Genomic DNA, 116,316 nt, shown 5'->3' on the forward strand with positions numbered 1-116,316 from the left:
TTGTTTGTTTTTGATTTTGTTTTTTGGATCACACCCAGCAGCGCTCAGGGATTACTTCTGGCACTACACTCAGAAATTGCTCCTGGCAGGCTTGGGATACCAGATGGGATGCTGGGAATCGAACCACCATCCGTCCTGGGTCAGCTGCGTGCTATTTCTCTGGCCCCAGCAATACTATTCTTTTTTTTTTTTTTTTTTTGGTTTTTGGGTCACACCCGGCAGCGCTCAGGGGTTACTCCTGGCTCTATACTCAGAAATAGCCCCCCTGGAAAGCACAGGGACTATATGGGATGCCGGGATTTGCGGGGTCCTGCAAGCCCCCCGGAGGGGCCCGGCCAGCGGGAAGCGGCTGGGAGGCTCTCGGACGTCCGCACCTTTATTTGGCTGGGTCAGAAGAATAACCACACCTGTAACAAATCTGAGAGAGGTTAGTAATAATGACCTCAGGCGATATAACCGGTCTAAGGTAATCTTTATTGGGGTCCAGCATCTCTTATATAGAGGAGGAGAAATGGGCGGTAAAAAGACGGTGTCAATCATACATTTTGGCGCGAAAGCCATGAGACAAAGGCAGTAAATCGTCTTCCAGAGGGGAGGGAGAAGGAGTGACAATTTTACAATCATTCCCAAGTCAGCAGCTTTCAAAGGATTGCCCTATGACCCTAAAGTGGGGTCTGCAGCTCACTTATCCGGAACTAACAGCAGTTTGTGATGGGGCAAGTCTTGTAGCATAGCCATTAACTCCGGAAAGAAGCTAAAGGGAGTTAGCCTAAATCTGGGAATGGTATCGGGGTGTTTACTTTCTCTCTGGCTTCAAAGAGAATATCCTTCAGCTGCAAAATACCTTTCCTGTTAGCTCAAGGACGCACGGCAGAACCTGCACGTAGGCAGCTTTTAGATGAAAAAAGCTGCATAAAGACAGAAGACAGAAAAATTGATCTCTGACAGGACACTGTCTCCAACAGGGATTCATACCACCGACCTTCTGCATGAAAGGCAAACACCTTACCTTCATGCTATCTCTCCGGCCCCAGCAATACTATTCTTAATAATGAAAAACCGAAAGTGTAACTTTTGAGATGAGATATAAGGCAAGGCTGCCCACAGCCGATTTTATTCAACATAATACTGGAAGTCCTAGCTAAAGCAACCAGACAAGAAAAAGAAATCAAAACAATTAAAATTGGGAATGAAGAAATATCACTTCTTGCAGATGACACGATAATATAAATAGAAGACCCTAAAAAGTCACCAACAAAAGCTCCTAAAAACAATAAACCAATGCAACAAAGCTAGCTATAAAGTCAATTGTTAATGTATATAACAGTATTATTTATTTATTTATTTTTTGGTTTTTGGATTACACCCGGCAGCGCTTAGGGGGTTACTCCTGGCTCTATGCTCAGAAATCGCTCCTGGTAGGCTCAGGGGACCATATGGGATACTGGGATTCGAACCACCATTCTTCTACATACAAGGCAAATGCCTTACCTCCATGCTATCTCTCCAGCCCCCTTATAACTTTTTTAAGTCTAAAGTTTGTGTCATCTGATATTTAAATGGCCACTTCAGCTTTTTTTTTTTTTGGTTTTTGGGTCACATGGCTCTATGCTCAGAAATTGCTCCTGGCAGGCTCGGGGGACCATATGGGATGCCATCCTTCTGCATGAAAGGCAAACACCTTACTTCTATGCTATCTCTCTGGCCCCTACTATTAATATTCTTGTTAATGCACCTTTAAGGGGTGATGACCCCCCTGAAGGGCAATTGAACAGGGACATGCCCCCTGTAATGGACAACTGCCCAAATATAAAAGAAGAAGCCTGGCAGTTGTGGGGGTGTGGGGCAAGGAGGAGAGTCTGTGGACTGGCACCCAGAGGGCAAGCCTTAGTATGCAGCATAAGCAACATCAGCAAGATGCAGCTTGCTCCACCTTCTCTTTCTTTACCTCTGCATGAAATATAGCAGTATAGTCCCAGAGCTACAGACCATCTCCTCCTGGCACTCTCGTGCTGATCTCTCTCTCTCTGACTCCCTGTATTCCTCTCTTCCTCTCTTTCTCTCTCTTTCTCCTTATGCTATGTTTTGCTTTGCTACATTTGGTGTCCCTGGATGGACCTTGGCAGTCATTACACAAAAATTGGTCACATTTCTATATGCAAATTAGAGGAGAAAGAAATCAAGAGTCTATCACATTCCACATAGTATTCAAAAACATCAAGAATCTAGGAATCAACTTAACAGAAGAGGTGGAAGATATATATCATAAAACTTTAAGTCACTCAAGAAAGAGAAGATCTTAGGAAATTAAAAAATATTCCATATTCATGGACTAAAAGAAACAATATTGTCGAAATGACCAGTCAACCTAAAGTATTACACAGATTCAACACAATCCAACACAAATTCAGGTGTCAATAATAAGGGGGCATTCTTCAAGAAGTTTGGATATTCAATAATAAAAGTTGTATGGAATCCCTTATTCTACAGTCAGCTAATTTTCTATAATAAGTCTGAGAACAAGGGGTCTGGAGAGATAGTACAGCAGTAGGGCATTTGCCTTGCACATGGCCAACATAGGACAGACGGTGGTTCTATTCCCAGTTTCCCATATGGTCCCCCGAGCCTGCCAGGAGCAATTTCTGAGCACAGAGCCAGGAGTAACCCCTAAGCACTACTGGGTGTGACCCTAAAACCAAAAATAAATACATTAAATAAAACTGAGAATATAAAAAACTGGAGGAAGATGCCCTCTTCATCAAATGGTGTTGGGAAAATTGAATAATCACAAAATTAATAAAGCAAAAGCTGGATCCACTTCTCATACCTTACACAAAGGTCAATTCAAAGGGGATCAAAGACCTTGAAATCAGATCAGATTCTATAAAATACATTGAAGAAAATATAGGAAGAATGAGATTTGAGCCTCAAAGTTGTCTTCAATGATATGATGTCATTGGCAAAGGCTTACAGCCTTAAGTAAATGGGACCACATCAAATTAAAGAGCTTCTGATAAAAAGAAACATGGACTAAAATTAAAGTGGAAATATTTGTGCTCAATGCATCAGATAAAGGGCTGATATTTTGGATTTGCAAAGTACTGACAAAGATCAACAACAAACCCTAAAAAAACCTTTTCAAAGATGGTGAGAATACTTAATGGTGAGATGAAACCAGAAAACACTCCATGACACCCTGACTTTGACAGGATCTGTGTAAAAACCAAGATCTTTAGTTATTGAAACCTGACTGCAAGAACTGTGACTGAAGAGAACTTTTCCTGGGACCATGAAGAAAGACTTGGGGTTAGACAACTTAGTATGCCTTGAGGTGTAGATGGTCTTATGGCAGGATGCTTCTTGGGTAGGGACACCCTGTTTTTAGGTCAAACATTTTTTCCTTTCTATCTTCCCTAACTTTTGCTGTACCTAGGCAACCCCGCCCCCCAAAAAAACCAAAAACCTGCTACCCTTTTTATTATCTTTTATATAGGAGCTCCCACCTTTTACACAGACACAAATTACTATGTTTTACCCATATTTATGCATTTTTATATAAATTAAGAAGGGGAAATAAAAAGAAAGAATGAAGGCCAGGGGTCAAGTGGTCTCAGGTGCATTGATGGCGATAAAAAAGGACATGGTCCCCTGTACCTGCCAGGGGTGATTTCTGAGCATAGAGCCAGGAGTAACCCCTGAGCACTGCTGGTGTGACCCAAAAACCAGAAAAAAAAAGAACAGAACTAAATAAACAAGTTAAAGTCAACAGCAATAGAATCAAGAAACCCAAACTATAATAATCTAAACTTAAAATTGGCCTATTATACTGGCAGGCCAGAGGGCAAAGAGTGGTGGTATAGGATGCACTCTGGGAATATTGGTGGAGGAAGGTCGACACTGGTGGTAGGACTGGCCCTGATTCATTGTGTATCTGAAACCCAATCATTTCAAATGGACCCTTACTGATATAAGTTTTTATAATCCCATTTGCCTTTGTGTTGTAACAAAAATATGAAATAAATTTGTGCCTGCATGGAGGTAAGATAGGATGGTGGTTGGGAAATTGGGGACACTGGTGAAGGGGTGGTCACATTGGTAGTTGGATTGATGTTAGAATATTTAATGCTTGAAATGATTATATTATAAACAACTTGGAAATCCTGGTGTTATAATAAAAATTAGAAAAAAGTAGATGGTGATTCCCTTTCTATTTTTCATTTTGTTTACTGGAATATACCCCTGCAATACTCAAATTATGGTAGATGTTGGTTGACTGCTAAGAACATAACCACGGTGAAACAATTTTAACTGCCATTTCAGATGAAAATAGCTTCTGTCAATTGGCATTGGACATTGACTTAAAAATTAAGTCACCGGAGAGATAGCACAGCGGCGTTTGCCTTGCAAGCAGCCAATCCAGGACCAAAGATGGTTGGTTCGAATCCCGGTGTCCCATATGGTCCCCCGTGCCTGCCAGGAGCTATTTCTGAGCAGACAGCCAGGAGTAACCCCTGAGCACCGCCGGGTGTGACCCAAAAACCAAAAAAAAAAAAAAAAAATTATTTTTTTCTGAAATTCTATTATAAAGGACTAAAAATAGTTTGTATGTACACATGTGATAAAGAACATCTGGAGACACACTTATTTAATTTAATTTATTTCGGTTTTTGGGCCACATCCGGTGATGCTCAGGGGTTACTCCTGGGCCCTATGCGCTCAGAACTTGCTCCTGGCTAGGGGGACCATATGGGACACTGGGGAATTGAACCAGGTCTGTCCTGGATCGGCCATATGCAAGGCAAACTCCCTACTGATTTGCTATTGCTCTGGCCCTGGAGACAAATTTAGTCTTATCCCTGTCAGATTAACTGCCACTCTCAGTGTCATAGTTCTCCAGAGAAACAGAATTAAGGGTAGGCAGAGAATTGGAGGAGTGACTGATTTGTTGTTAGGGATTGGCTCATATGATTATGGAAGATTATAGAAGCTATGTCCCATGCTTTATTGTCTGTAAATCAGAGACTCAGGAAAGTCAGTACAGCAATTAGTTGGAGTCTTAAGACCTGGGATTGGGGAACTGATTTAAATATCAGTCTGAAGGCAGGAGATGAGATGTTCCAGTTTAAGCAGTTAGGCAATAAAAAAGGGAAAAAATTCTTCCTTCCCCTGCTTTTTATTTTATTTAGGTCCTTGATGTATTGAATACTAACCTGTGCTGGGGTGTGAAATCTACTTTGCTAAAGTGAATAACTCAAAAGCCAATCATATCTAGTAATATTTTCACAGACCTGCCCAGAAATAATTCTTAATCTGGTAATACACATAAATAATTTTTAACAAATTAAGACAATGAGCTTTCACTGCATGCCATTGAGAAGGGTACACACACAGAAAGTAAAACTGGAAACAATCAATGTTGATGGGGATGTGGTTAAAAAGAAACTCTCATTCACTAATAGAAGGAATGTTTTTTACTTTAGACAGAAAATGGAACAAGTATAAAGACTTCTCCAAAATGTAAGAATGAAGCTCCCCAATGACCAGCTATTCCACTTGTGGGAACCCACCCCCAAAACACAAACTATGAATTCATAAAAATATTTTCATATCTGGGGCCGGAGAGATAGCATGGAGGTAAGGCGTTTGCCTTGCATGCAGAAGAATGGTGGTTCGAATCCCGGTATCCCGTATGGTCCCCGAGCCTGCCAGGAGCCATTTCTGAGCATAGAGCCATCACTGCCGGGTATGACCCCCCCCCCAAATTTTTTTTCATATCTTTGTGAAGATATGAAGATAACCCAAAAGTCAAATAAAAGATAAATGCATGAAGAAGTTGTGGTAAGTATTTTTATATTTATAAACATAGACTATATAGTGTATTTACATACATTTATTAATATATCATTAATATTGTGCATCTGTAAGAAGAGATAAAATCATGCAGTTCATGGCAACTTGGATAGAACTGGAGAGTACCATATATATTTTTTTTGTTTTGTTTTGTTTTGTTTTGTTTTTGGGTCACACCCGGCAGCGCTCAGGGGTTACTACTGCCTCTATGCTCAGAAATCGCTCCTGGCAGACTCGGGGGACCATATGGGATGCCAGGATTTGAGCCACTGACCTTCTGCATGCAAGGCAAATGCCTTACCTCCATGCTATCTCTCTGGCCCCAAGAGTACCATACTGAGTAAAATAAGTCAGAAGAACAAATAACATTTGACCTCATTCATATGTTCATCTTCATATAGAGAGAATAAAATCAAATCTGTGGATAATATCTGACAACAAATCCTGGACACTGGATTATAGACCTGAGAATATCAGGTTGGGCTGTAAAGGCTGAAGTAAAGAATGAGATGGACCGGAAATAGCACAAATACACTGTGGAGGCTCTAGCATACTGATAATGATAAAGTCAGTAACTATACGACCCAAAATTAGAATTGTCAATCAACAAACAGTGGAGGGAAAGGTGGAGAGAAAGGAGGATCATACTAGAGGTGACATAAAGATAGGGGTAGAGAGTCATGGTGTAGAGTTTGGTGGTAGTGCTGTGCTATAACTTTGTGCATTAATATAGTATCTTCTGTTCAGTAACTTTGTATAGCAATATGTTTAAATATCATATTACTGGGGGCCGGAGATATAACGTGGAGGTAAGGCATTTGCCTTGCATGAAAAAGGATGGTGGTTCAAATCCCGGCATCCCATATGGTCCCCAAGCCTGCCAGGAGTGATTTCTTTTTTTTTTTTTTTTTTTTTTTTTTTTTTTTTGGTTTTTGGGCCACACCCGGTGACGCTCAGGGGTTACTCCTGGCTATGCGCTCAGAAGTCGCTCCTGGCTTGGGGGACCATATGGGACGCCGGGGGATCGAACCGTGGTCCGTCCTAGGGTAGCGCAGGTAAGGCAGGCACCTTACCTTTAGCGCCACCGCCCGGCCCCCAGGAGTGATTTCTGAGGGTAGAGTCAGGAGTAAGCACTGAGCGCTGCTGGGTGTGACCCCCCCAAACCCCCCAAACCCCCCCAAATATCATATTACCTAAACTATATTACCGTCCTAAGACTATAAATTTAGGTAATATTACCATACATAATATTTAGGCAGTAATACATAAATGATATATTACTATATTATATAGGTAATGTATTATTAGGTATAACATTTAGTGCTATAATTATAGTATCTAAATTATAATAATTTATATTTTAAAGAATGTTTAATCTGGGGCCTAATGATCAGTCACATAAAACTAGACATCACACTCAGTATCAAATTGTCTAAGTCATTCTCTCTAATAAAATGCTAATGTGAATTATGAGTGATTTTAGCCCCCACATTTTTGTTTTGTTCTATTTTGGAGCCACATTCAGTGATGCTCAGTTCACTCTTGGATTTGTGTTCAAGGACCATATGGAGTGCCAGGGATTAAATCCAGTGATTGACGTGACCAGCAAGCACCATATGCACTGTGCTATAGTCCAGTCCCAAATTTAATTTTCTATGAAACATTGTTTACAAGTATAATAAACTTAGGCCAGAGTAATATTACAGTGGGTAGGGTACAGAATTGGATATCCAGCATCTCATCTTGTTCTCCAAGCCCCACCAGGAATGATATCTGAACAGTGCTAGGTATTGCACTCCACTCCAAAAAAAAAAGATTATTTCTATTTACATATTTTGTGGTGGTTGTTACAGATGACTTATGTGAAGTGGGGAGAAGGGCAAGATGATATTTTCAGAGAGAGAGTCACTTTCTACCCACTTTCATCACCAAGCAAGTACCTGGAAAAATCCTGGACTGACACAAGTCTGTTAGGAGATCCAACATGGTACAGACCTCACATCCATCAGCCTCAGGAGGCAACCATCAAGCTATCTCTGAAGTCCAGTTGTTCTTTCTGCACTGCTTGAGAAATGATCCCTGCCACCCAATTTCTCTGGAACCTGTCAGCTGGAGCAAGAGATTGCTCTTTGCAGGAAAAGAAAGTCAGTGCTAAATACCCAGGATTTTTGGATCCATTGTCTACCTTGTCCTCAAAGAAAAGAATTTCAGGAGAAAACAATAGTGAAGTAAAACAGCTTTATTTAGAGATTCTGAGGAAGGAGAGGAAGAAAGAGAACAATGCATTCAAGAGAGAACTTCAGAGGTGAAAAGAGCTGAGAGTGGAGATGCAGGCCACCTCCCAGAACAGGAGGCACTCTGCTTGACATTGCAAGTTGGTTTTGTAAGTTTTCTCCCAAGTTGTCCTCAACTTTCTACCTAGATAAGAGTCCACTGCTATAGTAATGTTAAGGTGAAGAATTTGAAACTTTTGATGGTCCCCTTTCATGTTCTTATCACAACGCTTTGTTCTTGCTAGAGCTTCCTTCTGAGGGGGCCCATCCTTTGGAACTGTGCTGGTGCCAGCTAGAGCTTCTTATCCTAGTGGGTCAGGGTAATAATGCTTTTAGCTAGTGACATAGTAACTTATTCAAATCACATTTTGGTTTTATTACTTCCCAAGAATACAATGCCTAGCCTCCTACCCCTACTCCCAACTACCTGCCTGCTTCAAGAGTTAATTGATGACTTAAACTCACTGATTTTATTTTAGGATGTGGAGCATACCTAGTGATGCTCAGGGGTTACCTTTTTCCTTTTAGAATAAGCTAATTTTATTTATTTTGAAAAATTTCTTTAATTTAATCACCATGAGATTGTCACAACGTTGTTCATGATTGAATTTCATGCAGTGTCCAATACACTTCACTAGTGCACATTCCCCGGTTTCCTCCTCCCACATGCTGTTGTGGCAGCCATTCTCTCTCTCCTCTCTCTCTCTCTCTCTTTCTCTCTATCTCCTTTTTATTCTATTAGATACTGTGCTTTCAATATTGTTACTGAAAGGATATGCATAGCACTTTATCTCCTTTCAGCACTCAGTTCTTGCCCAGATCATTTCCAACTATCATTGTCATAGTGGTCTTGGGGATTACTCTTGGTTCTGTACTCAGAAATCAGTCCTAGTGGAGCTTGGGGGAGATATATGGGATGTTGGGCATCAAACCTGTGTCAGCTTCAAAAAGGAAAGCACTTAACCTGCTGTACCAATGATCCTTCCTTCACTGATTTCTTGTAATTTATACAGTTAATATATAAGGAGTACACATTTTTTCTTAAAATTAGGAACATACTACAGGAATTCCTTCTTGCAAAAGTGTATTTTGCTTTGCATAATAAATTAGTTCAAAATGCAATAGAGTAACAATTTGCCACAACCAGATATTCAGGTTAATAGAATACTCATGTACATTCTTTTCTTTTTGTTTGTTTTTTGGGGGCCATATCCAGCAGTGCTCAGTGGTTACCCCGGTCTCTGTGCTTAGAGATCGCTTCTGGCTTGGGGGACCATCTGAGGATGCCAGGGATTGAACCTGCATCCATCCTGGGTCAGCCGTATGCAAGGCAAACGCCCTACCACTGTGCTACCACTCAGGCCCCATATTCTTATATATTTTTTGTTGTTTCAGCTTAATTCAGATGTGTATAAACAAGTATCAAAAGCTTAACATAATCATTTTAAAGTTTCCTTAAGCATATAAACATTTTAATGAGTGATAAGTCAGAAGGCATCTGTACTGCAATTATCATTCATGTTCTTATGCTTGTCCAATAAATCGGCAAGTCATGTTGCTGGGACCAGAGTGACAATACAGTGAATAGGGTGTTTGCTTTGCATGTAGCTGACCCAGGTCAATCCTCAGCACCCCATATGGTCCCTTGAGCCTGCCAGGACTGATCCCTGAGCACAGAGCTGGGAGTAAGCCCTGAGCACCTTTGAGTATCAGATAGTTACTGGAGTTGTAGGAAAAAAGAGAGGAAACCTTGAGATCCTAGTAAGCAATCCAACCATTACAATGTAGGTGGAGAGAAAGGGGAAGGAACAAGGAAGGGGAAGAAACAAAAGATTTAGGTGAGATAGCACTGACTTACTCCAAAAACAGTTCTTATATCACCCTGACAACCAGGCAACAGCAATAATCTGCTTTTAGGGCAGGATTCTCTACAATGTGATGGAGAGACGGAACCAGAAGACACAACATATCTTCGACACAAGACCTATACAGAAACCAGGATCTATAACTACAGAAACCTGACAGCAACAACTATGAGACTGAAGAGCTGACCACCAAGAATGACTAGGGGGTTGGACAACCAAGTATGCCTGGAGCCTTGAGTTGGTGTTATGCCAAGGTGCTTTGGGGATAAGATCTCCCTGTTTTTTAAGCTAAAGGTGTTAATTTCCAATTTCTTCCATATTTTGCTGTGCCTTATGCAAACAACAATTGCCCTTCACACACATTTGTTAATGTATTTCCCATCTCTGGAGAAAAAAATGGGAGCATATTAAATCTTTGGCTATTGTAGTAATGCCTTTATAACTGATACAAGAAGTTTCACAAATATAACTGCTAATGAATTCTCTCCCCTTCCATTTTTTTTAGTTCTCTATTCTCTTTCTATTTCTTTTTTTCTCTTTCTATTTCTTAATAACTTTGCTTTCCATCATCCCAAAACAAATGTATTATGATCAGTTATGTCAACAATGTGATACATTTTCTTTAATTTAAATAAAAAAAAAAGATTTAGGTGAGATTCTAGATATAGGGCACTTATATAGAAAACTTCCTGAATAATAGTTTATATTATTAGCTGATTGGGATGTATTCATCTGTCTAGAATTTCTTCTAGGAGGTGCTCAAGAGGAGCAATCCCTTTGGAGAGTGGGTTAAGACATGCTTTCTTATTGATTCTATGCGTAGTTGAGAAAACTGGGAAGGGTTAAGATTTTTTGTTTGTTTGTTTGTTTTGTTTTGTTTTTGGGCCACACCTGGCGATGTTCAGGGTTACCCCTGGCTATCTGCTCAGAAATAGCTCCTGGCAGGCACTGGGTACCATATGGGACTCCTGGATTCGAACCAACCACCTTAGGTCCTGGATCGGCTGCTTGCAAAGCAAACACTGCTGTGCTATCTCTTCGGCCCCAAGGGTTAAGATTTAAAGGAACTAGAGGACTTCCTCACACTCCATGTTCCTATATCTTAGATTCAGGGATGTTTTTGCGTTTCCTCTTTTCAATTCAAGCCAACTAATAGTCAGCAAAGACAAATCAGATGACAAAGAGATTGAATTCCCAAAGGACAGAAGAGACGGTGTTCTCCTTCTCAGAATTAGATCTCTTGGTTCTTGTCCCTTTGAGAATTTCAGAGAATTTTACTTAGACTGAACACTACTCCAGCTCTCCTCAATTTCAGTTAAGTTCCCCTTTCTAGGACTAGGAGGGCATGTTCTTAGGTTTTATTTGCCCCCAAATGGAAGGAGACATCCCCACTGAACTCAGGCTAGTTTTCAAAGGTACCTTTGGTGGCCAAAGTGATAAAATAGTGTGGAAGTGTTTGCCTTGCACCTAAGTTGATCCAAGTTTGATCCCCCACATCCTATATGGTCCCCTGAGCACTGCTAGGAATGACCTCTGAGCACAGAGCTAGTAGTAACCCTTGAGCACTGCCACGTATGGCTCAAAAAAAAAAAAAAACTAAAAAGGTATTCTCTTCTGAGGGCAGTAGTACAGTCAGACATCTTTCTATTATTCTTTCTTGTATAGTAGGGAACTGGAGAGGCAGCCTCAAGAAAACAGTGCTTGAACTTATCTGTTTTACTCATCTCAGTCACTTAAGGAAATGCTAGCATGAGTTAGGACTGATAAAGTCTGCTATGAGCACCTACACAACAAAAATGTTTGTATCCCCACAAGCCACATCAAGCAGCTGCTGAGCTGTGCCTGAGTCTATTTGTTTTGCGTGGTGTGGGAGATGCTCCCTGCCACCCGAGATTTTAAGGAATATTGAACTCAGGATGGAGAGAGTAAATCTCCTTGCAGGAAAAGAAAGTAGTCATGAAAAAAAGAAAATGATGGTCTGGGTTGACAACTCTGGAACTTCTCTGAATAGGGCCAGGCAAATTTTCCTTTCTGCCAGAAGACCAGCAGCCTGCAGCCATCCCTGACATCCTCCGACAGAAATGGTTCAACTCCAGAACTTAACCTACCAAACTATCAAACTACCAAACCATCAAATTTGTTCCAGATCTGTAGATCTGTCACAAGCAACCACACACTTCAAAATTCAAAATGGATAGTGTTAGCCCAGTAGGATCACAGTAAATTTGATGGCAAAGTTGCATAGAAGATCACCAAGTTCAGTGAGTCTAAGCAGCTACACATAAAGCTCAAGTAGCACCAACAGCAGCTCAGTAAATCCTTTACAATGACTTTAGTAATATCATTGAGAGATATGACAATTATTACGAACTGAGCCTTATGGATCTAGGTTTTAATACTTCCATTTGCCTTCTTTGTGTTTTATTTCCTTTTATTAAAGTTTTTCAATAATTTTATTACTATTTAGTTGTAATAAGCAATAGAAAATAGTTTGTGCCTGCCAAGAGGGCAGGTTAGGGGGTGAATGGGAAACTGGGGACAATGGAGTAGGGAATGTGGGAATGTTACACTAATAGTGAGATTGAGATTGATGTTGGCCATTGATTGTCAGAAACAACTGCATCATGAACAACTTTGTAGTCCATTTTTTCTTTTTTTTTTTTTTTTTTTGCTTTTGGGGCCACACCAAGTGCCATTCAGGGGATACTCCTGACAAGCTTGCAAGACCTTATGGGATACCAGGGATTGAACCTGGTTGGGTTGGCTGTATGTAAGGCAAACACCCTAATTGTTGTGCTATCGCTCCGGCCCTATCTAAAGAAATTAAAACAATAATAGAAAAATCAGTCCTGGGGCCGGAGTAGGGCATTTGCCTTGCATGCAGCTGACCTACGATGTATGCGGGTTTGATCCCTGGCATCTCATATGGTTCCCCAAGTCAGGAGCTATTTCTGAGCACAGAGCATCACTGGGTGTGGCCCAAAAAACAAACAAATAGAAAAATCAGTCCTAGCCTTCCCTTGTAGAAAAGAATTTCAGGAGACAAAATAGTGATTCAAAATAGTTTTGTTTAAAGAAATTTAGAGAGATTGGGAGCTGGGAATGGAGAGAGGGAAACAGGGAGAGAAGACACACACATGTTCAAAGGAGAAATGGGCTTCTCAAGAATGGTTAAAAGGGGCCAGAGAGATAGCATGGAGGTAGGGCATTTGCCTTGCATGCAGAAGGATGGTGGTTGGAATCTCAGCATCCCGTATGGTTCTCTGAGTCTGCCAGGAGAGATTTCTGAGCACAGAGCCAGGAGTAACCCCTGAGCGCTGCCGGGTGTGACCCAAAACCAAAAGCAAACAAACAAAAAAAGAATGGTAAAAAAAGAAAAAGCAGAGAATACTTTGGGAGTCGGAATATACAATTTCTCCAAATTGTCTTGATCTGGAGTTCTCTAAATACTTAAATTGGGCATCGAAACAAGGAAAGCTCTGGACTCTAGATGGCCCTGTCATATTCTGAACATAACCTTTAGATTTTCCTATAGTTTCTTATCTGAGGAGTATCCAATCCAACCTCCTCTAGTGGTGCCTCAGTTTGTCTATTTACAGCAACTCCCCACTATCCCCATTTGCCTGCATCATCAGCACTAGTTTAAGTAGAGGGTACAGTACATTCCAGAACTTGCAGCATCTCAGCCAGCCTCTCTTGCTCCTGATGACACTATCCTTACCCAGGGGAGCAGCTTGCTTTTGGGTACTGGAGGATGTCAGCTGTGTAACCCGAACTTTACATCCTGCTCACGACCTTGAGCAGGTAATTTTTTCCTCCTACTAAGACCTGCAACACAGTCAACTTTAATATCAGTTTATTTTGAATAACATAGGAAAATGTTTACTTGCTAGCAACATTTATGTTATTTACAATGACACGTTGAAAAGACCAGGATCCTTGTTTTTGTCTTTGTTGGTTTTGGGGTCACACCTGGCAGTGCTCAGCGGACCCTATGGGGTGCACATGCAAGGCAAGTGCCTTAACCACTCCGGCCCAAGAGGAGGATTCTTGTAGAAATTGTCACAACACTGATAGAACTGATGAATCTTGAACAAGAGGCCTCCTCTCAGGGTTTGTTTTCACATCTGTCACAAAAAGGCCCCTGCTGATATCAAAGAAACAAAAAAGGGCTGGAGAGATAGCATGGAGATAGGGTGTTTGCCTTGCATGCAGAAGGATGGTGGTTCGAATTCGGCGTCCCATATGGTCCCCAAGCCTGCCAGGAGCGATTTCTGAATGTAGAAAAGCCAGGAGGAAGCCCTGAGCGCTGCCTGGTGTGACCCCAAAACCAAAAACCAAAAAAAGAAACAAACAAAAAAAAAAACCCCAAGAAACCAAACCAAAAAAAGAACAAACAAAAAAAAAAAAAAAAAAAAAAGCATTTTGCCATGCTTCTCCTCTGCAGGATTGTAGCAGTTAAAACTAGAACCCAGAGGCGGTAAAAGACACGACAGGTGACAGGTTCCCTCCAGCAGGCTTAGGCGTGACTCTGAGAGGGTCGGAGGCAGGCACAGAAAGCAGGCCGCAGGCGCAGGGTCACGTGCCCGGGCCGCGCTCGCTCCGCCCCCACAGGCCGGAGGGGGCGTGCCGGGGGCGTGGCCTGCCGTCGGCCTCCCGTGAAGCCTCGCGCGGGGAAGGACCGGAACTCCAGGCGGGCGGCTTGTTGATAATATGGCGGCAGGTGCTGCCGGGGCATCTCCAGAAGGCAGCGGGGCCTGCACCCGGAAGGAGGGGAGCTTTTCGGGCTAGTGTGGAGGCCGCGGTGCACCCGGAAGTCCGGGCTGGCTGCTGAATGAGGGGAGCCGGGCCCTCCCCGCAACAGTCCCCCCGCGCCCTCCGCCCCGACCCGGGCCCCACCATGTCCTTCTTCCGGCGGAAAGGTAGGAGCCCCGGGGGTGCGGGCTGGGAGCGCGGCCGGGCCTGGCGGGGCTGCGCGGGGGGCCGAGGGGCGCGGGGCTCGGCGCAGATGCTCGCTTGCCCCGGGACTCCCGCTCGCTGCAAGGAGCAGAGGGGGCTCGCGCGAGGTCGGAGGGGGGTTGCAGACGCCCCTGCAAGCCAATGCCTGTGTGAGGCACAAGAGCTTTTGTGCACCCGGGAACATGGCAATTCCTCTAGTTTCTTTCCTGTTCCCAAAGTCGCTTGCTTTTCCCCCCCAGAATATGGAGGGGTGTATGCATAAAAGCAGCGCGTGAAACTTTGCTTTCTTCTATTAGGGTGATTGCTCTCTCTTCTTCTTTGGTGGCTAGAAAGGATCTGTACTAAAAAAAAATAAACAGAACTTACTGTTAAAGGATTACCTAAATGAGATATAACTTCTTTTGATGCTTTTAGCAGGCTTACTGCTAACTACAGGAATCCTGGCTTGTTCAACAAATTACTGTTTGGGGGATTTTTTTTTCTGTAGAGGCAGCTTGGTTTTTGATCCTGGATACAGTTGTTGGTCTTTCGTTAAAAATATATAGGCATAGAGAATAAATACGAGTTTTTTGGTTTTTTTTTTTTGAGTGATAGTGGCTCTTATTTCTTAGGAGAAAATGTACCAGACAGAAGAAGCATTTTGTTGGGAAAATCATTAGATTAAATCGAGTTCACATGACAGCTCTGCTGCTACTGATTGTGTGGAACCTGAGAAGAAAAGTGTTAATTCACTTTTCTCTCCTCTCATCAGTGTCTTAGAGGATTCCTAACACCCCCATTCTGCTATGAATTGAAGCAGTCTTTACATAGACTTTTAGAAACTGATGCTTTGTAATAAATGTGTATCATGACTATATACATAGCAACAGTGCTGAATGAATAGGATGTAACCGTTAAGATATTACAAGAAAACTTTTTAAGTACCTTGATAAAATTAATAATTGTCTACTCTGTTTGACCTGTTTAAAGTTTTGTTGTTATCCACGTTTAAAAGGGAAAACCGCATTCAGTTTATAATGAAGGAAATTGCTTGCAGCACAATAAACTATTGTCTATATTCGCCAAGATCTTTTGAATATCTACTGTTGGCAGGGCATTGTACTAGGCTGTAAACATTGTCCACAGTCTTTTGGGTACACAGGCAATAAATACCTCTTCTTTTTTTATTTTCCTATTTTGCTTGTTAGCTTATCATTCATTCCTTTCTGCAAATTAAAATGTTCAGAAAGTGGTATCCAGGGAAGGAAATATTTGGGTTGTTTGTAAGAAAAAGACCTTTGCGAGAAACTTTGAAATTTAGAACTGGTGTGTTTTTAGTAAGGAACTTAGAGGCCAGGAAAGAGCATTTCAAAGATCATGAGGTTAGAGTTTAGTGTCCTTCAAGAAAGGAAAGGCCTCTGTGAGTTATAGGGAGATAAAGATTCAGAAGAAAATTGCCCAAATTAGGTTTTATTCTAAGGGCAGAAACTATTAAAGAGGAGCCATTTATCTTTATTTTATTTTATTTTTGATTTTTGAGGACGAATCATTATCTTAAAAATATAATACTAGGTGTCAGAAAAAAAGGACAGAAGTAAGACACTTGCTATGTATGCTGGATCATCCCCAGTACCACGTGGTCCCCAGAGCAGTAGCCTTTCAGAGTATAGCCACCTCTCAGAGAATTTTTTTGGGGGGAGGGACATACCCAGCTATGCCCAGAGGTTACTCCTGGCTCTGCTCTCAGAAATAACTCCTGGCAGGCTCTGGGGACCATATGGGAAGCTGGGGATCAAACCCAGGCCAAAGACGCACATGGCAAATGCCTATGTGCTTTGCTATCGCTCAACCTTAAGAATATTCTATATGCTGTTTGGAGACTGAATATGGCAGAAGTAGAAGTCAAGTATGGTACTATTTAGAGATTCATCTGATCTTTAAATACCATTTAGAAATACTACATATATACCAATGACTTCCAAATTGGTATCTACTGCTTGGATTTTCTTTCTGAATTGGATTGGTATACTCTCCTGTTAGTCTACATTATTTTTTTTCTAAGATACTTAATGGAAAAATGACAAATGTATCTGAAAAGTTAATCTAGCTTATATCAAAAATATTAATTACACTAAAATTTAACTCCAGATTTAATCCTCCTAGAATGGTACATTTGTTTTTCTCATCTTAGTTTCAATCTTTTTTTTTTTTTTTTTTTTGGTTTTTGGGCCACACCCGTTTGATGCTCAGGGGTTACTCCTGGCTATGCACTCAGAAATCGCCCCTGGCTTGGGGGGACCATATGGGACGCCGGGGATCGAACCGCGGTCCTTCCTACGCTAGCGCTTGCAAGGCAGACACCTTACCTCCAGCGCCACCTACCCGGCCCCTCAATCTGTTTTCTAGCTGACCTGTCAACAGAACTCAAATTTACCCCACACATCCAAAATGCAAATGCTGACCACTAACCATCCCTGACCATTAGTATCCTGCTTTAAGCAGTCATCCTTACGTCAAGTTAAGGAAAGCCTCTTAGGTAATATTCGTATTCATACTAAGGTCAGTTATATCTTGGCTTAAATGTCCAGAAGAGAATGGTTTTTTGAAATGTAAGGATTTGAGCTTTTTATTTGTTTGTTTAGATATAACTTTCTTTTTTTTAGGGGGGGGGGCCCAAACCCGGCAGCGCTCAGGGGTTACTCCTGGCTATCTGCTCAGAAATAGCTCCTGGCAGGCACGGGGGACCATATGGGATGCCGGGATTCGAACCAACCACCTTAGGTCCTGGGTGGGCTGCTTGCAAGGCAAATGCCGTTGTGCTATCACTTCGGCCCCTAGATAAATTTTCAATTTGGTTTCATTTCTGTCCTTTTTCTGTCCTTGATGTGGTCATTATGTCACATCTACGTTATGTCACACCTGTATTGAAATTTCTCCTCTGGCTTACTATAGCCCTGCCTAATCAAGTTCTGTTTCCTCTCTCCTTCCTGCTCTTTTTTCCTCCATCACTCCTTTATCCTGCAAGTACATCCCAACTGAGGCAGGATTCCTTGATCTCTTGCCAGAAAATAGATATCCACCTCTGTTGCCCTTATTCCTTCAGGTTTCTCATCAATGTGTTGATAAAACTTTTTTTTATAGTTTAAAGACTGCATTCCCTGTTCCCTACATTTCAAACCCCTTACCCTGCTTCAACTTTTATCTTTATAGTATCTGGTCTGTATAAAGTATTTTATTAGATTGGAAGCTGGATAGAAGGCATCATTAAATTGTTTTACAAAGTCACAAAAACAGCATGGTATTGGAATTCAGACCCTCAGATCAGTGGAATGGACTTGAATATTCAGATAATGACCCCCAGAGGTACAATCAATTAATCTTTGATAAAGGGCAAGAAACGCAAAATGGAGCAAGGAAAGCATCTTAAAAAGTATGTTGGGGGCCGGGCGGTGGCGCTAAAGGTAAGGTGCCTGCCTTGCCTGCGCTAGCCTTGGACGGACCTTGGTTCGATCCCCCGGTGTCCCATATGGTCCCCCAAGCCAGGAGCAACTTCTGAGCACATAGCCAGGAGTAACCCCTGAGCGTTACCGGGTGTGGCCCAAGAACCAAAAAAAAAAAAAAAAACAGTATGTTGGGACAACTGGTCGGCCACATGCAAAACAGTTAACTCAGACCTTTAACGCTATGAACAAAAGTCAAATTAAAATGGATTAAAGATCTTGATCTCGGGCCGGAGAGATAGCATGGAAGTAAGCCCTTTGCCTTGCATGCAGAAGGACGGTGGTTCAAATCCTGGCATCCCATATGGTCCCCCGAGCCTGCCAGGAGCAATTTCTGAGCATGGAGCCAGGAGTAACCCCTGAGCACTGCTGGGTTTACCCAAAAACCAAAAAAAAAAAAAAAAAAAAAAAAGATCTTGATCTCAAACTTGAAACAATAAGATATATAGGGAAAAAGTGAGCAAAACACTCCTTGATGTTGAGACTAAAGGCCTCTTCAAAGAGAAAACAAACACCACTGTTCAAACAAGTAGAAGCAGAAATAAACAAATGGTACTACATTAAACTGCAAAGCTTCTGCACCTTAAAGGAAACATTGACTAGGATATAAAGGCCACCCATGGAATGAGAGATACTGTGTACCCAATATCTATCTGATACATGACTAATACAAGATATACAAAGTACTGACAGAACTGGACAAGAAAAAAAATATAACCCCATAAAAAATGGGGAGAAGAAATGAACATTTTCTCAAAGAAGAAATGCAGATGGCCAAAGCACATGAAAAATGCTCCACATCAAGGAGAGATGCAAATCAAAACAACAATGAGGTACCATCTCACACCACAGAGACAGGCACACTTCACAAGGAATAAGAACAACCAGTGGATGTGAGAGAAAGGAACTCTCAGTCATTGCTGGAATGCTGTCTAGTCCAGCCTTTCTGTAAAACTATGGATATTCCTCAGAAAACTGGAAATTGAGCTTCTATCTGATCCAGCAAACTCCTAGGAATATACCCTAGGAACACAAAAACATTACAAAAATGCCCTCTGAGCTTCTATGTTTATCGCAGCTCTATTTACAATAATTAGAATCTGAAAACAACTCACATGCCGGACAACAGATGAGAGACAGCGGTATCAGAATGGGAGAAGCTATACACCCAATACCCATCAGATAAGGGGCTAATATCTTAGATATACAAGGTACTTTCAGAACTTAAGAACAATCTAAACCCCATCAGAAAATGGGGAGAAGAAATGAACAGACACTTTCTTAAAGAAGAAATACAAATGGCAAAAAGGCAACTGAAAAAAGTGCTCCACATCACTAATCATCAGGGAGATGCAAATCAAAACAAAAAAACAGAGACTAGGACACATCACAACAAACAATAACAATCAGTGCTGGTAGGGATGTGGGGAGAAAGGAATGCTCATTCACTGCTGGTGGGAATGCCATCTAGTCTAGCTTTTATGAAAAACAATATGGAGATTCCTCAAAAAACTGGAAATTGAGCTTTCATATGATTAGCAATACCACTCCTAGGGCTATATCTTCAGAACACAAAAACATAATATAAAAATGTCTTCAGCATGCCTATATTTATTGCAGTGCTATTTACAATATCTAGGATCTGTAAACAAACCAGATGCTTGACAACAGATGAATGGCTAAAGAAACAGTGGTACATATACACAATGGAGTACTATGCAGCTGTCAGGGAAAATGAAGTCATGAAATTTTTCGATACATGGATGGACATGGAAACTATTATACTGAGGAAGATAGACAGAATAGTCTCACTCATTTGTGGATTTTAAGAAAAGATGTTACTACAGTAACATGTTACTACAGTAACATCTATCATGACAGTGGTAGTGATTGAGAAAAATAGAATGCCTATCTCAAAGACAGGCAGGGGATGGGGAGGAGGGAAATGGGGGGCATTGGTGGTGGAAGTTTGTACTGGTGAAGGGGGTTGTTCTTTTTTATGACTGAAACCCAACTACAAACAAGTTTGTAATATTGGTGTTTAAATATAGATTATTAAAATAAAACAGTAGTATAATGGAATACAACACACCTATTAGGAAAAGTGAAGTAATGAAATTTGCCTATATGTGGATGAACATGGAGACTATTTTGCTGAGTGAAACGAGTCAGAGGGAAGAGATAGACAAAGAATAGTCTCACTCATCTGTGGGCTTTAAGAAAAATAAAAGCATAGTAATAATTCCCAGAGACAATAGAGATGAGTGTTGGAAGGAGCAGCCCATGATAGGAAGCTTACCACAAAGAGTGGTGAGTGCAGTTAGAGAAGTAACTACACTATCACGATAATGGTAGTGAGTGAGAGAAAAACAATACCTGACTCAAAAGACAGGCAGGGAGGGAGATGGAGGACATTAGTGGCGGGTAAGTTGCACTGGTGAAGGGGCATGCACATTTTATAACTGAAAACAACTATGAACATATTTGTAACATGGTGCTTAAATAAAGAAATTCTTTAAAAAAAAAAAAAAGAATGGAAGCTGGTTTGGGTGAGGGGTTTTTCTGGCCACATCCAGCAGTGTTCACGGATTACTCCAGATTCATTGTTTTGCCCTAATTTGTATGTGGGGGATCAGATCCAGCCTCCTACTTGCTAGGCTGATTTCTTTTTTTTTTTTTTTTTTTTTTTTTTTGTGGTTTTTGGGTCACACCCGGCAGTGCTCAGGGGTTATTTCTGGCTCCAGGCTCAGAAATTGCTCCTGGCAGGCACAGGGGACCATATGGGGCGCCGGGATTCGAACCGATGACCTCCTGCATGAAAGGCAAACGCCTTACCTCCATGCTATCTCTCCGGCCCCTCTAGGCTGATTTCTTATACCTAAACCAATCGCTTGGATATAATAGAAATTTATTTCAAAATATTTTAATAAGTTAATAAAAATAAGCTAGGAATTTAAACAGGATTTAAATTTTTAAATTTAAAATGTGAGCGCAGATTACCTTATGATAGTTGGTGTCAATTATAAGTGGGATTATAAGAGAAGATATGTCTGAGAAATGGTGTTTAAACTGAACACAGTGAGGGTAGCCAACCATCTTGAGATAAGTAGAACTGCATTACAGACAAATGGCTGTAAATGTCCTGAGGCAGAACTGAGCTGATGTGTTTAAGGAACAGAAGGCAGGAACTTACTGTAGAGCCCTCTGATATGCATTGGAGATAGAAATAATGACTTTAGTAAATGATGGTAATGCTAGAAAATTCTGTCAGAAAGCTTTGGACTTAGGAGATTGGAATAGGAGGACTTAACCTCATCTTTTTCCTTATTTCTTATTAATGATGGCCTCTTTTTTTTTTTTACAGTCTTTATGGCAGGTGTTGGTGGTGGTGGTGTGTAGTTTGGGCTTATTTTTGACAGTGTTCAGGGTTTATTACTGGTTTTGTGTTCAAAGGTTGCTCCAGGTGTTGCTCAGGTAACCATATGTTGTTCAAGGGATCAAACTGGTTTGGGGATTGAGGCTGGGTCACCACTTGCAAAGCAGGTGTCTTCTAGGTACTATCTATCCAGCATCTGTTTTTAGTCCTATGATCTGTGGTAAGGGGAAAGTAAAAAAGAAAAACTCGGGCCAGAAAGTATTGCATACCATTTCTACTTATACTTAATTTTTTTTTTTTGTTTTTGTGTCTCACCCGGCAGCGCTCAGGGGTTACTCCTGGCTCTATGCTCAGAAATCACTCCTGGCAGGCTCAGGGGACCATTTGGGATGCTGGGATTCGAATCACCATCCTTCTGCATACAAGTCAAATGCCCTACTTCCATGCTATCTCTCCAGTCCCATATACTTTACATTTTTGTTCTATTTTTTTGTGTGAGGTAAATGGTTTAAATGACAATGTTTATATATGTATTTTGTTTATTTTTGTTTTTTGTCTTTGGGTCACACCCGCAGCGCTCAGGGTTACTCCTGGCTCTATGCTCAGAAATCGCTCCTGGCATGCTCAGGGGACCATATGGGATGCTGGGATTTGAACCACCATCCTTCTGCATGCAAGGCAAATGCCTTACCTCCATGCTATCTCTCCAGCCCCCAATGATTCTACATTTTAAATGTTACTATATCACTCTTCTTAGACTCCTCCCTGCTCCTTCTTTCAGTACAGTTGTTTCTGTGGTCAGAGTCTTAAGGATTTGGTATCATTGTACATTATTTCCCTTATTTTGTTTCTTTATATGCTACATGTGGGTGAAATAATTTTATATTTGTCTCTTTCTCCTTCTTACTGACTTTGCTTATATGACCTTTTCTAGTTCTAGCCAAGTGGTAGCAAAAGGTAGAATTAGGCTGAATTGTACATTATTATGTATAATTACTTTGTCTTCTTTAGCCTCTGCTCTTACTACATCTTTATTCTTTATCTGTTATTAGGCATTTGGCTTGTTTCCAAATCTTGGCTGTTGTAAATAGCTCTTGAAGAAACATAGAGGTGGTTATATTTTGTTCGCGAGTGGTCTATAACTAGTCCATGTAGCTGAGTGCATAGGTCTCTTAGCAGTGTAGCTAATATACATACATACATACATATACTATGTATATAGCTGGTGATATACCAGGTTATTTCCCTTTTGCTGGGAAAGGGAGTATCTGTTCAGTTGTTAAGCAGCATTTCTTGTCACTGTAGGCAAAAAAGGGAATCTTGGAAAGACCTCTGGATTTATCCAGCTTTGTTTTGTTTGTTTGTTTGTTTTGGATCACACCTCGTAGTCCCAGGGCTTATTTTTGGCTCTGTGCTCAGATGACCATATATGTCGCCAGGGAAGAATTTGAGGTTGTCTGTGTTTAAGGCAAGTACCTTAACACTTTAACTATCTCTGACACTATTTAGTCTTTTGAATTAAGGAACATGAGTCATTGGCAGAAAGGATGGAAAGTAAATTCCATCCTTTGGAGTGGTGAGCAACGTTGTGGAAGCTAAGAGAAGATAATTTTAAAAAAGTGGGGAACTTTTATGTGGAATGCTACTTATTAGGTCAAGGTAGATTTAAAAAGTACTTACTTGAATACTGTAGAAGTAATGATGACTAGTAAGCAGAAGATGTTAAGTTTGTTTACACTTAACTTTTATATAGGAGCATTTAAAAACTAGTTGTATTTCTGTATGCAAGTGAAAACAAAGGATCAAAATATATGGAATTTGTACAATAACTGAGGAATGTAGAAGAACTAAGTAAATGAGAAACTTACTGTGTTCATTGATAGAATTAAGATGAGAAAGATGGGAACATTCCCAAATTGATCATTCCATTTATGTTGTTTAAAAATTTTTCCATAGATGTTCTAGGATTGGGACAAGTTGATCTGTAAGGAAGATAGTAGGAGTTATGTTGAGGATAAAGAAAGTTTAATCCTGATGAAAAAACTGAAGATATTTAAAATAGTTATATGCCGGGGCCAGGAGATATTATGGCATTTAGGGTGCATGAGTGGTCACCAACCTGGATTTGATCCTTGGAACCACGTGGTTCTTTGTCTCCCATCTCCTGATGTACTTTAGATGTTCCTAAACAATCCTGACTGTGGCTCTGGAAGCTCCTGAGCACCACTGCGGTGGCCCCTTTTGATTCCTGGCACAACAGGGCCCAAGCAGCACTGCATCCTTGAGCCGTTGTACTGAATCTCTAAACTAGTTAGGGTCTTATCAGATTCTGTAAGTTTATACTTGGCTTAAATTGCCTTCCCTAGGTGTTACATTACTAGCATATCTGCAGTAGAATTTTTGGTGTCATAGTGAAAATAGCATATTTTATTCAAGAGAAGTTGTATTAAGCCTCAAACATTAAGTGTGTTTGTATTTGACGTGAAGAAGTTCCATAGTGTGTCTTCAGTATGTTTTTAGCCAGTTCAGTTTTAAGACACTTGTTTTCTTGTTTTCATCTGTAACCCATTATGTGCTGTAATAATTAGTGTTATTATTATTCACCTAATTTTATAAGTCATGCAGCTTGAAACTCACTTAAATCAAGTAACCTGTCTAGGATCAAACACATAGCTGTTAAATAACGGAATCAGACACAGGTATTCTTTTTTTTGGGGGGGGTGGTGGTTTTTGGGCCACACCCGGTGACACTCAGGGGTTACTCCTGACTATGCTCTCAGAAATCGTTCCTGGCTTGGGGGACTATATGGGACAGCAGGGTATCAAACCGCAGTCCGTCCTAGGCTAGCGCAGGCACTACTTGCGCCACTTGCGCCACCTCTCTGGCCCCAAGAATCAGATACAGGTAATCTTAGTTTTTTTGTTTTTGTTTTTTTTTTTGGTTTTTGGGCCACACCCGGTAACGCTCAGGGGTTACTCCTGGCTATGCGCTCAGAAGTCGCTCCTGGCTTGGGGGACCATATGGGACGCCGGGGGATCGAACCGCGGTCCGTCCTAGGCTAGCGCAGGTAAGGCAGGCACCTTACCTTTAGCGCCACCGCCCGGTCCCATAATCTTAGTTTTTTTAAAATCACTCTTTTTATTTTATTTTTTTTTTTTTGGTTTTTGGGCCACACCCGGTGACGCTCAGGGGTTGGTTACTCCTGGCTATGTGCTCAGAGGTCGCTCCTGGCTTGGGGGACCATATGGGACGCCGGGGGATCTAACCGCGGTCCGTCCTAGGCTAGCGCAGGTAAGGCAGGCACCTTACCTTTAGCGCCACCGCCCGGCCCCTTAAAATCACTCTTGGATCAGAGGTTCCCAAACTTATTTGACCCACCAGACATTTTTTTAGAAAAAAGCCACTCAAAAAAGTCTCTTAAAATCTTACCATATTGGGGCCGGAGAGATAGCATGGAGGTAAGGCATTTGCCTTTCATGCAGGTCATCGATTCGAATCCCGGCGTCCCATATGGTCCCCCGTGCCTGCCAGGAGCAATTTCTGAGCATGAAGCCAGGAGTAACCCCTGAGCACTGCCGGGTGTGACTCAAAAACCACAAAAAAAAAAAAAAAAAAAAAAACTTACCGTATTTATTCGAGTACAATGCACAAACTTTTCTACCAAAAAAAGAAATCAAAGTCTGGGTGTGCATTCTAAACGAGGTCTGGGGTGGGGTGGCAGTGGCAGCCGGTCCAATGAGGGCGCAGGCAAATTATGAGTTTGCACTGTGCCTTTTCTGGGCTGCAGCCGCGCACTGTACGCGAGGGCGAAGAAAAAAAAACAACTCAAGAAACCTGGCCTATCTCTCGGGACATCCTGGGTTAAAACATCATGGAAAGACATACCAAAAGAAATGATCATCGTTGGGGCCGGGCGGTGGCGCTGGAGCTAAGGTGCCTGCCTTGCCTGCGCACGGACCGCGGTTCGATCCCCCGGCGTCCCATATGGTCCCCCAAGAAGCCAGGAGCAACTTCTGAGCGCATAGCCAGGAGTAACCCCTGAGCGTCACAGGGTGTGGCCCAAAAACCAAAAAAAAAAAAAAAAAGAAATGATCATCGAGAGTTTTTGAAGACAGGTATCAGCAATCAAATGGACGGCACAAAAGACGACCTGCTGTGGAATTCAGACTCAGAAGAAAGCGAAGAAACTGGAGAAACATGTTCCTGCCAACTGGGACACTGATGCGAAATTAACTCAAGAAGAATGGGAACAACTCTTTAGTGTATCTGATGATGTATCTGACTGAAGCATTTTAAATAAATATTGTTACGGGTAATTTTATTTTGGTATTGTGTTTATACCAGTTTACGTTGTCAATAAATGATTTTTATCATGGCCGGACGTGTTCAACGTTTTTTTGTCAATTACAATGCTTGGTGTGAAACAAAATTTTAATACCAATTTTTAATCGAAAATTGGGGTGCGCATCATACTCAAATAAATGCGATAAGTTCTTTAGGGGTTGGAGCTAGGGCGTCTGCCTTGCCAGCGCTAGCCTAGGACAGACAATGGTTCGATCCCCCGGCATCCCATATGATCCCCCAAGCCAAGAGTGATTTCTGAGTGCATAGCCAGGTGTAACCCCTGAGTGTCACCGGTGTGGCCCAAAAACCAAAAAAAGAAAAAAGAAAATTTAAGTTCTTTAATCAGAAAGACAGTACTTCCAGGTACCCGAGTGATAACACAGCTGCTAGGGCATTTTGCTTGCACGTGGCTGACACAGGTTTGACTCCTGACATCTAATATGGTCCCCTGAGCCTACCAGGAGTGATTTGTGAGCACAGAGCCAGGAATATCTCCTGTGCACTACCGGCTGTGCCCCCCCCCCCAAAAAAAAAAAACCAAACCATGAAACAAAATAAAACTAAAAAATCAGTACCTCCAAATTGAAACTTCTCTGGATTATTCCTGTGTACTGCCCCAACGGGGCAAAACATAGCTCTAGATGTTTCTGAATGTTGTGAAAACTTCCCCTGGCACCTACTCTGTCCTCATCTAAGGAAATTAGTCCATTGTTTTAAACTTTGAATAATGATTTGCTAGTATAATGCTTGTCTAATTTTTAACAATGTATAGAATGGATCCTTTTGATTAATCTTGTTGTTCTTTTATAGTGAAAGGCAAAGAACAAGAAAAGACCTCAGATGTTAAGTCAATTAAAGGTGAGTTCAGTGACATTCATTATATATCGAAAACTGTGCTTGGTGTTGGAAAGATCTTTCAAATAGGTAGACCTATTGCCATGCATGCAGCCAACCAGGTAGATTCCCAGCATTCCATATGATCCTCTGAGCTCTACCAGGAATGATTACTGAATGCAGAATGAGGAGCAACTCCTGAGTACTGCTGGGTATGGCTCCAAACCAAAAGAAATAAAAGTAAAAACTGCTTTACAATTATGGAATCTTTTTGTTTTGTATTCTTTTGTTTTGTTTTTGTTTTTTGTGTCACACACAGTGACGCTCATCGGTTACTTCTGCTATGCAATCAGAAATTGCTCCTGGCTTGGGGGGGAGACCATATGGGACTCCGGGGGATCAAACCACAGTTCGTCCTATGCTAGTGCTTGCAAGGCAGATGCCTTACCTCTAGTGTGACTGCTCTGGCCCCAGTTATGGACTCTTCTATTATCTTCTACTTGAACATCCTTTCTGCAATCTTTTAATTTATGATTGATTTGTTTCCCAAGTTGACTGTAAATTATGGAAGTGATAGAAGATGTATTCTTCTGCAGTGTCCTTATTCATGATACATTTATTATTTTCTAAAAGCAATTAATTGACTTCTCTTCAAAAAGTAAAAAGCGGGGGTTCATATTTGCTTGTGGGAAGTCTGGGTTTGATACCCAGGACTACTTAGTCCCCGTGAGCACAGGTATGGCTAAAAGAACAACAACAACAACAACAAAAATACCTTTAAATAAAATGAACAGACCAAGGAGATAGTTCAAATGGTAGTGCACATGTCTAAAGAGTATAAGACCTTGGCTTCCATCCCTAGCACCAGGTTCCCCTCTCTCTTCCCTCACTCTCGGTACCCCCTGGGCAGCTCCCAAGAGTCTGATCTGCCTAATCAGATTGTGCCATTTGGTATCAAGCTGGAAATGGGCTCAGTAAACATAAATAAAAAGTAAAAATACTTAGCTAAGCAGTCTGGCATCTGTATAAAAGCACTGTCACAAGGCTTGGTTTTCTGTTGTTTATTCAGGATGATTATAATCTTTATTATTTTGGATGGATGTTCTTAATTTAAAAGTTATTCAGAGTATGTCATAGTCAATGTATTGTCTATATTAATAGGTTATTAATATATTATATTATATAATATATATAATATATATTAATAGGTTATTAATATATTAATAGGTTAGAACGGACTTACTGTCATTGTTGCTTATTTTGGGGACCATACCAAATGGTGCTTATGGAGCAGGCTTTTCTAAGGACCATTTTTTTTTTTTTTGGTTTTTGGTTTTTGGGTCACACCCGGCAGCGCTCAGGGGTTCCTCCTGGCTCTCGCTCAGAAATCGCTCCTGGCAGGCTCGGGGGACCACATGGGATGCCGGGATTTGAACCACTGTCCTTCCGCATGCAAAGCAAACACCTTACTCCATGCTATCTCTCCGGCCCCTCTAAGGACTTTTTTAGGACATTATATTTGTCATAGTTCTAACTGTACAGAGATTAGAGTGGGAAAATTATAATGAAGATAATTTCTGTAGTTATTATATGTAAAATTCCACAAAGCATTTAATTAACATATCGTTAGCTTAATTTTTCTTTAAATGTTTGTAGTGGCTAGTATTGAGAATTACCTCTTTATTATTCTCAATTATAAAAATGGATACAAAGCTCAAAATGACATTTTAGCCTTATTTCTTGCCTTCCTTCCTTCCTTCCTTCCTTCCTTCCTTCCTTCCTTCCTTCCTTCCTTCCTTCCTTCCTTCCTTCCTTCCTTCCTTCCTTCCTTCCTGTCTGCCTTCTTTCTTTCTTTCTTTTTCTTTCTCTTTCTTTCTTTCTTTCTTCTTTCTTTCTTTCTTCTTTCTTTTTTCTTCTTTCTTTCTTTCTTTCTTCTTTCTTTCTTTCTTTCTTTCCTTCTTTCTTTCTTTCTTTCTTTCTTTCTTTCTTTCTTTCTTTCTTTCCTTCTTTCTTTCTTTTCTTTTCTTTCCTTCCTTTTTTCCTTCTTTCTTTCTTCTTCTTCTTCTTCTTTCTTCTTCTTCTTCCTCTCTCCTTCCTCCTTCCTTCCTTCCTTCCTCCTTCCTTCCTTCCTTCCTTCTTCCTTCCTTCCTTCCTTCCTTCCTCCTTCCTTCCTTCCTTCCTTCCTCCTCCTTCCTTCCTTCCTTTCTTTTTGGGGGGGCACACCCAACAGCACTCAGGAAATTTCTGTGTACTCAGAAATTGCTCCTTGCAGGTTCGGGGAACCATATGGAATGCTGGGGATGTAGCCTGGGTTCATCCAGAGTCTGCCGCATGCAAGGCAAATGCTCTACCACTGTGCTATTGTTTCAGCCCCTCTTGTTTGTTTCTGATCACTTAAAGTCAATTGGATTCCTTATTAGTTTATACTGGTTGCCTCTTATTTATTTTTTTGTTAGTTGTGGGGCCACATTTGGCAGTGCTGGTTAGACAAACAACAAATAGTAGCTGCCATCTATATTGAACACAGATAGAGCACATATTCTGTTCTATTCTAGGCATTAGACAAAAACTGTGACTATCCCAGTGACTGGGATTTTGCCCTCATTGAACTTGCAGATTAGTAGGGAAGAATAATAGTAATCAGATATTCTCAGAGATGACTTGGCTAGTCTGGGAGTGATGAAAGTAAAGAGGGCTGGAGTGATAGTATAGCAGATACGGCAAATACTTTGCACATGGTGACTTGGGTTTGATCCCAAGCATTCCAGATGATTCCCTGAACAGCAACCAGGAGTGTTTCTTGAAGGCAGAGTCAAAGTAACCGTTGAGCATTACTGAGTAAGAACCCCTCTCCCCAAGAGATTTGGACAGGCCAGTTTAGAAGGTATAAAGGATAAAACCTTGTTATTCATATTAGCTAAATAATGGGGTGTGAGGGAAGACATAACACTGATCCCTGTACTTACATTTTAGGCTTGCTTCATAGTTTGGGTGGTGGAGAACTAAGCTTGGATGTTATAGGTTCAGTTTTGGTACAGTGAGGTGCTTTTGAAACATACGTAGGGAAATTAGTTTAAGAGAAATGTGATTAAGTTTACTATTTCAATATATTTGACTTGAGATGGTAAAATCAAAGTAAGAAATGAATACTAGGGGGCTGGAATGTTGGCGTATGTGCAGTGTATGTGCCCAACCGGGTTCTATTCTGTGTACCCCATATGGTTCCCAAAGCCTTTGAGGAGAGAACCCTGACCACAGAGCCAACAATAAGCCATGAGTGCTACTTAGTGTGGCCCCCAAACAAACAAACAAACAAATGCTAGGCGAAATGAACTTAAAGTATCAAATTCAAGGTCTGATAGGGTTTCAGTTCCACAGAGGTTAGCCCTAGGAGCTGTGGTGGAGTGGGTTCATGTTGAGGGTTCTCCTGAATGCCTGAGACTTTCCCCTTAAATCAGCTGTTTGTTACTTTTTAAATCTATTTTAGATGTTTGTATATTTTTACCTATTTTACCTAGCTGTTTGCTCCCTACTTTAAGTATTTTCATTTAGTTATGATGTATTTACAAATAATGTTAACGTATAGGGAATATGTTGTTGCCATATCACCACAGTGACATTATTCCTCAATCCTTCCCCCAATACGCTCTAAATCTTCTCATCCCATATCCCTACCCTTACTGAGCAAATTAGTCCTCTGGCAGACTCTCAAGGTCTGCTATGATTGGCCATTGTTTATTCCCTTAATATGTTTCTTTATTTTCTTTATATGAATGAGATCATTCACTCCTTTTTATCCTTTCCCTTGAACTCACTTTGCTTAGCATGATACCTTCCTGCTTATGCAAGTTGCGATAAACTCCCCCCCCCCGCCCCCCCCCCTGTCTTTGCCACACCCGTTTGATACTCGGATTACTCCTGATTAAGTGCTTACAAATTGCCCCTGGCTTGGGGGGATCATATGGGACGGGGGGGGGGGGGGGGGGGGACCGGGGGGGGGGGGGAGATTGTACCGTGGTCCTTTCTTGGCTATTGCTTGCAAGGTAGACACCTTACCTCTAGTGCCACCTTGCCAGCCCCGATAAACTAAGTTTTTTATCTTATGAATGAGCAGTATTCATTCCATTGTACATATATACTACATTTTCTTTAGTTTTTCTTTCTCTTTTATAGACAAAAGGGAGTGAAGAAAAAGTTTGAGAAAGCTTGTCCTAGAAATAATTATAGACTTGGATAAATGTGCTCTCTAACAGGATGAGTTTTTTTTGTTTTTTTGTTTTTTTTTAAAAGGACCTAAGGAAGAACAGTAAGAACAGGAAGAAAGATGATCTGATACAGTGAGCATTTAATAAATAAATAAATAAATAAATAAATAAATAAATAAGTATAAAAGAATTGAGGGAGGAACAAAAAAGAATAGGAAACTAAGCATAATAACATGGAGACCAAGGGAAGATAAACTATCAGGACCATGTGAAGTAAGTTGCTAGTTCTGATGGAGAAGTTAATAAGCCTTACAAAAATCAATAGCATTTTTGGCTCTTCAGGAACACCAAATTAGGAAACAATTAGAAAGGCTTACTATTCTTTTATTTTTCTTTCTGTGGTTTTGAGCCACACCTGGTGATGCTCAGGGGTTATTTCTTGCTCTGTTTTCAGGAATGACTTCTGGAAATGCTTGCAGGGATCATATAGAATAATACATGTTTTTGTTTTGTTTTGGTGCCACACCCTGTACTCAGGAGTTTCTTCTCGCTCCTTACTCAGGGCTTACTCCTGAAGGTGCTCTAGTACAGGATGTGCGGGATCAAACATGGACTGGCTATGTGTAAGATAAACACCTTACCTGTTGTGCTATCTTTCTGGCCCCTGAAGAGCATTTTTCTAATATCAATCCTGTCCACACATACACTCCATGAACTTTTATTCTGCAATTTTAGTTTGTTTTTCCATCAAGTGATAATTAAGGATAATTGAAAATGATCTTTTTTTTTTTTTTTTTTCAGAATGTTTGTTGGCTTTTTTATTTTCTATCTCAGTAGGAGTTCTCAAAGAAAGAGAATATTTTTGTTTTTCCTTTGTTTGGGGGGGTCACATGATCACATTTAACTATGCTGGCTAGGACTGCTTTCTACTTTACTTGGGGATCAACTAGCAGAGCAGAGTTGAAGGTCAAACATCAGCTTCAAATCCACACCATCACCATATGTTCATCTCTTTGATCTCATTCTGGCCTAGAGAGATCTTTTTTAACTTACCTTTTTTTTTTTTGGTAGTGTATGGGGATATTTTGAGTTATAAATAGTAGTAAATTATTTCCTTCCAATTTTCTACTACTTGATTTATCTTATTGGTAAGTATTTTTGTGTATGTGCTTGATAGTTATTAAAACCTTAATTTTTAAGGTTTGCTCAAAGTTCTTTTAAGAGACAGTTTTTAGATGATCAAATTTTATTTAATTTTTACAATTTTTTTTAAAAATTACAGCCTCTGTAGCCGTACTTTCCCCACAAAAAAGCACGAAAAATCATGCCTTGCTGGAGGCTGCAGGACCAAGTCATGTTGCAATCAATGCCATTTCTGCCAACATGGATTCCTTTTCAAGTAGCAGGACAGCAACGCTTAAGAAGCAGCCAAGCCACATGGAGGCTGCTCATTTTGGTGACCTGGGTAAGTGACTGTCAATATTTTCTAAATTCCAGTAGGAATTTTTTTAATTTTGGCCCTCACATAGCCACATACCAGTGCTCAGGAGCTCTGTACATTGTATTCAGGAGTTATTCCTGGCAGTTCAGGAGACTTTACAGTACAAATGTATACCCCTCAGGCCTCTTGCATGCAAAGCATGCAGTTAACATATTGAGCAGTCTCTCTGGCCCTCCCATAGCACTGTTTTAGCTATAATTTTTAGGAAAACACAGTTGTGGCTTTTCCTTAGGAAAATATATACAAGTTATATTACTAAGAATCATATAGCTTGATATTGCTTTATTGGGCTTTATAGCGATTTATTGTCTTGTTAATGCATACTCCTCCAAAGAGATTGTCTTAACACAAATGGAAGAATTGGCTCACATAATTGAGTATGGGGGTATGGCTTAATGGAGTGATGTTGAGATCCTTGCGGGAGGGAGGTGGGAGGTGGGCACACTACCGGTGGGTGTGGTGTTAGAATTACGTGCATGGAAAGCTGCCATTAACAGTATTGTAAATCAGAGGCCAGAATGATAGTACAGCTATAGGGTGCTTGCCTTACTGGAGATGGACCTGGATTCAATCCTCAGCTTCTATGTGGTCCCCTGAGCCTATGAGGAGTGATTCCTATATGCAGAGTCAGGAATAATCCTTGAGCACTTCTGGGTATGGCCCTCCAAAAACAAAAAGACAAAACACATTTGTATTGTAAATCACAGAACTTTAATCAATAACAGTAAGTTTTTTTAAATAGAAAAAATGCTAGTTGATGTTAAAATCAGTGGTTGAGATTTACTGAGTGGTTTTGAGTGATTGGTTTTCTGTGACCTTAAGTGCTTATTACTTATTTTTTTTGAAAAACAGCTTCCAATGTGATAGGCAAATGTGTTATCTTCTATTGATTTGCTTTTCCGGAATTTTTAATAAAGCTGAATTTTTAGATATATTTATTGACCGTAAAATAAATTTTTTTTCAGTCTTGGTAATTCAAATCTAGGTCTCATGCAGGATATGTACTTTATCACCGAGCTTCAGTCCTGCCTCCTCCCCCAATATTTTGTTTGTTTGTTTGTTTGGGACGTACCTGATGTGTTCAGGGCCTGTTCCTGGTTTTGCACGTAGGATTGACTAGTGTTGGGTCTCGGGGAGACCATTAGGGATCGAATCAGGGTCAGCCACATGCAAGGAGGTACAGACTCTACTTGCTCTATGTACTATGGGTCTGGCCCCCTAGTTATTTTACTGTTTAATTTTGCTTTTTATTATTTTGGGTGTGGGGCCACACCTGGTGGTGCTCAGGGCTTACTGGCTTTACACTCAAGGATCACTCCTGTCAGGGCATAGGGAGCCCATAAAGAGTACCAGGGATTGAACCCAGTTTGGCTACAGGCAAGGCAAATATATTACCCACTGTTCTATCCTCCTGGCCTTCTATTATTATTTTTATTATTATTATTACTATTTTTTTGTTTTTGTTTTTGTTTTCTTGTTTTTTGGGCCACACCCGGCGTTGCTCAGGGGTTACTCCTGGCTGTCTGCTCAGAAATAGCTCCTGGCAGGCATGGGGGACCATATGGGACACCGGGATTCGAACCAACCACCTTGGGTCCTGGATCGGCTGCTTGCAAGGCAAACACCGCTGTGCTATCTCTCCGGGCCCCTATTATTACTATTGCTATTGCTATTTTGTTTTGGGGTAACACCTGGCAATCCACAGGATTTATTCCTGATTCTATGCTCAGGGATCATTCCTGGTGGGCTAGGATGCCGGGGTTGGAACCGAATCCAATTTGGCCACTTGTAAGCACTCTTCCTACCTGCTGTAATTATCACTCCAGTCCTTCTAATTTTCTTTTTTATTTAGAAATTCTGAGCAGAGAGGGAAAAGGACAGTGTGTGTGTGTGTGTGTGTGTGTGTGTGTGTGTGTGTGTGTGTGTGTGTGTTAGAAAGAGAGTTAGAGAGACAGTAAGGCAGAGACATAGAAGAGAGGCGAGAGAGGAGAAAGATGCACTAATGAAAGAAGGTAGGCTTCTCCCAAGGTGGAGAGCGTCAATACACATCCCAGTGTGAAAGTACAAAGTCCACCTTTTAAGAGGGGAGATATGGGAGACATGTGGTTGTGCCATGTATTCAGGTGACAAACATGCCTTTTTAAATTATTTTTATAGGAGCCATTTCCAACCGTGCTTAGGGTGTTTGGGACTCATTCCCAGGAATGTACACCTTTCAATTTGATGTTCTGCTTGGGTCTAACACTGCTCAGGACCGACAATGCCACCCCAACTATGCTTTGGTGGCCACTAGGGTCATTTCTGGTGGTGATCAGGAGGCCAGGTACTGGTGAGGGTCAAACCCAGGACTTTGTGTAGGCCAGGTATGTGTTCTACCGCTTTAGTTATTTATTCTTTTTTCAGTTCTTGATACTATTAGGACCAGAGCATGGTGGCCATTATGGCAGATAGGTCACTTGCCTGCACAGAGCCAACCTTGGTTCAGTTCCCAGTATCTCTGGTCCTTCAAGTCCTGCCAAAAGTAATCCCTGAGTGCAGTAGCAAATCCTGAGCACTGCTAGATGTGGCCTAGAAGCAAACAAAAAATACTGATACTATGTTTTTTTTTTTTTTTTATGAAATTACATGGTTTGAGCCAGAGAGATAGTATAGTAGTTAGGACTATCGTATGCCAAACCTGAGTTTGACTCCTGATGTAATCTGGCTTCCTAAGCACCACTGGTTTGGCCCTGGATGACCCCAAACACTGTATGGGGGACCCTCAAACCCTTGAAACCACAGGGCTTGAGCAGCACCATATTCTCAGGCCCCAGCACTGAATTGCTTATCCAGTTGATTATTATATTGGTTCCCTGAGCACTGCTTGGGATGGTTTCTCCCCTCATTCCACCTCAAAAAGTTACATGGTTTGAATTACCATTAAAGAGGATGAGGGTTGAATAACAAAAACTTTTTAAAATGTTAAGTTTCTAAACTTGTTTAGAAAGTTAAATCATAGTGTTTCTTACTGTTTATTAATAACATTGCTGGAAAATAAACTTTTTAAAGGAGATCATTGCAGGGCTGGAGTGATAATATAATGGGTAGGGTATTTGCCTTGCACCTTGCCTACCCAGGTTCGATTCCTGACATTCTGTATGGCTTCCTGAGCACCAATAGGAGTAATTCCTGAATTTAGAGCCAGGAGTAATCCCTGAGCTCTAAAACAAAAACTAAGCAGATGATTGGTACCACTGGTGCTAATGTTAACTGATTAAGTTATGTTATGTGTGTATGTATGTACATACATACATATGTATTTTTTAAAATGTTTAATCTCAATTTGTTACTGCACTAATTCTTTTGCCTTTTTAGGAAGGTCTTGTCTGGACTACCAGACTCAAGAGACCAAATCAAGTCTTTCAAAAACTCTTGAACAAGTCTTACATGACTCTATTGTTCTCCCTTATTTTATTCAATTCATGGAACTTCGGAGAATGGAGCATTTGGTTAAATTTTGGTTAGAGGCTGAAAGTTTTCACTCTACAACTTGGTCCCGAATAAGAGCACACAGTTTGAACACAGTGAAGCAGAGCTCTCTGGCTGAGCCTGTGTCTCCGTCTCTGAAGCATGAAACTACAGCATCTTTTCTAACTGAGACTCTTGATAAGAGGTTGGAGGACTCCAGCTCAGCCCAGTTGCTGATGACTCAGTCAGCAGGAATTGACCTGAGTAATAGAACTAGCAACATCCAGAATCACTTGCTACTTTCCCAGGAATGTGACAGTGCGCATTCTCTCCATCTTGAAATGTCCAAAACAGTAACTCAAGTTTCCATTGAAATCCAAGAACCCTCCTCTAGACTTACAGTGACTAATAGAAATAGTTCTTGTTCTCCACTAAAGGAATTATCAGGAAAATTAATGAAAAGTAAGTACATGATTTACTCTATGTTGTCTTGTTTTTGTTGCATTTTGGTCACTTGACATGAGGGAACAAAGGAATTGGAATGAGTTTCTTTTCTCACACACTACTTCCAAACTAAGGAGTTGGAAAGTGCTCTGAAATCGAATTTATATTCGATTTTAGCAGAATTATATTATCGAATTATATTCGATATTAGCAGAATTAACAAGTGAAGAAGTAACGGCCAGGGATGAGGCACAGCATGGCTTGTGTGCATAGACCTGGGTTCTTTCTCCAGCTCTGCAAAAAAAAAAAAAAAATCTAGTATCAGAAATTTCTTTTCTCATTTTGAAATCAGACCATTATCCTAAATTCATCTAGTCTCTTAATTTTATTAATATTTGGTTGTACTTTGTAGATGAAAAAGTTTAACTTATCTGTCATGGGTGATATTTATTGAGTTTTCTACTAAATTTATACTTGAATTTTATTTAACATAATACATTATGAAGTAGTCTTTATTATCTGATAATATGTATGGGAAAAATGGGTGGGTAGTAAAATAACCTTGTCTTGATTGTACAGTGAATGTGAAGCTAGAGTTCCAGCATTTTTGACAATAGTACCTCTTTATTTTATATTTTTTTTCTTATTTTTTAGTAGTTTGAAATTACACTCTTACTCTCCTGTACCTTCTATTTTGAAAATTATACTTCTTTTCTAGAACCTCCTAGAATCCTGATGCTTCTCTGATCTTTCATTTTATCTTTTTCCTAAAGAGCTAAGTGATTTCTTTTTCTTCTTATTTGCTCTCTCCTTTTTCTTTAAAAGAAGATTTAATCTTAAGAGCCAGGAATGTAGCTCAGTAGTAGAGTGCATATTTTGCATGAATGAAGCCCACCCTGTGTTCATATGACTTGTAGTATAGAAAAATACTTTTTAGGGGCCGGAGAGATAGCATGGAGGTAAGGGGTTTGCCTTGCATGCAGAAGGACGGTGGTTTGAATCCTGGCATCCCATCTAGTCCCCCGAGTCTGCCAGGAGCGATTTCTGAGTGTAGAGCCAGGAGTAACCCCTGAACGCTACCAGGTGTGACGCAAACCCCCCTCCCCCCAAAATACTTTTTATTTAATTTTTTGTGCTTGGGGAACTTGGTTTTTTGGGGGTGGGTGGGAGGGAGTTTAGTTGGTTATACCTGGTTATAACTAGGGATAATTCCTGGTGGTGCTCCAGGAAGTGTGCTCCCATAAATTTCAAGGAGAGTCAGTTGTATACAATTGCCTTAACCCCTGTTCTACTATCTCTGGGTTTCTCCTTTCCCATATACCTCCTTTGTTTTAAAGATAAAGAGCACTCTTAAGTTTATAGCAATTTAGATGGAAATGCATATACATTTAAATATTTCCTGTGTCTTCTCTGCCCCCTCCGCTTGTATCAACATTTTCACAGAATGATATATTTTTTAAAGTGGATGAACCTACCTTGACACATCATATAATCACTTAAAATTCACAGTTTATGTTACCGTTCATTTAGTGTTGTACATATTTTAGTTTAGCCAAGTATATAATGCTTTGTATTCATTATCTGATATTAATAGAGTATTTTTAGTCCTCTAAAAATTTTCTATACTTTGCTTTTATTTTCTTATTTTCTAATTACTATCAAACAATGTGTTTTTTTTTTTTTTACTATAGTCTTAGTTTTACTTTTTCCAGAATGTCTAATAGTTGGAATTGTACTTTTTTGATCATTGGTGATTTTCACTATCTTTTAATTTATTGATCTTTATAATCTAAAGATGGATCTAATCTGCTATTGAGTCAGTTTTTATTTATGGATGTGTCAGGTACACCAGGGATAGAACTTAAAGCCTTAATGCTTGGATTTTCAATATCATGTTAATTAATGCTTATCTTTGTTTTGTTCTGACTTTGGAGGGAAAGTATTCTGTATTCACCACTAAAAATGTTATTTAGTGGGGGGAGGGGAAAAAAGAATGTTATTTAGGGGCTGGAGAGATAGCATGGAGGTAGTGCATTTGCCTTGTATGCAGAAGGACGGTGGTTCGAATCCCGGCATCCCATATGGTCCTCTGAGCTTGCTAGGAGCAATTTCTGAGTGTAGAGCCAGGAGTGGCCCCTGAGCACCACTGGATGTGAACCAAAAACCAAAACAAAAAAAAAAGAATGTTATTTAATAGGGGCAATAGTGATAGCATAGTGGGTAAGGCGTCCTTGCATGCCTCCAACCCAGGTTAGATCCCTGGCATCCCATATTATTCCCTAAGCCCACCAGGAGTAATCGATTACCAAGCACATAGCCAGCCAGGAATAACCCCTGAGCACCGTCAAATGTGGCCCCAAAACCAAAAATTGAAAAATAAAGAATGTTATTTTATGTTTCTTTTTTTTTTTTTTTTGGTTTTTGGGCCACACCGGGCGTTGCTCAGGGGTTACTCCTGGCTGTCTGCTCAGAAATAGCTCCTGGCAGGCACGGGGCACCATATGGGACACCGGGATTCGAACCAACCACCTTTGGTCCTGGATCGGCTGCTTGCAAGGCAAACGCCGCTGTGCTATCTCTCCGGGCCCCCATTTTATGTTTCTTTATGTAAATGTTCTAATGTTAGTGAAGTTCTTTACTAGTTTACTGAATATTATTGAGTCATGAATGATGTGGATTTTACCAAATATTTTTTATTTGTTATTTACTATGAGCTGTGGTCTTATTTCTTTTGTCTGCTAATTTATTAGATTTTATTGTTTTTCAAATATTTATTCTAGGATATGTTTATTTGGTTATGGTATGTTGTTTTAATATAGTGTTAAGTTTGAGTTTTTTATATTTTGTTGAACATTTTTGCATCTGTTTTTATGAGGCATGTTAATTTGTAGTTTTCTCATTTGCCGTTGGGTTTTTTTTGGGGGGGGGGGAGGGTAAAAAAAACACCCAGCAGTGCTCAGGGATGACTCTTGGGGAACCTTGGGGGCCATTGTGATGCAAGGTAAATATTCTTAGCACTGTACTATCTCTCCAACCTGTGTTTGATTTGAGAGTCAGTGAAAGATTTCCACCTTCCACTTCTCTAGAAAAGGTCATTGTAATTTTTTCTTCTTTGATGTCATTAGTATTTGTAAGTGAAAATATTTCATCTTTCCCTTTCCGATATTCTTCATTGCTTCTGCTTGCCTGGTGCTTGCCCATTTGGTTTTGGTACTCATTAGCTTCTATACATCATCTGCAGTATTCATGTACTTGGCCCAGAGCTTACTGAGCCATCCTCTGTAGTTGCATGCAGTGTTTGCACACATTCTGGTTATGGTCTCTTGGGCTCATCAGGAGTTGCAGTTCCTGACCATGGCCCACAAATATCTTGTCCTGTGATCACCAGGGATTGTACTTTTGGTTTCAGTGCTTAAACTTCTGGTGGTTGTGCAAATAGAAATTGCTTACAGAGTACAGGGATCTCAGAGCTGCACAAACGGCCATTTGCTCTACACTCTGCACTTTTGTAGCACCAGGAACTCCAGACCATGTACACATACTAAGTCTTTAAGACATATTTAAACTGCTGTTTGGTTTGGGCCACACCTGTCAGAGTTTAGATATTACTCCTGGTTCTGTGCTCAGAGATTATTTCTGTCAGGGTTCAGGGAACCATATGGGGTGCCAGGGATTAAACTAGAGTTTGCCACCTGCAAGGCAAATAAATACCTTAGTCCCTTGCAAAGCTCTTTCTCTTGCCCCAAAATGTTTAAACTATGAATTCAATGTCTTTAATAGATACTGGATTTTCGAGTTTTCTCTGTCATCTTGTCATCTTGGGGTTTTATTTTGGTTTTGGTTTTTGGATCACATCCTGAGCTTTGTGTTCAGGAATTTCTTTTGGTAGTGCTCAGGCACTGTATATGTTGCATGGGACCTAACTCAGGTTGGCTGCATGCAAGGAAAGCTGCTTAGCTCTGTGTTTTAAGCCCTTATTTCTTTGTAAGTGAATTTTAAATCATGACTTTCTTTTTTGTTTGTTTGTTTTTGTTTTGGGGCCACACCCGGTTACTCTCGGTTTACTCCTGGCTATGCACTCAGAAGTTGCTTCTGGCTTTGGGGGGGACCATATGGGATGCCAGGGGATCGAACCACGGTCCGTCCTAGGCTAGCGCTCACAAGGCAGACACCTTACCTCTAGCACCACCACACCGGCCCCTAATTCATGACTTTCAAGAAATAGTTCATTAATGGATTGTTAAATTTGGTTTATGGTAACATATTCTCAGTCCCAGTGTTGATGATTATATCTTTTTTCTTGGTCAATATAATATAAGGATTCAGCTATTTATTCTCCAAGAAGCAGCATTTGAATTAATTGTGGGTCTTTTATTTTTGGTGGGGGCAGGGAGTATACCTGGCACAGTACTTGAAGAAGGATCCAATAATATTGAGAATCAAACTTTGAGATCCAGTCCTTTGAGTTATCTCTTTGTCCTGGATTCAACCAATAATTATCTTCTTCATTTCATGGATTTTCTGTTTTGTAAGGTTTCTTCTCTGATTATTTTGTAGTTTTTTTTGTTTGTTTTTTTTTTTTTGGGGGGGGGCACACCCATCAGTGCCCAGGGCTTCTTCCTGGCTCTGTGCTGAGAAATTGCTCCCGGCAGGCTAGGGGACCATATGGAATGGTGAGGATCGAACCTGAGTCCATCCTGGGTTGGCCGTGTGCAAGGCAAATGCCCTACCACTGTGCTATTGCTCTGGCTTCTCTGATTATTTTGAGTGAATAATAAGTAATAATAATAATAAGTAAGAGAAATAAAATGTATTTTGGATGTGGGAACCTCTCAGGTAGTGTTCTGGGATCCAGAGAGCACTTTGGTGATACTCATCTTGGTCCTGATTGACCAAGCAGTGCTTAGGGGCCCATGCTATACTGGGACTTAGAGCTGGGGTCTCTGCATATCAGGTAGGGTCTTCAAACTATCTCTCCAGTCCTTTTCTTAAATTTCTTAAATAAATGAAAAACGTAATTGTTTCACTTTTTCTTTCTTCTGTCTTTTTGGACCACACCTGGCTTTGCTCAGGACTTACTCTTGACTCTGCACTCAAAAATCATTCCTGGGGGTGGGGGGGGGGGCATCTGGAATGCCAGGGATCAAACCCAGATTGGCTGTATGCAAAACAATGCCTACCCTTTATACTATCTCTTTAGCTCCCCAAATTGAGTTTTCTGGATCCAAACAATGCTTATAATCTATGCTTCTGAAATAGATTTAGAATTTTCTTTGAGTTTATTATCTGGATGTGGCAGCCTTTCTTTATTTAAATTGTGCTGGAATCACACTTTAGGATTCACATATGTGAGGCAGATACTATCACTTTAGCCATATTCCCTGTCCTTAATTTTTATCTTTTTAAATTTTTTTTACTCCCCCTTTTGTTGTTGCAATGTCCAGAGGTTGCATACTTGGTTGCCATCCTCACCTGAGTCACACACTTGGTTGCAGTGTTAGAGGTCATACTTGGGGCACAAGGGTCCCAGCATGCTTGGGATCAGACTAGTAGCTTCAGGCAAATGGACTCTTGTGATTGTTTGACTTTTTGAAATGCTAGAAATCACAAATAACCCTAGTTCTTATTTTTAGGCATTTTTCAGAGGGCTGTAGGGGGCACATCCGTCAGTGCTCTAGACTTCTGCTCTGCACAGTGTCCAGGAATTATTTCTGGCATGCTTGGAAGACTATATGGGATGCCAGGGATCAAACCTGGGTTGCTGCTTGCCAACGTATTATCTAATGTATCTAATGTTAGTTAGATGTTAATCTAATGTACTATTGCTCTGGCACCTGATTTTTAGGTGTTTTTTTTTTAATCGATATTTTGCACAAAGTCAGTGGTTGTACCCATATTGTTTATACAGTAGATACTGTTGACTGAATGGAATTTGCTTGAATTATTTTAGTTTAGAATTGGGGCTGGAGAGATAGCATGGAGATAAGGCGTTAGAGTAAATGTGAAACAGTTTCCCTGATCTTTACAGTTGTTATCTTTCATCAGGGCCCCAGTTATAGAGTTATAGAGAGGATTCATTCACAAACTGAATGAATTCATACCTATAATAGCAACTCTGCATTGTTCCCTGTATCCCTATTCTGTTTTCTACTGCTTTGAATTTGACTACTTTGTACATGACATGTAAGTGAATTATACAACATTTTTTGTTTTGTGGCTGATTTATTTTACTTATTTTACTTAACATGTTTTTGTGTTTGTCCATGCTGTTACATAAGATAGGATGCTTTTGTTTTTTAATAGTTAAACAGTTGTGGTTTTTTTTTTTGGTTTTTTTTTTTTTTTTTGGTTTTTGGGTCACACCCGGCAGTGCTCAGGGGCTGTCTGCTCAGAAATAGCTCCTGGCAGGCATGGGGGACCATATGGGACACCGGGATTTGAACCAACCACCTTTGGTCCTGGATCGGCTGCTTGCAAGGCAAACGCCGCTGTGCTATCTCTCCGGGCCCGCTAAACAGTATTTTATTGTGTGGACATACCAGATTTTGTTTATTCGTACATTATTGATGGGCATTTTGTTTTAGTTCCTTATCTTAACCTAATGAACAAAATAGAAGAACACTTGGTTGCAGTGTTAGAGGTCCTAGCATGCTGGGGATCAGACTAGCAGCTTCAGGCAAATGACCCTTGTGGTTGTTTTAATTTTTGAAATCTTAGAAATCACAAATAACCTTAGGTCTTCTTTTTTACATACTATAGAAATGATCCCTGAAAGTATAGTCTTTAGTTCTTCTTTTTAGGCATTTTGCAGAGGGGCAAAATTTGGGGGTTGGGTGAAGCATAGACTCTGGTGCTCAGAGTTCACTCCTGGAAATGCTTAGTCATCATATCTGGTATGTTAAGTGCCTTAACCTCTGTACCCCTTAACCCCTAGCCCAACACATTCCTTTTTTTTTTTTTTTTTTTTTAAATGTGGTAGGCTAACAAGAGGGTAGGGTGCTTGCCTTGCATAGTGTCTACTCAGGATTGATCACTAGCATCTCATATTGTTCCCCAGGTGCCACTAGAAGTAATTCTGAGTACAGAAGCAGGAGTAACCCCTAAGCATCACTGGGTATCCCCCAAAAGTGAAAGTGTTATTGTTGAAAAATGTAAGAATTGTTTGAACTGAGGATGTGACTTAGTGGTAAAGTATAAGATTTGTATGCATGAAACTTGGTTTAAGTCTTGGCATTGCAAAAACATTTTTATTTGTTTCTGGGTGACCACACACACTCATGTTGGTGGGCAAGGAAGTGCAGAGCTGAGGATCAAACCTAGACCTTGCACATATAGGCATGCACTCTACCACTGGAGCCATGTCTCTGACCCCAAATATTTCTTATGGCCCTGATTTTATAGCTCATTTGGAAAGTATCTAAGGGTAGTATTCCTGGATCATTTGATACCTGATTTTAATTTTTTTTCAGTTTGATAATGGTCATTTTACGTGTCCATTGACAATATACAAGGGTTCTAATTTTTCTATAGTTTGCAAATACCTTCTGTTCTCTAATTGTTAGGCCCTTTTATTGATTGCTTTCTTCACTGTACAATCCTCAGTTTCGTTTAGCTCTACTTCTCTCTTTTTATTGTTTGTACTTTTGGTGTCCAAATAATTATTGCCAAGACCAATTTCATGAAACTTTTCCCCTCTTCTGTAAGATTTAGAGTTTCGGTCTTCAGTACATTTGAGTTGACTTGTATATAGTATTGAATCTGCTTTTTTTCTTTTTTTTTTTTTTTTTTGAGGTTGTCCACTTTTGTCAGCAGACTTTGTCAAAGATGTTATATTTCTCTATTGTGTATTGGCACTCTTATTACAGTTAACTGTATTTATGGGGGCTTGTTTCTCTGCCATTTGTTCTGTACCATTGGACTGTTTACATGTATTTATGTCACTATTTTTGAGGGGAAGGGACCTCCCAACCAATGTTCAATGGGTCTGTGGGCTGCTCACTATAACGAACTGCGTGATTCATGGTAAAAACAAAAGAATGCTGAGTTATGTAGGCTATATGGTATTGGTTACATATTTCTTTGTGAAAATATTTTTAAAGTTTTAATATTTGTTTAATATACAACTAAAAATTATTTTATTAAAAGCTTAAGAATTTGTGAAGATGGTATAAAGGCAACAATTGGAAATTTTGGGTTTTACTTATATTTTTCGCTCTATAAGACACATCTGATTATAATACGTACATAGTTTTTAGATGCTCTTCTCCCCTGCTCTTGAGCTTCAGCTCCAGGCAGCATTTGCTCCATAAGACTCACTTTTGCGGGGGTGGAGAAAGGGGGAGTGCATCTTATGGTACGAAAAATCCAGTATTTTTGTGTTTCACATCTGACTGTACTCAGGTATTACTCCCGGCAGTCCTAAGGGAAGCAGGTAGAGTGCTGGATGTTGAACACTGGTTGCCTGAGAGGAGGCAAGCACCTTACCTACTGTACTGTCTCTAGCTCAAATTTGGGTTCTTTTGCCAAATTGGACTTGTAATTATTATGTTATTTCTCCTAGAAAACTGTCAATTTTACTTAAAGATGTCTACAGAGCTATTGTTTTATTAAATCTATACCCTTGATTACTTGCCATTTTAATGTTTGAAAAATGTGATGTATTTTGCTCAGAAAATAAACTATTAAAAATTTAGGTCATGATGGAGAGATAACTCAGTGGACTGGCATACAGGATTTGCATGCAGCAAAACTGGACTTGATCCCCAGCACTGCGTGGTGTTCCGAACACCACTGGGAATGACTCAGAAAACAAACTACTAGTAGCGTAATAAGAATATGACTGAATCATTAGTTATAATAGTTTATATCTCTAAAGAATATTCAAGTCAATAAGCAGTTTTAGGGTCCTAGATATTATCTTGAGATTATAAAGATTCTTGAGTCTAAAAAGGTTGAGATTTACTGTTTTAACTTTCTAAGGTTGTAGAAAATCAAATAAATATATTTATGAATAGTTTATTAAAAATCATAAATATAGATTCATTAAAAAATTTGAGCTGCTTTTGTTAAATTGTTGTGAAAACCTTACACAAAATGGACTTTAGGGATGTTCATGAAAAGAAAATATGCAGAAATAATTGCTATCAAGAACTATATTAGCTGGACTAGAGTGTGTAGAGGGGAATTCACATGACTTCTCTGTTTAACAAACCAAACAGCGAACATGCATTAGTATGGAGACTTGCTTTATCGAGACGATTTTTTATATATGTAATATACTGCACTTTATATAAATAATATTTATGTGTATGCTTTGGTTTAGAGCAAATAAGGCTCTTGTTCATTAATATAGACCATTACTGTTTTGAAGTTGCATTTTGATATTTGAAGTTGCCCCTCCTTCTCTTGCAGGTATAGAGCAAGATGCAGTGAATACTTTTACCAAATATATATCTCCAGATGCTGCTAAACCAATACCAATTACTGAAGCAATGAGAAATGATATCATAGGTAAGCAGTGCTTAAAGTTGTGGCCAAACAAATGCCTATTTCTTGCTTATTCATTAAGGGTAGTGTTTTTTTTGGGGGGTGGGTTTTGGGATTTGGGTTTTGGGCCACACTGGTGGTGCGCAGGGATTAGTGTTTAGGAATCACTCCAGGCTGGCTCCGGGGACCATATGGGCTGCTGGATTGAACCTGGGTGACCACTGCAAGGCAAATGCTATACTTGGCTATGCTATCACTCTGGCCCCAAGATTGATTTTCAAAAACGTTTTTTAAACACTGTGGCTTACAAAGTTGTTCATAATACAGGTGTTCCTGGCCTTTAAGGTTCCAATACCAATCCCACCACCAGAGTACCCAGTTTCTTTCCCATGCCCAAACCTATCCCTTTGGCAGACACAAATAATTATTAAATAACTGTGTGTGTGTGTGTGTGTGTGTGTGTCTGTCTAACTTGTTAAAACTAGATAGTAATGAAATTATTGGCAAAAATTTGTGAAAATGTTAGATCTCACAATGGGGTCATTAAGTCATATAAAGGTTTACTAAGCTGTTTATTGCTAGTTGAGCATTGTGTTACTGGTTTTATTTGTTGAGATTAGGTGGCTTCCATGTTACTTTCATATCTAATATGTGTTCCTATTAGGGTGTCAGTAATAAAGAATTAGGCTGTGTTCCTGGAAGTCTAGGATCTGTGGAACTGGACCAGTAAGCTGACATGACATGGCAGCTGCTGTTGATTGTGACTTTGGCTGCTGGGTCTTCCAGAAGTATGGAGGGACAGGAGGAGGCTACCTGTCCCCACTCTGATAAGACCTTAGAGTTTTCAGCCTCCAAACCAGCATAACTGGAGTTTCTGTCTGTCTGGGTGTGCCTGAAGCTTCAGGGGCTTTGGCAGGGTGGGGCCTTGGCCCACTCACCTCCAGAGGTTGTTCCAGAGTTTTTAGCTGAGAGATGGTTGTACCTATGAATTTTTTAGCTTGACTAGTATCTCTCCCCCAAGTAGTGTGAGTCTATGGTGCTGGCCAGTGAGCTGAATGCGGTGGCTGTAGGATATAAGATTGATTTTCTTTTAATGAATATAGAATTCAACATATATTCTTTTTTTTTCTCCCGCCCCCAATATATATTCTTTTCCCATCTATTTTTCACAGTACTTCCTTGTATCTGATATAGCACACAAAATTTCCTTTTATGTTAGCCTGATTTCTTAGGTTTCTGTCTAAATAGCAGGAGCATACATTGAGCTGCATCCCAGACACACACATTCTAAGTTCTTTGAATAAACTCATTTCATCTTCTAAATGAAGTATGGCATAAATACTAGCATTATTTTATAAATGATAAAATTCAAGCATAGAAGAGACTAATTTACCCAAGTTAACAAACTCAGACATGCCAAATTATGATTTGAGACCCCAGAGGGTTGGGTGTGTGTTGGTTGGGTGTGCCTTGCACACAGCTGCCCTGACCTTGATTCCAGCACTACATATGGTCCCCCTAGCCCCGCCAGGTGTTGCTCCAAAAATTAAAAAAATTTATTTGAAACCTCACCCCTACATCTTATTTCAATACCATGCTATTTGGTGGTTTTGGTTTTTGTTTTTTTTTTCTTTAGGTTGTGGGTTGGGATCATCTCTTAATATTTCTTCACTTCACTGCTCAGCAAAACTAGAAAAATCAAAGTACTTTGCAGGGGCTGGAATGATGGGCAATAGTCTAATGGTCTATGCTTGTATGTGGCTGACCCAGCTTCAACCCCTAGCACCATATATGGTCCCCTGAGCAATACAGGGTGAGTCCCCACCAAACAAACAAACAAACAAAAAAACCCCAAGAAAACAGAATTTCAGAAAACAGAGTAGTTAGGGCAAGCAAACATTATTTTGGGAAATTGTGATGTTTCGGGTTTTTTTGGGGGGGACACACACTCAGTGGTGTTCGGGGATTGATTACTCCTGACTCTGCACTCAGAAATTGCTCCTAGCAGGCTTGGGGGTCATTATAGGATTCGAGGCATCAAACCCTGGTCTGTCCCAGGTCGGCTTTGTGCAAGGCAAATGCTCTACCACTGTGCTATTACTACGGCCCAGGAAATTGTTTTTATCTATTAATCACATATACTTATATACATACACACACAGATATTGAATCTCTTAAATATATTTGTTGACCAGAGTAAGAATAATTATTGAAAGATTTTACTTTGTTGCATTAAAAAGACTTTGATGTACCTGCAATAATAAAGTTGATTTATTCATTTGAATAACTTATTGATTTATAATTTATTATTATTGATTATACGTTATTGATTTATTCATTGATTAAGCCATAAAATCTTGGTTGGCTCCGTTTTATGTTTTTGTTAGAGAAACTGATTTTTTTAAATATGTGAAAGCATATCATTCTATGGCAAACTCTTCTCCGTGTTAAGCTATTCTCATTCTTCCTACGAATACTTCGAGCTTACTCTTTTTGGAGACTGCAAAGCCCATTTAATCTTAGCTCTGGTTCCTAAATTGGCCAGCCATGCTTTCCAGTCAACACCTGGCATGGCTATCATCATTCAGACTTTTCTAGACTAGTTTTTTCTAGTAGTATAGTGGAGTGCCCTAACAGATTGGAATTTGGCTGTCTTCTCCAGTTGGTTACCTAATGATTCTTTTCTGTTTGTTTTTATAACCAAATTAAAGAAGAGGAGCCAAGTAAAGCATCTAAATGTCAAGTGCAACTGCAGTCTTTAGCTACACTTTTCCTTTAAAAAGTCTCATTCTGGGGCTGGAGAGATTGCATGGAGGTAGGGCATTTGCCTTGCATTCAGAAGGATGGTGGTTCAAATCCCGGCATCCCGTATGGTCCCACAAGCCTACCAGGAGCGATTTCTGAGCCTACGTAGAGCCAGGAGTAACCCCTGAGTGCAGCTAGGTGTGACCCAAAAACAAAACAAAACAAAACAAAAACAAACAAATGAAAGGTCTCATTCTTCTGACTCCTGTTTTAATTATACCTGTTTATTGGATGTTTCTTTTTTAGCATAGTTACACTTTATTTGTTGGAGCCTTTAAAATTTTTTTAATTTATTATTATTATTACTATTATTATTTTGGGCCACACTGAGCAGTGCTCAGGGGTTAGTCCTGGGTCTGCACTCAGAAATCACTCTTGGCAGGTGTGGAGGACCAGATGGGATACCAGGGATTGAACCCTGGTCTTCCATGTGGAAGGCAACTGTGCTATCGTTCTGCCCCTAGCTACATTTTAAATTCAAGTAAATTATAAGTGAAGAAGCGTCCACTTTAGCTATTATTTGTAGCATTTGTCAGCTTTTATTTTGTTTGTTTGTTTGTTTTGGGGCGACACTGGTAGTGCTCAGGAATCACTGCTTGGTGGTGCTTGGGGGACCATATGGGGTGCAGGATTTAAACTTGGCTCAGCCATGCAAAGCAGGTGTCTTGCCTGCTGGATGATATATCTAGTGCTTTGCTGGGTTTAATTGTTAATACTATCCTTGGATTTTTGTTTTTGTGGTACTGGGCACCATCTTGGTGTTACCAGGAAATTTTTGCAGCTAGTATTCTTATGGAAACGAATTATGGGACCCAAATTGAACTTCAAAATTTGTTTTATTTTTCAAGCCCAGGAGACATAGATACTCAGATGGTAGTAAGCCAGATCATTTGCTCTGATGGTTAGGGTTCTCCAGAAAGGCACCTCTGTATTCCTTCCTGGTTTGGGGTAACTTTAGGTGACAAAATAATTCAGTTGTCTAGTACCTTAGTCTGCTGCCTGGCCCTGTGGGATGAGCTGAAGGAGACAGAATCGTTAGGGTTTACGGTTTTTTGTTTGTTTTTGAGTTACACCTGACTCTGCTCAGGGGCTTCTCCTGGCTCTACGCTCAGAAATTGCTCCTGGCAGGCTCAGGGGACCATATGGGATGCCTGGATTCGAACCACAGTCCTTCTGCTTGCAAGGCAAATGTCCTACCTCCATGCTATCTCTCCAGCCCCTATGTTTTATATTTTGTGTGTGTTTTTTTAAATAAATCTTTAAGCATCATGATTACAAGTATGTTTGTAGTTGGGTTTCAGTCATAAATATCCCCCTTCACCAATGCAACATTCCCACCACCAATGACCCCCCCCCCCCAAGGTTTTACAATTTTTTAACCTAATTCAAGGTGTTTTTTGTTTTTTGGTTTTTTGATTTTTCGGGCCACACCCGTTTGATGCTCAGGGGTTACTCCTGGCTAATCGCTCAGAAATTGCCCCTGGCTTGAGGGGACCATATGGGATGCTGGGGGATTGAACCGTGGTCCTTCCTTGGCTAGCGCCTGCAAGGCAGACACGTTACATCTAGCGCCACCTCGCCGGCCCCCTAATTCAAGTTTTTTTTTTTTGTTTGTTTTGTTTTTGGGCCACACCGTTGACGCTCAGGGGTTACTCCTGGCTATGCGCTCAGAAGTTGCTCCTGGCTTGGGGGACCATATGGGACACCGGGGGATCAAACCAGGGTCCATCCAAGGCTAGCGCAGGCAAGGCAGGCACCTTACCTCTTGCGCCACCGCCCGGCCCCCTAATTCAAGTTTTTAATTGAAAACCCAATTAGCTTACCTACCCTGATTTGGAGGTCATGAGAATTTTTTGGGGGGGCCACACCCATTTGATGCTCAGGGGTTACTCCTAGCTAAGCACTCAAAAATTGCCCCTGGCTTAGGGGGACCATATGGGATGCCACCACGGTCCTTCCTTGGCTAGCGCTTGCAAGACAGACACCTTACCTCTAGCACCACCTCACCTGCCCCAGGAGGAGAATTTTTAAGAGGGTTCCTCCACCCTTCCCTCTGGCTAGAGTGACTAGATACATCAGTGGCCAAAGTAGCACATGCCCTTGTCTTTTGAGCCATCTACAAACCTTGATAAACAGATAAACAGATAATTTTTTAACAGAACTATTTATCTTTAGATTTTATCCTTAGAATATGAATAGTTAAGGGGCCAGAGTGATAGCACAGAGGATAGGGCTTTTGCCTTGCATTCTGCTGACCCAAGTTCAATACCAACATCCTATATGGTCCCCCAGCCTGTCAGAACTGAGTGCTGAGCCAAGCGTAGCCTCCTGAGTGCTGCCAGGTGTGCCCCCACCTCACAAAAAAGGGGAAAAATTGAAAGGATATTTTCCTTTTTATTAGGGTCTCACCTATCTGTGCTCAGGACTTTCTCCTGTCTCTATACCCAGGGATCACTCCTGATTGGGCTTAGGGGATAGTATATGGTACAGGCAATTGTGCCCATGTCAGCTGTCTGCACCATACTACCTGGCTCAAAGAATCAGCAACCAGGCTTTTTGTTTGCTCTAGGAACACTGTTGGCTCTGGGCTAAGGAATAGTGCTCAGGGTGCTATATGGGGTGCCAGGAATCGAACCTGGGTCAACTGTGTACAAGGCAAGCATCCTATCAACTATTTTTCAGTCCCTAGTTATATTCATTTTTAAAGCTTAGTCTAGAATCTGCCAACTTGCTCTCTAGAAAAAAGTAGATCACTTTAGATTCCTACCTATTCTAGTATCAGTTTTCCAGTGTCCTTGCTTAAGGATAGATATTGTTCAACAGTCAGATTATTACATTTTTTATCAATTTATTAGACTACAGGTGGGGTGTCTGAGCGTGTATCATACATATGTCCATGTATGTGTGTACACATATATTGTTCTTTCGCATGCATGCTTAAAAATTCCTTTCTACCTTAAAACCAGCTGTTTGTATTTTCTTTCCATTTAAAACCTTTTAATTTATGGGCCCTTACAATTATTTCTTACTTTGACTCACAAATATGTTGTTTAAATTTAGTAAAATCTTAAGTATTCACCCCCTTTTTTTTTTCCACAGCAAAGATTTGTGGAGAAGATGGGCAGGTGGATCCCAATTGTTTTGTTTTGGCACAATCCATTGTCTTTAGTGCAATGGAACAAGAGTAAGTTATTTTATACTTTATACTTTATGTTTCTGGAAATTTGATTCAGTATGAGAAATGAGCTTTATTAACTAAAATAAAGTATCCTTGATGATTTAAGTACTTTGAAGGTTCATAGGCTTTCATAGTAGCGTGAACTAACACAATCTTGATTAATAATCCCTTCATGAGGTTCAATCCTCAGCACTAAAGAAAAAAATATTGTTTTAATTCCGAAGTTATTAGGGTGATTGACTAATTAAATAGTGCATGTCTTCAGATGCTTCACCTAGCTTTATCAGTGCATACTTTAAACTTGATAGATGCTGTCTTGCTAAACTCACGTGGGTTTATTGAAATTGACTTCAGATTTTTTTAGATTAATTACTGCTGCATGTCCTTAAAAAATAAAATTCCTGCATATTCATGCTTTGACTTAACATTCATGAAAGGGTTGCTTTGTGAAAGTCAGTGTTAAAGCATAGAAAGAGGGATTGGATATGGTCTTTGGTTACTGTATTATTAAGTATTATGTATTAGATATCCAAGGAGAGTTACAAAGTCATTATGAATTGGAAAAAATAATTATAGGTAAAGGAATCAGACCTGAGATACTGGGAAGGTAAATATTACCGATTTGGTATTTGAATATTTAGTAGGAAGAATGGAATTAATATTTTTTCCAATTAAGTTTTTTCTTTGGTCATTCCCTCACTCCCTTTTTGTCTGTGCAGGCACTTTAGTGAGTTTCTGCGAAGTCACCATTTCTGTAAATACCAGATTGAAGTACTGACCAGTGGGACTGTTTACCTGGCTGACATTCTCTTCTGTGAGTCAGCCCTCTTTTATTTCTCTGAGGTAAAGTCTGCGTTTCCTTTCACACTGTTAGAGCATTCCAGAATATAAGCTATAAATGCTGGGACCCTGTTTATAAAAATTGCATAAAAGATGGCTCAAAGGACTGAAGCAATTGCCTGTTACTCACGGGCCCCGAGGCTTAATCCCAGAGATGCACCGTCTCCCAAGCACATCTGAGTGTGGCCATGAAAACCCTCAGCACTAGTTGGAAGCTCTGACCCCCAAGAAACTAACATAGAAGATCAATTTAATGTTTTTGTATTTAATGTTTTAGTTGTGTCTAATGGCAAGAGTACTTACTTTATTGGCTAAAGAAAACATAAGATCTTAATATAAAATGATTAATTTTCTAAAACCTCAACTTTTAATAAAAGAGCATGTTTTTAATTATTGGGAGCCTTTTTAACTGTAGAATTTTATGATTTATTCTAGTACACAGATGTTTGCAGACCAGATTATAGGAGAAAGAAAGTAGCAATTATTTTTTGTACTATTATTTTACTATTTTACTTTGGAAACTAGATAGCACTGCCTGGTTAAACATTGCCACAATTAAGTAATATATCCATCTTTTGGACATATGCCATTTTAGTATAATGTTTTTGGCTTCAGCAAATGAAATTCTTTTTTGTATATTGTTTGGTTTCTCTGCCACACCTGATGGCACTCAGGTATTATTCATGGTGTACTTGGAGGATTCTATGGGTTGCTGGGGCCTTTATGTATTATGAGCCTTTATGTATTATCTCTCCAGGAAGGTGAAATCATTTATTGCGAAGCAAATGAGTATTAAAGAGAGATAGAGTACTAGTCTCAAAAAATAGTTACTTAGACACACACTTACATTATGCCTCTCTATAAGAATACTGTTATCTAGTCATTTTTCTACTTCCTCTGTTTGCAATAAACTTTTTAGAATTTGTTGAGATTAATTTGCATTTAATGATGGAAATGATCAGGTATGAAAGAATCTGGTTAGTTTACTGTGTTTTTGCCAACAAGAAAATGCAACTAAAATTTGTATGAGTTATACAATGACTGTTTTTGTTTGGTTAGTTTGGGTTGTTTTCTGTTTGTTTGGTTTAGATTGTTTGTTGTTTACTTCCTGTGAAATGTTTTGTTTTGGTTCATACAGTATTGCTTAGGGATGCTAGGAATTGAACTTGGGTTGGCCACGTACAATGCAAGCTCCCTCCTTGCTGTGCTATCGCTAGACTCCTGAGAGATTATTTTTACACTTTACATCTCAAATTGCTGACGACTATTAACTGAACAAGTATATTTTAATTTCTGTGCTGTATTTTAATAATTAAGTCTTATAGATTAGGGTTGAAAATAATCTGCTTATAGTCTTATTTTCCCCTTTATATCTTTCCTTTCTAGTACATGGAAAAAGAGGATGCTGTGAATATCCTACAGTTCTGGTTGGCAGCAGATAATTTCCAGTCTCAACTTGCTGCCAAAAAGGGCCAGTATGACGGACAGGAAGCACAGAATGATGCCATGATTTTATATGACAAGTGAGTTTTACTGAAGATGTATTTATCACTCAGAAAATATCTGTTGAATATTTGATAAGCACTTCTGACCTAAAGGCGAATGAAATCATTCCCAGCTGTCAAGGCACTCTTAGAGAACAGCATGAAAGCTTTTTTCCGTAAGCTTCAGAGGTAGTTCGTTGGGATTTGTAGTTCGTACATGATTTGGAAACAGGCCTGGATTTAAACCTTAGCTGGAGCAATAGTAAGGTAAGGTGCTTGCCTTGCACACAGACAATCTGTGTTCAATCCCTGGCTTCACGTATTGCCTCGGGAAAAAAATACAGAAAACAGACCCAGCACTGCCTTTTCTCCAAGCACTGCAAGCTCAGAATCTCGAGAGGTCCTCAGAATCACCCAATCTGGTTCCCAAAACCAGAAACTTCTTTTCATATGATATGTGTAAAGTTTTGGGGGCTCTTAGACAAGTTTGTAATGTGAAGATATATTTGGGAATCACTTGCTAGACAACATTGGTGGAAAACAGGAAGAATTTTTTTTTAATATAATTTTTATTTTGATCATAGTGTCTTACATATTGTTGACAATAACATTTTAGGTACATATTTACATAAAATCAGGAGGGATTCCCATCACCAAATTGTCCTCCCTACCCCTCCGTTTTTGTCCTACCTCCCATTTCCTCTTTCCTCACCCCCAGGGCGGCTAGAATATGTGGTCCCCTCTGTATCCAACCCCCTACTTAGTAGTCTTGCACCTGTTTGGTCTCAATGCCTCCCTATCTCCCCCTCTAACTGTAGGCAGGACTAGCTAGTTCAAGTTGCGTGGTTTTGCCTGAAAAAGAGAAGATAAATAAACTGGGGTAAGAGTCTAATACTCCCAAAATGGGCGGAATCCTTCTAGAGGCTCTCATCTAGAAAAAAGGTCTGAAATGACCCTTAAGAACAAATTATATCCTCCTAGTCTGAGAAAGCTAGAAAGAACATACTAAGCACGGCGTTGTCATAGAACACACAAGCAAAGTCATAGAAATTTGGGAGAATATGGTACTTTGAGGAAACTTAGTTTTGGGTAATTGAGAGATTAGGGAATGTAATAGGCAGCAGAAACCAATTAGAATATATTGCAAAATATCAGTATATCTGATGACTTTTTTTTTAGTGTTGATCTGCCCATTTAAATTATTGAATTAATTTTAATGAAGGTTTGGATGTAAATAATATTTTCTTATTACTCGTCACTGTCACTGAAAATGAAAGGGTCCAGAATCTTACAGTGAACAGCACTGAAAATAGCTGCTAAAGTGATAGCTGTGGCTGACTCCATCAATAGGGTTTTTCTCCTGTCACTTAAGTTTTCTTGTTCTTTAAGGAAATTAAATGTATTATTCTGGGGCCGGGCGGTGGCGCTAAAGGTAAGGTGCCTGCCTTGCCTGCGCTAGCCTTGGACGGACCTCGGTTCGATCCCCCGGTGTCCCATATGGTCCCCCAAGCCAGGAGCAACTTCTGAGCGCATAGCCAGGAGTAACCCCTGAGCGTTACCGGGTGTGGCCCAAAAACCAAAAAAAAAAAAAAAAAGTATTATTCTACTCTACCACATTGCTAATGGGATAACTTGAAAGTAGGGTAAGTTTCATAGGATTGGGTTCATTGGTTGGAGAAGAGTTAAAAGTACCTGCCTGTGGGGCTGGAGTAGTGGCACAGCATAGGGTGTTTGCCTTGCACGTGGCTGACGTAGGACAGACTGTAGTTCAATCCCCTGGCGTCCCATATTGTCCCCCAAGCCAGGAGCAATTTCTGAGCGCTTAGCCAGGAGTAACCCCTGAGCGTCACTGGTGTGGCCCAAAAAAACAAAACAAAAAAAGTATCTGCCTGCATCTTTGATCCTACAGGCTAATGCTGCTGACCTGTCTGAATAAGAATCACCTGGACATTTATATTAATAGATTTTTCAGGACTGAGGATATGGCTCAGTGATAGAATCCTTGCCTTGAGTTTGTGAGGCCCTGGGAACCAGGTGGTTTCCTGAGCACTATTCTGGAGTAGGTGGGGACCCTTCAAAAGAAAATAAATTAACTAAAAACTAGTGTCTAGTTTTTCTTTTTTAAGAGACTGATTCATCACAGTTGAGGTATAGTGTAGAACCTATGAAGGACTGGAATGCAGGTTCTTCTCTTCATTTTTTTTTAAATTTAGGCACTGTGAAATTTCCAAGTTATTCATGATTGCATTTCAGGCATACAGCATTTCAACACAAGTACCTTCACCATTGTCCCCTTCTCTCCACCAGTGCCTCCATCCCCCTTTTGCAGTTTGTTCCTAAGATTGGCGCTTTTTTCTTTTTTCAGGAATATTTATGGAGACACAGTGATTTACAATGTTCATAATGGAGTTTCAGACATACAGTGTTTTAATACCAGTCCCACCATCAATTTCCCCTTTCCTCCCCAATATCCCCAGGTTCCCTCCCACTCCTTAGTCTGCTTCCTTGGCAGGCAATAAGTAAAAGCCAGTTTGGGATGATTAATTGCTAGATGTACTTAACCTTTCTTAATCTAGTAGAGGACAAACATAGGCACCATTAGAAGTGCCATACTCAATGCCATATGTTGGGAAGTGTCTCCTATCCTTTAAAGGACCTATTATAATGCTTCATCAAACTGGTTTCAAGGTTATAAATTCCTTGAGCAGTTGCCTGTCCATGAAGCTCTGTGTCAGCCCTTCAGATCTGAATGATAATCTAACTGGATAGAGGTGAGGTGTTTATTTCATTGAGTTTTTGTACTATACCCCCAGTACTTTCCTGGCTTATAGTCTCATTTGATAGATCTGTACATCTTATGGACTTCCCTTGGTATATAAGTTCCCTTTTTGGTCTTGTAGCTTTTAGTATTCTGTCTCTTTGGATTTTGTCTTTTCTTTTTTTTTTTTTTCTTTTTTTGGTTTTTGGGCCACACCCGGTAACGCTCAGGGGTTACTCCTGGCTATGTGCTCAGAAGTTGCTCCTGGCTTGGGGGACCATATGGGACACTGGGGGATCGAACCGCAGTCCGTCCAAGGCTAGCGCAGGCAAGGCAGGCACCTTACCTTTAGCGCCACCGCCCGGCCCCGGATTTTGTCTTTTCAATATTACCTATATATTCAAGTATAAGCTGATCCCATTAATTTTACCCTAAAAAAACTGGGAAAACTTAGTGACTTGAGTATAAGCTGAGGTGGAAAATACAGCAGCCACTGGTAAATTTCAAAACTAAAAATATATGCCCAAAACAATTACAGTAATTGAGGAATCAGTAAATAAACACATGATTACATTTATAATACATGATTGATACACTGTATCCCATTAACACATTAACCCTCATATTCAATGGCAACTTTAATAAAGTGAATAAACCATTAAAGTATTGTAACTAAATGGTTAAAAATCCTGAATCCTGGGGCTGGAGAGATAGCACAGCAGTGTTTGCCTTGCAAGCAGCCGACCCAGGACCTAAGGTTCCAGTCCTAAGGTTCCAGTCCGTCCCATATAGTTCCCTGTGCCTGCCAGGAGCTATTTCTAGGCAGATAACTAGTAGTAACCCCTGAGCACCTCTGGGTGTGGCCCAAAAAACAAACAACAAAAAAGAAATCCTGAATACTCCAAAACCCCTAATTATGAGGATTCAGGATTTATGGACATTTATTTATAAAACTTTTCTGCCTGAAACGTGTACCAGTGAATATTGTGGCTTAAATAGTTCAGTGGCATACAGTTCAGGTCAGCCTCTTCAATTCAGCTGCGACTTGTGATCTGAGCTGGAGCACCACTTCTTCCAGCAGATGGCAGAAGACGACTGGAGACTATGTGCATTTGGTGAATGCGCACTGTAATCAAATAACCTATATGACCCGACTATAAGCTGAGGTCTTTGGGCCTCTTGGATCTCAGTGCTTGTACCTCAGTGTTCTCTATTTTCCTCATTTCTGTGAAGTTCTTAATGATTTCTTTAAATGTTGTTTCTTGGGGCCGGAGAGATAGCATGGAGGTAAGGCGTTTGCCTTTCATGCAGGAGGTCATCGGTTCGAATCCCAGCGTCCCATATGGTCCCCCATGCCTGCCAGGAGCAATTTCTGAGCGTGGAGCCAGGAATAACCCCTGAGCACTGCCGGGTGTGACCCAAAAAAACCACACACACACACAAAAATGTTGTTTCTTCATTAAATTTGCCTTTCTGGGTTTTTTTTTGTTTGTTTGTTTGTTTGGGCCACACCCGGCGGTGCTCAGGGGTTACTCCTGGCTGTCTGCTCAGAAATAGCTCCTGGCAGGCACGGGGGACCATATGGGACACTGGGATTCGAACCGACCACCTTTGGTCCTGGATCTGCTGCTTGCAAGGCAAATGCCGATGTGCTATCTCTCCAGGCCCGCCTTTCTGTTCTTGAGGGACTCTGATGTTTCTTATATTGTTTTCTTGAACACAACCAATAGGTCTCTGATACGCTGTTGATTTCTTTTCAGATATATATTTTTTACCTTCTGCTGTTTTCTTTTTTTATTCCTTTCTTTGTTTTTTTGGGCCACATCCAGTGATTTTCTGAGGTTTCTCCTGGCTATGTGCTCAGAAATCCCTCCTGGCTTTGGGCGACCATATAAGATGCCAGGATCAAACTCAGGTCCATCCTGGGTCAGCTGCGTGAAAGGCAAATGCCCTACTGTTGCACTATGGCTCTGGCCCCCTTTCTGCTGTTTCCTATCAGTTTTCTCCTCATCTTGGAGCTCCTCCATCTTTTGCTCAGCTACTGTTATTCTGCTGTTCAGAACTTCAATTGACTTTTTATGTAATCTATATGTTCTTCATTTATGTCATTTCTGATTGTAGTATTTTTATTTCCACTCATACTTGTGTTTTGCTGACAACTTTTGTTATGTCTTTGAACTTGTTAAACATCCTCATCATAGTGTCATTGGATGATTTGCTGGTGTTGTAAATGTCTTTGGTGATACTATTTTTTACTCATTAAACTTGGTGGGTTTCTATGTGTTTCCCCCATTGGCTTTCTAGTGTTTTTGCTATGTTGGGGATGAGTCTTTGTAGTTAGACTCTCTTTTTTTGTTTTGTTTTGTTTTTTGTTTTTTGGGCCACACCGGCAGTGCTCAGGGGTTACTCCTGGCCGTCTGCTCAGAAATAGCTCCTGGAAGGCACAGGGGACCATATGGGACACCGGATTCAAACCAACCACCTTAGGTCCTGGATCGGCTGCTTGCAAGGCAAACGCCACTGTGCTATTTCTCCGGGATAGACTCTCTTAAAGATGCTTGATTTACATCTTGTTCAAGAAAAGAGGGATCATGCAGCTGGTCCATTTTGAACATGGTGACTACATTTGTGGGAGTGGTTACATCTCCACTTAATTCTTTCTATATCATATATATTATTTTTAGGCGTCATCCACTCTTCAATATTTGAATCATAGCTAGTAGTTTGTTAGATAGATGATTAGAAAATAAACTTTTTCCTGCTTTTAATGATAGTTTTAGGTATTTATATCATTGTTTACCAAAATGCTAATTATAGTCTATGAAATTAGAAATGTGAGTTATCATAGATTACATTTTCCTTTCTACATCAAATCACTAACAAGGTTTATTTTACCCAAATATGTGAAATTCATCCATTTCATACCTCAGTCTGAAGTTTTACATGTATATTATATATGCCTCATCATTATTATGGGTTTCTATCCTGTGTAGAGCTACTTTCTGTTCTTTCTGAGATGGTTTTATATTAGCCTCTTAACCTTTTCTTTTTTACCAAGCCGTGGGTAGAGAAAAAGTATCAGTTAAATATGTAATTGATTTCTTTGTATCAGTTGTCTAACTTAAAAATAATCTGGGTGCTAGGAGGGAGATAGAATAGTAGGATTTGTCTCGATAACTCTACCACAGTAGAGCCATCATCAAACCCAGTAGCTGAAGATTTGCAGGCTGGGTCAGTTAACCTCATAGAAAATTCTTTCATGAGCACCAAAGTTATTCTTGCTATGAAGTTTGGTTTTGTTTTGCTTTTCTGCCATAGGTACTTCTCCCTCCAAGCCACACATCCACTTGGATTTGATGATGTTGTTCGATTAGAAATTGAATCCAATATCTGCAGGGAAGGTGGGCCACTCCCCAACTGTTTTACAACTCCATTACGTCAGGCTTGGACAACCATGGAAAAGGTAACTGAGAACTTCAAAAACATAAAATGACAAGAAATGTTATGTGGAACCCAGTAAATATAACTGGAGTTGTATATATTTACTGGAGTTATATGGGGGTAAACGAAGCAGAATAGTTGAAAACTGAAGCAGTGTTGCAGAATGATTACAGTTACAGTCTTTGTGGGCCAAAGTTATAGCAAGCAATAGAACATTCGCCTTGCATATGTGAGGCTTTTGGTTTGATCTCTGGCACCACCAAAGAGAGTAAAATGAGTCAAACCTTTTAAGTTTGGCTTGGTATATTTTAATTTTAATCTTTATAGACAGTAAACTCAGTTATTGAAAATTTTTAGTGCCCTTTTCCTTATCTGGATATTTAAAAATGTGTGCATGTGTGTTTTGTTTTTAAGGATTTTTTTGCGTGGGGTTACAGAGCTCAGGTCTTATGTCTGATTCTGTTCACTGATCACTCCTGGCATTGTTCAGGAAACTGTGTGGTGCTGGGGATAAAATAGGTGGAATGCGTTGGCAAGGCAAGCGTCTTAACTTTGTACAATCTCCCTTGCTCCTTGAAATTGTTTTGAGGATAGAGTCAGAGTGATAATACAGTGGACAGGCACTTTCCTTTAAGTGGCTCACCTAGGTTTTGATCTCTGGTATCGCATATAGTCCCCAATACCCACCAGGAGTAGTTTCTGAGTGTAGATTCAGGAATAATCTCTGAGCATCTCAGGTGTGGCACAAATACAAAAAAAAGAAATTGTTTTGAGAATAAAATTGTGAAATGTTATGAAGTGTTTATTAACATAGTACCCCACATGGAGTTCACATTTAAAAATAATGACTTATGGGGCTCAAGCGATAGTATAGCAGGTAGGATGTTTTCCTTGCACAAGAATGACCCAGGTTCTGTCCCCTGCATCCCATAAGCTGAGAGCCAAGAGTAACCCCTAAGCACAGCCAAGTGTGGCTCCAAAACAAAAGATCTTTCTTTTTTTTTTTTTTTTTTTTTTTTTGGTTTTTGGGCCACACCCAGTAACGCTCAGGAGTTACTCCTGGCTATGCGCTCAGAAGTTGCTCCTGGCTTGGGGGACCATATGGGACACCGGGGGATCGAACCGAGGTCCGTCCAAGGCTAGCGCAGGCAAGGCAGGCACCTTACCTTTAGCACCACCGCCCGGCCCCAACAAAAGATCTTTCTAACGTGTGACCCACCAATCATGTTCTATCCTTGGCAGCACAAGAATTAGGAACACAGAACCTGGAGTAAGCTTTGAGCACAGCTAGGTGTAGCCCAAAAAGAAACATAAAAACCTGTGTCAAGGATGAGGGTAATTGTTCAAAGGACTAGAGTGTATACTTGGCATGCGTTACCCCTGGTTCAGTTCCTTGCATCCCCATGGTTACCAGAGCAAGTGGCATCTATCTCCTTAGCTCTGCTTAGGAGACATCTCTCCTCCCTTAAAAATAAACCAACATAATGCTCAAAACAGATACCTCGAGAGCCAGAGCTCTCAGTAAAAAAAAAAATTGACTTATGGGGCCTGAGTGATAGTAAAGCAGGTAGGATATTTGCCTTTCGCGTGTCTGACCCAGGGTTGATTGCCAGCATTCCAGATGGTCCCCTAAGCACTGCCTGGAGTGATTCATGAGTGCAGAGCCAGGGTAAGCCCTGAACACTGCCACAAGTAACCCCTAAGAATCACTGGTTATAATCCAGAACTAAGGGGGCAAATCTGAAAAGTGTCATTCCATTTAATTCAAGGACCAGAGAAATAGCTCATCCAACAGAGTTCATAAATAGCTTATGGGTGGCCCAGGGATATCTCATTGCCAAGAGTAACCAGTGAACATATATCTGCAGTAGACCCTGAGTACCACTAGGTGTACACCTTCCAACCCCACCCCATTAGTCATTTAACTTAGTTGTCATACTTTTGGTAATGTATTTTAAGGAAATAAATTCAAAAGTAAAAACTATTTTATCTCAAAGACTCATTTCTGACAAATAAAGGATATTTCCAAATTATGTCTGCCTTGAACTGTTTGTTGCTCATTAAAAATCTAAAAAATCTAGGGCCAAATTTATAGCACAGTGGGAAGGGAGTTTGTTTTGCATGTGACTGGTTCAGGTTTGATTCCTGGCATTCCATATAGTCCCTTGAACCTGCCAGGAGTAATTTCTGAGTTCAGAGCCAGTAATATCCCCTGAGTGCCGCTGGGTATGGCCCCAAACAGTACAAAACAAAAACCTAAAATAAATCTTAATTGCCTGGCTGGAGCTGGAGTGATATCAGCATCTAGAGGACTTTGTTGTTGTTGTTGTTTTTGTTTTGGGGTCACACCTGGCAGCTTTCAGGAGTTACTCCTGGCTTTACGATCAGAAATCACTCCTGGCAGGCTCAGGGAACCATATGGGATACCGGAATTTGAATCACCATTCTTCTGCATGCAAGGCAAATGCCCTACCTCCATGCTATCTCTCCGGCCTAGAGGACATTTTTATCTTGCATGTGGCTGCCCAGAGTTCAATCTCTGGGACTCTACATGGGCCTCGAGTTCAAGCCCGTAGTAAACCTTGAATATTACATGGGATAGAACAAAACAAAACAGAAAAAGGTCTTATTGCCTATGTAGCATTAATATAATAATTTCATGCAAAGTTGACTTGGGTGGGGAATTAGAAGCCTATAAATTATGTACTTTTATAATTTTAGTTGCAGCATATACCATACAAAGGCAAAATGCTTAAATTGTAATAAGCACAAGAGAATGTTTCTGTTCTAACTTGAGAAATTGTGGGTAAATATTTTGTTTTGTTTGTTTTGGGCCACACCCATTGGTCCTGGCTCTACAACCAGAAATTGCTCAGGTTGTCCTAGTTCTGTTCTCAGGAATTATTCCTTTATACTTGGGGTTTGAATCCAGGTTGGCTGCATGTAAAGCGCTGCTGTGCTAGCTCTCCGACCTGTTGAATTTTCTTTTAAAAAGTTTCACTTGTATTCATTTCAACACTGAGATAACACATCCTCTCTTTCAGGTCTTTTTACCTGGCTTTTTGTCCAGCAATCTTTATTATAAATACTTGAATGATCTCATTCATTCTGTTCGAGGAGATGAATTTCTGGGAGGAAATGTTTCGGTGGCAGCCCATGGTGTTGGCCCTCCTGAAGACACTCACCCAGGTGGTTCCGACAGTTCGTCTTCTCAGGTATTGACCAGTTTGACTCTGCCATTAGGAAGAAAGGTGTACAAATCCTTCCAATACCACCAAGAATTCCTTTTGTAAGTTAGAAGTTATAGAAATGGTAGGGCCAGAATTATATTCTCCCTGTATTGTTCTATACTGTTGAGTTTAATAATACTGTAGCATAATAATTTTCTTGTTACATCACTATTAATAAGTAACAGTTTGGATTTTCTGACATAGGCCATGGATACATTTTCTTATTTTATATACAGTATTTCCCCCTCACCTTTTCTTTTGGTTTTTGGGCCACACCTGGTGTGGACCATATGAGGTGAATGAACCGCAGTTCTAGGTCAGCCATGTGCAAGGTAAATGCCCTACCAATGTCCCCTTTTCCCCCTTTTTTAAATTAAAATATTGGGACTTGGAGCCGGAGCCTTGGACAGTGGTAGGGCATTTGCCTTGCACGTGGCTGACCTAGGATGGACTGTGGTTTGATCCCCTAGCATCCCATATGATTCCCCGAGCCAGGAGCGATTTCTGAGCACATAGCCAGGAGTAACCCCTGAGCATCACCAAAAACAAAAACAAAAATTGGGATTTACAAGGTTATTCATAGTATAGTTGTTTTTTTGTTTTATTATTGATTGATTGACCAATTGGTCCCTGGGTCACACCCAGCAGTGTTCAGAGGTCACTCCTGGCTCTACACTCAGAAATCGCCCTGGAAGGCTGGGGGACCGCATGGAATGGTAGGGATCGAACAGGGTCCCTTCTGGGTCGCCCGCACACAAGACAAACGCCCCACTACTGTGCCATCTCTTTGGACCTCATGGTATAATTGTTTTAGGCATTTAAGCATTCAAGTTTTATTACCAGTCCCACAAGTGAGACCTTTAATGTTCCCAGTTTTGCACCCACTCCCAAGCCTGCCTCCTTAATAGGCACAAACAAGTTTACTTGCTGATGCCTGTTACCAAGAAATGGCAAATGAAATTATCAGAAAATAGAGCAATAAAAGTCAGTTGACGATAATTATTGTATAAAATAGCACTTCTTTATAGTTGTCGTCAATAAGACTCCTTGGTAGCCTTAACTCCTAATAAGCCTTAGTATCTTTTTCTCCTAATAAAGTTACATAGTATGTGACCCTGCTGAATGTAATTGCTATTTTTTTATATAGAATATATTCTTCGCATTTAGGCATTTTATTTATTTTTATTTGGGGGGGGGCACTGAACCCAGTACACTCAGGGGTGCGCTCAGAAATCACCCCTGACTCGGGGAACCATATGGGATGCCAGGGATCAAGCCCACTTTCATCCTGGGTCAGCCATGTGCAAGCCACTCCTGCCACTGTGGCTACCGCTCTGGCCCCTGCATTTAAGCATTTTAAAAGGGCCTAAATGTTGATAATAACATATACTTTTATGTTTTTGTTGAAGAAAATTCCATATTATAATGTTACAACTTAAATTTTTTTGCTTTGTTTTGGAACCACACTTGGTGGTGCTTAGGGGTTACTCCTAGCTCTGCTTAGGGGTCATTTTTAGTGGTGCTCATGGGACCGTATGGGATGCCGGAGCCAAAACCAGGTCAACCACATGCAAGGCAAACGATCTCCCTGTTGTTCTATTCCTCTGGCCCCAACAACTTGAATCATTTTTGTAAACAGACATGACCAGTATCCAGATCAAGAAATACAATATTGACAGTATCTCCCATTCCAAAGCCTGCCTCCTCATTAGGGTAGCTAATACAATGAGTTGAGATGGCATGTTAGGGACCAGGGATTTGGCTCATTATAGGAGTACTTTGCAAGTGTCGGGCCCTAGTTTCTCGATCCTTAACAGCACATCCACGCAGACACACACACAGGCACACACATGCCCTTAAGTCAGTGTTATTTGTACTTGCCATTTAGGGGTGTGCATGTGCACACATATGCTCAATCTCTATCTCTCCTCTCCAGGCACTGCATGCCCTTAAGTTGGTGTTATTTATACTTGTCATTTGGGAATACAACACCCACAGTGCTTTAGGGACTATTTTGGCATGGTGTACAGGGATGATTCTGCAAGGTGTTCAGGAGAGCATGCAGTTCTGGTGTTCAAATCTATGCCTTCAGTTACAAAACATGCTTACTAACCTTTTAAACAGTCTCCCTGGTCCCTTGTTCTTGTCATTTTTGTTTTTGTTTTTTTTTGTTTTTGTTTTGGTTTTTGGTTTTTGGGCCACACCCGTTTGACGCTCAGGGGTTACTCCTGGCTATGTGCTCAGAAATCGCCCCTGGCTTGGGCGGACCATATGGGACGCCGGGGGATCGAACCGCGGTCCTGATCCTTGGCTAGCGTTTGCAAGGCAGACACCTTACTTCCAGCGCCACCTACCCGGCCCCTGTTCTTGTCATTTTATAACTAAAATTATAATGCATCTATTTTTTTTCTTTTTAAAAAATTGGGTTATTACTCAGTATGACATGAAGTTTGCTCCCTTACATTGTGCTTTGTGATGCTTATTTTTGTTATTTTTATTGATTGATTGCTTTTTCCAACCCTTCCTTTCATTGTTGTTGCAGTGTCCAAGAATTCTCCCTGGTTTTGCTACTCAATTGACACACATTGTGTCGCTTGCACATTTAGCCATAGTAATCATTGGGGGTTGTACTCTTTTAGCCATGTTGCATGCACAAATGCTCGCTCAGGGTCATATTCCTTTAGGTTTGGTGCAATGCTTGTGCACATTCAGATGATAATACTTCATAAAGCTAGTACTTTGGGCCATGATGTTTGCATATCTTTTGTTTTGCAATGCCCAGAATCAAACCTCGAGTCTCACACATGCAAGGCAAATACTTTACAACTGAGCTACATCCCTGGGCCCTTGTCCATCTTTCTTTAAGTTTGTGGTGCTACTCACTACTTTGGGACCAGGGATCAGAGACAGCTGGGCTCAGCTAGCAGAGTTACCAGGATCGTGCTCAGCACATGTGGCAGCTCCAGAGATTAGATTGAGCCTTTTGCTAAATATAAGTGGTTTAAGCCACTAAACTATGCCCTGCATCCATAGTAGTTTTTAGTATATTTACAGTGTTATTTTAGTCATCATATAGGTTAATTTTACATTTTTTTCTATCCAGATAAGAACCCTTGAATATTTTAACTGTCGCCCCTTAAGTTATTGATTTTGCTCATCTACGTTTTGACTCCCTAGATTTTTTATTTTGGGTGTTTGGTCTAAATGGAACTGTATGAGGCTGGAGTATTAGTTCGATAGGCTGAGATCGTACTTTGGTATGCAGGAGCCGCAGATTTGTTTTCTGAGACCATCAGAAGTGACTCCTGGGACACAGAGTTGGGAATGTTTCATAAGCTCAGCTAGGTGTTACCCCATAGTCAGAAATGAATTAATGAATGGATAGATAGCTAAATAAAGCCAACTATGAAACCAACCTTTTTCTCTTAGCATAAGGATTTTAAGGTTCTTCCACATTTAGCATATATAGGAATTTTGGTGTTTTTTTGGTGGCCAAATAATATTCCATTGTACAGACATTTTTGTTTATTCATCAGGTGATGGACATTTAGGCTATTTTTGCACTTACATTTTTATCATAATTCATAACAATATGCCACTGTACAAATTTTTGTGTATATTTTTATTTCTCATTTCTTTATGCTTAGGAGTAGAGTTGATGGTCAAATGATAGCACTTTTGAACTCTGACTTGATGATTGTTTTTTATAATAATTCTTTTTTTTTTTTTTTTTTTTTTTTTGGTTTTTGGGCCACACCCATTTGACGCTCAGGGGTTACTCCTGGCTATATGCTCAGAAATCGCCCCTGGCTTGGGGGGACCATATGGAACGCCGGGGATCAAACCGTGGTCCGCCCTACGCTAGTGCTTACAAGGCAGACACCTTACCTCTAGCGCCACCTTCCCGGCCCCTTTATGATAATTCTTAAAATCAGGAAGTTAAAGTCTTCCAATTTAGTTCTTTTTCAAGATTGTTTGGACAATTCAAGGTCCCTTGAGTTTTACTATGAGGAGAGTATAGAGACTTTTTGTTTGTTTTGGACCACCCACATTGGTACTCAGGGCTTACTCTTGGCTCTGCATTTTGGAATCACTCCTAGAAGGCTTGGAGGACCATATAGAGTGCTGGAGATCAAACCTGGGTCTGCTGCATGCAAGGCAAGCACTCTACTAGCTTTACCACCTACCTCTCCAGCCCCATGTATTACAGTCTTAACAAATTAAATTTCAGTTTCATGAACATGGGCTATTTTTCCATTACTCAAGTCATTTATAAGGTTTTTTAATAGTTTTACTTATGTATTTATTTTTGGTGTGTGAGAGGGATCAAACCAAGGTGAGCCTGAAAATTAAAAAAAAATTGGGCTGGAGAGATAGCACAGTGGTAGGGCGTTTGCCTTGCACACAGCTGATCCAGGAAAGACAGTGGGTTTGAATCCCGGCATCCCATATGGTTCCCCAAGCCTGCCAGGAGTAACCCCTGAGCGTCACCGGGTGTAACCCAAAAACCAATATATATACAGTGTTCATTTTTAAGTCTCTAGAAATGTAATTAATTTCATATCAAGATAAAATTAGGGCTGGAAAGATAGCATGGAGGCAGGGCATTTGCCTTGCATGCAGAAGGACGGCAGTTCAAATCCCAGCTTCCCATATAGTACCCAAGCCTGCCAGGAGCGATTTCTGAGCGTAGATCTAGAAGTAACCCCTGAGCGCTGCCGGGTGTGACCCAAAAACCAAAAATTAATTAAATAAATTTTTAATAAGATTAATTAATATATTCATCTATTTTAAAAGTAATTTCTATAACATTTAGTAAAGGCATAGTGTTAAGCAATATTCACCACTTTCTTATACTATATGATATTAAAATAAAATTTTTTTAACGCTGGCCACTTGACACCAGGTATTGAACTTGGTCTTATACCTGCAAGACATGTGCTCTGTCACTTGAGGTACCTCTTGAAACATCCTTAATTTTTCATTTACTAAGGTGAAATCCTGTGTCCATTAGCAGTGATTCCCCTATTCACTTACATTTTCTCAGAAGAGCTTTAGATTATTGGTCCTTTGCATATTATGAGGGTTCCATCTTTATTTGTTCTCCTATGGATATGTTTATCCCAACAAGATTCATTGAAAAAAAAATTTTGTCATTAAAACAACCTTGGAGCTCTTGTTAAATCATTTGATAGACGTGCTTATTTATTACTATTATTATGATTACTCTTGGTTCTGTGTCTGTCCTTATCTCTAATACCAGTATTGCTTTGTTTGGTTACCATGGTTTTGTAGTAAGTTTTGAAATCAGGAAGTATATATGCTTCCCTCTTTTCTCTCCAAGATTATTTTGACTAGTCTAGTTGCCTTACAGTTTCATAGGAATTTTAGGATTAATGTTTCCATTTTGGTCTAGGTTAGATTACATTGATTTGTGGAGGGGTCGGGTAGGCATTGCCATCTTAAGAGTAGCATGTTTTCCAATTTGTGAATATGGTCAACTACTCTTCTTATTTAGTTATTTATTTAAAGAAAATATATCACATTGTTGACATAACTGATCATAATATATTTGATTTGGCATGACAGAAAGTAAAGTTATTAAGAAATAGAGAACAGAGAATTAAAAAAATGGAAGAAGGGGAGAGAGTTCATTAGCAGTTATATTTGTGAAATTTATTGTATCACCTATAAAGTCATTAATGCAATAGACAAAGGTTTAATATGCTCCCATTTTTTTTTCTCCATTGTGGGCCGGAGAGCTAGCAAAAACCAAAAAAAAAAAAATGTGTGTATGTGTGGCAATTGTCATTTGCGTAGGCACAGCAAAATATGGAATCTTCTTTTTTTTTTTTTTTTTTTGGTTTTTGGGCCACACCCAGCAGTGCTCAGGGGTTACTCCTGGCTGTCTGCTCAGAAATAGCTCCTGGCAGGCATAGGGGACCACATGGGACACTGGGATTCGAACCAACCACCTTAGGTCCTGGATCGGCTGCTTGCAAGGCAAACACCACTGTGCTATCTTTCCGGGCCCCGGAATATTCTTTTTAAGTTGAGTTGGTTAGGCTTTTTTAGGTTTGCTTTGTTAATGTGGTATACTGCATTAATTATCCGATGTTAGACCAACCTTATATTTCTAAAATATTGATAAATATTAGTTGATTAGTATGCTAATCATTTTGCATAAAGTATTGCCTCTTATTTATTTCAGTGCTCCCCTCCCACTCCTGCCCCAATTTTGTGCCTGTTTGCCCCTCCCCACCATGTCTGGTTAGTTCTTTATATTATTGATTTAACCTGATTATTAATCCATAGACATTGATTTGTATTCTATGTTAAACAGTGCTGCAGTGAATAATCTTATATATGAGTAATTTTGTGTCAGTGTGAATCTGTCTATAATTCAATTGCTAATAAGTTTCTGGGTCGATCCTTTGCTTTGTGTGTCACAGAAATAACAATTCTAACATGGTGTTGGTTTGGGTTTTTTGTCTTTTTTGCTTTTAATGAGCAGGAGGCAAGTGCTAGAGGAGAACTTAGTTTTTCTCTTTTGTCTCATGGACTCAATGAGAATCAAAAACATTCCTGTATAGTCTATGAAAAGCTAGACATTATGGTTGTTATTCAAGTTATATAAGACTCAGTAGTTTGGAGTTTTGCATATATATAAAATCTGCATATGAATATAACACATTTGTTGAAACTTGGGTGATTAAGGAAACATATTTAGCATGCATTAGAATCATTACTGTTAAACATTTTGTTAGTGACGGAGTTTAATGAACATTGTATCTGTTATAAGCTGGGACTATTGTCATATTCCAAACCGAGTGTTCCTGAATAGTTCCTACTAACTTGGGGTAGGAGGGTCTTGGGATGTTTGGGCTACTCCCAGCAGTTCTTGGCTCAATGCTGCTTAGGCTTCAGGTCCTCTGGGGGCGTTGAGAGGGTCATTTGGTGCCAGGAATCAAACCTGGGGCTTCTGTGTGCCAGGCATGTGTTACAGCCCTTGGAGACCACTCTTTAGTCCCAATATACTAATAACTCTACCATTTCTTTTGTAGTCCAGTATGAAGAAAGCCAGTGTTAAAATTCTGAAAAATTTTGATGAAGCGATAATTGTGGATGCTGCAAGTCTGGATCCAGAGTCTCTGTATCAGAGAACATATGCAGGGTAAGTTTGACTGTGACTAGAATTTTTACAGACATTGAATTTATGTATCTTTAATATTTTTTCTCTAATAAAGTCCAATTTATTTTTCAGTTTAAACATGTTAAAGTTTATTTAAAAAATACAGTATTGGAAACACTGTAGAAGCTTTAAGAATAGCTGTAACTATAAGCTATATTTATATGTAACACTGTAAGCTATAGAATATGTGTTGTATAGTGTAATTCTAAAAGTCAGATTAGAATGCTATGCTTGTACGGGGCTGGAGAGATAGCATGGAGGTAAAGCGTTTGCCTTTCATGCAAGAGGTCATCGGTTCGAATCCCAGCGTCCCATATGGTCCCCTGTGCCTGCCAGGAGCAATTTCTGAGCATGGAGCCAGGAGTAACCCCTGAGCACTGCCGGGTGTGACCCAAAAACCACAAAAAAAAAAAAAAAAAAAAAAAAGAATGAAAAAAAAAGAATGCTATGCTTGTAGTATAATTAATGGTTAATTAACACTAAGTAATAAATTTTTCATGACTTAATTTGCAGTAATGTATCTAGCTAAAGGTAGCAGTTATTTATAAATGTTTATTTATTAGACCTGCGAGAGTAAGTATAACATTTCTTAGGAAATGTATACAAGTATAATTTAAAGTCTGATGTTAACTTCTAAATTTTTGTTTTTATTTTGGGACTAACTCTGGCTTTTACACTCAGGTATCACTCCTGGCAGTACCCAGGGGACCACATGAGATGCTATGGGTTGAATCCTGATTGGCCACATGCAAGCCAAGAGCTTTTTAACCAGTGTACTATCACTCTGGCCCCTGATGTTAATTTTTAAAATTTATTTTGAATCATCAAGAGATAAAGTTACTAAGTCGCTCAAAGTTGAATTTTAGTTATATAATGTCCAGCACCGTCTCTTCACCTGTGCACATTTTCTGCCAACAATGTACTTTCTGCCTGCTTCTGTACCAGACATTTTCTTTCTCTCTTCTCTCCCTACCCCCCCTCCCAGTCTCCTTAGAATTAGTATCCCCCCTCAATAAAACTTTACTTCATTTTTTAAAAATAAGGGGCGGGTAGAGAGCAGAGGCACTAGTACAGTGAGTAGGACATTTGCCTTGCTTGTGGCTGAACTGGGTTTTGATCCTCAAATATATATGGTCCCTCAAGCCCTTCCAGGAATGCCCCATGACCACAGAACCAGGAGTAAGTCTTGAGCACTGCTGGGGTGGCCTAAAACCCAAAATAATAATAATAATGTAAAATGATGCCAACATTATTTATTATGAACTACTTTTTTATTTGTTTGTTTTTTGGGCCACACTCGTTTGACACTCAGGAATTACTCCAGGCTATGTGCTCAGAAATCGCTCCTGGCTGGGGGGATCATATGGGATGCCTGGGGATTGAACCACAGTCCGTCCTAGGCTAGTACTTGCAAGGCAGACACCTTACCACTAGCTCCACCTCTCTGGCCCCTGAACTATTTAACTAATACTTAGGAATGGGATAGTTGTCTCTCTTAACAGTTAACAGGATTATTTATCTTCTGACAAAGAGCAGTAACAAAGAAGCTATGTAATCAAAAAGCAGTAATACATAGGGCATTTGGTAAGCTTTACCACAGATCAAATTATTATTCACTTACTATTCAAAAATCAAATTCACAAATTATTTATAGTCACTTAATTCCTTAATACGGCTTAACTCATAAACCTGCGTAAAGGCTTAACTATATTACCCAGTCTCAGTGCAAGTTCTACAGTGCCAAAAAATAAGGGATTTATACATTAGCAAAAAATAACTGATATTTTTAAAATAAAAGAGTCTGAAAAATAGTTTAAATAAATAAAAAGTTACTGTTTGAACACATTGTCTTTGAAAAGCACACTTAGCCATATCAGAATGCTTTGTAATGTTTTTGTTTATTTGTTTTTGTTTTGTTTTGGGGTCACACCCTGGCGGCACTCAGGGCCTGGCTCTGAGCTCAGAAGTCGCCTTGGCAGGCTAGAGGGACCATATGGGATGCCAGGATTCGGACCACCGTCCTGGGTCACTGAGTGCAAGGCAAAGGCCCTACCTCTGAGCTATCTCTCTGACCCCAAACATGCTTAGTAATTTTTATTATTTTAGGAAATGGTGGATAATAAACCTAAATAAATTAATTCCCCAAAAGTGAGAATTATTTTTAAAAATGGTTGGGTTTTTTGTTTTTTTGGTTTTTTTGGTTTTGTTTTTGTTTTTTTCAAGTTTACTTAAGGAAGTTTGTCATTTGGAACTGGAGAGTTATAGTACAGTGGGTAGCGTGCATGATTTGAATTTGACTGGTCTGGATTTGATCCTTGGCACTCCACATGGTCCTCTGGACCACTGTTGGATGTGACTTCACCAATCTCTGCCAAAAAAAAAAAAAGATGTTGCTTGGATTTGAGAAAGAGTACTGAGGGTAAGGTTCTGTTCCCTTTTCAACCTCCAGAACCACATATGACCCTGAGCATAGAACCAGGATTAACACCTGAGCACTGCTAGGTGTGGCCCCAAACAAAAAAATTGCAAGATGTTTTTGATATTTTATGTGTATGTAAATTCTTAAAATAATAAGCAATTCATTTGTAATCATGGTGTTTAAATAAAGATATTATAAAAATAAAAAAGGGGCCCGGAGAATTAGCACAGCGGTAAGGCGTTTGCCTTGCAAGCGGTTGACCCAGGACCAAATGTGGTTCAAATCCCGACATCCCATATGTTCCCCCATGCCTGCCAGGAGCGATTGATTTCAGAGCAGAGAGCCAGGAGTAACCCCTGAGCGCAGCTGGGTGTGACCCCAAAACCATAAATAAATAAATAAATAAATAAATAAATAAATAAATAAATAAATAAATAAACAAACAAACAAACAAATAAATAAATAAATAAAAGGGGCTGGAGCGGTGGCGCAGTGAGAGGGTATTTGCCTTGCAGGTGACCCCAAAACCATAAATAAATAAATAAATAAATAAATAAATAAATAAATAAACAAATAAACAAATAAATAAATAAATAAATAAAAGGGGCTGGAGCGGTGGCGCAGTGAGAGGGTATTTGCCTTGCAGGCAGCTGACCTAGGATGGACTGTGGTTCTAGCCCCCCAGTGTCCTATATGGTCCTCCAAACCAGGAGCGATTTCTGAGCTCATAGCCAGGAGGAACCCCTGAGCATCACTATCTTTGTGTGTGTTTGTATATGTATGTATGTAGAATCTTTCTAAGATTTTTCTCAAGACAAACGCATATTTACATATTAGCTTTTATATAAGAAATGTTGGGGTTGAAGCAATAGTACAGCATGTAGGGCATTGGCTTTGCATATGGCTGACCTAGGTTCAGTCCCCAGCATCTCATATGGTCCCCCAAGCCCACCAGGAGTGATCTCAAGTACAGAGCCAGCCCTGTGCACCACTGGGTGTGTACTAAAAAACAAAAGAAAAAGATAAGAAATATTAACCATGAAGAAGAATCTTAAGATATATTTTGTTTGAAATAAAATAATATGTAAACATAATAAAATTTGAACTTTTAACTAAGGATACACTTTTTTGTTCTAATAAAACACTAAGTTCGTAGACTAAAGGAGCCATAAAGATAGTACAGTGGTAAGACGCTAGCCTTGTACACAGCCAACCTGGGTTCAATCCCCAGAATCCCATGAATGATCCCTGAGCATAGTGCCAGGAGTTAATCTCAGAGTACCATTCAGTATGGCCCACAATCAGAAAATAATATAAATTCAGAGGTTAGAGTTATATTTCTTTTGCCCATACATAGTATCTCCCCCTCCTTTTGAGGTAATCATTATTAGTATATTATGTTTTGTTTTGCTTTAATTGTTCAAGGGCTTTTTACATCTTTTTTTTTTATGTAATTGACACAGCACTCTATTCTGTATTTTACTTTTATTCATAGTAACTTTTGAGGATTATTTTTTTTATGTCCAATCATTACAGTTAATGATTCTGGCAAATATTCCATACTGTTATACTGCTATTTGTTCATTTTGGCATTGATGAAGTCATAATTTTTCAGTATATGCACTATTTCAGAGGACTTATTTTAACTTATTTTTAAATCTTAGGCACTGTGGTTTATAATACTGCTGATGATAAGGTTTCATTCATAGCACAGTCCTTCACAATACTCTCCTCTATAGAATCCACTTCACTCCACAATAATCCCAGTTTTCCTTTCATTATAATTTTCCCTCCCTTCCCCTAGTCAAGCTTCCTATTCAAGGTTGGAGGATTTATACCAAGAAACAGATTAAAAAATTTTAATAAACCATACCAGTTTACCTTATCAATTATTAGTAACAGTAATATTTTTTCTACCAATGTTGGATTATTGGTAATAAGATTGAATGTCTTTTGAAATGTACCTGTTTCTCTTAGTGGGTTGTTAATTGCTTTTAGTTGATTTTTTTGGTTGTGTGATTCTATATTCACTTGTTAGAATTTTCTATACCAATAATATATTTTAATGTCTTTTAACTTTATATTATTACAGCTTTTTATTATGTAATTGTTTAATCAATTTTAGTATAGTACCATTGGTTTAGAATAGCATAAATATTTATACATTTTAGATGTACATCGTTAATATACCAGTTCCTCACTCTACTGCCCATGTCCCTTACCACATGTACCTCTCCTCTTTGAGCACTCACTCTTTCCTACTCCTACAATCTTCATTTTTCTTGTCATCTAAGGATTTGTTTGAATTGGACATTGTCTACTCCAGGCCTTTATTTCTTTATATACCTCAAAAGAGTGGGATTGTTTTGTATTTATCTTGCTCTTTTAGACTTACTCACTTAGTATGACCCGCTTTGGTTTCATCCATGTTGTTACAAAAGACAATATCTCATTTTTTCTTTAGTAGCTGAGTATTATTCATTGTGTATATATACTTTGACTCCTCTCACTATTCATTCGCATACCTTTCCTTGGATGTTGGTAGTGGTTTCCAGATCTTTTTTATAGTAAAGAACATGGCAGTGAACATGGATATGCATGTATCTTTTTGAAGTATTTGGGTGTGTGGGGTTATGGGGGTTATTTGGTTTATTTAGGCCTCACCTGGCATTGTTAGGGCTTACTCCTAGCTCTGCACTCAGGGATCATTCCTGGTGAAACTTGTGGTGTGTTCTATATCAAACCTAGTTCAGTCACATGCAAAGCAAGTGCCCTACCTTCATACTATCTAGCCCAGGGGTCTCAAACCTGTGGCCCTGCCCTAGAGGAATTTTTTATTGTTTTGTTTTGTTTTAGTTGTTTGGGTCACACACCCCCAAGGTCCAAGGCTTACTACTGACTTTGCCTCCTGCTGCCCCCATGTAAATTGAGTTTGAGACCCTTTGATTCTAGCCCTTCAAGTAGTTTTTGTATATTTTTTGATAGATATCTAGAATTGGGATTGTTGGATCACATGGGAGATTTATTTTTAACTCCTTGAGAAATCCCCTTTTTTCATAGAGGCTGAACCAATTTACATTCCCACCAACAATGATGTGGTGGAGCTTTTGTTGTTGGGGTGGGGCATAGAGGTTGTTCAGCGAACCTAGTACTTCTGGCTCTGTGCTCTGGGTCATTGCTAGCAGTGTTTAGAGATGGAATACTGGGGATTGAACGCAAATGTGGGATACTGGGGATTGAACCCAGCTCAGCCGCATGCAAGGTAAATGCCCTACCCTCTGTGCTATTGTTCCAGCACTCTGGGTCATTTTCTTTGCTTTTGTTTTTTTTTTTTTTTGGGGGGGGTGCACACTCATTGATGCTCAAGGGTTACTTCTGGCTATGCGCTCAGAAATCATTCCTGGCTTGGGGGACCATATGGAATGCTGAGGGATTGAACTGTGGTCTGTCCTAGGCTAGAGCGGGCAAGGCAGATGCCCTACTGCTTGCACCACTGCTCCAGCCCCTCCCTGAGTCATTTTTTAGGCTATTCTCATAGATATGAAGTGATGTTTCATTATCATTTTGATTTGTTTTTCTCTGATTACTAGTGATGAACATTTTTCATGTGTATATTTTATTTTTCTGTTGGTCATTTATATGTCTTTGGTGAAATACACATTTAGCTCTTCCACGCCCATATTTTTGGTATATTTGAAGGCTACCCACCAGTGTTTAGAAGACCTGGGGATACCATCAGTTATTCTCGCCAACCAGCTGGCAGTATACCTGAGTTTGAGGATGTTCCGGTTATTCAGTGCCCAGGATTAACTTGGGTCACCCAGGCAGTTGTCAAGGACTTCTGTGTTTTCATCTAGTACAGCTTGGGAACCATGTGGTGCAGGGGAACGAACTAGTTCAGGCTAGGCATGCATTCTTATATAATTGTATTATCTCCAGGCCCTTCCCTATTTGGGGAGTGGGTATTGGCTGGCAGTGTAGGGCTTACTTCTTGCTCTGTGTTCAGGGATCACTCCTGGCCATGAACAGAGGACCATTTGTGTTCTGCAGTGCCAGGGATCGATCATCCCAGTGTTAGCCATGTGTAAAACAAAATATATACTTGCATGTGATTTAATTAATTAATTAATTAATTAATTTTTGGTGTTTGGGTCAGACCTGGCAGCCCTCAGGGGTTCATCCTGGCTTTCTGCTCAGAAATCGCTCCTGGCAGGCTCGTGGGACCATACGGGATGCCGGTATTCAAACCACCAACCTTCTGCATGCAAGGCAAACACCTTACCTTCATGCTATCTCTCCGGCCCGATGTAATTTTATTAATGTTAATTTTTGTTTCCATTTCCAGTAGAATGAAATAGTTGAACATAACCTGTGAAATCAATGTTTATATTTTTATATTTTTAATGCATTTTATAGATTAGGGTATAACTTTTAAATCTTTTAAATCCATTTTTTTTTTTTTTTTTTTTTTTTTTTTTGTGGTTTTTGGGTCACACCCGGCAGTGCTCAGGGGTTACTCCTGGCTCCATGCTCAGAAATTGCTCCTGGCAGGCACAGGGGACCATATGGGATGCTGGGATTCGAACCGATGACCTCTTGCATGAAAGGCAAACGCTTTTACCTCCATGCTATCTCTCCAGCCCTTTTAAATCCATTTTGAGTTAACTTCTAGGATAAGATAGTGGCCCAATTTCTTTTGCATTCAGCTATTCCGTTTCTCAACTCTATTTGTTCAAGAGTACCACACATTTTTGACAACAATAGCTTAAAAGAGTAGAAGCTGAGAAACGTTGGAGCTGGAGCAATGATAAACACATTTTTGCACTCAGCCAACCCAGTTTTGATCCCCTGCATGTTATATGATCCTGATTACCACCAGGAGTAATTACTGAACATAAAGCCAAGATTAACTCTTGAGCATCACCAGGTGTAGAAGTTGAGGAATGTAATGCTTCCATTTTCTTATTGCTCCAGATGCTTTGACATTTGGGTGATTTGGGTAGTTCCATATAAATTTTTGTGATAGTATTCAATTATTACATTAATTGCTATAGCTTTGTAATTATTATTTTACCTACTGTTTTATATCTTCTACAAAATGATTCTTGCAAGTCTTCTGTCTTTTCTGCGTGAATTTTAGAATTGTGAATTACTTATTAACTAATCAGTTTCATAAACCTGTTGGGGATTTTGTAAAGAATTACTTTGAAATGGGGACAGAGCAATAGTACAGCAATAGGGCATTTGCCTTGCATGCAGTCTACCTATGACTGACCCCAATTCTACCCCTAATATCCCATATGATCCCCCAGAGCAGAGCCAGGAATAACTCCTGAGTGCTGCTGGTTGTGGCCTCCAAACAAAAACAAACAAAACAAAAATGAATTACTTTGAATCAAGTATTCTGCTTTCTGAGAAGAAGGTTTTGTATAAAATTTACTTCACTTTGAATAACATGGGATAGCTATAAATTGTACTTCTAGTTTCAGAGAAAGTGCTTACAAAATCCTTCTTTATATGTTTATTTTTAGGAAGATGAGCTTTGGGAGAGTCAGTGATTTAGGTCAATTCATTCGAGAATCTGAGCCTGAACCTGATGTGAAGAAATCAAAAGGTTAGTGGTAGTTTTGCTTTGGGGTTTGTTTGTTTTTTTTTAAGCTTCACTTACATCAATAATAGTAGATATATCTTTCACCTTGTATTTAAGTACAAACTCTAGACATCTTTAAAAACTTTCTTGTTAGTCAAAGTTATTGAGCTTATTTACCATTTTTGAATACATACCTGTGTGGAAAATTATTTTTCTCTTTTTATTTAATGCTAAATATCCACTTAAACTTGGACTAGAGGTTTATCTCAAGACCCTTTATTTTTAAAATTAAGGGTTAAAATTCAAATATTTTGTATAATTAGAAATGTGCTTAGTCAAACTTTTTTTTTTCTTTTTGGACCATACCCAATGATGTTTAGAGGTTATTCCTGGCTCTACAGTCAGGAATCACTCCTGGCAGTCTATGGGGGACCATATGGGGTGCCAGGGATCAAACCGAGATTGGCCATGTGCAAGGAAAAAACCCTCCTCGCTGTATTATTGCTCCAGCCCTGGCCAAACTATTTTTGACTACTGCATTCTTTGTGGTGATTTCAGCTTTCAAGTGATGATTTGTGCAGGAAGATTTTGAAAGCCAATATAAATTTGTTCAGATGATAGTTTGAATTCTTTTGTTTGTTTTTGGGCCACACCAGTGTTATTCAGGGGTTGCTCCTGGCTCTATGCTCAGGAATCACTCTTGGTAGGCTCAGGATCATGATTAAAGATGCCAGGGATCGAACTTAGGTTGTCTTCATGCAAAAAAACACACACACACAAAAAAAAACAAAAAACACCCTACCACTTGTACTATTTCTCTGGTCCCTAGAAAATATTTTAAGGAGGAGAGAGGATTGGATCACACCCTGAAGTGCTTAGGGCTTACTCCTGGCTTACTCCTGGTGGGGTTGATGAACATCTGAGGTCTGGATTGACATTGGCAGGCTTCCATCCTTGGAACCTCATATGGTTCCCCATACCTGCCAGGAGTAAGCCCTGAGCACCACTGGGTAAGCTCAGTAACAAAATTAAGCCACATAGAAGGTAGTAAATACATTGAATAGAACTAAAAAGAAAGCTCATTAGACTGCATGCTTTGTATGCAGGGGTTTTGAGTTCCATTCCTGACTTCATAGGGTCCCTTAAGTACAGAGCATGAGTAATCCCCAAGCACTATCAGATATGGCAAGTAAGTAAATAAATGTGTTTATTGGGTTAATTTAAGATTTCAGTATAGATTATATAGATACCAAATTATGGATCATACATTTTTTTCAAAGAAAAGAATGGGGGAAGGACAGGCAGAGAGATAGCACAGGTGGTTGGGTACAGTGTATGCTGGAAAGTTTGATAGTCATGTAAAAAAAATTGGGATCATTCCACATCACAGCATCCAGGATTTCTAAGCTGAGTATTAAGTTACTTTTTCTGACACTTGTTTGAGAATGAATTGGAGCTGGAGAGAGTGCCTGACATCAGAAAAGCTAATCAGATATATGTAGTACATAGAGTGCTAGCAGAAGTTAGAAGATCAGATTTATAATATTTCCATATTGGAATTATGAGACTGCATTCCAAGCAAGGTGAAATTTTATGTTGAATAGCTGTTTATTTGCATATTGAAGGAAGTTAGTTCCATAGGAAAGTCTGAGAGTATTAGAGGAGATAATAAGTTTGGGAATAGGATTCCATGTTAAGAGGGAAGAAAATTCAGAAGAGTAAAAGGTATGAGTAATAAAAGAAAAGAAGGAAGTGTCGGCATGCAGGAAGCTGTCAACAGTGACTGCAAGTGTGCCTAAAGAGAAAACAGTGCATTGTGCCATATGAAGCTTTAGGCAGAGACTGTTAGGCGACCTTTTAACTCCTTGTGCATAATTTTTGGGGGGGAGGGGTCACACTCGGTGATGCTCAGGGGTTACCACTGGCTGTGTGCTCAGAAATCGCTCCTGGCTAGGGGGGACCATATGGGATGCCAGGGATCAAACCAGGTCCATCCTGAATCTGCTGTGTGCAAGGCAAATGCCCTACTGCTGTGCTATTGCTCCACCCTTGAGTATAAAATTTAACTCAATTTAGGGAAAACAGACCCAGGCTTTGTCTTTTGTTTTGTTTTGTGTCATACCAGCAGCGCTCAGGGGTTACTCCTGGCTCTACGCTCAGAAATCGCCCCCGGCAGGCTCGAGGGACCATATGGGATGCCGGGGTTCAAGCCACCATCCTTCTGCGTGCAAGGCAAATGCCTTACCACTATGCTTTTTGTCTTTTTCATGAATGTATTTTTCGTTTGTTTGTTTGTTTGTTTTTGGTTTTCGGGCCACACTTGGTGATGCTCAGGGATTACGCCTGGCTATGCGCTCCAAAATCGCTCCTGGCTTGGGGGACCATATGGGATCGAACCCTGGTTCGTCCTAGGTCAGCCATGTGCAAGGCAAATGCCCTATCGCTGCACCACCGCTCCAGCCCAAATGTTGTGTTTAACTGTAGCCAACTACTGACCATTAAATTAATTAGGACCTTGACTAAGAAGTAATCTATCATGCAGTGATTTATAGCAAATCTAAGAAGTGAGTCTGGAGCACATGCTTTTTATGTGGGAGTCTTGGTCCAATCCTGACATCACATAGTCCCCTGTGCACTTACAAAAAAAAAAAAAAAAAAAAAAAGCTGGGGAAAAAAAAAACTGAGCCTGTTTGTATTAATGAAGGATAAATGTGTACTTTATTTATGGAAATGTACTTGAGCTTCCCTACTATCAGATTTCTGGGGGACTGCTGAGTAGTTGATTTTTTGGTGGGGTTTTTTTTTTTTGGCTTTTGTTTATTTTTCTGAACGGGGTCAGTTTTTTTTTTTTCTACATTTTTTTTTTTTTTTTTTTTTTTTGGTTTTTGGGCCACACCCAGTAACACTCAGGGGTTACTCCTGGCTATGTGCTCAGAAGTTGCTCCTGGCTTGGGGGACCATATGGGACACCGGGGGATCGAACCGCGGTCCGTCCAAGGTTAGCGCAGGCAAGGCAGGCACCTTACCTTTAGCGCCACCGCCCGGCCCCCTTTTTTATTTTTTTTTTTCTACATTTTTTTTTTTGGGGGGGGTCAGTTTTAAATTAGTTGCTAATTGTTTACCAAATTAAGTTTGAGAACCTCTGATATATATTCTGATCTGGAAGGTTTGGATATAAAATTATGTTACTGTCTTCTGATGGATAGCTTCTGTCCAAGACCAAATCCTGGTTTTGTTGTTTGTTGAAAATCTAATACTGGATGATAATTTCTCAAGAGAGAAGAGTAAAAGAAAAATTAGAAAAATTTAGAACTCAAGGGGCCGGGAAGGTGGTGCTAGAAGAGGTAAAGTGTCTGCCTTGCAAGCGCTAGCGTAGGACGGACTGCGGTTCAATCCCCCGACATCCCATATGGTACCCCCAAGCCAGGAGGATTTCTGAGCGCATATCCAGTAGTAACCCCTGAGTGTCAAACAGGTGTGGCCCAAAAACCAAAACAAAAAAAAAATTTAGAACTCAAAATTTTAGAAATTTTATGAGCCATCATGTTTGCACGTTAGAGAAAACATAATTAGTTCTGTTAATGTTTTGAGTGTGACATCACACAATAGATATTACAAAAGAATATTCCTGTTTGGAAATAGCTTAGAGTATTTTTAATGTAAAATTATTTATGAATTTTTGGGATTTGTTTACCAGGATCCATGTTCTCACAAGCTATGAAGAAATGGGTGCAAGGCAATACCGATGAGGTAAATTCTTTTAGTGTAAAAGGTTTTCTGTTTATAACTGATACCTTGTCTACTGAAGTTTAAGGTTTTCTCTTTCTTTAATTCTCACATTAGCCTGGCACATCATTACTCCCTTATCCAATATGTAGTAATAAAATGGGGTGAACCCTTCTTAGGTTCTGGTTATTACCTGTTAGAAGCAGCGGGTGTATCTTCAGTGCAGATATTCTGACCACTGAAAGATATTCATGCATTCAGGTTTATGTCAATAAACAGGCATCTACATCAATATAGAAACAAAAAAAAATCAAATGTTTCTTTCAGAAGTTGAAACCTGCATTTTCAGTAGTTAAGTTTGTTGGGAAATGAGAGTGATGAAAGAAAAATGGGGGTTTTTTGGATCATTTAACCTAAAAATAACATGAAAAGTCTTGCCGTTGACCACTCAACAGCAAAAGGAAAAGAAATTAGGAAAGAAGTGCCTAGTATTTTTCTATATCAGAGCCAGAGGCCCAGGTCCTTTCCAAAGTGGGAAAATGCTTCTTGGTCACTTGAATGATATGCATGATAGAATTGTTGAGAGCACTAAAAATCGATATCTAGATTCTTCATGAATAACCATTTTCAATTGTTTTAATTGCTTCTTTTAGGCCCAAGAAGAACTCGCTTGGAAGATTGCTAAAATGATCGTCAGTGATGTTATGCAGCAGGCACAACATGATCAACCATCAGAGAAGTCAACAAAGGTAAGTCTACAGAAATGACTTGTATTCCGTAGTTTATGTTTAAAAAACATAATATAACATAGAGGAATTACGTTGCATCTATACAATTCTTTGGGGAGTAATTATCCCAATCTATGAACAGGGTATGTATCTATTTTCTTATGTCTTTTATTTTTTGAATCAGTGTTTTGTAGTTTTCTTTGTATAGGAGGTCCTTCTCCTCTTTAGTTAAGTTGACTCCAAGGTATTTGTGTTTCTGTGGCACTATTGTGAATAGGATTGTTTTTTCAATGTCCACTTCTCTGTCATTATTTGTGTATAAGAAGGCCATTGATTTTTTTTGTGTGTGTGTTAATTTTGTAGCCTGCCACTTTGCTATACAAATCTATTGTTTCTAGATATTGTTTCTAAATATACTATTATGTCATTTGCAAACAGTTGAGAGTGTGACTTCTTCTTGTCCTATCTGAATGCCCTTGATATCTTTTTCTTTCCTAATTGCTGTGGCAAGTACTTCCAGTCTATGTTGAATAGGAGTGGCTAGAGGAAACAGCCTTGTCTTGTGCCAGATTTTAGAGGAAAGGTTTTCAGTTTATCTCCATTGAATATAATATTTGCCATGGGCTTGTGGTAAATGGCCTTGACTATTGAGAAAAGTTCTTTCCATTCCCATCTTGTTGAGAGTTTTTTTTTTTGGGTGGGTTTTTTGTTTTTCTGTTTTGTTTTGTTTTTGGGGTTACTCCTGGCTGTCTGCTCAGAAATAGCTCCTGGCAGGCACGGGACACCAGGATTCAAACCTACCACCTTTGGTCCTGGATCTGCTGCTTGCAACTGTGCTCTCTCCGGGCCCATTGTTGAGAGTTTTTATCATGAATGGGTATTTGACCTTATCATATGCTTTATCTGTATCTATTGATATGATCATATGGCTTTTTGTTTTGTTGATATATTGTATTATGTTAAATGATATGTATATGTTAAAGCATCTTTGCATCTGAAATGAGACCTACTTGATTATGGTGTATGAGACATTGGATCCTATTTGCTAGATTTTGTTGAAGATTTTTGTATCTATGTTCATCAGGGATATTGGTCCGTAGGTTTGGGGTTTTTTTGGTAGCATCTATGTCTGCTTTTGGTTTCAGGGTGATATTAGCTTTGTAAAAACTATTTTAAGAATGTTTCTGTTTCTTCAGTTTTTTTGGAAGAGCCTGGAAGGATTGGTAGAAGGTATTCTTGGAAGGTTTGAAAGAATTTGTTTGTGAATTTATCTTTGGCTGGAATTTTGTTTCTGGGAAGACTTTTGATTATCATTTATTTTCCTCAATAGTCATGGGCCTGTTTAGATATGCTGTATCATCCTGGTTCAAAAGTAGATTATAAAAATCTAAGAATGTATCCATTTCTTCCAGGTTCTCTTGTTTTGTGGTATAGAGTTTCTCAAAGTAGTTTTTGATTACTCTTTGAATTTCTATAGTAACTGTAGTGATCTCCCCCTTTTCATTTCTAATTCAGTTTATTAAATTTCTCTCCATTTCTTTGTGAGTTTTGCTAGTGGTTTATCAATCTTGTTTATTTTTTAAGAACCAATTTTTGCTTTCATTGATCTTTCAGATTGTTTTTTGATATCCACTTCATTAATTTCTGCTCTAAGCTTTCTATTTTCTTTGCCTACCTATTTTTATTTCTTTTTGTTGATCACTTTCTAATTTTGTAAGCTGTGTGATTAAGTTATTTATGTAGGCCCCTTCTTCCTATGTGTGCTTGCAAAGCTATAAATTTTTCTCTTAGTACCGCTTTTGCAGTGGCCCACAAATTCTGATAATTTGTGTCTTTATTCATATTTGTTTCCAGGAATCTTCATTTCCGCTTTGATTTCATTCTGATCCATTGGTTCTTCAATAGTGATCCATTTAATTTTCAGGTGTTAAAATTTTACCTTTGTGTCTGTTTATAGTTTACTTCAAATTTCAGTACATTATGATCTGAGAAGGTAGTTCGTACAATTTTTATCCTCTTGATTTTATGGAGATATGTTTTATGGGCCAGCATATGCTCTAACCTGGAGAATGACCCATGTGTATTAGAGAAGACTGTGTATCCAGTTTTCTAGGGGTAGAGTGCCCTACATACATATATTAGACCACTTTCTTCCATTTCTCCTTTCATAGCTAGTATATTATTAGGTTTCAGCCTGGTTGACCTATCAAGGAGTGACAGGCAGTATTAAGGTTTTCCACTATTATTGTATTGCTATTGATGTCTTATTTCAGATTTGTCAACAATTGTTTTAAATATTTTGCTGGTCCCTCATTGGGTACATATATGTTTAGAAATGTGATTTCCTGTTGTACTTGATTATTGATTATTACAAATTGTCCATTATTGTCCCTTATAACTTTTTTAAGTCTAAAGTTTGTGTCACCTGATATTTAAATGCCACTTCAGCTTTTTTTTTTTTTTTTTTTTGGTTTTTGGTTTTTGGGTCACATCCTGTCTCTACGCTCAGAAATCGCTCCTGGCAGGTTTGTGATGCCGGGATTCAACCACCATCTTTCTGCATGCAAGGCAAATGCCCTACTTCCATTCTATCTCTTTAGCCCCCACTTCAGCTTTTTTAAAGGGAGTTGTTTGCTTGGATGATTGTCCTCCAACCTATAATTTTGAGTCTTTTTTTTTTCTTTTTGACTATTCATTGTATTTCTTGTAGGCAGCAGAATGTTGGATTCAGCTTCTTAATCTATATTGCCATTCCATATCTTTTAAATGGTGCATTTAGTCTATTGACATTGAGAGAGATCATTGTCATAGAATTTAGTGTCATCTTTATATAGGAGTTGGTGTTTCTTGATCTGTCTTGTCTTACAATAGACCTTTCAGTTTGTCTTTTAAGGCTGGTTTTGAGTAAAGTTTCTGAGCAGCTGTTTATGCCTGAAACTACATATGCTTCCTTCAAACCTGAAAGTGAGTCGGGCTCTGTGAAGTATTCTAGGCAAAGCTTTCATTTTGTTGAGTTTTGTCGCTATATCCCACCACTGCTTTTTTTTTCTTTTTTTTTGTGGTTTTTGGGTCACACCACCCGGCAGTGCTCAGGGGTTATTCCTGGTTCCAGGCTCAGAAATTGCTCCTGGCAGGCACGGGGGACCAAATGGGATACCGGGATTCGAACTGATGACCTCCTGCATGAAAGGCAAATGCCTTACCTCCATGCTATCTCTCCGGTCCCCCACCACTGCTTTTGTGTTTGAGGATTTCTTGTCACAGATCTGCTGTAAATCTTAAGGAAGTTCCTTTGAATGTATCCCCTCCCCCCTTTTTTTTTAATTTTCCCTTTTTTTTTTTTTTTTTTTTGTGGTTTTTGGGTCACACCCAGCAGTGCTCAGGGGCCACTCCTGGCTCCATGCTCAGAAATTGCTCCCGACAGGCACGGGGGACCATATGGGACGCCGGGATTCGAACCGATGACCTTCTGCATGAAAGGCAAACGCCTTACCTCCATGCCATCTCTCCGGCCCTAATTTTCCCTTTTTGATCTTGCTTCTTTCAGTATTCTATTTCTATGTGGGATTCATCATTGTGACTAAGCTGTGTCTTTGGATACTTTGTTTCAGATCTCTTTTAGCTGGTACTCTTTGTCATGCAGGATTTGGTTACCTGCAGTTTTTAGCTCTGGAAGTTTCTCTGCAATGTCCTTGACTATTGATTCTTCATGGGGATTTTCTTCCTGGGTCTTTGGGACTCCAATAATTTTTCTATTGTTTCTGTTGAGTTTATCAAAGACTTCTATTTTTGTCTGTCCATATACTTTTTTTTTTAAATGATTTTTATTGTGACCAAAGTGAATTACGAATCTTTCACAGTAATATTTAAAGTACATAGTGACAATGAATCAGGGGCCTTCCCACCACCAGTGTTATCCTCCCTCCACCCTTGATCCCAGCATGCATCCCTTATCTCCCTCATTTCCCCCCCCCCACCCCACTGCTAGTGTAACTGCTTCCATCTGTGTATAGCTTGTTGTAGATTGTGTATTGATTCTGTTGTCATTGACTTTGGGTTTGGTGTTTGAGTCTGATTATTTTTTATTTCCACTCAGTGTTTATATGACTAGTTTGGTCCTGGAACTCTTCATTTCCCCCCTCCTTGTTTGTATACTTTGAGGATTTTTTGCATTGTCTGATCTTTTTTTGCTGTTGTTGGTTTTTTTTGCTTTTTGTTGTTGTTGTTTTTGGGTAACACCCAGCAGCAGCGCTCAGGCCTTACTCCTGGCTCTGCACTCAGAAATCGCTCCTGGCAGGCTCAGGGGACCATATGGGATGCTGGGATTTGAACTACCATCCTTCTTCGTCTAAGACAAACACCCTACCACTCCAGCCCCTTGATTGATTGTTTTGAGGCTCTTTTCTAATCTCTTCTGTTGTATGGAGTTGTTATGCATCTCATCTTCCAGCTCACTGATTCTGTCCTCAGCTTGCTTTTACTGTTGGAGAGGCTTTCCAGTGAGTTTTTTATTTCGCCTAACAAGTTTTTCAGTCCCATTATTTCAGTCTGGAGTTTTTTTATTTCTACTTTCTTATCGTCTTAATTGTTATTTGTGGTTTGTTCAGTTCATTCTATACTGTTTTTGTTTTTGTTTTTTTTTAAGAGACAGGGTCTCGCTATGTTGCCCAGGCTGGAGTGCAGTGGCTATTCATAGGCTCGATCCCACTACTGATCAGCACGGTAGCTTTGACCTGCTCCGTTTCCGACCTGGGCTGGTTCACCCCTCCTTAGGCAACCTGGAGGTCCCCCGCTCCCGGGGGGTCACCATATTGATGCCAAACTTAGTGCAGACACCCAATCGGCATAGTGCACTGCAGCCCAGATCTCCTGGACTCAAGCAATCCTCCGGCCTCAGCCTCCTGAGTAGCTGGGACTACAGGTGCGCGCCACCACGTCCGGCATTCTATGCTTTCTTTGAGTTCTATGAGGATCCTCCATATTTTTCTAATGCCCTTTTTTGAGATGCAATATAAGTGGCCGGCACTTTTTGGGTCATCAGAGCTGCCGTCTTCATTCTCTATGCATGGTCGAGGCCTGTGTTGTTGCCCCACTGTCACATTTGAAGTGTGGTGTTTCTACGTGTTGTGCTGGGGGTCGTTGACTAGGAGATGTGTGAGGAGAGGAATGGAGAGGCCTGACAACTCTGACTTCCCCCTTCGTTGGTGGGTTCAGCTCACCCTTCGTTGAAGTGCCTTTAGTGGGCTCTTCTGAAGGAGTGAGTTCAGGTTCTGGTGGCTGCAGATCAGTATGGCGCCCACGTTGAAATGTGCTTGGCCTGGGTCCAGTCTCAGTATCATTCTCAATTCCTCTGTTTTCCCTTGATTTCCCTCCTTAACTCCTCTATTTTCTCTACTGTGTCTTTGTACTGGTTCATGCGTAGCACAAGGACCCTTCATTTTATTCTGTCCAAAGCAAAAATAGCAGGATTTTCTCCTGGCATTGAGTTTAAAAACAGATCTACAGTTTAGACAGGGACTGTCATCTGACTAAGAATTACAGTATGGGGCCAGAGAGATAGCACAGCGGCATTTGCCTTGCAAGCAGTCGACCCAGGAATTTGGTTGGTTCGAATCCCGGCATCCCATATGGTCCCCTGTGCCTGCCAGGAGCTATTTCTGAGCAGATAGCCAGGAGTAACCCCTAAGCACCGCCAGGTGTGGCCCAAAAACCAAAAAAAAAAAAGAATTACAAGACAACAACTGTAGATCTGTTTTTTTTTTTTTATTCCCCCCACCCTCAGATCTGTTTTTTTAAATAGTCTTCTTAAGTACTCTTCAAGTGGGAGAAATAGTACAATGAGTAAGGCAAGCAGCTGACTGGCCTTATCCCCAGCAACACATATGATCCCTTGAACACTGCCAAGATGATCCCTGAGCACCAGTAGTATAGTCCAACCCTACACAAATCATTTTGCACACCACACTTTAGTTTATTATCAGAGGCATTGGAGCTTCTGAGTCTTGCAGGATGACCACTGAAAGGTTACTATTTTCTCTAACTTTAGTCTTGCGTTTGTTTTTGGGCCACACCTGGTATGCTTGCTTATGGTTTATTCCTGTCTCTGTGCTCAGGAATCACTCCAGGCTTGGGGATCATATGGGATGCTAGGTGAATCGGGGTCCTCTATGTTTTTATTTTTGTTTGGGTTTTTGGGTTTTTGGGTCACACCCGGAGGCGCTTAGGGATTATTCCTGGCTCTACACTTAGAAATCACTCCTGGCAGGCTCGGGGGACCATATGGAATGCTGGGATTCAAACCACTGTGCATGCCACCAACCTGCATTCAATCCCCAGGAGCCCCTAAGTCTGCTTTGGTTTTTTTTTTTTTTTTTTTTTTTTTTTTTTTTTTTTTTTTTTTGGTTTTTGGGCCACACCCAGTAATGCTCAGGGGTTACTCCTGGCTATGCGCTCAGAAGTTGCTCCTGGCTTGGGGGACCATATGGGACACCGGGGGATCGAACCTCGGTCCGTCCAAGGCTAGCGCAGGCAAGGCAGGCACCTTACCTTTAGCGCCACCGCCCGGCCCCTGCTTTGGTTTTAAAACACTTCATTTCCGTATTTTGGATTAGCTAAATTTTCTAAAATCTGATTCATATTCTTATTCAAGTGAGTTTGGGGAGTGCTCACAGGGAATGTTCAGTGCACTACAGGGCCATTCTTGAAAACTTGGCCAACCAGGCCCTCAGTTCTGTATTAGAGGCCAAGATTGTGACGTAGGTCAGGTCTTTGGGCTTTCGGGGTGGGGGAACATGGAAAGACAACAATCTTCTGAGGGCTCTAGGACTCTGATTGTGAGACCATGTAGTTACTGCCTAGATATTTAACCCCTATACTGTCTCTCCCCTTTTTTATACATTCTTTTTTTTTTTTTTTTTTTTTTTTTTTTTTTGGTTTTTGGGCCACACCCAGCAGTGCTCAGGGGTTACTCCTGACTGTCTGCTCAGAAATAGCTCCTGGCAGGCACAGGGGACCATATGGGACACCGGGATTCGAACCAACCACCTTTGGTGCTGGATCGGCGGCTGCTTGCAAGGCAAACGCCACTGTGCTATCTCTCCGGGCCCCTTTTTTATACATTCTTTAGGAACAAGTAAATTGAGTGTTTATTATGAATTATATTTTATTTGGGGCCACACTTGACAGTGCTCAGGGGACCATATATGGTGCCTGGAACTTAACCACAGATCAGTTATGTACAAGGCAGGTGCCCTGCTTACTGTATTTTCTCTTTGGCCCTTGAATGTAATCAATTTTATTTTTCCAAGTTTTGGATTACATCTTACTGTGTTGGGGAAGAGGGTGGACACCATATAATGCCAGGGATAGAACTCAGGTCTCTTGCATGCAAAGCATTCACTTACATTTATTCTTATCTCTCTGCACAGTTATGTCTTTTCTAATGAGCTATTTCTTTGGGTTCTTCTACCCAGTTTTTTTGTCATTTCTCTCATGTGAGTTTGGGGTGCTCACAAGCAGTGTTCAGTGCACCTTAAGACCATTCTTGATCAACTCTATTTTGGTTTGCTGCCACACTCAGTTGTCCTCAGCGATTAGTCCTGGCAGACTTAGGGGCTGCTGGAGATTGAATGTAGGTTGGTGGCATGTAAGGAAGTACCTTAACACTGTACTACCTCTAGTCCCTACTTCTACTCGACTAAAAATATGTTTGTTTTTGGTTTTTGGTTTTGGGGTCACACCCGGCAGCACTCAGGAATTACTCCTGGCTTCATGCTCAGAAATCGCTCCTGGCAGGCTCGGGGGACCATATGGATTGCCAGGATTCAAACCGATGACCTTACCTCCATGCTATCTCTCCAGCCCCTAAAAATATGTATTTTAATTTATTGAATCATCATAAGATACAAAGTTGTACATGATTGAATTTTAGTCGTACAGTGTTCGAGTACCCATTCCTTAGCCAGTGTCCACTTCCTCCACCAATGTTCTTATTTTCCCTCCTGCCCCTCAATGTGCCTCTGTGACTGACACTTCTTTTTTCCTTTTAGGTATGATGGTTTGCAATACTGCTATTGAAGGGGTATCATACATTTCATTCTACCTTCTTTTAGAAGTTTTTGTCCAGAGTGATCATTCCCCATATTATCATAGTGCTCCTACACAGTTTTTATGGAGGTTATTTGTTGTCATTTTTTATTGTTTGGTTTTGTGAATTTTTATTAGCCTTTTGTCAAATAAATGCTATGTAAATATTTTCTCTGGAGGACTTAAATTTAGGTTTAGCATTATTCTTGCCAACTTTTTATTTTATGATTACCAGAGTTTAATTTAATCTTAAAACTTTCAGTGAGTTAATTTTTATAAAAACTGTTTGGCTTTGTAGACTTTACATACATTCTATGTAAGGATGATGGTTTGGTGTGTGTTTTGTGGCCACAAACAATGATGTTTTTTTTTTTTTTTTTTTTTTTTTGGTTTTTGGTTTTTGGTTTTTGGGTCACACCTGGCAGTGCTCAGGGGTTATTCCTGGCTCCAGGCTCAGAAATTGCTCCTGGCAGGCACAGGGGACCATATGGGGCGCCGGGATTCGAACCGATGACCTCCTGCATGAAAGGCAAACGCCTTACCTCCATGCTATCTCTCCGGCCCCACAAACAATGATGTTTAAGGGCTACTCCTGCCTTGGTGCTCAAGGGTTGCTCTTTGTGGTACCTGGGGGGCCATGAGGTGCCAAGGACTATGGAGGGGGGGTCGCTGTCACACACCTGGCAGTGTTTAGGATAACTCCTGGTTCTGCACACAGAAATCACTTCTGGTGGTACTAGGAATAAGCACTGAGCACTACTGGGTGTGGCTCAAAGAACAAAGAAAAAGGGGCTGGAGAGATAGCATGGAGGTAAGGCATTTGCCTTGCATGTACAAGGACGATGGTTTGAATCCCAGCATCCCATATGGTTCCCCGAGCCTGCCTGGAGCAATTTCTGAGCATAGAGCCAGGTAGAACCCCAAAACAAACAAAAAGAACAAAGAAAAAGAGGAAATTAAATACTTATTCTCAGTCCATGGTTCTGTGAACATAAGAATTCTTACATCTTTGAATTCATGTTCTGTATTTCTCTATAAAATATACCAGTAGTGGGGCCGGGAAGGTGGCGCTAGAGGTAAGGTGTCTGCCTTGCAAGCGCTAGCGTAGGACGGACAGTGGTTCGATTCCCCAGCGTCCCATATGATCCCCCCAAGCCAGGGGCGATTTCTGAGTGCATAGCCAGGAGTAACGCCTGAGCGTCAAATGGGTGTGGCCCCCCCAAAAAAAAAATATATATACACACACCAGTAGTTGGACATTTAGACTAAACTACCTATCGGTATTACTGAAATATTTTAGAGTCATATGTTTCATCTCAGTATTAATATTGACCTTGTCTTTATGTGTTTATGTCTTCCCAATATTGAGTCAAATGGGACTTAACCATAGAAATTCAATTTGGGGGGCCAGAGCAGTGGCACAAGCAGTAAGACATCTGCCTTCCTTGCACTAGGCTAGGATGGACCGTGGTTTGATCCCCCAGCGTCCCATATGGTCCACCAAGCCAGGAGCAATTTCTAAGCACATAGCCAGGAGTAACCCCTATGTGGGGGTTATGTGGCCCCCAAAACAAAACAAAATCAAAGATCACAATTCTTTATTTCTTTGGGGGTAAGGATTGGGGTGGGTTGCAAGCATTTGCATAGGGGACCACTTCTAACAATAATCAGTCAACTTGGCCAGATAACTTGTTTTAAGGCCTGAAGAAGCTACTGCTCAGGCATGTATGGTAAGGAGAACTGAACCCAGGTTGCATGTATCCCCCTATCCTGTTTCCCCAGCTCCTTTCTTAAGGCATTAGAGCAGTCCATATTACACTTATATCTGTATTTAATCCCTGTGGATGGTCTTTTGGGTTGTTGCATTTTTTTTTCTTGTTACAAATCTTTAATGAAAGTTTGTCTTTGCTCACTTATTAGTATACTATAGGGTTAATTCCTACAAGTAGAATATTCTGTCATAAGGATACTTTATTTTATTGCCAAAAGAAAGATAATAACATGCCTTGATGCAAGTCCTTGTTATGTAACTTTAGATCAAGTTGCTTAACATCTTTAAGTTTCTAATCATTAATATGTAGATGAAAATACTTAAAAAAATTTTTTTACACTTTTGTAGTCAAATTCTACTTTTATGAACCCATAAATATAGTAAATAGTGAGTATTGGTTCCCTTCTTCCTTAATCTCTAATGATCATGTAACTGGTTATAGAAATAACCTTACCTTTTTTTTTCTTTTTTTCAGCTATGACTCAAGACCTGACGTAAAGAAAATCTACTTTTAAAAATAAGAGAACTTTTTTCCTTTGGTTGGAAACTTCAGAACAGCCAACAAGCACTGTAATTCTTTTCACTGATATATCACTGCTCCCAAGAAAGAATGGCAGACAATCCTAGACTTCCACCGTAAGCAGAGTGACATGTAGACATAATTGCTGCATATGTTCACACAATGAAAGTCATGCAGAGACAAAGTGGCATTGTTTACATTATTAGAGATTTAATCATTTTCCAATGGCAATAACCCATTTGTGAGAGTGTTTTAGTCCACTGGAATAGACAGGGACCACAGACTGGAAGGCAGGTTAACATATGGTTGATATTTAATGCACATTCTGTAGCTATAACCCACCCCTAACATTGTAATTAAACAGATGCCAGAGGTGCTTTGCTTTGACTCTTAAAACAGCTGAGTCAGCTCCTCTGAGAACCAGGCAGCTAGATGTGGCTATGTGGTGCTAGCTGGTGTTTTGTTTTGTTTTGTTTGGGTCAAGAAAAGGCTACTTGCAGTTCACCTTAACAGACATTAATATGGAAGATAGCTAACAGATCACAGATCAGTATCATGATATTGTCCTTCCCTTTGGCAACAATATAGTTTTCATACTTAAACTTCTCCTGAGGTGTAGTATACTTAATCTCTCCCCTGCAACAAAAGAATGATTCTACTTTACATTGAGCATTAAGACTAAATCTTTTGGAATTTAGCACTCCAAATGACTAAATTTTTGCTTTAGAAGACGTTTGGAAAGAAGTAAATGATAATATCACTCCAGTTCTTTCCTTTAGTGCTCTGAGCAATATGTTCATTCCTGGGTTTTACTTTTTTTTTTTAAGGTAGATGATAGGGATAGTAGTGGGGGGAAAGACCATTTCCCCATTCTTTTCTGTGAGCTAGGAAGTGTGCATTGACAGCCCATTTTCTGTCTTGAGAACAGTAGGAGACACCTTCACTGCATTTTTTTAAGTTGACTTTTAGGTCTGGATCTTGCAGCTGTCGGTGGCTGTCCTGTGGCAAGCACACTTTACTGGCTTGGCGGTGCCAATGCTCCCTCACATGACAGGAGAAAGAGCAATCATTCTCTTAGGTGTTACTGCTTTTGCTCAGACTTTGCAAAAAAAAAAAACAAAAACACAAAAGACATATATATATATATTATATAAATATAATTATTAATCACCTCTCCTTGAAAGTCTTGAATGAATAGAGAATTTATTTCATTGCGATATTTGATTGTCTAGAGGCACACTGTTTCATCAACAGAAGCAAACGGCTATGTATAAGTTTTTGGTACTATGTACCACCTCTGTTATTCTTCTAAAGCAAAGTATTCATGTACTTAAACCATATTCTATTTAATTGTGTTTGATTTAAAAATATATATATAAATTATATTTTAAATTGTGTCAAATTTCTGCTTTCAGGGCATTTATAGCTCTTCTTTTGAAATGTGTTGATATTTCCTATATTTCCACTTGTTTTACAAAAACCCAGACCATGAGCCACTACTGTATTTACACTTGTGTTTGGAGCATATGTCATAGATCTGAATTTTTATTAGGTAAACTTGCTGTCAATAACTCATTTTGTTCTTTAAGCCTAACTTTTTCATCTGTTTCACTTTATCTTTAACAAAAAGCAATAGTAAAGTTATAGAATAAACTATGGTTTGGGGTAATCTTCCCTCTGCATGTTTTGGATTAACAATACTTATGAGAATCTAGGCTATTTAAACTAATGCTTTCAGTTAATATAGTGTGCAGTCTCTGCTTTGAATACATTTTGTGCTTCTACTATGAAGCTTTCAGTAGCTGGAAGGTTTAAAAAAGCAAGCTTGAGATTTGGGCAGTGTTTCCTCTCCCACCTGCAGTGGAACACAGCAGCAGTATGACCTGAATTATTAATCAATTTAATATTTGATCTAAAGTAAATCTTTTACTTATTTTAAAATTAGAACTGGATTCATCTGACATTGAGCCCTGTCTGTATTACTGGCTCTATACTTATGCCCACAAAATATGATCCTCTATTTTAGATATTACACTTGTATGTTTATAAATTTATAGATTCAGCTGAATCTCCATCTTTTCATGTTGTTGACATTAGTTCAGTCATTCAAAAGATAATAGAGAATATGACTCACATATGCCTTCTTTGTGTAAGACCCAGGATTCAATCCTTGAACCATTTTGTGCTGCTCACCCCCTCTCCCCGCCCCCCCCCCCCCCCCGCGGGGATTGGGGGTGCGAGGGAGGACGGGAGGGAAAAAAAAAGAAGAAAATGTCAGCCAAACCAATGAAAAGCAAGCAAGAAAGCAGGGAACAAATTTTGTAGCTCTTTTTACTTGGGTTCCAAGTATACTACATCTTTATAAAATGTAAGTAATTTGTAGTACTGGAACTTTGACTTAATTAAATAGAAATTTCGAGATGAAAAGTCACTCTAAATTGCAGCAAATGACAAACTAGACTAAGTACTGTTAGCAAAGCACAAAGAAGCGGTTGACCTCTCTAAATAGCACTGTAGAGAAGGGGGGGACCTGCCTGCCTGATGCATAATGACTGTCCTGCAGGAGTAGGCATTCAGGTTTGTCTTCAGTGACTACTTTGCTTTCTCCCTGTTCCCACCTACCTGATTAGGTTTGTCAGGACTATGAATGTTACATGTATAAGCAGAGACTTTTCTAAGTAGAAATTCGGAGACATGAAAGCAAATAGGTTTAAATAGCTGCCTTGGTGGCCTTGAGGACTTGCTGATTCTGGTTCTAATTCTAGACCTGCATTCTGAATTCTTTGGATATCCTTAGAGTGTGTTCAGAATTCTTTTTTTTTTTTTTTTTTTTTGGTTTTTGGGTCACACCCAGCAGTGCTCAGGAGTTACTCCTGACTCCGCTCAGAAATCACTCCTGGCAGGCTCAGGGGGACCATATGGGATGCCAGTATTCGAACCACCATCCTTCTGCATGCCAGGCAAATGACCTATCCCCATGCTATCTCTCCAGTCCCGTTTTCAGGCTTTTTTTATAAGCCAGTCTAATGTAAGATTTTATATTGGGCCCGGAGAGAGAGCACAGCGGCGTTTGCCTTGCAAGCAGCCGATCCAGGACCAAAGGTGTTTGGTTCAAATCCCAGTGTCCCTCAGGAAGCTCACCACAAATAGTGATGAGTTTAGTTAGGGAAATAACTACATTTTGAACTGTCCTACTAACGAGAATGTATGAGGAAAATGGAGAGCCTGTCTAGAGTACAGGCGGGGGTCGGGTGGGGAGGAGGGAGACTTGAGACATTGGTGATGGGAATGTTGCACTGGTGATGGGTGGTGTTCTTTACATGACTGAAACCCAAACACAATCATGTATGTAATTAAGGTGTTTAAATAAATTAAAAAAAAAAAAAAACAAATCCCAGTGTCCCATATGGTCCCCCGTGCCTGCCAGGAGCTATTTCTGAGCAGACAGCCAGGAGTAACCCCTGAGCAACGCCAGGTGTGCCCCCCCCCAAAAAAAAAAAAAGATTTTATATTAACGAAAGCACCTGACTTAACTTTCATTGATTACCTACATTGGATGTGATTGCAAAGTCCTACTGAAGAATTTTTTCTTCAGCAAATCTTCATTACTCACTTGTATATTCTCCTCAAAGTGGAATCCTAAATTAATAGAATCAAAAGGTACTCTTTTTTTTTTTTTTACAGTGTGGTAAAGGGCTTGACCTGTTGTGAGCTACTTGAAGGCTACTTGAGGCAATAGAACACTTGCCTTTTGCACCAGGGCCTTTTGGGAAGGCCAACATTGTTCTGAAGGATAAACACTCCTCCACTGTTAGCAACTATAATAAATCCACAAGTACAAGATATTTCTATTAGTAACTGATGCAAGCTTAAGATAATGAACAGCAATAATTATTACAAAACTTATCCATGTTCACTTAGGCTACAGTTGTAATTCTTGACAGATTCAATTTCAGACATTAGTAGTTAACTTATGTGGTGTTTTCTAGATAAGTCCTATAAACACTGAGTGTGGCTTTCTTTCTCTCCAGAGCAGGATTAGGAATTAGTTTACAGTAGAAAGTATGAAAAGAAAGATTTTGGACAAGTAGAAATAATCAAAGGATTTTGGAGGGAAGAGGGGGGGAGAGAGGGAGGGAGGGAGAGAGAGAGACAGAGAGACCTGAAGGGCATTTGTGTTCAGGAGAGAAAATGGGGTGGTATTTCTGCCTTACTGATTTTATACAAATAAATATTTCCTCAGTCTATTCCCTTCAAACCATATATAGTGGCACAGAGGGTGTCAGAACATCTGGATTAACAAAACTCCTGACCTACCACCCTAACACCACCAAAGCCCCTGCAGACTACATTGAACCTTTGAAATGGCCTGGGATAGCTGGGCTTTCTGACCCTACAAAGGTGTTTGTGGATAAGACTCCTAGAAAATGGCTCCAGTTCTGCTTAAAGTGTGCTGTGATTTACCAAGGAGACAATGGGAGAAGCCAATGGTGATGACTGGTATTTATACCTTCAGATATCCATGTCTCTCTGAATGGTCTTCAGCTGATCTCTATCTACATAAACTTAAGAAACCCTGTGCCATTCACTTGGTGGAAAAATACTACCTTAACATTATTTTCAGACTGAGCGGTGCTGTAAATAATGGGACCCAGCAGTACATGCTCCCAAGTCTTGGTAAAGAGTAAGCTTGTAATGATAATTATTCATTTAGCAAATGCCCATCTATCCAGAAGTATTTTAACTATGAAGTGCCAAACACTGTTTATGATGTAGGGACACAGGAAAGAATAAAATGAACTTCTGACCATTTGGAATTTCTAGTCTGCTGAAGAAAAGGTAGAATTGGAAGTGCTATCTGAAATGTGTGCTCATATTTTTAACTTCAGAAACCATTTCTTCTTGGATCTATCTTGCTGCACCCAGAGGAAGGTCTGTAGCTGGGGCTTTGAGATAGAAGGAAAGAGGGGTCTGAGAAGGAATTATCCTTCACATTCTGTCTTCACAACCTTGAAGAACCAATACTATGCCCTTCCATTCACTCCCAAGATAAGGTGCAGTCAGATGTTGAGCGCCTCCTTGACAGTGGGTGGGCACCTTAGTGTCTGCAGCCAGCAAAACATATCTCTGAATAGAATTCAGCTTAGACACCAGTTTCAACCCTGTAAGGAGCAGAAGGCAATTTCAGTGGAGCTTGGAAAGTGAAATTTGAGAAACTAGAACCAAAAAAAAAAAAAATTGGGACTGGACAGATGATAGCAGGTAGGACATTTGTCTTGCCTTTAGCTGACCCACATTTGATCTCTGGCATTCCATATGCCCCTCCCCCCCGTGCTATATGGAAATTACTACCAGAAGTAATTGTTGTGTTTAGGGCCAGAATAACCCATGAGTATCACCGAGTATGGCCCCAAAACTGAGGGAAAAGAAGGTTACATGCATTTTTATAATAACAGCTTTGTTTGAGCTGATTTCACGAGGTGATGAGTTTCTGAGTTCTCTTTAATGACAGTAACCAGTTTAATTGAGTACTTCCAGTGCTAAGCTGATTTTCAGTTCATCCTTCTGGTAGTCTTTCAAGGTAAGTCACTCCCCTTATAAAAGTTAAAGAGATGCTCTCCCTTCTCTCCCCCTCTCCCTTCTCTCCTCTCTCTCCCTTCTCTTCTCTCCCTCCCCTCCTCTCTCTCCCCTCTTTCTTCTCTCTCCCTTCTCTCCTCTCTCCCTTTCCCCTCTCTTCTCTCTCCCTTCTCTCTCCCTCCCCTCCTCTCTCTCCCCTTTCTTCTCTCTCCCTTCTTTCCTCTCTCTCCCTTTCCTCTCTCTTCTCTCTCCCCTTCTCTCCCCCTCTCCCTTCTCTCTCCCTTTCCCCTCTCTTCTCTCTCCCCCTCTCCCTTCTCTCTCCCTCCCCTCCTCTCTCTCCCCTCTTTCTTCTCTCTTCCTTCTCTCCTCTCTCTCCCTTTCCCCTCTAGAAAAAAAAGAGAAGAGAAAAAAAAAAGTTAAAGAGATAAAGGTATTCAAGACCTTAATAGCCAAGAATCAAATCCAGGCAGTTGAGGCAGTCCTCAACCTCACTGCTACAACACACTGTCTTGGGCTCTCCTCTCCTGCTTAATAAGGATATTATTACTAAAGAATAATACTGAAGACTAGTATAGCAAATGTCAAAATAGACAACAATGTCAAGATAGAGTTGAAACTTTCTATCCATTGCCTTAAAGCCATGATTATTACGCTGTCATGTTTTAGTAGCCCCCAAACACTTGTTAAAACAGATTGCTGGACCTACCGTGAGAATTTTTATTATAGTAAGTTTTAGTAAGTGGAATCTAAATTTGCATATTTAACAGATTCCCAGATGTTGCTGCACTGAAGATCGCACTCAAGAATCTACCTTTTAAAAAATTCTTTGCTTTATAGAAGCTCCCCAGGATACACAGAAGTGTAATTTAAGACACATTATTATTCATTATTTAGTCAAGCACACAACTCCTTTTTACACATGTTTATCAAAATCAAGATTACATCCAAAAACTGCCCTACTTTTTCCATCACTGGGAGACTGTAGGCCTGAGATATTCAAGGTAAACCACCTCCATACCTGTACCTGTCCCTTCCTCCTGCCCATTCTGTCACCTAGGTCAAACTTAGAAGGGTCACTAACCAGTCTCAGCCTTAGTTTAGGTCTCCAAACCCAGTATCTTTGCTGGGGTAATGCCCCTGACATTTCTCCAGGCCTTAAGACATGAAGGTGTTGGGGTCACACCCATTGGAACCTTCTATACAAATCTTTGTTTTTGTCGTCTAGTTTGTACCTGCTCTACCACCTTCCTGTACTTCTGAGTTTTATGCCAAGTAACCTCAGAAGTCTTCACCATACCTTTCAACTCAACTCTTTCAGATACTGGTAGTACCTTATTTTCTTCTCCCTCTTTGTTTCCTTTATCTTCCTTCATACATGTCCATGTCTGTTAAATGTCTATTTTAGAGGTTGAAATTGCAGCCATTTTCCAGGATATGCCTTTCCTCCTTGGTAGTCTGGGAAATACATTCATGTAGTTGAGAATCAGGAGTCTGTTGGGGGCAGTCTAGGTGAGTGCCCCTTTTTGATTCACAAATCTAATTATTATGTATCTTTTCCCTCAAAATACCATAATTTTGTAGTTCTAACTTGTGCAGGCCACTCAGCAGAACCAGGATTTTGTATCCATCTTGTTCAAAACAGCCACTGGTGACGAGTGCCACCTCCACATCCTTGTTTCATATCCTTGTGCCACATGCGGATGCTGTTTTCTGCCACCTGGTCAACTACAGGACACTTCTGGCTATCTTTATGTCCGATGCGTCACTCAACTTTACAAATTCCCTTTTCTATTTCAGGAAAACACTGTGGTGAGTTTGCCCACCAATGCAACCTAGAGCTCTTTGGCCTTTTCTCTTATCCAAAAATGGTATTTGACATGCTGTTGAACCTATAGCCAGACTGTCATCTCCTGCAACTGTTCTACCTCTAATTTCTCCTCACATTTTAGCCCATAACCACCAAAAGATGCAAGTCATGTATGGTTATATATTCCTTCTATTGGAATGTTTAAAAGGGTTAGGGAAGAACTTCCTAATAATTCTCGGAGATAATTGCCTCATACTAGAGTTATTATAAACCGGCCATTCAAAGAGCAATTTCAAAAGCAATAAGCAATTTTATTGTAAATATTATAAATGCAGTTACATCATAAGTTGGGGTAAGACTGTCTTAAAAGTGACTTCTACCAAACTTCGAGTAACAGTATCATAGAAGTATTTGAAGATGTATCTCAAACAACTTAACTACAAATGGAGATGTACTTCAAGAAAGTATGTTTCATTTAATAGACATGGATGTCCAGGTTGCACTGAGGTTGAAAAAAATTGTACTTGAAATGTGAGAATAGGGTTAAAGCAATATTCTATATCTATGGCTGTATATATGTTATTTATAATATGCATGTGCAATTAAATAAAAGTTATAATTAGACATCTGACTTTGATCAACAACTTTTACTCAAACAATTTAAAATTTTTCACTTGGAAAATAGTGTTTTGCTTAAACATAGAATGATGGGGCCGGGAAGGTGGCGCTAGAGGTAAGGTGTCTGCCTTGCAAGCGCTAGTGTAGGACAGACCGCGGTTCGATCCCCCGGCATCCCATATGGTCCCCCCAAGCCAGGGGCGATTTCTGAGTGCATAGTCAGGAGTAACCCCTGAGCGTCAAACCGGGTGTGGCCCAAAAACCAAAAAACAAACAAAAAAAACATAGAATGATATTATTAGTAAACCCCCCCAATAAAGTCCAGTCCCCAATTCTTGCTTTGGCCTCCTAAGTCTTGGAGACTAAAAAATAGACCTTCCTAACATGCTTTCTTCCTTTGGTGGGTATGTAAATTGTTCCTTTACCAAAGCAATACCCACAGTTTAAAATTATCTTCCCAGGGTTAGAATAATAGTACAGCAGTCCTTACCTTGCAAAGGGCCAACTTGGGTTCAATCCCCTTAACTCCATATAGTCCCCCAAACTGGCCAGGAGTGATCTCTGAGAGCAGAGTCAGGAGTAAGCACCTTAATACCTCAGGTGTAGCTCAAAGACCAGAAAAACAAATGTTCTTCCCTTGGACCAGAGAGTATAGTAGGGAGGGAGGGCACTTGTCTTGTTGGATCCAGAGAGATAGAACAGTGGGTAGGGCAGTTGCTTTGCATGTGTCAAGCCCAGGTTCAATCCTGACAGCCTATTAGGTCTCCCAAGCCCCACAAGAGTGATCCTTGAGCACTCCAGTATGGCCCAAAGAAAAAGCCACGTAGCTTGCATGAAACTTACCTGGTTCCATCCCAACAATGTGTAAGGTTCCCTGAGAACACCAACACAAGGGATTCCTAAGCACAACTGGGTGAGTTCTTGCCTCTTCCAGAAAAATCCTTCCCCACACTACCTACAGTCCCATGCTGGAGTTCATGGCATGACTGCCTCCCCACCTCCTGAAATAGCCTTTCTGGGACAGTGCCCTGGTCACATTGCAATAATTTCACCTTGTAGCGGATCTTGGTTTTGGACCTGTAGAGCAGATGTGAGTGAGCTCTTGTCAGGAAAGCTCTTGGTTGGTTCATCTAGGGGATATAGTTCAGTAGACAGAGCAGAGAGTGAGAAGTTTGCTTTCAGTGAACTAGACCTAAGTTCTTCTGCCCAACTCCCCAGGGCTAGGACTAAGTCTTCCTATAGGGGCTGAAAGGGGCAAGAGACTGGAGATGTACTGTCCAGCAGTTTATTAGATCTATGAGGTCAAAATGATTCTCAATATAACACAGAGATATCACTCCCTATATAGGTATTTGCAGATATTGCAAAAGCAATGCTGCATAAAACAGGAACTTTCACAGGATGTGAGTGATAGCAAACAGACCCATAGTCACTGTAGTCACCACCCTGGATGTTTTTAGGGGACATGAAGTCTCCTTGGAGAGCCCAAGATGTCTCAGTGGTCACAAGAGGCTTACAAGCATGAGACCACAAGTTCTGCTCACAAGTACTGATCAGGGGATCCTGTAGCTCCTCTCTGAGACCCCAGAACTGCAACTGAGTGCTATCCAGCATGGCCTGCTGTTTGAAGTACAAATGAAGTGTGAGACCCTACAGTCAGAGAGGTAAAACAGGTTAAGGGAAAGATAGTACAGGCCTTGTAAGCAGCTGACTCTTGTTCAATTTGCTGCAGCACATGTGATCACCTAAACACAGGGCCAGGAATGTACTGAACACTGCTGAGTGTAGCCAAAACCACAGCAGTAATATAAAGTGTGAAACCTCAGACAATAGCCAAGTGATCACAGACAGAGGTATGTCTTTGGTCATTGCAACAGTGAAAGAGAAGGAAAAGGACAGGGAAAAGTACATTTTTTAATGTCCTTTTGGAGACTAGGGTTATGGCTCAGCAATAGAGAGCTATCTCTAATGTGTTAGGCCCTGGGTTCTATTCCGTCTTTGCCAAAATAAATGTCCTTGGTGACAAAATATTCGGTCTCAACACACAAGTAATATTTTGTAATATGTGAGAAAAATAGCAAGTGTGCAGAAACACTTCTGCATACTGAAGTATAGATTTGTTTCTAGGAAGCACTGCTGCAATGATTTGAATTGACAAAGCACCAGCAAGCTGGTTATTCATATTTCAAGTGCTTCAAAAACACTTCCCTGAAAATGAAGTCTGACACTTCAAGAATAAAACACTGACCTTCCTCAGATTTACTAAAGGCACAGCATCCCCCAGCCACACTTGACACCCTCTAGCATAGAAACAAACTAGGTTGGGGCTGGAGAGATAGCAAAGAGGTGTTTGCCTTGCAAGCAGCCGATCCAGAACCTAAGGTGGTTGGTTCAAATCCCGGTGTCCCATATGGTCCCCTGTGCCTGCCAGGAGCTATTTCTGAGCAGACAGCCAGGAGTATCCCCTGAACACCGCTGGGTGTGGCCCAAAAACCAAAAAAAGGAGAAAGAAACAAACCAGGTCTACAAGTGAACCTCTTCAAGTCATCAAGCCACCATCTACCTAGCTCCTGGAGAGCACAGCTGCATAGGCCACATGACACTTCCAAATTTCATAGTACTAACAGCCCAGAAGGACCACAGAAAATCTAATGGGAAAATTACATAGAAAATCTCCAGACTCATTGAACCTAAACTTTGATTTTTGAGCCCTAGTATTTATTAGGAGCCTAGTGAACTTTATAGCTTCTCAATTAGTGATGACATTTCCTAACAAATGTGACTACCCACCCCACATAGAAGCCACACTTGCCATAACTCAGTCCCTACAGTGCTCAGTCTCACTGGTGTTCAGAGAGAAGTTAGGGATCCACCAAGACCATACCCAACAGTGCTGGGAGCTGTGGTGTCAAGACTCAAAGTCAGGGCATTGAATATGTTAAGCATGGCTCTACCATTTGAGCTGTGTCTCTGGTTGGCTTCATAACAAATAACTTATTTTTTAACTATTTTTAATGAATAACCATACTCAGTTATAAAGTCATTGATGGTTGGGTTTTAGACATACAAATGTTCTAACACCAATGTAAACTTCCTGCCACCCATGTCCTTAGTTTCTGTCCCCCCAGTCTACCTCTATGGCAGATGGCAGACACCTCTCTCTCTCTCTCTCTCTCTCTCTCTCTCTCTCTCTCTCTCTCTCTCTCTCTCTCTCTCTCTCTCTCTCTCTCTCTTTCTCTCTCAGACATATATATATATATATATGTCTCTATCTTTCTCTCTCTCTTCATGCATATCACATTACCACCTTTAAGCACTCAGTTCTTGTCCAGAGTGAATATTTCTAACTATCATTGGTCCCTTCTCTGTCCTACTGCTCTTCTCTCTCCCCTCTTTGTGGCAAGCTTCCCACCATGGACCAGTCATCCTACTCCTTTAAGTACTTTTCTTATGCTACCTTTAAAAAAATTATCCAGCATACTAGTGTGATCATTCTATGTCTGTCCTCTGACGCATTTTGCTCAGCATGATATTCTTTATATATATCTACGTATGAGCAAATTTTTTTTTTTTGGGGCCACACCCGTTTGACGCTCAGGGGTTACTCCTGGCTATGTGCTCAGAAATCGCCCCTGGCTTGGGGGGGACCATATGGGACGCCGGGGGATCGAACCGCGGTCCGTTCCTTGGCTAGCGCTTGTAAGGCAGACACCTTACCTCTAGCGCCACCTTCCCGGCCCATGAGCAAATTTTTTGACTTCATATTTTTTTCCTAACAGCTACTGGTATTCCATTGTGTAGCTTTACCACAATTTCTTGGTCCACTCATCTGTTCTTGTGCAACATGTTTTTTTTTCCAGATTCTGGCTATCATGAATAGTGCTGCTATGAATATAGGAGTACAGATGTCAAATGCAAGGTGCAGGATTTTTGGTCTTTTGGGGGGGTCACATTTTAGTGGTTCTTGAGGTTTGCTCATATCTCTACACTCAGATCACTCCTGGCAGGGCTGAGGGGACAATCTATATTGTCTATTAAAATCTATAATTATAATGCTAGGGTATTAACCCAGATTGCTGATTGCAAAGCAAGCACCCTTTCTGCTATACTGCTATACTACTGCTCTAGCCCCACAAGATGCAGATTTTTGTTTGCTTGAGGTGGGTTTTTGGTTTGTTTTATTTACAGGCCATATCAAACGGTGTTCAAGGGCTATTTTTGGCACTGTACTCAGGAATTACTCATAGTGGCATTTGGGGACCATACGGGATACTGGATGTCAAACCCAGATCAGCTGCATCAAACACCCTATCTGTTGTACTATCGCTCCAGTACCAAGATACAGTTTAGTTCGTCTATTTTGGTCTTTGGGTCATCCCTGACAGTTCTCAAAGGTTACTCCTGGCTCTATGCTCAGGGGTCATTCTTGGCAGTGCTTGGGGGACCATCTGGAATGTTGAGAATTAACCCCAGCTGGCCACATGCAAGGCAAATGTCCTACTGCTGTGCTATCACTTCGGCCCCAACCATGATAAAATTTTAAATAATATTAAGATAACAATAGGTATTCATTAACATGGTCTCATATTCTACAGTACAACTACTGCCACAGCTTCTCATTTCCTGAAATTATGTCAGTGCCATGTTCATCTCCACTTCCTTCTTGGTGGAGAGTTCCTCTGAGCTACTGAGCAGATGACTGTCTGCTGTGGGGTGGAAACAAACAGAGTTGCTGACAGTTGCAAGCAGTCCCACAGCCTGAGCTCACTTGCTCCATAGCCTCCACACCCTCCATATTAGTCTATTTCGAGGAACACAGTAGTCAAGTTCACTGAGCCAGGAGTGGAATTAGGACTGTTTGGGAGACTCCACAGTGGCTCTGCCCCAAAGTCCTTTGTCATATCTGTCCTGTGTACCTCACGAGACAGTCTAGGGAAAGTGATTGTTCTGGTATAATAGAGGGAAGACAAATACTTAATAATAATAATAATAATGACAAAACTTGTTAATTTTTGGATGCAAGAGAGGTAGTACTGTAGTTAAGACAAATCTTGCATGTGGCTTATTCGGGTTCAATTTCTGGCATTCCCATATTTTTCTCTGAGTCTTGCTAAGAGTGATTCCTGATCAGAGAGCATGAAGTAAGCCCTGACCATAGCCAGTTGAGACCTCAATACCAAACAAACAAAACACTTGGTAAGTTTTGGTGCAATGTTAGGGCCATTAAAACACACTTCCCTTTCCCAACCGCATATGTGTGGGTCCATATTTCTTCAGCTAGACAACCCACAATGATTGAATGCAAGAACAGATAGGACTCCAACTAGCTTTTGTTCTGCCAGTCTGCTATTATGATCAACAAATAAAATTGTCACACACGAATAATTTGCTTTGAAAATAAATGTTATTTTTCACAACAGGCTATTGATGCTCATATTAATGAGAGAGAGAGAAGATGGGGGAGGGGGCAGCATTCACGATGCAGATGCAACACGGATACAGGTCCTTGTTTCCTCACTAGAGACCTGGAAGATCATGAAAATTTATTTATACTTCTTGTTTAATTGCCAATACTGGAAAGGGAAATTTCTTTTCTTCCCCCCTCTAGGAATAATTGCTGATCTGTTTTCTTTGCCCAGTTCAAAAGGAAGTGAACATTCTGTCCTGACCTAACTGCAGACCCAATATCTCCTCTGCCTCATGGGACCTGACCTGGATCTGGTCCTGAGTTCAGCCCACAGCACAGAGCTGATAGGGAACACCCTGCAGGAAGGAAATGCAAGGAGGCTATTTGTCTTACTCAAAGAAAGGAAGAAGTATAACTATAACCTACAAGCAAAAAAAAAAAAAAAGGGTCTATAACTAGATGAAAAGCCCCACAGCCAGTATGAGGACAGTATTGGGTTGTCTAGCAGAGTGTTGACCAGTTGGCAGCCCAGCTTTCTCCCTTCAGGTTTCATGAAGAGGGTCCAGGGAGCTAACTCAATAGGGCTGGGACACACTCTTGCATGCTGAAGGCCCTTTTTGGAAGCGACCTCTGACCACAGAGCAGAGCACTGAGCCAGGAGTAGCTTCCAAGCACCACTGGGAGTGGAACCCAAGCAAGAACAACTTGATCATGTACCTCTTCCAGGGAATTCACACTAATCTCATTTTATAAACAACCAAGAAGCCAGAGTAAAAGGGTCCCTCAACACTTCAATGGGCTGGAGAGAGAGAATAGAGGTCAGGGTGCTTTGCCTTGCCAGCAGCCAACCCAGGTTTAATCCTAGGCACCTGAGCACTTCCAGGAGTGATCCCTGAGCACAAAGACAGAAATAATCACTGAGCACCACTCACTGAGTATGCCCCAAAGGACTGGAACAAAGAAATATATTCTAGAGAGGCAGTTATTTGACTTATGAGCAAAGCTCAGTCATTAAAAATTAAACCAGGGGCCGGCGAGGGGGCACTAGAGGTAAGGTGTCTGCCTTGCAAGCACTAGACAGTGAAGGACCGAGGTTCAATCCCCAGCATCCCATATGGTCCCCCCAAGCCAGGGGCGATTTCTGAGCGCTTAGCCAGGAGTAACCCCTGAGCATCAAATGGGTGTGGCTCAAAAAAACCCCAAAAAAGAAAAATTAAACCAGAAATTGGCACAATAGCACAGCAGATAGGGTGCTTGCCTAGCTATGGCTGAACAGGACCCTCATTATGGAACCTGAAGGGAGAAAGCTGGGCTACCACAAAACAAAACAGAAAAAGTAAACTAGGACAAGTACTTCCTAGTATATAAAGAAAAATAGCAAAGAAACAACAAATTACCAAAGTAAATATAAACTGAGAACTGATCTTTAGTAGGAAACACATTACTATAGTGGGGCTGAGGAGAAAGATGAGGGAACACTACCACAACACAATGGTAATGAAAGCTAGTGCTCTGGTCACTTTATAGGACTCTTTAAGTTAGGTAATTCAAATCAGGCAATTTTTTCTTAGTATAGCTTTGGCTATTCAGGATGTTTTATGATTTCATAGAAACTTTATTATTAATTGTTCTAAACCCTTGAAGAATATCTGACTTTTGGTGGGGCTGCATTGAATATATATGTAATAATAATTTAGGTAGAATAGTCGTTTTGACAATATGCATTATTTCGATCCATATTGGAAGAATGTGAAATGTTTTTCCATTTCCTAAGATCTCTTTCATGTTCTTTCTTAAGTGACATTGTTTTCATAGTATAAATATCTCAGATCTCTTTTTAAAAATTATTTTATTTAAACCTGGTGGTTTACAAAGGTGCTCATAATACAGTCGTTTCTGGCATTCTATGTTCCAAGACCAATTATACCACCAAGGTAACATTCCTCCACTATTGTCCCTGGTTTTCCACCCATCCCCAAGCCTGCCCTCTGACAGACATGAAATAATTTACTTTATATTGCTTGTTGCAACTAAATGGTAATGGAATTCTTGGGGGGGGGGGATAAACCTTTAATAAAAGAAAATTTATGAAAATGGTTATATCTCACACAGAATCATTAAGTCATTGTCAGAAGGTTTACTAAGCTGTGTTGATTCTAGTAGCGCATTCAGTATTATTGGTTTTGTTTGTTAACCTTGGGTGGTTTTTATACTACATTGATATCTAATTTTATATATTTCTACTACAGCATTGAAATTGAAAAAATTGGAGGTGTTGCATAGTTACATATGCAGCTGCGTTCTTCAGAAATTCTAGGATCTGTGAAATTCTAGGGCTGATGAGTTGACATGGCAGCAGCTGAGGGATGTGTCTGTGGCCACCCAGGGTTCCAGAAGTACAAAGGGGTGAGGCTGTTTGCCTTCACTGAAAGAAAGATCCAGAGTCCTCAGCCCTCGAAACTGGCATCCTAGATGTTTTTGTCTATTAGATATAGCCAAAGAAATCAGTGAAAATGGTATGAAGTTGGGCCCTTGGCATGGTGGTGATTGTGGGTGTGAATGCAGCTGCTGAGGCTTCAGCAGGGTGGGTACTTGATCTGCTGCCCCCAGGCACCCCAAAGTTTTCAGCTGTGAGACCCACAAATTTTCACAGCATGGTTTACATCTTTTTTGAGAATAAAATGAGACTATATCTGTAGCTGGCCGATGAGTTTATTTCTCATATCTTTTGTTAAATTAATTCCTAGGTATCTGATGTTTTTGGACACTATTTTGAATGAAGGCTCTTTGGCCTCTTTCTCTTCTAGTTTATGATCAGCATACAAAACTTTGAAAAGTTTTAGTGTATTAGCTTTGTAGCCAGCTACTTTGCTGGTTTATTATTTCTATAAGCTTTTTAGTGGACTCTTTAGGGTCTTCTGTGTATATTATCATGTCATCTGTAAATAGAGATAATTTGACTTCTTTTCCAATTTAGGTCCCTTTAATTTTTTGCCTGATTATTGCTGCTAGACTTCTAATACTGTATTAAATGAAAGTGGAAACAGAGCACATCTCTGCCATGTGACTTATTTAAGAGGGAATGCTTTCAGTTTTTCACCATTGAGAATTATACAGGCTGTAGATTTGTTATAGATGGAAATTATTATTTTGAAAAAGTTTCCTTCCACCCCTATTTTATTGAGGACTTTATTGAATAGTATTGGATTTTTTTTGTTTGTTTTTGGATCACACCTGGCAGTGCTCAGGGGTTCCTCCTGTCTCTGCGCTCAGAAATTGCTGCTGGCAGGCTCCGGGTACCATCTGGGATGCCAGGATTCTAACCACCATCCAACTGCATGCCAGGCAAATGCCTTACCTCCATGCTATCTCTCCAGCCCCAGCATTGGATATTTTTGAAAGTTTTTTTCTGCATCAATCAATATAATCATTTAGTTTATTTTTCCTTTTATTTATGTGGGTACTTATGTATGGTAATTAATTTCTGTATGTTAAACCACCCTTGCATCATGGGATGAATAATCCCACTTGATCATTCATGACTTTCGATATGCTGTCTGATTTAGTTTACTAAAGTTTTGTTGAGGATTTTTGCATTGATTTTAACAGGGAAATTGCTCTGAAAAAATATTTCTAGTAGTAGTGTCTATCTGCTTTAAAAATTAGTATAATGTTAGCTTCAGACATAGAAACTTTTGCAATGAAGTTTTGTTTCCTTAATATTTTGGAAGAGCTTAAGGAATAAAGATAGTAAGTTTCCTTTGAAGATTTTATAGAATTCACTAGTGAATCTATTTAGGTAAAGGCTTTTGTTCAAGGAAAGATAATTATTATTCCAATTTACTTGAATCTATTTAGATAAAGGCTTTTGTTCAAGGAGAGATGATTATTGTTTCAATTTAATTGCTTGAGATAGATCTGTTTAACTTTTCTATTTCCTCTTTGTTCAATTTTGGGAGGGTATATAATTCTTTATTTGATTTAATTTAATTTAATTTTTTGGGTTTTGGACCACACGAGGTGGTGCTCAGGGACCACTCCTGGCTCTGCACTGAGAAATCACTCCTGGCAGGCTCAGGGGACCATATGGGATGCCAGGGAGCAAACCTGATGTGCTGCATGCAAGGAAAACATCTCATCCTCTGTGCTGTAGCAGAAGGTACAGGATTCTAAGAATCTACCAGTTTCTTCTAGGCTCTCTAGCTTAAAACGTAAAGTTATAACTATGAGGTATCATCTCATGCCACAGAGATTGGTGGACATCACAAAGAATGAGAACAAGCAGTGCTGCCGGGGATGTGGAGAGAAAGGAACTCTTATCCACTGCTGGTATGAATGCTATCTAGTCCAACCTTTATGGAAAGCGATATGGAGATTCCTCCAAAAACTGGAAATTGAGCTCCCATATGATCCAGCTATACCACTCCTAGGGGTATATCCTAAGAACACAAAAATACAATACAAAAATCCCTTCCTCACACCTATATTCATTGCAGCGCTATTTACAATAACCAGACTCTGTAAACAACCAAGATGCCCTTCAAAAGATGAATGGCTAAAGAAACTGTGGCACATATACACGATGGAATATTATGCAGCTGTCAGGAGAGATAAAGTCATGAAATCTTCCTATACATGGATGTACATGGAATCTATTATGCTGAGTGAATAAGTCAGAGGGAGAGATATAGATGTAGAATAGTCTCTCTCATCTATGGGTTTTAAGAAAAATAAAAGACATTCTTACAGTAATTTTCAGAGACAAAATAGAGGAGGGCTGGAAGTTCCAGCTCACTACATGAAGCTCACCACAAAGAGTGGTGAATGCAATTAGAGAAATAACTACATTGAGAACTATCATAACAATGTGAATGAATGAGGGAACCAGAAAGCTTGTCTAGAGCACAGGTGGGGGTGGGGTGGGGAGGAGGAAGATTTGGGACATTGGAGATGGGAATGTTGCACTGGTGAAAGGGGGGGTGTTCTTTATGTGATTGAAACCCAACCACAATCATGTTTGTAATCAAGGTGTTTAAATAAAGATATTAATTTAAAAAAGTTTTATATTTTTAAAAAAGTAAAGTTATTCATAGTAACCTCTTATAATATCTTGAATTTCTGAGGGGTCTATTTTAATTTCTCCCTTTTATTGTATATCCAATTTACTTGTGTACTTTTTTCCTTGTAAATCTAGCTAAAGGTTTGTCTATCTTGCTTATTCCTTGGGAGAAGGAAAGACCATACCCAGAGATACCCAGCGGTTACTCCTGGCTCTTCACTCAAGAATTACTCCTAGCAGTGCTTGATGGAACACATGGGATGCCAGGGATAGAACCTGAGTTATCTGTGTGCAAGGCAAACAACTTACCTACTTTACTATTGATCTTGCCCCTATCTTGCTTATTCTTTTGAGGAACAAGCTCCCGATTTCACAGGAACATTCCCTTAGTACACTACTTTTGTTGTGTCACATAGGCTCTGATTGTTTTTTTTCACTCATAGTTTCAGGGGATATTTTTTATTAATTATTCTTTTTAATTTTCTCTTTGATAGTTTTTAGCAGGCTTTCCTCAGTTTCTAGTTCTTGGAGTTTTACCCCATTTTCTTTTTATGGCTAATTTCTACCTTCATGGTTTTTTTCTGAGAAGATATTTGATATGATTTATATTTTAGTAAATTTATGTTTTAGTTATGCACAAATATGCAATCTATCTTGATGAAAGTTCTATGTGCTCTAGAGAAATATATGTACTGTTACTTTTGGGTAATAAGGGACCCTATATAAGTCTATTAGTCCCAGTTCTTCTAACTCCTCACTTAGGACTCTTATCTTTACTGATATTCTGTCTGGTTAACCTATCAGGTAGTAAAAGTGAGAGCTGAGGGGCCAGAGATATAGCATGGAGGTAGCACATTTGCCTTACATGCAGAAGGATGGTGGTTCGAATCCTGGCATCCCATATGGTCCCCCGAGCCTGCCAAAAGCGATTTCTGACGTAGAGCCAGGAGTAACCCTTGAGCAGCACCGGGTGTGACCCAAAAAACCAAAAAAAAAAAAAAAAAAAAAAAAAAAGTGAGTGTTGAAGTTTACCAAAAAAAAAAAAAAGTGAGTGTTGAAGTTTCCCACTATTAGTGACTGTGTTTGTTTAGGGTTGTGTGTAAAAGCTATACTAACTTTGATGACACCTTCAATTTGGTGTTTTGATAAAAGCAATTCTTGGAAACCCCTTGCTGTAGCCAATCACCTCAGCAAGCCTAAGGACCCTCATCCTCTCAACTAAACCATTGTCCACTGCCCCCATAGGCCAGGAATTGACCACGGCTGATATCTCTCTACCCTCTGAACACAATGCCGGGCATTCCCTCCCCAACCTGGAACTCATTATTGCTGCCAGCAAACCCAGGGGCCCTCGCTCTCTCCCCTGAGTCATTCTTCCACTCCCTCTTTCCATGAATTGATCAAATCTGATATCTGCCTACTCTCTAAACCAGAAACTATGCAGATGTCTGTGCCAAAACTTTTGTCCATACATCTGTTATTAAGGAAGAGAGTGTGATGTGACATTCCTATTTCACAGACAGTACATAGCCTTAAACCTTAGTTAACTCAATAAAGTAGCTAGTTGACCATTTTTTCTGTAGCATACTCAAATAACACTATAAGGAAAATAACATGAATGGAAGTATATTATCAATATTATTAGTAACCACATCTAAAATCATAGGATATGGCCTGCAGTGATAGTACAGCAGGTAGGGCACTTGCCTTACACATGGTCAATCTGGGATTGATCCCTGAAAGTATCCTGAGCACCACCAGAGAGATTTCCAAATGCAGAGCCAGGATTAACCCTGAGCATGGGTGAGTATACCCCCCCACCCAAAAACAAATTAATCAGAGGAATAGGCTCAGAGTAAAACAAATATACAAGCCTCTGGAAAACCAGAAAAGGTAGGACAGCCATATTTATATCTGACCAACTTGCATTCAAACTAAAGAAAATAATTAGAAGCCAAATGTTACCAGCACATGGTGGCTGCATGCAGAACCCCTGGATATATGCAAAAATAAACAAATGAGATTGCATTAAACTAGAAAGCTTTTTCACCTTAAAGGACATCAGAATACAAAGACAGCCTATAGAGAAAATTTTCACCCAATACCCATCTGATAAGGTCTTAATATCTAAGATATGTAAGGCATTGGTAGAACTTAACAGGAAGAAATATCTAACCCCATCAAAATAGGGGAATAGAGATGATCAAGAAGTCTAAATAAAAAAGAATATAGATGGCCAAAAGACACATGAAAAAATTTCTCTACATCATTAATCATCAGGAAGATTCAAATCAAAACAATAGTGAGTTATCATCTCACACCACAGAGACTGGCACACATCAAAAAGAACAAAAACAGAGCCACCATTGCTGCTTTACCCAACTCCATAGGATATCACTCTGTTCTCAAAAGAGATGTAAATCAAACTGTGAAAAATTATGGGTACTTCAGCCATACAGCTGAAAGCTGGCTATTTTGAGATGAAAGGTCAGGCCAAGCCTTCTGCCCTGCCAAAGCCACTCCTGCTGCTCCTATCTCCCACAATCATTGCTTCACCAATGTCCCTGTTTCACTACTTCTCTACAGTTCTCTACATAGAAACCAATCTGACTTGAACTCCAGGTATGCCTGCCTTGGGGCTTATATCAATCACCAGGCCTTTCTTTTGTAGTGAGAGTGGGCACACTCCTCCTGCCTTCTCATACTTCTGGAATACCTGGCAGCTGAAAGCATACCCCACAAAGGATGCAGTAGTGCTTGGGATTCCTGGACCACATAGCTACATTCAACTACTCCATTTTTGTTTAATACTGTCATCTCTATAAGAACATACTAATTTAGACACCAATGTGTATCTGAAGCCACTTAATGTTCAGAAACAAAGAAAGTAACAGAATGGTCAACTAGCAATAACAACTTATTAAACCTCCTGACTTAATGACCTCATTGAAAATACTAATTTTTTCTCACAAATTTGCTTTTCGCTGTATTCTTTTTCCTTCTTTTAATTCATTATTTTGCTTCCACATACTTGCAAACAAATGTATTTTGAACAACTATGTCAATTATGTGATACATGCTTTTTAAAGTATATTTTATATAAAAAACAGTGTTGGGGCAGAGTGTTAGATAGTACAATGAGAAGAGCATTTGCCTTGCATATGGTTGATTTAGGTTCAATTCTCAGCATCCTATATGGTCCCCCAGCATAGCCAGGAGTAATTCCTAAGCACAGAACCAGTAGTAACCCTTGGTAGGTGACTCCCCCCAAAAAAAAACCCAACCAAATAAGTAAATAAATGGCTTAATATTTAAAAACAGAAACAGAAACAAAAAAAAATACAGTGCTGGCATGGATGTGGGGAAAAGGGGCTCTCATATTCACTGTTCTGGGGAATGTTGACTAGTGTAGCTTTTTTTGAAAACAATATAGACATTTCTTAAAAATAATAGAAATTGAGCTCTCATCTGACCCAGCAATATTACCCTGGGAATATATCCTAATAGCCCAAGAACACATTGCAGAAAAGGCATCCATATTCCTTTCTTCATTGCATCATTATTCACTGCAATGAATCTGAAAACAACCCAAGGACAGACGAGTGGATAAAGAAACTGTGATATATCTACACAATGAAATACTATGTAGCTATAAGGAAAAAGAACTCATAACATTTGCTTATACATGGATGGATATGGAAAGTATTATGTTGAGCAATATGAGTCAGAGGGATAAGGATAGACACATAATAATCACACTTTTTTGTGGGATATAAAAAAAATAGCATCATAATAATACCCAAAGACAACAGAATTCAGGACCAGGAGAATGATCCATGGTAGAAAGCTTGCCACAAAGAGCAGGAGAGTGCAGTTAGGGCAGAAAATGGCTCCTGAAAATAGTTGAAAATAGTCACTTTGACCAAGAACTCGCTGCTCAAGGGAGGTGAAGTGATGAACATGATATCCCTTCAGTAACAAAATTGCAAACCACAGTATCTAAAGAGGTAAAATGAG

General features: G+C 40.0%; 1 protein-coding gene across 1 annotated transcript; it reads left to right on the forward strand.

The window, feature by feature from the left end:
• The first annotated feature begins 14,657 nt into the window (after positions 1-14,657).
• AKAP10 (A-kinase anchoring protein 10) lies at positions 14,658-94,418 on the forward strand. Its single transcript, XM_049776851.1, has 15 exons — positions 14,658-14,910; positions 26,958-27,005; positions 32,469-32,651; positions 36,042-36,596; positions 45,990-46,088; positions 51,969-52,053; positions 52,767-52,890; positions 54,274-54,410; positions 60,448-60,592; positions 63,615-63,785; positions 70,865-70,974; positions 78,943-79,025; positions 82,699-82,751; positions 83,381-83,476; positions 93,787-94,418. The coding sequence occupies exons 1-15, from the start codon at positions 14,823-14,825 to the stop codon at positions 93,790-93,792; spliced, it is 1,983 nt and encodes a 660-aa protein (XP_049632808.1). The 5' UTR covers positions 14,658-14,822; the 3' UTR covers positions 93,793-94,418.
• The last annotated feature ends 21,898 nt before the right edge of the window (positions 94,419-116,316 follow it).

The sequence above is a fragment of the Suncus etruscus genome, chromosome 7, assembly GCF_024139225.1.
Source record: "Suncus etruscus isolate mSunEtr1 chromosome 7, mSunEtr1.pri.cur, whole genome shotgun sequence".
Classification (NCBI taxonomy): domain Eukaryota; kingdom Metazoa; phylum Chordata; class Mammalia; order Eulipotyphla; family Soricidae; genus Suncus; species Suncus etruscus.

What these genes read in the sequence shown, in the direction of transcription:
- AKAP10 (XM_049776851.1), top strand. Translation starts at nt 14,823, where the DNA reads ATGAGGGGAGCCGGGCCCTCCCCGCAACAGTCCCCCCGCGCCCTCCGC. An exon ending in AGATGTTAAGTCAATTAAAG is followed by an intron (nt 27,006 to 32,468) that starts GTGAGTTCAGTG and finishes TAAAAATTACAG; the next exon opens with CCTCTGTAGCCGTACTTTCC. An exon ending in ATCAGGAAAATTAATGAAAA is followed by an intron (nt 36,597 to 45,989) that starts GTAAGTACATGA and finishes CTTCTCTTGCAG; the next exon opens with GTATAGAGCAAGATGCAGTG.